This window comes from Blennius ocellaris (assembly GCF_963422515.1).
Source record: "Blennius ocellaris genome assembly, chromosome: 4".
NCBI lineage: Eukaryota > Metazoa > Chordata > Actinopteri > Blenniiformes > Blenniidae > Blennius > Blennius ocellaris.
In genome coordinates, this window is record NC_137653.1 from 19,280,685 (window position 1) to 19,398,870 (window position 118,186).

Below are 118,186 nucleotides of genomic sequence, written 5' to 3' on the forward strand. Positions count from 1 at the left end.
TTGTGTTATGTTCCCCACAATCATCTCTCATAATGTATGTGCAGCCATAAAACTACTCGTTTCCTTCACAATCTTATTATGTCCTCGTTAACCAATTCACAGTCTCACATGACTCATTATGCTACAGAAGTTCATTAGTGGATGATAAATTGGGGTCATTTTTCAAACACGGGGACTTTAAATAAGATCGTAAGAAACAAATATCAATTACTTCACATTTTGCATAATTGTGGTTCTATATGAATACCAAAGCACAATAAAACATTAAATGAGAACTACTGGTAATCTATTTGCTTATTTTATAATAAAATGATACAAGAAATATGACTTTTCAATTAATTAGTGGAGCATCAATTTTGTGTTTACTATGCTTCAGTTTGCCTGCTAACACTGAACTGAATACTGATTTTTTTTCCCATCAAGGTGAAAAACCCTGCAAACCTATCGCTGCAGTGTCTCCAGAGACCATCTTCACAGATTATATCAGTACAGTGTCCTCAGATAAAATGGACCATCATGGGGGCACAATAACTGCATATTAGGAGGACTTGACTGACATGCAGAATAATCATAGGACACAATGATTTGTGAGATGGCTCCCTATATTATTACAGATGCATCCCCATGTTCTAACAGTTGTCAACCGGCACTGTGGGCAGGTGGATCACCCCAAGCGTACGCTTTATGGGTGTAAGAACACACAACAGATGTAGACAGCGTATTGACATTCAAGTTAATGATTGCTCTGCAATATATCATTCCAGTCCACACAGAACCAAAACAATTAGACACGGTCTCTCTGTGCTGTATTGCATATAAAGTGGCACAATGATTAACTTAATAATCAGTGTTTAAAAATAATGTATCATAAAGTAACACTTTGCAATATCAAAAGAATTGTTGGTTGTAACATGGAACTATATACTATCATAAAAACACAGTTAGTATTATTGAGGCTTTGGTGATCTTGTTTCTTCAATTTCTTCGTACGGGAAAACAGTTGTTGGGTTTCTGCCCCTCTAAGCTGTGCACTGTGCTGACTGTCAACCAAAGGTTTCATCTATACAGTACATTAGCAGTCCTAAAAAAAAAAAAAAAAATTATACTATCACGAGGAGCCATCTGCTTCTTGTAGTAATTACCTCCAAAATCCCATACTTTCAGTTGAACAGGTGTTACGTAGTGTTCTGCACACCTCTGAAAAAGTGCATCCTTCGAACAGGTCTGGCTTTTCTGGATTTTGGATTGTTTACTGGTGTCTTGTCTCTATTTCCCTCATTGTTCTGTGTCCTTTTGTTTCATTTGTTTCTGGTTTGTGTTCATATTAGGTTTAGTCATATGTCTAAACCTATATCTTTGTCACAGTTCATATTTATTATGGGAGTAATGTAACTGTTCAGTCAGTTTAGTCTCAGTTGTGGTTGTTTATGCCCCACCTGTTAGACCTTCTGCTTTGTATCCCTCTGCTTGGTTCTTATTTTCTTTTCAGGACTGTATAGCATCTAATGAAGATTGCCTTCAATTTACCTTTTGTTTGTCCCCTATGGAAATACGTGCTATTAAAAAAATATATATATTCTACCACAGTGAAAATATAGTGTAAACATGTACATATATATACATTATGTGCCATTTGTATGTCATACAGCAAGAGGTTAAACATAACAGTAGCTCCTATCTCAGAACAGCATAACTACATGATCATATATTCAGTGATTCTCACCACTGTACTATCAAAACTTTGAAAGAAACAGGAAGTTATCATATATGGTGACTGATGATGTGTTATTGATGCCTGACTAGCTCAAACAATTAACAAATTATAAAGTCACTTCAGCCAGACTTAATAAATGAATCAGTCATTAGGCTGACACAAACAGTAATCCAAGTTACTACACATTTATATCAGTAACTGGCACAGCATTAATAACTTGCTTTCTTGACACCCAAAAGATTTTTCCAATGTTTGAAAAATCTTCCTATATAAATATTAGTGGCTTTGACCTGACTTGGCAAAAGTGAAGAAACTACTGACCCAGCAAATGCGTGAGGGCAGCAATAATCCATATTAACAATGAATAACATGAGTACACGCATGTGACAGTGGTCCCTCATTCTGTTGAGTCTGCAGAGGATTGATCTTGACTCTGCAGCTTATCCACAGCTCTGTTGACTTTTCATATAACAGACATCTAGCTGGAAACACCCAGGAGAGTGTGATTTAGGTATTCAACATCCTCCCTGCTCTCTTTGCTGTTTAAAAAGTACCGGACTATGGACAAGTAAAAACCTGACTTCAGCTTTAACAATTTGGCAGCAATCAGAAGAGGAAATACCAACAGGAACAGCAATCCCACCGCAATCTCTGCAGAAAGTGCACTGTGCTGCAAATGGATTGTACAGTTTGTGATCAGCATCGACCAGAAGACAAACTCAGCAACACAGTGATCAGCATTGTGGAGCAGTTAGTTGCTAACGTGCAGATATTTTGCTGAGACATTGTTTGCAACTGTTGCTCCCATACATTTGTTTGCAAGGCAACAGTTTGCTAACAAGCTCATATCGTTGTAAACTGGTAAGTCATATTGTGTTTTCACATCATTTTTCCACTGCTCTCTGTGGCCAAAGTTATGTGTCGCAGTTGTAGAAAAAATATGCATCGAGAGACAAAGAGGGTTAGGGTCACCATCATCAAACAGATGGAGAAAGAGTCTGAAAAAATATATGCAAAATACACAACTGGAGGAATAACTAGATACTAAATAACAGAACGATGCATTTCAAGACCAATATTCAAATTATTTGAAGGACTTGTTAGTACAATGTGGGAAAGAGAGGGCCTGTTGTGAATGCCTTACATAATAATCACCCAGCTCTGCCACTCCACAGATGGTCCAGGAGAGGTAGGCAGTTGTACCAGCACATCTATTTCCACATAGCAGCAGTAAGAGCTCTTATCCCTCTCTGCAAGCCCACACTCTGACAGGAGGCTGATGCACTTGACGAGCAGCAGCGAGGCCAGATACCTGATTAAAAATGGATGCTGATGCGAGAGAAAATGTCAGCATGATGCTGCCATAACACATTCATGTAAAAAAAAAAAAAAAAAAAAAAAAAAAAAGTGAAATTGCTGTCTCTGGATGTGGCGCTCATTGGTGGGTTATTGATTATGGTGAGTGAGCAGAGTGTGCAAAGAGACCGGGTGGTGTCCTGAGATTTGCATGACTGATGCAATCTTTACGAGACTCGTGTCTTGTGCTTGTCAACTAGTCAGCTCAGCAGAAAAAAGCCCATCCCATGCCTGATGATAAATGGGAACTTGCAATGTAATCTCTAAAATATTGAAGATCTATGGACCTGCATGTGGCGTATGGCAGCTCGAATGGGAATGAGCTGCTCATTATGAAATTTCTCCGAGTTTGGGAACAGCTTGGCTTCCATGCAGGAGAAATACAGCTGGCACTGCATGTTTGTGTATGCAGATCTCACAGCAAGTTGTTCTAATTCAAAGGAAACATCAGGAAATGTGGTGCAATGCTGAATCAGATCCACATTGCTCATATTTAACATTTGCAGCAGTGCCCTTGGTTGGAAACAAATCCCTACTAAAACAGGTATTTAGACTTTCAAGTAAAACAACGCAGTAGAAAACAGTCAACCAGAGGGATTGTGTCAGTAGAGCTGAACCTACTGGAGCAGGAACACAATAAGATGCACATTGACCAGTTGATTTCAGCTGATCACTCCCTGGATTGCTTCAGTAGAACATTTATTCTGCATGCTGGTTTTGATGATGGGATGGAAGCAGGCTCCTTTTTAGAGGCTCTTGTTGCTTATCGAGCCACATTGCTGTCCTGTCTGCAGCAGGATTTAAGCTCTTTTGTTTGTACGTCATGTTTCATGTCCTTAAACCTGACAGAAGCAATGGAGAAAAACATGGAGCATGATATGACAGAAAGTCGGCAAATATTTTGTTGTTGTTTGGTTCCTCATTTGCCTAAGAAATTGAAAGTACTTTCGAGTCTCAACCTATTTAGATAATAAGTGTGCTTCAGCATTGCATTGCTGGCGTCAAATGGATGAGTAAGTAACTTAATCAAGTGAATTAAAGATATTTTTGAAACTAAAGCACTCCAAAGTTGGTACTCCAAAATCACAATTATTTCGTTATCACGGATGTAAAGGTGCAATAAACGTATCACTTATTATTACAATGTGTTGCTCACAGTCTCTAGTTTTCATTCAACAATGTCCATAAAGCATATTCAAGTTCCCTGAGCCACGCTAAGAGATTATATATGGAGCAGCAAAATTCTGTCCAATGAGCTTAAATTACCCTAATAGGTTTACAGATGCTCCCTGCTGTCAGTGATTAACTGCAATGATGATTATTAAAGGATAGTGGTCACTCTATCACCTCATGTTTCCTACATGAAAATGTATGGAGACTGAAAAGAACATTCAATAAAAAGTGCCTAATAGCAGATAATGTGCCAAATATGGGCTTTTGTGTGTGCTGTTGTGTTGCCGTGTAATCGGACTTCAAACTACAGACACTGATGTCCAGAAAAGATGTGTTTGTCATTCATTTTGCACTGTCCTGAAGTGATAGAATATAGGGCTGAAGAAACTGTTTCGCACAAAAGCCTGAAATGATTGATCTCTGCCTCCTGCTGCTGCCATCAGACAATTGTATTCTCAGAGAGTCAGTGCCGCATTGATGTCTGAGCGAAACATATCTTTGCCCTGTCGGTGAGCAAAAAGTGTCGTTCAGGTGGTGAATGGCTGAATGTTTAACACAAGGGGTATTTCTGGGTGCTGTGCAGCTTGATCCTCAGCTTCTTTTCTAAAAGTTTCTGTGCAGAAAAAAAGGAGAATACCAGTTTCATGAAAAGAATACAGATGCCTCCATAATTTACACCATTTTATATGCAGACTGAAACAAAGAGGATAATAATCCAGTGACTCCTGATGAATAGAATAAGTTTCTGTGAAACGGCTGAACTTCCGTCGACCCTGCAGACAAATGTAATGAGATAAACATTGGCAGGCAAAGACTGCGGTTATTTTTAGGGTTCAATAGTCTGCAGATCGATCAGTTCATCACCATTGTGGTCTCAAGCATCCATTATTAATAGCCTCATTTTTGTGTGCTGTTTCTTGGCTATTTTTGGCATCTCATGTTTGTGTTCAATACAATACAACTAATTGAAATGAAAGGTGGTCCACGTGTCACTGACAACAAATGTGTGAGGCTTAGGTCAAAGTGTTATCAGCTCCACGTGAGGTATTATATGTGTATGGTGTATGGTGTGTGAATGTGTGTGAATGTGGTGAGCGATGTAAAGCGCTTTGGGGCCGCTCACACAGCTATAAAGCGCTATATAAGTGAAATTAATTTACCATTTTACCATAACCTTTTTTCAGTACATGTTGCTCACAGATTTCCTGTCGACTGTCAAGCAACACCCCTGAGCATCACTGATTCAGTTTCCAAAGATATGTAGGATGACATTTGTCAGATAAGATCTGATGGGGTTGGTTTGTGTCTGCACAAGAACAAGTGGTGTCAGCCTGTGGCAACATTATGGTTTGTTAATAATTACCCATCTGGATGTTTACCTAGGACATTGCTCAGTGTTCTATTTTATTACCTTTGCCTCGGTTGTTTTAAGCAGAAGCTGCTTTTGCCTTCAGAAAATCCTGAATTATTGAAAAACCAGATTTGGCGAGGTGATGGGAACCCACCGGAGGGACTCTCAGCCCATTCACAGATGACGGTCTCATAGCTGCTGCAGATTTTTTGATGAACCGTTGACTCACTTTCAGCTCGACTTCCCCCCAAACAGACCCTGCAAAGTTGAAATCAGGGGACCATCAATTCCTGTATCTTTATGACATGCGAATCGCTCGCTTTGCCTTTCCAATGTTCCTCAAGGTAATTCCCTCTTCAAAGGACAGCTGTGACACCTTTTTGAATATTGCATGAGGCACCTAATGGAGAGGAGGAGACACTAATGAAGATCACATTCAATAAATGTTTTGTTTGGTGCAATGAATTATTCAAATAATGTGCAATTTCACTTACCTCGTGGTGACATCGTAGGGCCAGCAGCACAATTTTATAGTCACAGGAAGATTAAACAAATATTTCACCCTCTGTTACTAGAGAACATTTTTACATGCAGTGTCAGAGCATTGCTACGAGCTAGTTTAAGCAACAAGAACGCAAGACACTCAGTCCTCAGACACAACCAGATCTCCAGGTCATGTGAGTCAGACTGAATTCACATCAGTGATGATATTTTTGTAAAGCACAGGATCTTTGTTGTTTTGTTGAAAGTCATCTTATGTGACCTTTTGATGGGGGCATGTGCGCAAAGAAGACCACGGCGTAAAACCGCCACCGAATGCTTGCAGAGATATTTTAACACAGAAACACAACTTTTAGCTTCATTCTGGTGTCCCATTATGAGGTGGAACAATTCAGCAGCTTATCACTCGTTAACATTCAAAATCCCGGAGTGACGGAACATTTCCACTTTTTAGGGCTGCAAGAAAACCACAAGACCATTTCTAAACTATTCTCTTCACATGGTGAGCCGTCCAAGAGTTGTTTGTTAAGTCTGGGTATTGTCATCGGGATATCAGGCAACTTTCCAGAAGGAAAGTAGCTGCGAAAGAGGCTCACTGTCTCTGGCTTGATATGCCATTAAAACCAAAATAGAGCTTTTTGTGAATAAACTGGTAAAAACACTTTTATTCTATGTCAGTTATTTCAATAACAATCAGAAGAGAACTGTTATTTTAACCTGCTACATTTATTTGACAAAAAAAAAGTGTTGTTGTATTTTTTTTTCCTTTTAAGGTAATAGCTTCTTTTCACTGGTGATGGTTTTCACTTGTCCCTGTACCTGATTCACCTCACTCCAAACTTCACTACATGTATTTGTTTATGCCCCCGAGAGTTTCACATTGCTTCTATCTGCACCCCTAAATTGTACACCTGTAAACTTTGAACTCTGAAATAGTTTCTGTAATCCTCTTATTAGTTTTTAATAGAATATTAGATGCTCATTTGTTATCTGCAAGCCTCCTATAGCTCGGCCCCAAGACACTATGTCACAGTCACACATAAATCTATCAAAATCAGCAATTTCACAGCAAAGTATTTTGAGTATTTGGATGGCTGGTTGCCTAAAACTATGATACAAACTAATAACACATCAACACTAAGAACTATCTAAACCATATATGGCTAAATATAAACAAATTCTTCTGCTATTCTGCTCTGTGATAAACACTGAGGAAGCCTGGCACCTTCATTTGCCAGAGTCATTCTGTGTATCACCTCATAAATGTAAGGCTATAGAAAGATAAACAATGTACTGAATGATTTCAAAATTGTGGATTGTGGTTTGCTTGTATTTTATTAATATATATATATATTTGCAATTTTTGTTTGTAATTAAGTGGAAAAGGAGAAAAGTAAACATTTTCACAAGCTAGTATTCTCGCCTCCTTCAAATTTATTTAAGGTCGCCAAAATTAAACACACACACACACACACACACACACACACACACACACACACACACACACACACACACACACACACACACACACACACACACACACACACACACACAAGCAGTGTGTTTCCCTCCTTCACTTACTAGATAAAATGACTCAGCCATGATGCTGTAAAATCAATAGCTTTTAACATCCCTGTAGTTCAAACTGGGGTACTGAACTGATCACAGGCTGACGAGCACAGCTCCTTTCTGCTGTCAACACAGGGCAGGGAAGAAAAAACTTGATTTTTTTTTTTTTTTTCCCCCCTCTGTCAAGAAAAAAGTTTAAAAGAAAGAACTGCATGTAAATTATTAATGGGCGACATTACAGATGCAGGCAAGAATTCTCAAGGGACTCAGGTTTTTCTTACCAATGCAGAACCGACTTTGGCCCATCAACCAGCCGAGCTGGAGCCGGATTGCAGAGAGACCGCGGCTGCTGATGGACGGCCACACACTGACAGGCTAGCTTGTTAGCACACTGCTGTTGTTCAGATATGCAACACTAAAGGTCAGGCGGAGTTTCCGCCAAGACACAAAACACAAAGCAAATCTTAGAGGCAGCAATAGAAATAAACAGACTTAATCAGCTCAGGCTACCCGGTGCATTCAATAACACCCAGTGACAAAAGGAATAAAACAGGTATACGTGGTTACTTGTAGCTTTGTCTTGTTTAATTCAAACTCACCATTATAAATTGATAACAATTAGAGAACACAACATTTTTGGGGTAAAAATAGATATTTAGTAATGTCATGTGGTGACTAGGATGAAATAAAGCTTTTTTTTTGGAGCTATTCAGTGAGAATTTTAGTCTATTTAAGTGGGCAAATATGGTGTCATTCTGGTGAGTGTTAAGAATGCCTCTATAAAGAACCAAATGTAAAATAGCAGTTCTTGAAATATTCACCCGAGTGTTGACATTTTTCATATTCAAATACTTCAGTGAGTGTCCTATTAAATGCATGCAAACCTTGACTGTCCTCTTTATCACGATAAAAGTAGTACATTTTTGTTTGTACTGCTGCGTGGCTCGCAGTATCAGGAGTTGTGCTGTGGATGAAGGGTTTTAAAGTGTGGGACCTTCACAAATATCATGCCATACTTTATATTTATAAAAATGTTGGTTGATTTCCAGATTTCCTCATGTATACTATTGGTAGGTGCTGCTGTGGATAACTAGTATAACACTTATGTTATATATTTCTTTAAATACGACTTGCATCTAATTATTCCACTTACAGTTTTGGGCTGGGGCTTATTTATCTTTTTATGTTGTCTCAAGTATCCTTACAATGAATTCAGTTCTAAAAATGTGTGTTTTTAACAATAACTGCTAGTTTTACCCTGAGCTTATTCCCTTTTAGTCCAAATTTGCTCTCAAACATTAAAAAGAAGAAAAGACTACTCAGCTGCACCACACAATAAATCTCTTTGACACCCTCATGCAAGGACCACCACTCACTTTTAAAGCCAGTGGTCCAAAACCCGAGAAAAATCCAGGTCTGCCAACATAAGCCCCACGTCTCTCTTTAATATGGGTTCATGAAGTTTGTTGATGTGCTTATTGAATCTCATAAATGTTTCTTCTTTTGTAAAGTTTTTCTCTGCGTCTCTGATCAGCTTTGAATTTCATATGAGACACATCGATTTGCACTATGATAACCTCAAATCCATTTTCTATACTGCACACACACACACACGCACGCACGCACGCACGCACACACGCACACACGCACACACGCACACACACACACACACACACACACACACACACACACACACACACACACACACACACACACACACACACACACACACACACACACACACAGACTGTGGGTGAAATGCTGCAACACTGTGCGGCTCCAAATATTATCAATATTCAATAATTACAGTGGCGATGCATGTTTGTATAAAGTGAAAGAACCATAAGCAAGCAGAGCACGACTCTGAAATATCTCATTTGATGTCTACTGTCAGTTAAAAACACTGATCTTAGAATTTTAATGATGATAAGTGATGAGTTTCTGTGTAGCAACCAAATTCTAATGAGGAACAATCACAGATGTATATTCAGTTTACATGGTTGTTTTGGGATATAAATGCTAAATATAGGTAAATTAACAGACTTTTTTTTTTTAGTTATCTCAGTTTGAAGGAGAGCGATGATGAGTTTCACCCACAACTCCCTTCAAAACACACTCTCTCACTGACTGTAATGTCAAGGTTACATAAAGGATTCAGGAACAATTTCAAAATAATGCTAATCTGAGTTCCACTGGGTATTTTTATTTCTGGTGGTTTTAGTAGTTTCCGGCTGTGTATATGATGATTGGATTGGACGCTGGTTCTATAGACTTCTTTTAAGAGCCAGATCCTTTTGAAGCTGAATCCAAGAGCACTCAATTCGCCCTTAGCATTTATTTGTGAGTGTGCCATCATCATGTGGCAATGGAAATAATTAGCTGAGCAATTTCAAAACATCTTCTTCTGATGGCCAGCCCCACATACTGTGCTTCTGCACCACCATCACCCCAAAAACTTGAAATAGCATTCAAGCACCAGTTATTCATGTTTCCATTGATGAGACTGCCATGTAGCAAGTAGACATTAATCATACACACTCTCCTGCAGCATGATCGACCAGCGTCAAAGGGCTTATTTTATAGTCAGTTCATTCATTCCGAAGCTCATGTCGATAAGAATCTGATGAGGAAATGAATGTTAATGTGTGAGACCCACAACAGAAGGCTGACAGTATGGGACCGCATGCTGAACCCACCTCAGGGGAAAACATCGAAGCCTTGAGATGGTCACACCGCTGACAGCAGCAGGTCCCTTCACAGGTTCTGCACTTTTTATAGCCCCATTAATGCAACCAGGAACAAGACGGCGAGTGAAACAGGAGAGAGGGAAAGAGGGGACGGTGGCCATCCTGCTTTTTTTCTTTGTGAGCCACACACACACACACACACACACACACACACACACACACACACACACACACACACACACACACACACACACACACACACACACACACACACACACACACACACACACACCTTCTACAGCTGGACTCAGAGTCTGTGTTTGATATGAAAGGCCCCTCCATGCAGGGATTGACTTTTGTTCTTGGCAGCTTGAGAAAAAGAGAAAACTTTATGATGTCTCTCTCCCTCCGGTTTTATTTGACTCCTGCTTTGTTGTGGGGAAAGGGAGCTCAGTGCGTGTTGTCTGTTTACAGCTTTGGGAGTTGCTACTGTATGCTGCGGAGGAATTTGCTTGGTTTATTTGCAAGATTGACAGATGGCGTGTGTGCGTTGGCCCTTTCTTCGGCTCATTTAATTGAAAATGCAGTCTTTTGGTCTTGCCAAATGTCTGAAGGCAGAACAAGTGAAGGAGGAAAAAAGCATGAAAACAAGCCTTGCTGGTTCCGCTTTAGTGTTCTTGTCTTCTTTTTAATATCTTATGTGGCATCTAGAGGGCTTATTGGTTGATTTTCAGAGATGGGGGGATAAGACCTGGGTCAGTCGTGTTGCTATGCTACTGCAAAAATAATAAAAACACCACACACAGAGATGCTGCTGGCTCCTCGTGGCACAGAGCATCGAGCAGGTTAGACGACTTATAACTAAATACTGACCTCTAGTGGGGAGCACCAATAAAGTAAGCCGTGACTTAAATAAATCCATAAGATAAGATCTGACTGTGTGACGCAAATCAAACCACTGAATTTTCATATATATGCAAATTCCACAGCATAAAACCAAACTTATAAACAAATAAATATTTAATTAGACTCTACCCCGAAGGCATTTTGCCAGAAATACAAGCAACACAGTGATGTCAGATTTCTTATGAGATACAACACTGTCAAGCAGAGGAACAACATACAGATGAATTACAAATTAAAGGAAAATAATCAGAATGCTTGATTGTGGTCAAGAGGACATATGCCACTAGTAACATGGATGTTAGATGTGCATTAATGCAACAATAGCTTTGTTGGACATGATTCGCTCATTCACCGCCTCCCACTGCTTACATAGAAGGTTTTCTATAATTGACAATATGGTAAGCTCTTCCTCATAGAACTTATCCATACTCTTTACAACCTTTACTTTTTTGTCTCAGTAGCATTTTTGACATTATTGCCCTCAGCTGCCATTTTGTCTGTAGTTTTATTATTTTTTACAGATGCAGTGCATGATGATATATCGTGTCATACTGAGGCTATGTAACAACCAATAATGTCACAATGGCCATGAACAAAATGATTTTGGCCTTTTTCAATGTAATAAAGCCAGTAAGGTAATAATAACATGTCCATGGTGTGATAGAATCGTTGAGCCAGTATCATAATAACAGCAATCAAATAAGTTATTAATGAATTAAAATGCATTAAAAATAAATTCCTTAGAAAAAGTGAAAAGCGCAGCCAATATTGTTATGATACATAAAAAGGACTGCATTTCTTCAAAATAAACGTCTTTGGTGTTTTTGCAGTTATTTTTTTCAAACAAAAGTGTAAGTGGATGGTATAGTGGTCATATTTGTTGATTCAGTACACATACTATGGTGCATTCTTTCTTGATTGTGGTTGTATTTTTTTTTTTACTATTTTATTACATTACTGGCAAGTTACTATGTTATTGGCTTGATTACATTCAGAAGGACCAACAATATTACATTACTGGCAGGCATTACCTTAGCAGCCGTTATTATATTAGTGTTGTTACAGGTTATGACACTCCTTTGTACCTTTTCATCATAGAGTCGTAACCCACTGAGAACTTGAGAACTCCCTTAAAAGAGCTTCATGTCGGGATATGCAGTTGATTTGATGATTTTGCTAAATTAATTTCAGTATCTGCCTTTGCAACACAAAATGACGGAATAGTTTTCCATCCGGTTTCACTTGTAGAATTGTAGAAATAATGTAGATTATGGGGTTAATTTTAAGGTCTCCCATCATCTTAATCAGATGATCTGGGTATTTTTTTTAATCTGTTACAAGTAAAGTTATTTTTAAAAAAAGGAAGACGTTTTTAAGCTAAAGTCCTTCTTGCCTACACTACATGGAACAGTTGATTTCTTTCCAGCATTATCTACATTAGAAACTGTTTCGCATGAAAAAAAAAAACATTTCTTAAAAGCTGTCAGAAGAAATCAGTTGAATAATAACAGATATTTGGTTCTTTTTACAGTCCTAGTCAGTGCTTTACTTGAAATACTTCAGTGTTTTAAAGACATAGCGAGTTTGAGCCAACTGTAACAACTGCCTGCTACTTTATCAGCAACCTTTTAATATCAAAATGGCATCATGTTAATTAGTGTCTAAAAATTGTGCTTGAGAAGATGTTTTTGGAAGGATAGTTAAAAGGGTACTGTCAAGTGGCTTTATCTTAAAGACTGCCATAGTGAAAACATGCACAACTAATGTCCAGGTTGAAAATAACTTCAGTTATTTAATATGGTGGCTACAAAATGTGTTTTCGTGAAGGATTTATTTCTAAATCTCCAATCCGAGGCTCCACAAAGTTAAATAGATAATCTGAATGCAGTTCAAAGCCTTTCTGTCTCAGTTTTCCGCAACTACTTTTTTGTTTTTAACTTATTTCTTCTCAGCCCCACAATCAGTGGGTAACAAAATGTGTGAAAATATGTGTGAAAATACAATGGTTTTGAATATTTTAAAATGTAATTAATGGATTCTACACAACCAGGAAATTTCTATATAAAATTATGCAGATACTCCATTGTTCTCCGTTTTAAATAGAGGTGCTCAAAACGCCCATCAGCATTGATAAGAGAAAACAGTGGAAATTATTCAACATACTTGTTTTGCTAAAATAAATCATGTTTTGAATTTCAATTGGTCTGAAAACAACTTTCTAAAGGAATATGTCTTTGACATTCAACTACTTTTTGTGTCCTTTAGAATATTTGTTTCACATTGATTAATTTAAACAAATACATAAAATTCAGGTTGTTATTTTAAACGTCTGTTTTCTTTGTTTCAAAGAACCTGCATTTTCGCCCATCCATAGTTTAACCCTCTTGGCTTTGCCAGCTTAAAAGGTGTCATGATACATTTCATGCACTGAAACAAGCAGCAGCATCTCAGTTTTAGATCCTTTGAGGTAAAGAGGTTCTGGTTGTAACCTGACAGAGGCTTTTGAACCAGTTTGGAACGGAGATGGGACAAGCAGTGGATCAGGAAGACACAGAGCCTGAGTCTTCGACATCTGTTGAGTCATACTCATCGGCGGACTCTGTGAGGGCAGGGTACGGCTGTGGCTGGTCCAGGTTGACATAGGTGATGTTCAGGCTGATGTAGTGCTCTCCCTCCAGGCCCGAAAGGATGGTGGAGACAGCCGACATCAGCGTCGCAAAGCTGGGCCGAAGCTCTGGGTCGGGGTCCCAGCACTGCAGCATAATGCTATATCTGGAATAGACGTGATCATAGTGAGACAGCCAGTACCGGCAGTACCCTGCCTTCATTTCTAGGATTAGCTCCAATGCCCCGCAACCATAAGTGCTTTTTTTTAAACCTATCGTTCCTGACCCTTGTGACCGCATGTGCAAATTTAGAGAATTTTTGTTCAATCCACCTGTTCTGATGCACAATAATTCAATAGGTGTGGAACAACCAATAATGTAAGAATGGCCAATAACATAATACTTGACAATAAAATAATATTCCAGCATTTTTCAATGTAATAAAACCATTAATGTAATGACAATAGTACCAGTGTGTGTGTGTGTGTGTGTGTGTGTGTGTGTGTGTGTGTGTGTGTGTGTGTGTGTGTGTGTGTGTGTGTGTGTGTGCTTGATTTATCATTGAAACAGCACAGTGTGCGATTACTCAACTGATTGTATAACCTTGTGTCAACATGAATAACTCTTCCCTTAAGTGTTGTGCAAGGATACACATTTACTTGAAAACGCTATTGCCTAACTTTGAATACCGAGAAGTTGACAATTTACAGACTTGATACTCCTCAGTGACAATGAACATCCTGTTATTTGTACACTTTGCCGACTGCTGCCTGGTCGATGTAAATCTGTACAGGTATGAATTATTGATGTGCAGTCACACTTGTGCAACTAACAATAGCATCCCTTTTCATGATACTTACAGAGGGTCAGGGCAATACTGTGGCTGGGGAAGCCTCCTGCCTTTCAGTAGGTAATGTGTTATGTCATATGGGTCCACCTCTGGGTACGGGCTCGCGCCTCTGGTCAGCATCTCCCACATCAGAACGCCAAAAGACCACTGCAAGAGAGGCAGCCATCATGCAGGCACAAGTAGCAGCACACATGTTGGGAACCTCACTGTCACTCAATCGGTAATTTGACATCAAAAGGCACTAACAGATATCAGCAATGTGAGGAACAGGCCTAAAACTTCAATTACTCATAGTATCACAAAACATCATAATCACCACGTCTGACTTGGAGGTAAATTTCTGTGTTTGCAAGCTCTCAATAGCCATCCACTTCACTGGCAGTTTTGCCTTCTTGTGGTCCTGAACACTGTAATACTCCTTATCAAAAACATCTCTGGCCATCCCAAAGTCTGCCACCTTCACCGTATATGACTCGTCCAGCCTAAAGACAGGAAAATGAAGAGAGTGTCAAAAATGCACAGTAAACATCTTTCCAAACTGAAAACAAAACAGAATCAACTCTAATGACATTGAACTTATTGAGCTACTGATGTGTCAAGTTAAGAAGATGTTTTTTGTGACTCACATGCAGTTACGTGCAGCGAGATCTCTGTGTACAAATTTCTTCTGAGCTAAATACTCCATCCCCTTGGCAACCTGCAGGCCAAAGCCAATCAGATCCTTTACAGTGGGGTTCTGAAAACAAATGACAAGAAGACTCCATTGAAACAAATTGAAATATTCAGCAGTTTGACAGACGGTTGGACACAGATCAGACAGATCATTTTCATTGTTTCAGCGCACATGACGCACCCGCTTCTCGCAGCGTATAAAGTGCCGCAGGTCCCCGTGTTTCATGTATGGCAGCACCACTAGAGGGAGCCCTTCCTGGGGCAGGAGGATGCCCAGCAGAGACAGAACATTGCTGTGGTGGAAACCCTTCATTATGATGCCTTCCTTCAGAAACTGTTCAACCTCGTCGACATCTGTTATTCCTGATGACACACACACAGAAATGCTTAAAATATGTCAAGCCAACAACTTCAAAGTGCCGGCATATCTATAGGCCCCAAGAGAACATAAATACTGCTATAATTTGTCCCACAGCAGACGAAGCAAAGTGACTTTGTGGTGCTTTCCTAAGCCTTATGCATAGAAAACTAAAGAAAAAGACATTACTCAACTATTCAAAGACTTGACAGCGCAGTGGATTTCTCTGTGACTGGGGTCTGTGAAGTAACCGTGATAGACAGTTCCAAAGTGGCCTGCAGGAAAAACAAAAATGACAGATATGCCTAATGACAAAGGACTCATGCTGTTGCTCCAAAAATACAATAAAGCTGAGACTCTAAAGAAAAAGTTTTTTGATTTGGATTCTGACAGACAAGTTTCCTACCCTTCCCTATGATCCGATGGTGCTGCACGATCAGCATCTCTGCAGGAATAAGAACATCCTTCACTTCTTCCAGCAGCTCCGGCCTGAAACTGGAGATTGAGATCTTCTCTGCGGGCATGAGAGGGGTGAGGGTCGGATCTATGCTGCTGGCAGCATAGGCCAGACTGGGGAAGACCACGGGACCCACCAGGGGGGTGGGAGGACTCAGAGAGACTACTGGTGAAAATCAAACAAGAGACTGCTATTGAGACGAGTTCTCAGAAAGTAGAAAGCTTTTGTAGTGTAAATGCCTTCTTTTCTGGATAATCACCTCTTCTGTAGTCGCCAACAGGTGAAACCTCCACATTGTTCGTTCCAGAACGACTAGCACTGTGGGCCAAACGCATCTCTACCATGGAGGCTGAAAAAAAAAACACGAGCTTTAATCATGAACTCCAACGGAAGAACACATGTACATCCTGTGCAAAACTTGCACAGTGTATCTGCTCGTTGTGCGAACAGGTCAGAGCAAGGTCCATGGAAGAGAGAGGCGCTCACCTTTCTTCTTCTTCCTCAGGTGCTTCATGACAACAAAGGCCAGCACCGCTCCGGCTACAAGAGCTGCAAGAATCCCCAGAACTATCCCCACCATGTAGTGGCTGCTGACCCTCACCACCGTGCCAACATTGTGAACCTGCCCATTGATGGAGATCTGAAGGGAAAGGGCAGAGTGAACGCATTAATTTTGCAGAACTGTCTATAAACACAAACGTCCTTCTCATGAACAAGCTCAACCTTTTTTAATTCAATTTTTTAACCTACTTACTCCCAAATCAGCACGACTCTGTATAGATGTTTTTAATCTACTAGATTCTGTGTTCAGGATACAGAGTCTATAATCCAAAGTGTACCTTTTAAATTGAAGGACTAATTTATTGTTATCCAGGTGAGCCTTAGACAAACAGCACGTGTGTTCAGCAGTGTGATTTTAATTTAATTTCACTTCTGGTTGATTTGTTTAGCCGTCATCATAGAGTGCAGGTAATAAATAGAAGGAAAAAAAACCATGTTAATGTAGTTTGGTCAATGTATTAACTCAACCAGGGGCATTCTTTTTATTCTGAGTTGTTCTAATAATGGACAGAGCTTCATGACCAACCTTCACTGGTAACCCCTCACTGGGGATGGTCATATTTTTGGGGATTCTGCAGGTTATCTCATTATCCAGGACCTTAGCATCACAATCGACACCGGCCACCGTCATAACAATGGTCATGCAGGAGCTCACCAGGTTCAGCTTCTGATGCTGCAGAAACAGGCATCAGAGAAAGAGACAGGACTTTTCAGCACAATTAATACATGTCAAACTTCATCATTCAAATAAAAATGACTTCCCGACTTACATGCAGTGACACTTCATCAAATCCTGGGTACAAACTTAGCACATGTCCTTCTGTTTCAAAGGGTATCGGTTTGCCATACGGGTGGTAGGAAAACTCTTTTTTCCACAGACCCAGCGCTCCATCCATGTCGAAGGACAACTCTCCTTCCTCAGTCTCATCTTTGTGGAACACAGGAGTGATGCACTCCATCTTTGTTGCTGACTTACCTATGCACTCCTGTGGCAGAATAGTTTATTTAAAGCTTAAGTGCACACTACAAACAGTAAAATAGCATCATCCTGCCGGAAATCACAAAACTTGTATTGTGCAATGTTCATTTCTATGTATTTACTGTGGTATTTTTATAAATACTTTACCCCTGTTACAGGTTTCAGATGGCTTTCATTTGGCTTGAAATGGATGATGGTACGATAAACAGAATCCAGGTTCTCTCCTTCGATCACAATCTTTGAACCCCTACATGTCAGACATAAAATTAAAAAATAAAAATCTTTTTAAACTGAGTCAGTAATGTGTGTTTGTCAAAACACACATTGCATTGCATTGCAATGCATTGCATTGGTCATTTAAACCACATTTTTAAGTGGAAAATATTACAATCAAATCTTGAAAACCATACTATTTTTCTACGTTTGAAAAATATTTGCAATGATCATGACTGATGGAAATGTTTAATTTAGCAGTTGAGATTGGTTAAAAACTAAAAACAGTTTGTCTGCAAAAACATTATTGGACTTGAGGTTGTAGCAACAGGTTGTTTCTGTCACCGACCTGTCAAAGCTGCAGTCGGGCAGGACGGCTGTAATCGTAGGGTTTTCCTTGTAGTAAAACACCTTTGTAGTGAGGACGGGGGACTTGTCAATGAAAACACTCAGAGGAACGTCCCTCACCTCTGAGATGGGCTTGGACAGACAGATGATGGATGAAACATTGTTTTTTGGCTTTGTGACTCTGCAGAGTGAGACACAAATGTAAGGACAAAAGGAGAAAATTGAAATGCTTTGTGGTTTAAAATGTATATCTGTTGAATAAGATATAATCTACAGCACATCATCGCTCAGAGCTGACTCAGTCTTTAACCTCAAAGCTTGTAGCTCTAAAACTGCAATTATTCCACAAACAAGACTGAACAAGCGTGCTTAATAGGTTTAATAAAAATGCCATGAGCAACTTCTTATCTTCTCAGAAAAGAGTGCAGCTGCAAAAATCTGCAAGGGAATGCTTAACTGCGAAGAGTGTGATGCAAATACATTTTTAAAAGTGATTCAGGACCTTTGTATGGGACATTCTACGCCATTGAGATTGACCCTCCTGGTTTTCCCAGCATCCAGGTGAGGCCCTGTCACTGTGATGAGCGTTCCTCCAACCCGAGGCCCGTAGTTTGGATGGATTTTTGTGATATTGGGAGTCTGAACACACAGTGAATGTCAGTGTTTTGGTGAAACAAGCAAACATGGAAAGTTAGATGTTTTTTTTCTTCTTTGATAAAATAAAGACGTGGTGTTGTAGTGAGCATGAAGATTACCACAAATGTGAACCCTGGCATTTCTGCCTTCCCTTCAATAGAATAGCGTCCCTCCACCTTGCCCTCATGCACCTCCACTGTAATGTTGACTGGTTTGGACAGCTCAGTGGCACCAGAGCGAATCTTACACACTAAGCTGAAGACAGCAGGAGAAGACACTTGTCAACATGTCTGCAGCAGATTCCTGTGACAGCAATTCAGTCTGATAAAATGTTTCCATTGATTTTATACTTCTTTCTGACTGGAAACTCACTGCGTGTTGTTGCTTTTAACTGGAAGCACAGTGCAGGCAGCGTGTCCCAGTCGGACCTGGTGAGTCCTGGAGGTGATGGCAGGTCTTAGAGGGGACTGGAACTCCCAACCACACACTGTCAGCTCAGTCTGACCATCAGGAGGAGCGGTCCGGGGAAAGAACTGCGTCAAAAGAGGCAGAATACAGAGTACACCTTCGATGTAGTCTGGGTTTTTTTTTAGCCGCCCAGGGAAATATCTGTGTCTTGGATTACAGACCAAACCTCACCCCGGTGATCCCAGGTGGGCAGGACTCGTTTCTCCAGTGACTATGGCACTCGCTCTCCCACGAACACACTCCGGAGCACCAGCCACAGCCCATGAACTTCGGGGCTGTCAGGCACATGGCACAAGTCATGAAGTGTTGGCAGCCCGGGCCTCTCTGGGGTACCTGAATCATCTGAAAGGTTCGTAATAGAAAGAACATTAAACATTTTGCATTAGGTAACCAGTATCCCACAGTGTATTCTGCAGTTTCTCATTTCAAACCTGAAAAGAATTTATTGCAGCTTTGACATGTCTAAAACAACTGTATCCCCTCTATCAGGATGCATGCATTCAGAAAGAGGGGAAAATAACAAATTTTACAGTGTATAAAAGTTATTTTCCAAAATGAATTTTCTATAAACAAAAGAATGGAAATGTGACACCTTTTTAAATCATGTAGACATGACCTTAATTAAGTGTTTAATAATTGATATAGAGGGGCTGTAATCTGATACTGAGCCTCATTCAGCAGCCGACTTTTTAACACATCACCTGAAGAGCTCTCGGTACTGCGGTGGAGATTATATAAAGATATCATTTTAAACTGTTTAGATCATTATGATTCTCCTGGTAACGACCACTCAAGACAGCACAGGAAGAGTTTCAGAACTGTCACGAACAACCTTGAATTTTATGGATTAGAAAATCTCAGAGAACTTCAAAGATTAAGCGTCTTTATCATGTGCTTGTATAAAACAATACGAGGGTACCACGATAATACAAAACTAGAGGAGAAAACTATATGTACTGTATAAGTTTACCCACATACTCAAGGTCATTTGATATTAAATAACAGCTTTACAACAAGCTATTAAATACTGAAATTTAGCTGGCTGATCATTTTAGTATTGTGATAGAGGGTTTATGACCACTTTATTTCTAAATACTGAGATTCTGTAAGGATTATTATTATTATTATTACTACGTAAAAGCTTAATTAAAACTGCCATAGTATAATGAACAATCTACCGCTAACAGAGCAATCAAAGTTAAATGCATCTAGACAATATGATATAGTTTCAGATCTCATGTCTTAATATTTTAATCCACAACAATGTCATATTAGCCAGACATCCTTAAAAGATTATGTTAAGCTGAATTTTAGGGGGAAAGAAGTATAACCATAAACATGGGAAGGGTATAAATGTATCCCTTTCTAATGTGTCAGACCAGCTGTCCCAAATGAGCTCAAAATCAATGCTTTGTTTCTGGTTTGTTGTCAGACTTCGATACCAATCCCAGTCTAAACTACGGTATCAAGTGGAAAGACGGTTTGAAAGGGGTTAGGGTTAACCTAGCCCCTTTAAATTCTCCTGTACAGAAATTGCCACCATACCTTGTCTCCAACCACAAAGAGGAGATACTCTGAGGAGTACACAGCAGCAATGGAGGAGACCCTCTGGTTCTCTACCAAAGAGTAGTTGGCAAAGATGATGGGGCTGGATCTCGTCAATACAAGCTGCCAACACAGACACCCGATTAGTATCGTGTCATTTACAGAAGTCAAACGCTGAAGAACAGGTCAAGTATGCATCTTTTACCTGAAGCAGGCGTCCTGTCGAGGTGCCGATGTGGGCAACAGTTTTATTCTCTATGGTCGTGACCAGCAGAGAGGTGAGCAGGACATTTGTCATCTGCCTGTTGAAGAGGTCGACTCTGTAGTAAGGCTTGGACACCATGGTGGGATGGTCCCTGCATGTTGCATTGTTCTCCATGCTCTAGTGAGAAGGGCACAGAAACAAAGCGCAAACAGAGGAGGAAGAAAGTGAGACAGAAGATCCAGGCTGATGCTGCTATTCAGATATGACTACAACTTCCTGGTATAGTTATGTCACTATTAACCCCCTTATGAATGGACTTATATTCAGGATGCCTGGATTTAGTTTTCTGCCCCCTTTGTCCAAGATCAATTCAACTTTTAGTACCTGGCGGATATTGATGTTGTGAAAAACGTTTTATATCAAGCATGACTCTTCTTGAAAACATTGTCTCGACTTTAATATGTTGTGTCCTCTGCAGTCATGAAGGTATAAATTATTTAATTAATCGATTAATTAAGTAATAGTGGCAGTTAAGTCACAGTTTTGGTTAAATACCTGTTTCCAGGGTCAAGAACAATCCCACATCATGACAGCAGGAACCACTCCATCTTCATAAAATCTGAGCAAACAACATCCATCTGTCACTAAATGTGATGAAGCCTAAAAGCTTTGAAATTGAAGTTCAGCTTCTCAAATAGGCAGTGAAAAACTGAATAAACCACATTCATTATAAATTGTAACTTTATTTTCCCGTTTACTGCTACAAGATCAAACACCCTTTATGTTGTTCTACTCTTTGCAGTAAGGAGGCTGAATAAAAGCGTTGAAGGTTATGACTTGACAGCAGCTCAGGGCTTTCATACAAGCCCGGAGGGTAAAGAAAATAAAAGAAAAACAATATTTGATCTCTTGAAAATTCACAGACAGTGAGACAAGCCCAACCTATCTCTTCTGAGGGAAGGCTGTGCTGTTCACCAATGAGAAACAGTGTACCTGGCCCAACAGAACCACAGAAAGTGTCTCTATAGTGATAATGTGGTTATTTTGATATTAAAGACGCTGTGATAGATGAGCAAGGGCTGAGTTACTGACAGCAGGACAGCTGCACTGTTCAGAGAGATGCAGATCAGGGAGACTCACAGCTTCACAGCTTTAAAGTAAACAAAGTGTACCCCAAGACAAATATGTGAACTTGTTGAAAAAAAATGGTTTCAGAAACAGTACATCTTAATTAGAAAGATTACAAACACAAAGCAAATAAATGCATATAATATAATGAATAAAAAGGCAATATAAAGGTTATGAATTAAAAATTAGCATGAGCGTAAATGTGTATGTGAAACATTAGTTTGATGCTATACCAAGCCAGGGAAATATTTCAAGACTTGTTTCATCCGTTAACATCTAAAATATATTTTTTGATGTACTCAGGGAGGTTTTATTGTCAGAGACAGTGTCTTGAGCTGCAGAGAAATGGAAGAAGCAGGATTTCAGAATGTTGGAGCATCTCTCTGGCAGCTTACACAGCATTCAGACCGCCGGCCAAAAGCCATTCAGCAGAAGACGTCCGGAGAGAAAAGTTCGCCAATCCAATTGAAGAAGGCTCCTTTCAGAGACAGAAGCCTCCAAACCAGTTTGTGCTGCACCAACCAGTGCTAATTGTAGTACTTGAAAGCACTGCGAGAAGTTTGTTAGTTGCTGTTTCCTTTCAGGTGCAGTTACGGCTTCATAGTTTACTCAGGAACAGAGTCCTGGGAAAGTAAAACCTTCTCAAACTCACTGCATTTCCTTCAAGTAAATATGGCATCAAATCTTTACCACAACTCCCCTTTCCCCAACCTCTCACTCAAAAAGTCAACAGGAAGTAAGTCCAAACTAAAAGGAGGACCTAATGGGAACTATGCAGAAAATCTGGAAATACTTAGCTAATTCCCCAGGAGGATTAACAAAAAAACAACAAAGGCTATTATGAGATATTTTAAGATATACATCAAAATGCCAGACATGATATCTGTAAATTCTAAAAACAAACTTATATCAAGATGATATGACGCAAAGTGGGGTTTTTTTTTTAAGTTAATTTCTTTATTATAATGTATTGTGCTTAACTATTTGGCCTGGAAATATAACAAAAAATTAAGTGCTGACTCCTCTCCCTTCACACTGGTTCTTTGTGAATAATAATGCATGTTGAGACTGTGTCGAGAGTACATTTCCCGTCTAAAAAGCCATTTAGATCTGTTATCACTTTTCTCTCGATATAACAGTTAGAAAGATCTTCCCGAAAACAGGTTATGACACACAGCGGTGATCCACTTTATGGCCAAGGAGACGTTTATATCTGCTGGCTGACTATGAGCTTGGAGCCTGGGGCCTGGAGGCAGTTAAGTTAATTTAGCATAAAAGCAAGAAGTTAAAAAATAAACATACAGGGAAGGAAAAAAAATCCTTAAGCGTAATTATTAACATGTTACATAAACCCTTTTTTTTTCTTCTTTTTTTTGTACTTTTTGTTTCGAGCTGCAATCTCAAAGTCACAAGCAAAGTGTTGGCTGTTGGTACAAACCCCAAACGTTTCTGATTTTATAAGTAAAAATCTGTATACATCATGTGCTTCAGTGAGTGACAGAAGCTCACTTATTTTTACTCACACAGAGACAGAGACACAACAGCTGTTTTACGCACACATTTTTCCAAGATGTAATACTTTTTCAATGAACAGTATAATATATATTTAATCATTATGATAATTTTAAATTGCTACTAACCTTGAGATGTTTGTTTGAGTGGAGTGTAACGGAAGGGATACTCTTTACAGATTTTGGTACGTGTGTCCTCGCTTCTGAAGAAACAATGGATGACTCAGAGGATATAGTCGATAGTGTAGCAGTAAAGTTGGGGTTACTCCTTGTTTCTGTTGGCTGGATTATTTCCCCTGAGTTTAATAAGACCTGCAGCAGGGTCTCTACTGGGGTCAGTGTACAGTGACTCCTTTGACAATGATGACTCCATTAGTTCCTGATCACTAAGACGAGGACAGGATAGGTCATGATCCAACAGCAAATGATGGAATGTACCTTTCTACACTAACGGCCGCCGTGCTGACATAAAGTCAAGGCTGTCACAGCTTTTTGGCTGCACAGACAAATGTCTTTTGTGCTGAGCTGAAGCTGCTGCCTTTAAATATACTGCAATATTTGAAAGCAAACGTCTTATGCTTACTTTTTTTTTAACCAGGCTTTTAACTGATTTGTAATTATTCATTTATTTTAGTTTTCATGTATTTAACTATTTATCTGACTCTCTCCTTTTTACTGATATTTCATTATTAGCATTGTTTTTTCATCACAATGCCTCATTTTAATATTTTAAATTACTGTTTAATTATCTTTATTTGTTCTAATATTCCTCCTTTTCATTTCTATTGATATGTGCCCGGTAAAGGGAAGGTTAGTACTGTGATGGTACTTCAGAACTGTGGTTTATTTAATATATTACAGCTGAGACACACACCTATGATTAGGTAAGAAAATATGTACAATTCCTTTGACTATCTACTAATAAAATTGCACAGACATTCCCAGCCGTGGACCAGCAGCCTCTCCAAGCTGTACCCTGCCTTTGTCCATGCTTAGCTGCAATCAGGTCCAACACCATGATGGATGGACTTTCAGACCCCAACGTGAAAGCGAACTCTGGTTTAGAGACTCTTATATTGGAGGTTTAAATGATTTCAGCAAGGTTTGTGGCAACTATGTTGCATTGGAATCAAACTCTGACGTCCACACAACACAACGTCCTTTGAAAGTTCATACTTTCACATATGTTTTGCTGATGGTGGTAAAAAGGACTGTCGTCCATCTGCGTTCGCTTGATTCAAGAAAGACTGCAAGGCCATTTGCTCCAGCTGCTTTCAGAGCTATTGCATACAATCAATGACAATTTTCAGTAGCTTTCTGTGCTCTATGAATCAAAGAAGTTATTATGGACGAATCCACTGTCGTGAGCATAGAAGAAGTCCATTTAATTAATGTTCATTCTGATAGTCCCTTCACTTTGGTCTGAGAAAATAATCAACAGAGAAATGGATGAAGGAAAATAGTGAGTCGTGTAATGACTCTGTACACCTCTTATGATGAAATCCAATTTCATTATGTTACTGCGTTATTACATTAGTTGGGTTTGGTTCTATCTTCCCCGTTGAAATAATGTTGCTAACAGCAGTTTAAAGTACTGTGCTGAAGGATTAATATGAAAACATTCCAAAGCTTCCAAAACAACCAAAAACATAATCCCTAACGCCAGCACATTTTCCATAGGAACTCCTAAGAATTCTTAGAACTATCTGTTTATTGTACTGATCCAAGTATAACACTCCTGCTCACATCCAAAGACAACCTGCAATAATGATTTCCTTCAACCACACACAAGGGTTCAGTAACCTGAGTTGATTTATCATTTTCTCAGTGTTCATAGACATGTGAGAAAGAATAACACGCCACACATAAATTAAAGCTCCACACACTGGGTAAGATTTTTACCAAACATCCTGCACACTGAGTCAGCAAATAGTTATCCACATGACTGGATACAGGAAAGGGAATGTGCTGTTTTTCTATTTTCAGTGAGTTCTAAATCTTAAAGCCCGTGGTGCATTGAAGAGTGTCCTTATATCATCTAAACTTCATATACCGGTACTTCTTGTTTTTCCCCAGCACTCTATCGCTTCACTGAAGATACCTTTTGTTCTTTGTGTGCTTAAATCTGACTTTAGGAGAAAAAAACGGACACATTTTCAGCTAAATGAAAAACGCTGAGTTGAACTGTTCTGCAGTAGTGAACTGATATGCTCACCTCATGTGGACAGCTCTCACACTGCTGGAAGTGGCAGAGGCCTCTGGAGAGCTGTTCTGGTCCGGCCGTGCAGCAATCATCCACCCCATCAACGATGGCTTTGTTGACATTGTCCATGGGGAAGGCGCACAGGGCGGAGTCGTGTTCCGTGACTCCATTGTCATCAGTAACGGCAAACACTCCGTAGAGGATGTCATCCTCCTCCTCTGCCCCTAACTCCTCTGCCAGCTCCCTGCCTGCTTTGCCAAAGTGAGCTGCTTGGACCACATTGTACACGACGTCCTTATAAGGCTCACTGGCCGCGTTCCTCCGCCTGCGTTTTGGTTCAAAGCGACACTCCAGAATCAATTCGCGATATCTCTTCATCTCCCATTCATTACGAGGGAGGCGTCCCAGGCGAGTCTGAAACGGTGACGAGTCCTGATCAGGGCTCTCTCTCTGGACTGAAAGGAAGTAGACGTACTCCTGAGTGAAAAAGCTGTAGACATAATCAATATGGTAGGTCCGCCGCAGGCTGGGAAGGACAGTCAGGCCGCGCACGTCATTGTAGAAGCCATCCTCTGTCGCCAGCGGTCGACGAACTGATATAGACTTCCTACCGTAACGCTGAGTCACACTGTCGTTGACAGAGGTAGCAACAAAAAAGTAGACGGTCTGACCTTCCTCCACCATGGTGACTTTGGTACCAAGGGGGCTCGCCACACAGTCGGGACAGTAAGCAGCAGAGTTCGATTCCTTTCTGAACAAACACTTGGAAAGAGAAGGAGGCTCTCCATTTGACTTCAGTTGGTGGAAATAGCACACGCCATACTGAGAACTTCCACAAGAATATAAATACATAAAGAGAGTATCCAACAACAGAACTTGATTGTTAGTGTCCTCTAAAAAGTTGGGATCCTTGTCAATGTCGCACAAATCACATATCTGGCACTCTGGGCTTCCCACTGGCCCCGTGTGGAGCTCCCACACCTTCTCCAGGCTTCTGTTGACAGCCTCGATCACATTTTGAGACGCCACATACACTTCCTGGTAATACGAGTTGTTGATTATGTTCTGAATGGGGCCTCGAGCTTGGAAGAAGGGCATGGTGTACGTCACAGAGAAGTTCACTGGACTGGGGGTCTTTGAGGGACAGGTGGCCAGGGCAACTGCCAGAAGAGTCTGGAGCCAGACACATGTCCCCCACCGTGTGGTCCAATGGACCATCTCCACTCTGGGTCTCAGGAGGTAGGGCCACAGCACAGATGATGTGGGGTTACCTCCAGGTCTGGTGTGGTGACAAAAACATTGTCCGATCCAGCCACAGACGCCTGCATGATGAACACAGAGCTGAGTGAGTTATTTTAAAATTATTGCCTGAAATCGACGTTATGACACAAAACGACATTTTGGCAAAGACATGTATTTGCTCCTCAGCGTTAGTTTAATCGTCACATTTCACCTTACTTTACTTTACTTTACACCTTAGTAAAGTCTGCAAACAAAATAATACAAATACCTGGCTTTGCATTGTGTTAGCAAAAAAAAAAAACCTCATGGACAAATAAGAGAAAAACTTAAATAAAAAAATGTAATAAAATCTCTAGAGCAAAAGTGAATATGTCCCTTTGTAGCTGAGACAATGCTACACGTAGAGTTCTCTGTATAGTCATCCACATTATCGATCACACAGTAGACAAACCTACTGAATTTGAGCTGTTTCTCACTGCGTTGGGTATAATGCTTGGATAGAATCGTGCTCGTTAATGTTTTCTCATCTCATTCTGGCCATTCCAAACCGATGAAATCCAAAAATACCAAGACATCCATTTTATAAGTTTGAGTCATACCCATCAAATACATGTTACATTCCTTTCTAGAGTGGAATCAGTTTGGCTTGATGAACTTCTCATCCGCATTGTGTTTGCTCCATTGCTACAAAGACTACTTCACTATCAAAAGCATTATTCACAATGTGTCTCAAGTGTAAATTCTATTTAATTCTATCTTGATTACATCCTGGTCTTGATCTGAATCACCAACAACAGTGTTTCAATACAGTTTGAGGAGGAAAGAAAAACATGTCATCCTTATGTTTAAAATTTAAAAAAATATTCATGTGAGTCAGTGTAGTAGACATGCATAAAGCCATTTTTATGTACTTTCCACACGAGTCATCCAAATCTGCCTGGTCATGTTTATTCTGGTGAAATCAAAGCAGCAATCTGCAAATGAGTCATGCATTTTTATGCAAGAGAGTTGATCGCTACAAGCAGAGTTAATGGCGATTCCCTATCTTGAAGCTACCAAATTTAGCCAATTGAACAATTCCACGAATCATCTTCAGTAATCTCTGCGCAGCGAGCAAAACAACACAACGGAGTTTCAAACACCGAGCCTCGTCTCTTGCTGGGTTGATCATTGACCAGACACATCACAGCACGGCTGTGTTGAAGACGCCTGGTCCTCTTACTTTGCATTCATGTCACAACCACTACGTGCCTTTCAGGGGGAAAGACGTGCATGGGTCATAAGACAAGGTGTACTATTCAAATTCCCAGGTGGAGAAGAAACTGCTTACTTGAGGGAATGTCTTGATCATTTCACTCAGAAGGTAGAGAAGCTTGATTAAGGCAAATTTTGTTCACAGAAACTGTTCATGAAATGTGTTTGTTTCATCTGGTCACGTTTAACGGTTTGAAATTTCAAGTCTGATGCTTTTGCAACAACAACTCTAAGAATCCCACTGATGTTTTGTTACATTTTAACATTCGCAACCACATGTGGAGCTGAGGTTAATGTTCGGGGACATGGGTGTACATAGTAATGGCACTGATTTACTTTCTTCATGTTCATGGTTAATAAAGCAAATGGTTGAAGTTGAGTTTCCACTCATTGCTACAAGGCAGTATCCAGGCTTCTGCTAAAAGATGCATCAGTACAGTTCTGTTGGCCTGATTTATACCAAAATAAAGTACAATTTCCCTCGATCAATGGTACTTTGGCTGTAGTAATTGAGAGAAGGTGGAAGAAGATGTAAATCCTGTCTGACATTAATTAGTGTACATATGTCCAGGACTTGCACACACAATTTGATTTGCAATCAATGATCAACATATATTGTACCCTGGGGACACATTGTTTCAGCAGTGCCAGGAAACACATTCCAGCTATGATGGAGTCACCTGAACGCATCTGTGTTGGACATTATATCAGCACTGAGCTTCCTCTTGCTGTCTGAATTCATGATTCTATGTGGTTTAAGATTGGCCCAAAAAAGCCAGAGCAGTTTTGTTTTGGTTTTTTTAGGTCTTCTAATTGATTTTGCACAGAAGCAGCACTGTGGCCAACATGTGTGGTTTTTCGCTCTTCCTAATTTTTTATCTTTTGCCTACAACTTTCTTATCTCCATATTTATGCATCTGTGTCATATTCAGGCTATCTGCTTCAACTTTGGTGGAGGGATGCCAGTGCACATTGGCTCTTATCCACAAGAAATATGTCTTTTGATTTCAGCAGCAGCAAGAAACCTGAAAGGTGAAACGGGAAAACACCTCACTCCTAGAGTTCATACAAACTATTATAGGAAGTCAGTTTTGTGCTGCAGCACACTACATTAATCACACATATGTAAACCTCATAGAGGATGATATGTAAAATACACTAAGATACACTGAGATCATCCCACACAGCAATGATCACACCTTGTAGTCTTTCATTTGGCATTAAAAGAAAGAAACAACAAAAAACAAAACTGAAAGCAAGTTTCTTTACCTACTCGTAACTGTGGTCCGTTGGTAAACTGATATGCTGACTACTTCTTTTTTGTTTTGTTTGTTCTGTGTTTTAATAAGTGTGCGTGAAAGCTTACCTGTACAGGTTTAGGCTTCCCAGGGGAAATTACAAACGCCGCCTTTCTTCCTTGTCCAGTTAAGAATGGATTAGCGAAGAAAGGGGGTGGTGGTGGGGGGGGTTCCCTCCTGTAAACTTGGGATAATGTTACTTGTATATATATTTTAAAAAAGAAGCTTGTATTCGTTGTTGGATTGGGATTGAATTTAAAGTTGCTCTCTCTATCTCTCTCCCTCAGTGAGTCGCTCCTGTGTAGGAGGGAGCGTCGGCCTCCCTCCTCCTCCTCCCTCCTTCCTCCTCCTGCTGCTCGCTCCTCCCTCAGTGCGCCACAGACGCATAAACCAGCCGCCGCTCCAACAACCGTCACTGTGTTTCCCGCTACTCTGTGTAAACCAATGTTTTTTTTGGGGGGGTAACCATTGCTTTTGTTAGTATTTGTTTCAAGCATGTAATTTTACTCATTGGTAAGTAAACTGTATACCCTGTAAGCCATAAGTAAATACTGCATCCAAAATATGAAGTATTTAAAACTTGTTAGAATACTTTTGAAACGGTGAAAATTCCTAATTTATTCCTCCATGCGTCACTTTGGTGAAACGATTTTTACAGAGATTCTCCATGGCTCCCTGCAATCTTTCAGTGTGGAGCTTACATGTTCTCCCTATGCATGCATGAGTTTCTTCCCACTGTTTAACTGGTCACACTAATTTCTCTGTAGGTGTGGTGATGAGTCAATGTACAGTCTGTGTTTGCCCTGTGGTGGACTGGTGATGTGTCCAGGGGGCAACTTGTCTTTGCTCACAGTAGATTGTACAAGTCCACTGAAAATAATGACTGCCATACATTTAATTTGATTAAAAGTAATTAAAACCTCCGAAGCTTTCACTAGCAACTGAACTGGGTAATGTAAATGCAATAGTAATTCAGGACAAAATGTTCCAATAACCTTTCTTGAATGTTATTTCTGTCATGCTCCATTATACAAGTTGTCTTTGTTTAGGCAACAGATCGGCAAGTGTATCAGCAAGGCTTCAAACAAGATGGCTGACAAACTGACAAGAAGTATTTTCAGCAGAAAATTTGTGTTAAACTCAAAGAAGGCACAGAAACTAAAGACTTTGTTTGCTTAGTCTTTTATTTGTTCAGATATAATTTTGCAACTGACAAATATGCAGCTGCTGCAAATCTGTTTGGGCTTTGCACAATTGTTGGTTAAGGCATGATTAGTGGCGAGAGATGTGGCAACCCTTAAGCAAAACAGAGTCCCATGAAATACAAAGAACAGCACATGATTAGATACATTTCGGTTGATAGCAATGGTCAAATGGCACATTCAACGTCAAAGCTAACGGCCGCTGGAATGTTAAAGGGTTTTCATTTAGAGTCCTCGATACAGACATTAACTGTACATGTCAACACACCGCTGACAGCAGTACACAGGTCGTCCTCCTGGAGTGTCCTTTAGCATAAACAAAGTGCATAGAGGTAAAATGTCGATGGGTCACAGTCGTGAAAACACAACTGGAAAGTCGTTGCTTTGTCAGGATGTTTTATAAAAGAGAATATAATCTACCGCAGCTCTTGAACAATTTCTAGTTTCTGTTTAATCTAATTGAATTCTTTATTATCATGAACCAAGTTCATAGCATTAAAAAAGGCAGCGTTATTGCTGAAGGCATAATAGCTCTGTGGCAGTAAAACTATCCCCTATGACAGAACTTCATTCACACTGCTGCTTCTAATCCGATGTGCTGTTACTCAAATTAAAAGTCATAAAAATCTACCGTGCTAAAATACTTTCATCACTTTCTCTTCACTGCACAGTCTATCCCATCTGGGTATTAAATCTGATGTCCAAGAAGCGTGGAATGCGTAGCTTTGACAAGCAGCTGCTGTTACACTCGCACCAGGACAGTTGGTGTTCAACCTTGAGTTTGAGGAGGACAGAGAACTCGAGGGCTCAGTAGGTCAGAGGGCTCAAGATGAAGAGGCGATCCTCCTCCTTCCTGATCCACTTCAGCAGTTTGTTAACAGCAGAGACCGCCGAGGCCTTGGTCGCCAGCGGGCTGAAGCACAGGTAGAGCTCGAAGCCGCTCGTCACCTGCAGGGCAAGAATGCAAGACAAGGCAGGAGGCATGGAAAGGTTGTGTGAGGATCAGTTTCAGTACAAACACTTGGACATTTCAGAGTCACTTTGTCGATCACTGATGCCACGCTCACTAACCTGGTATGACGACACAACGACTGATTGCGTTGCAGTATACACCCACTTCTTTGGTTTATTTATAGAAGGTACACTTATTTATAGTCTGTAGCTTATTATTAGCCTCTTTTATTAGTTACACCCTGCAAGTACTGAAGTTCTGCCCACAGACCTGCCTTAATTCCTCAACAAGGTGCTGGAAACATTCCTGAGAGGTTTTGATCCATAGTAACGCGGCTGAATCTCGCCGTTGGGGCAGATTTATGGGCAGCGGCTTCACGATGCAAATCTGTTCCACCAACTCTCCAGGGTACTATTTGGATGCAGACCTGGTGGCTGCAGAGGTCATTTAAGTCCACTCAGTGAACTTATTGAGACGTTCAGGAAAGTAGTTACTTGTGGCTGTGGGGACTATTCATCAGGAGGTGCACTGTGATTCCCAGGGGATGAAGATATCAACAAAAAATACTCGATACATCATGTGTCAATCGCAATCGAACTGCATATCAAACAGGCAGTGCGGGAAGAGGACAGGCCATTTAAAAAGAAGTGCCTGATTGACACTGCGTGACCAGTATGTGATCCTCAAGTTAAAACAGGCATAGTAAAACATTTTGAAAGTGTTGGCAGCAACTTTATCAACTTTATCTATGACAAGATGTTTCTTACAAAAAGTTACAGAGTCTGTTATAAAGAAGAAGCCAGCAAATATCCAAACACCCAGAAAATCAGCTTTCTGTCTATTTACAAGGAGGTAATAAAATGTTGTTTGTCATGTTCGTCATGTTGAAATGAGTCCAAAAATGTTCATCCTCATTTGAAATGGGACGATTTGTTAATTTGGGATTTTCAAAAGTAACTTGCAAGTCAAAAGAGTGTGGGCACCTCTGCTCGGTGGTTTTTATCTCAAGTCCTGCTGCGACTAATGGGCCCAGAGTGCCAAAAATCCCCTCACATCATTATACCACCAGCTGAGGTTTTGTTTTCAGCCAGGATGGATCAATGCTTTTGTTTAATTTGCACCACGTTCTGATGACAAGTACCGGTACATGTCTTGGCAGATATCAGTGGGACTCAATGTTGAAGTCTTTTTATTACCAATTTTAATATGTGGTTTCACCCCAGGCAAACATCAAAATGTCTAATTGAACAAAATCTAGTTGACTAGTTGAATAGATGCATCTCATGAATTGTATACAATTAGAAAATATATATTTTTGTAATCATTACATTAAATTGTAAAGTGTATTCCTCTCATAATCCAAAGGCATGTGTTTGGTTAGGTGGAGACTCTAATGGGCAAGTGGTGGCCTGCAGGCCACATGCAGCCTGTCGACATACGTTTAAAAAAAAAAAAAACATCCCTGGTTTCGAAAAGTATTGCAGTAATTGCTGGTTGATGATCATCTTAACCTTATTTGATCCAAGTATCAGAGTGTTACTTGTTTCAAGGTGAAAAAAAATGCATGGTCATTAAAATAAGTAACATAAATGTAGTGTACTCTTTTTCATATTATTAAATACTCTTAATTTCCATGAGAGCCTGTGATGGATGTAACTCTGTAACAATTGGGAATCATATTATGGGAAAGGCTGTATTTGGAGTTGGAAAATTACAAATATCAACACATACAGAACATTTATATTTTTAATAACATCCATTCATTGTAAGTTTATATGATATTGATGTAATGTGAATATGGAGGATTGCAGAATCTACCTGAACTAAAGGATGTTTATTTCAAAGTATGTCAATCATGAAAAGTTTGTGATTAACACACTTAATGTTGTGATGGTCTGCATTTGCAATATGTTATTAATCTGGGATATTTTCAAACTGTGTGAAATCTGTCAAGCAGACACCATGGTCTAAAAAAGTTAAATTCTTTAAACTACAGAAAATGACGGATTCCATCTTCTTATCCCAGACTTACCCATGCCAGCAGGTTCTCGGTCTCACCACAGCGGTAGAAGGAGCGGAGAGGTCTGGTTGGATGGTGCAAGCGGCTGTGAAGGTCCTGGTACAATCCCATCAGTCTTTCCTGCTCTTCATTAGACTCGTACACGACTGGAAACTCTGGACTGGAAGAGCATGAAAAAAGTCAAAAATATCAGAAGACAATTGAAATATAACCTGACATGGACTGTTTGAATAATTTAAGATCCAAGATTTTGTAAATCAACTGTAATGTTCCAAGACAGAGCTTGAAGAAGTCATGCAATCAGCAGATAGAAATACCCACCTCGTGTACAGTCCTGAGCTCTTTGATTTGTACAGGAAGTGCCTGAGCTCTGGGATGTCGACCTGAGCCACAGAATAGCTGGGACATTTCAGGGCATCTTTGAGCGCCTGGTAGGCACTGCGCTTACTCAACCTCTCCAGGAAGCGCTTCTTGCAGTCGGACATGTTAAAAAAGTCCTCCCGGTCAGTTGAGACCAGGATGAGGCAGAGCTCGGACGCAGGCTCCAGGTAAGAGATGTGAGCGTGGAAAAACCCTGCGGTGTTGAACTTGGGTAGACAGATGGGTGTCCAGCCTTCCCCTTCCCTGAAGGACGAGGAGGAGCCTACAAGGTTGAAGACCAGGTGCAGGTCCATGTGGTGCAGAAACTGGTCTTTTTTTCTGACCAGAGTGATGAGGCGATCGCCAGCCAGCAGGATGGAGAACACGAGGCTTTTGGCTTTGGCGGCCTGCAGGCTGGAGGACACCACGTCCCTGGACGAGCTGGCCAGCGGCAGGCAGGTGACGGCACTGAGAAGCAGGCCCGGATCTCGGTCGAGCCGCTGCAGCAGGTTGTCGGTGAGATACTCCGAGCCGGCCAGCAGGCGGCGCAGGTCATAGTTCTGCTTGTGCTGGAAGATGTGGTTGAGCTGCGTGAGCGTGAGCAGGCTGACAATCTGGTAGTAGATGTATTGCAGCTCCCGCAGCAGCTCTCTGTCTGACTGACAAGTCCGGGACACGCCCACCAGAACCAGAGGACTCTTCGTGAGGAAGACCACCTTACAGCCATCTAACATGTGAAGACAAGTCGCATAGACATTATCGTTTTTAAATCATCTGTACTTAAGAACTACGCAGTGCTTCCGATGTATATTCTGACCTGCACGAATGGAGCGGATAATATTCTTCTCAGCCTCCACAAAGGACACGAGGGCCATCATCACCCCCATGGTGCTGGACAGGGCCTCCTCGGTGCCATAGCGGGTGTAGATTGGTTTCCCAGCCTCGCTCAGCACAAACACGTGCTTCCTGTGGCTCCGCCAGGCCTCGCTGGACACGTCCTCCTCCTTCGTCCGACCATCGGACGAAAAATCGTTGTTGCGTTGCTCCTCCAACGCCTTCAGCTCCTCCGTGCAGTCTTCTCCCGACTTGTCCAGTTCTGCCTCCCTCAGGGCCTCTTTCTCAGCTTCTGCAGTCAGATCCTCGAAGGACTGTGCATGAATGAACATAGCACTCTCCACACCGGCACCTGCAATAAGGTGAGGACACACAGACAAATGTCAGCAGGAGCTATGATTGTATACTATGAAAAGCCTCGTCTGAGATGAGCTGGTTTGACGAGGAGCTTCCATGTGAAGTTTGCATGTCGCCACTATACGTCTGTGGGTTTTCTCTGGGTACTCTGGCTTACTCCGACAGTCATCAAACACATGTGTGATTGATGAACTGGCGACTCCAAATATATCCCAGGGGTAAATGTCTGTTTCATTCCGTTTGATCTGTGATGGATTGGTGACCTGTTCAGGAGGTAATCTGCCTGATTTACTCCAGTTGTTTACAAAACTAAATAGAATAAAGCTGGGATAGAAGATGGGCATTTGACCATATTTTCACTTTGCAGGTTTTTTTTTTTTTTTTTTACAGTGTTTATTAGGTTCTGGTCTGTCTGGCAAATAATTATCTTATCGCCACACCTGTACTAAAGCACAACTACTTCCCTAAATGCTTCAATAAGAACTGTGAATTATTGTCTCCTATGTTATGGTTCAGACACAAGAAATGATTTAATGAACATACAGTTCAAATAAGGAACATTATGTGAACCATAATTGCTGTGACCTCTGGTCAAGAAAAGGTGCAGGCTGCATGAGTCAGTCTGATGGTCATTTTTATCTAGAGGAGTCACACTGAGAGAAATGTCTTTCTGAGATATATTTCTAACGCTTCTCTTCACATTTTAATCTAGTTTAGAGAAGAGAACTGATCATGAGTGAGGAAGATACGTCTAAAAACTAAATAACATTCCTGACAATTTTAAGTTCAGAGAAAATCAAGACTAAGCTCCATCTTTTCTCCTGTCACTTTTGGATTTGTGGAAGCAAAATGTGGGATGACAGGCTGGATCTGCTGGAGCCCTGTTTTCACTGAGACACACACCAATACATATGTAGATATATTCCAAACTCTACTCAAAAAAAGTTTAGAATATAGGAGAGAACGTGGCATTTTCTTATTATAACACTGAAAATACAAATCCTTCCTTGTGCTTTGCAAATTTTAAGCATGAAACTTCATCGTGTCGAGGGTCACATGAAACATTGTATTTATTCTTATCCTATAAAAGGTTAATTTTGCATGAGTAAGAACATTTCATCCAATGCAGCTCGAAAGTGGGAAAACATTCTGCACATCTTTACACAAGCTGGATGTCTCTTCATGAAAGCACACAGAGACTGTGAATACACCTCCTACTGCTGCATCCCTGCAACAATGTCAAATGGACAAATTCATTCATTCACACCATCAAAAGAAGTCACCTTCGTTACTGTGCTGCAGTGTTGCCTGGATACCGCAGCTCAATAGAAAGTGTTAGTCATGGCCCGACTCAATCATGAGGGAAGTTACTGAAACATATCCCCTCCTTATTTGTTACAAATCCAGAAATGTTGGGACAACATGTAAAACGGGAAATAGTGTTTTTCAATTGTCAGCAATTCCAATTGAATTTCTATGAAATAGATGAAATATCGCATGTTAAATGCAAGATGACTTAATATTTCACAAAAATGTGCAGCTCCGTGGTCCGAACAGACCAAGAAGTGTGATTTCACATATACACTGTATCTGACATCGGACATCCCTGGCTGGTGGGAGCTGGGTGGGATTAATTAAAGGAGGGGGGGGGGGGGAGTTTCCCCACAGATCATTTATTTTATCTGAGCTGGTTGAGCTCACCTGGTTCAGTTCCCTCCACCAGACCTGGTGTGGGGCTGTCTGCCCTCTCTGTGCGAAGGCGATCCACTGGTGCCAGAGTGCCAGTGTCCCAGGACACAGCTGCCTTTTGTCCCCCCGCATCCATCACTGCTGTTTATGGCAGGGGCACTCACCTGACAGGACACAGACACACAAACAGACGGAGAGGTGTGACCAAAGGTCAACTGCTGTTATGGCTACCCAATGTTAGAGCCTTGAGCTTCAACTATGAAGTTGGATTTCATTCAAAGTAATACCTAATGTCACTGAATATGCTTCGCGAAACCAGAAACAAAGTATTTAACCTTCCCTTCCAGGTCTATAAACAGCTAAGCCCTTTTTTGTGGGTGAATCAAAGTGAAGCTTAAGATTTACAGACAGAAAACTTAAAAAGCAACTTTGATCGCTAACTTCAGCAGAAAATCAACTAAGTCTCCAACTAAAGACGTGTTATTCATCGTCTTTATTGTCACAACGAGAACACGTGGCTCAAGAAATGTTCTCTAAATCGTTACCTTTCATTTCCGCGGTTGTCTTCATGTGACAGTTTCTGCAGCTAGCTAACGAGCGTAAACCAACCTAACGCTGCAGACTGCGGAAGTAGAATTCTGGGATGTGAAGTTCTCTTCCTCAGAAGTTCATCAGTTTTGTGAAATATACATCTTGACAGAGTTAAAACGGCAAAAATGGTCTGTCAAAAGAGATTAACAATCAGTCCGATCGCTCAAGGCTTCCCATCACATGTTATAATACACATTTTGATTCAGCTTTCGTTTGTTGATCTCGACGGTGCTTTCAAGAGACATTGGTCCTTCCTTTCGTGCTTGTAATGAAGAGCGACAGCACTTTTTCATGCAGCATTTAATGCTGCTGGAGTAACGGCCCTGTTTCGTGTGACTATTTTGACTGTTAAAAAAAATCCTCTGATTAAGTATAAACTCGATAAAATATTGTCACGTCGATTTTCAATACTCGGCAACTACACTGACGGTCTATTCAGTTTCCGAGTGCACGAGGAGTCCTGAACGCACCACGTAGAGGCGGGACTTGCGTTTGAACGTACAGCGCGTAAAGAGCGTTGTGCATCGTGCTAGCCGCGTTTGTTCTGTTTGTTCCGTCAGTTCCGTCCGTGCTGGATCAAACAACACGTTGTTCTTGATATCGAGGATGCATATTTTATTTCGAATAGTACTGCTGTAACCTCGTGCTATTTTCTGGTAAGTATAAAAGGCGCTAATAAGTGCAGCTGAGTCAGTGACGTTAGCGCCGTACCAGCCCAACGAGCGTCAGACGTAGGGAGTGTGGCCTGGTTTCTCAGCCATCGTTTTCTGGTTTCAACACATCAATGCATCGAAACGATGCCTATCCGAGCATATTGTACGATCTGCTCTGATTTCTTCGATCACTCCAGAGACGTTGCTGCAATCCACTGCGGACACACGTTCCACTATGAATGGTAAAGTGCATTGAGACACGCAAACGCTGATTATCACCGATCGCTGGTAGTTGGTTACTAATAGATCCCCTCTCTCCTTCAGTCTCCTCCAGTGGTTTCAAACTGCCCCGACTAAAACCTGTCCGCAATGCAGGAAACAGGTAAGAGACCATCAGCCGTCCAGACAGCATCAACCCTGGACGGAGACAAACCTGCCAAACAGAGGAAGTCTTCAGCTGTGATGTTGTGATGTTTGTGTGTCTGCAGGTCAGCACTCGACACATCATCAACAAGTTGTTCTTTGACATTGGTGAAGAGTGTGAGGGGGCAGCAGTGGACCCCGAGAGTTTACAGGTACCACACCTTTCCGGCCTTCGTCAATATGGGTTTGAGAATTTTGCTCTAAAAATCCACAGACTGGCTGATTGCCAACACAATTGTTTGGATGTGTCATCTTCTCCCAATTGTTCTTCCTCAGAATGAGCTTGATCGAATGCGGGCACTTCTAAACTCTAAAGGTACAAAATAGATTAAAACACATGCTTGCTTGTGATACATAGGCAGGACTGATTGAATTGATTTTCTTTTTTCATGGTTCATTTGCAGAGCGCGACTGGCGGGAGAAGCAAAAGGTGGCAGACGGTTTAAAAGACACAGTGGAGAAGCAAAGAAGAGATCTGGACCGTATGCGGAAAGAGACTTCGGAAAAAGAGATGCTATGTTCTTCCCTCAGAGTATGCTGTCTGTTAAATATTCTCCAACCCCCACTTTACACAATATTATTTTTTTTTATCTTGCATAATGGTTTGTTCCTCTTACAGAAACAGATGGCATATTTAGAGACACAACAGAATGAGGTTCAGGTTGCCAAGGAGGAAGTCCGGAGACTTAAGACCAAAATGAAAACATTTGAAGGGTATGTGCAGTTAACTTGTATAATCTCTAATCAATTATTTATTTACCGTTATGTCTGTTAGTTCACTTATATGACATAATATCTGTAAGGTATCAAAATTCCTAATCGACAGATCCCATATTTGAATAGTAATTCCATTCGTCTTTTCGATCTGTGTAAAAGTTGCTCCTGTGTTGTCGTCCAGCTTGGATGTGTTGTTACAGGGCCACAGAGATGAGGTGGAGTCCATGATCAGAGATATGGGTGTCAGCCAGGCAGCAGTGGAGCAGCTCTCCATCTACTGCATCTCACTCAAAAAGTAAGACACCCGGCAGAGCTTCAGATTATTGTCTGCTTTTGTGTACTGAGTTTGTGTTTTCTCCCTCCATGTTACACCGTTGGATTTTACTAATGAAGTGTCAAAGAATAATTAGAATTACTGTGAATGTTTCCTTTGGACAGAGCTGACAACTGATTTCTTTATGCTTTAGACACTGTAAGTAATGACACTGGTGTCAAATAACTCACTAATATCATTTAGTTTTCCAGTGTTACAGTCCAGTCTGCTTTAAAGTTAAAATTATGAGCCTCATGCAAGAAGCATTGTTGTTGAAGTCGTCACCATTTTCAATCTTCTCTCAGATGACAATAAAATTCACCAGGACTCCAGGACTGATGAAAGAATCTTACACAACTAGTCTTCTATTATCCCATTTGTTTTCCAAACTTTGGAAACTGAAGCATTTAATTCTTTATTTTTAGTTTAAAAATTCAAAAGTGAGTCACACAGCTTTATTATGTATTTGGTTTAACTCTGAAATTTAAGTTTTAAACGTCTATTGTAATTCAGTTAAACTTAATGTTGTTACTTTGGAATTATATTTAGCCGTTTCAGACATGGGCTGTTGTCCATGTAGGTCTGTGCTTCCCACACATAAATAAACATGCATGGATTTATTATTACTGTTCTCTTCAATATGCATATGTTTTGTTTTTGTGAACAAATCCATAGGCATAATTCATATATCAATGCAGACACAATAAGAAGAGATTGAGATGGTTTATATCTGTTTTCATGTCCTTTTCATTGGAAATTTAAAACATATCTGTCAATTCAAACTATATATGGTCACCCAGCACACTATTCTGGGAATAGTTTATTTAATAGCCTGCTTAAAATCAATGCCAACACTTCAAACTGTAGACTTTGTTTTTTTTTTTGCCATTTCAGTAACAGCAACACAACCTTTACAACTTTTGTTTGTTTTCCACAGATTTGATTTGCAGGTCCTTTCGATTTTGCTGAAGCTAGAAAAAAAAAAAGAGCTTTTTTCCCCCTTTTTAAATTTCCAATGGCATGACTTGTGTGTTTGAACTGGTGTGGGGGCTGTTGTAGTCTAATATGAAATATTTGGGACATGATTATGCAAATTGAACACAGAGGAAATGCATCATGTTTGCAAGACTTGAACAGAAGTTGTATGAAGCGAAGGACATCTTTTGAATCTCATGTGGAAAACTGTCGTCAACAAAGAGAAAGTTACTACAGTAATGACCAAACGTTGGTGCGCGAGGCCCACTTTCCCTGTATTGGAATATTCAGTTCATTGGAGATGCTGAAGGAGAACCGATAGCTGATTCCCATCCCTCCATCATTCACTACGCATTCATCTCCCATCTTTCCCAGAGAGTATGATAATCTCAAAGGAAGCCTGAGGTCTTCAAATGAAATGTGTGAGAAGCTGAAGAGAGAAGTGCTCTCCTCAAACAACAAGGTAGAAAGAACATCAGTGAATCAACACACTGGGAGGAACTGGCCCTCCGAGGGATGTCTTTAAAAAGAAACTTGTCATTTCAGTTGCAGAAGGCTGCAGTGGAGGTGAATCGCGGCAAAGAAAACATGAAGTCGCTCCAGAACGATCTGGCCAGCGCTGACAGGGAGATCTCAGTAAGGCACACTGGAACAAGACAGACTTGACTCGCTGTGAGCGGCAATAAAACGGCAGCTGTGATTTCCTGGATGTCTTTATTCCAGAGTCTGAAGAAGAAAGTGGAGTTCCTCCAGAAGACTCTGAGCACGCCGACCCGGACAAACGAAGCCCTCAGCCGGCTCGTCTTTGAAAGGTGCGCTCTGCATCACCACCGCGCAGCCGTTGAAAGCACATCTCACCTCACCTTGCTGAAGTTTTCCAGCTCATTGTGTGCGGTTCCCCACCAGCCCGGCCCCGGTGGAGCTCAGGCAGCCTCACCTGCACCAGCCTACAAACCGTGACGACATTGACCTCAATATGACCTTCGACGTCACGACACCCGACAATGTCGGCAAGAAACCCCTGCAGCTCGTGGCGGACAAGATGCGTTTAAACATTCCTCGGTATGTTTCATGTTGCCTATTGTTTTTAAATGTGGCTCATATTGACATTAAAGAGGTTAGTTATGCAATATTTTGTTTGTTGTTGTTTTTTTTTTCAGATCCATGACCAATCCCAGTGATAAAACTTTGTCAAGAAACAAGGTAATCTTGTCTTGGTCTCACATCAGGCAATAAGTGAAAAGCTGGTGAACATTTGTGAAACATTTTGCTCATTTGTGAGTTGTTTTTTTACTTCTTCTTTCTGGTTCCTTCAGACTCAAGATGAAGATTCAGCTTTGGACCCATTCTTGAGGAACTCTCTGCTCTTCAGGAAAAAGACTTTTGGTAGCATGTTGGACCCTCAGAGGAAGACCGGAGCGGTACGTACAACACAGTCGCCTCAAGTCTTTTGTTTTTTGTTTTCAGTGCTTTTTTTTGAGAGAACTGTCTTTTGTTTCAGATCCAAAGTGGCTATGATGGATTAGGAGGACGGACGAAATTCTTCCAACCTGTATCCTTTCTTTATTCTCATTTGGTATGTGCAACTACTCAGATCAGAGGTGTCAAACATGAGGCCCAGATTCCAAAAACCGGGTGTAAAAATAGATAAATAATAATTACAAAGGTACCGACTGAAATTTTCCATAAAAGGTGCTGCTATTTAAAATGTATTTACCAGGAATTGCAGAGGAGCAGACAAACCACAACACAGATATCAGCAGTCAACGCCAGCCATCTCATTCATGCTTTAGCACCAAAGCCTTGTCGCAAAGAGTAGATGACAAATGGATTGATAACTCATTGGTTACTGGACATTTTGTTGTATTTTGCACCAGGAAACATAATCACAAATAGTTAACTGCCCTTTTATATTCATTAGAATTTTCAGCTTGTTCAGATATTGTAAGAAATATATTGATTTATGTCTACCTTTCTCTTTACACTAAAACAAAGGGAATAATGTGGATTAAAATGATAATGCTACCATTTTACTGGTCTGGATCACCCCAGATTAAATTTGTTTGGATGTGATCTCTAAAGTTGCTTTGATTGTCGTGACCGAGAGGATATTTCAAGGTCAAGTGTTCACAAACATCGATTATCTTTCAGCCCGTCCAAGTATTTTATGTGTATTACTATAAAATTGCAGTGGACGGCTTCTGTCTTGCTCCCTCAGGCCTTCAGCTGATGAGCGAATGTTACACCAGTAAACATCACAGAGCATTAATTAAAATTAAGAGGCTGGATTGAGTGAACTCATCTGTCAGAAGTTATTGGACATTAGTTGACGTGTAAATATCCCCAACTACAACTTTAGGCAGTAAAATGAAATGGCTGGAATATAAATGCATTTTTAATTAAGGAAAGCAATTAGTGCTGTTTTTAAACATTTCTAACTATATGATTTAACTTTTTCTTGATAATGTGCCTCCTTATTTTTTTGTGCAATTAGATTGGAGGTGAACCTCATTAGATTAGACATTCAAGTGGAGCCAAGCATTGAAAAAGCCAATTAAATTTTCTATTAATGGTCTCTCACTTTTGTTCTGCGAGTCCAAGTTCGTGCTCAATTTTAGAGTCAGTCACTGATGATGTATGTATCCAAGGTCAAAACTGATAAATATTTAAATTATTTAGCACGTCAGCATTACCGTGGAAGAATTCCGTGTGCGAATAGGCTTTCAGTAGAAATTGGGACTCGGATTGTTCCTTAACCGGACGCTGCTTTCCAGTCTCCTCTGTCTGAGATTCGCCCGCTCATGAAAGCCAAGAGGAAAAAGGTGACGCGGCCTCCATCCAAGACGACGACACCCTTGACTCTGGATGGCTTCCTCGAGTAAACACTGGGAGTCTCAGGTGTGGGGAAGCATGTTGGTGCTGCTTTTGCACAGAGGTCATGCACCTCAGGACTGAGCGGGACATTGGAGTTGAACTTTAAGTTTTTCAATGACATCCGTGGATTTTTTTTGTTTTTTTTTTGTCTTGAGTGAGTGTGTGCATGTAAAATGTCTGAGGCGTTTTCTGTAAACCAGTCATGTAACTTTGCATGTAAAATGTCACCTATTTTCACACCAGTCCTTTAAAAAAAATATCCTATAAGCCAACATGAACAGGCATTATTTTTTAGTTTAAATGGTAAGTCCAGATGCGAAGGAACTTGAATAATAAACTTTTTTTTTTTTTTTTTTAAATTAAGCGAGTGTGAGGTCTGAAAACAATATTTTCAATTACAAGCATCGCACTGATTCAGCTCTCCTGCAGAGGGCAGCACAAACATGAGCAAGGCATGTGTCCAGGATTGTGAGTAAACATGTACTGCACATGGCCATGGCTGAATTCATTTATATTGAAAAGGCTGCACCAGTACAGAAGGAAATCCTCAAGAAGAAAAAAAAAAACATCAGTCAAAACGGTAAAACCTGAGTCATACATCATGATCAAGTGGCAAAAAGTTCACTGCAAATGATACGCTGGCAGAATGGAGGCTGCTGCTTTTGGTACTAACCAGGTTTTCGGAGTCGTCTAAATGAATTTTTATGGTCACAGATGTGAGAAAAGCCGTCACGGCGGAGGTTCTGTCACGCCACCAAATCCAATTCAGCCATTGGGGTGAAGCTTTCTTCCAGGGTTCCCATGCATGAACATGAAAGTAGCATGTGTGCGATTTTGGCCCGTCGCCGTACAAACTGACCTTTGGCGCAGATCGCTTGATAATTTTAACGCGCACAATGTGGGGAAATGCCAAACATTGTTTTCCACTGCCGAGAAGTAAAAGTACCAGGTGGGAAATAAACATCCTGTTCACAATCACTTGTATCCTGTTTCCACAGTGAAAACCAGCTCACTCCATATGTAGCACCTGCTCTTACAACACTTTTTTCCACCCATATGCTGGGTTGCGTCAGTGATCCGATATTAATATCGATTGTTTTTTCCTTTTTTTTTTTTCCCTGTGAGTGATCTTAGCTGTGTGGGTTCATCATATCTTCCCCAGGGACTTGGGACTAGTAAGAGGATACTGTGGTGCATTTTTAAAAGCTACTTCCTTCCAGTGCAATCAGAAGAAACTGTCACGACACCCCACACAATTAATACCTCAAAAACATTCATGTACACATAGAACACACGACCCATGCAGTGCTTATGGAGCCTGTGAACGGTAATGTTTCATCGACCCCGAGGGACTCCACATACGTGCCCTTCCTGTAGGGCAAAGGTTGCCATTCTTTTTTCTTTTTTTTCTTTTTTTTTTTTTTTTATCTCTAAACAGCATTTCCCAGGGACAGTTACCACAAACTAACAAGACCTCTGCATCACTCTGAGGTTCACATGAATGTTACAAAAAAACTAAACAAGTTCAGGTGTGGAGACGGCTCGACATCTTCCCAGTCTGTGTGTGCGAGTGCTGAACACTTGTGTGGGTGAACATTCCCGTCTCGTCTTTTTACGAGTGAAAAGAAACATCCATGAGTCTTTCTGCCGGCATGACGGAAATAAAAGTGCTGATTTTATCGTCCTTTCACTGCGACCGGTCCGGCTCGATCTTGGACTCTCCGTTCTGTTTGTCGTTGGACTTCTGGGACAGGTGCGTGGACACGGTGGCCGCCTGCACCACGGCCTTGAAGCTGCGCTTCCTCTTCTGGACGTTCTGCTCGGGGTGGAAGATGATGACGTAGACCTTGGGGATGTAAAGCATGCCCAGGGAGACGGTGGCACTCAGGCTCATGGACACCGTCAGGGTGGTGGTCTGGATGAACATCTACAAACAGAAGCACAGGGAGGTCAGAGAAAAACTGGCCACAGTGGCTCAGCACATCACTGATTCAGTCCGAGTCGCTGTGCTGTTAATAATTGATTGTATTATTATGAAAAAGATCTGAACAATATGGGCAAGTATACGTATGTAATCTGGTGTGCTGTCTTTACAATTTTCATCTCAAAGAATAGGCGGCAGCGTGTTCCCCCCTGATGAATGATTTATGACCTGGTATATGTAGTCAGGAGAGAAGGCTCTATTTATGGGCTTTGACCACAGCGCTTCCTCACTGCTCCTCTTCCTCTTGCAAAATCCAACAATAATAATGAGGAGTGGCTTCTCCTGAGATCTGCCTCTGATGAATTATGAACTCATTATTCAAGAAAAATGTACAGGTCATGAATAAATAAAGACCAGGGTGCCATAAATAAGATATTTGTGGCATGAATAAGTGATCAATTGTACCCTATCCTCAGCCGCAGCACATCCTGATGTCACACATGCTGATGTCCATGCGACAGAGCTTATTTTTCTATCGCGTTTAGCCTGCTTATCTTCTCTCTGTGACCTCTTCATTTTCAACAACAAACTCGGCTGTATTGAGGACAAAGGTGGTTTGTGTCTATATACTACGTGGCCAGAGGCGAACAAAGAAACAATGAACTGTGCTTCCATATGTATTTATCCAACAGGTAGATGAGCTCGTCCTATATGTGACCCTGAGCATGATGGGAGAATAACGGCCACTACTTTCATGGACCGGACAAAAGTCCCGGTCTATATTTAGCTGTTTTTTTTCTTCAGTGGCTATTAACTGAATGGGATGTCTGATTCCGTCACTGAGGTCCCTGCCGTCCCTCAGCTCATCTGCCCTCTTTTTTTTTTTCTTTAACTCCCGCTCTTTTCTTAATTCACTTCATTTCCATTAAGAGGAGGTGAAAAGACTTTGAAAGCACCTCGGGCTTTAATTGTTTCAGCCTGACCGGCTCATAATGCTGCTCTCTATTAGTCAAAGCCTGTCAGTATTTTTCAAACACTCCCGAACAGTCTGGTGCTTTGTGACAGACCAAAAATTGCCCACAAGCTAAATTAAACTCTCCATTAAACAGTGGAAGCAGGAAGTCCCATAAGTATGTTGGGAGGCAAATATTACATGGCAATATGACGACAAACTCCCATTTCATTCTGAACATCTGAGGGACTTGTTCATGAACTTAGTGTGTTTTATTGCATAATTCATCTTTTTGTTTAATATATGGAGCAATTAAGATAACAAATACATCCGCTGTGAAGCGCTTGGAAATTCCTATAGATTATTGCAATGACATTTAACTGTGAAACAAAACATGATATGTAGAATCATTTATTAAACAATTGTGGGGTCAAATTATTACTTTACTCATTTTTTTATCATTTCTTTGAGAAACACCACATGATTTTTTTATTATTATAAGATAGAGACACTTTTATTCTTGATTTAAAATTCCACTTTTACTTTGGAACTGAAATAATTGATTGGAACATCAGCTCCTTTTTCGTGTTATTCAGAGAGAAGATAAATCTTTCCCTGCATTATAAAGATCTGGCCTTATAAAATAGGCCAACTGAAGTCATTTTCTGGGGACCTCAGACATTATATTGAGCGCTTCTCTGTCAGCCTTTCAAAGTCGGGTTTGAAAGTTTTCTTTTGTAGTTGTGGTCTTTCACAACTTGTTTTAATTCAACTATTTATATCAAAAAGCTTTAAGTTAAATATCTATTAGAAATGAAAGTTCTGCATTTTTACACTAAAGTATATATAGAAAATGTGAGCAGCATGACATCATTTAGAAAATCACAAAAATAGTATGATATGCGACTATGTATACTATTTATAATAGTTATACTCATAAGAGCATATTGTATCAATGGTGCAGTAAATGGGGTATTAGGCAATTTCAACAATGTAAAAAAGTCACCATTCATAGAAATACCTCAAAAAAGTTTTGATGATTGTGAAATATAATAATTCAATGACATTTCTAAGCAGTCATCAGTAACATGGAAATTATGTTCCAACACCATGTCACTGAAAATGTTTTTTGTTTTTTTTAATTAAGAAATGTACATATTGTTATGTAATGCAGCAGCCTCAAAGACAAGATAGGACAAGACTAAACTACAATCCTCTCCAAATATATGCAACATAATGCTTCTTATCTATCATGTAATACCAGCAGCAAAGTACCCGATTGGCTCTGGATTTCTGCTACAGCAGGAGAAAACCACCCTAAACATGCAGCCAGTGTTTATTAACAACCACCATCAGTGAAGAAGAACAAGGGATCCTGCAGGTGATGGTGTGGCCTCCATGGGGCCTGATCTTGGTGTGGCTTAAGCTTATTCCAGCTGACACTGACTAGAAGCAGGGGCATGCTGGCCATTGGGAGCACCAGGACATTCTCCACTGGCCTTGCTAGTCAGAATACATTTGGCCATTATATGGCCACAGAGCAAATGCTTTGTGGAAATTAAAGGGTACAGTATTCTAAAGAATATAGATAGATAGAAGATAATATCAATAAATATGAGATTTTTGTCCCTTTGTGCCTCTGGGTTGAAGGCCTTATTGTTATTGTGCCTACAGACCCACAATAAGCTGCACACATTCACACAAACAGCCAATTTAAAGTCGTACATGTCGTTAGATTGCAGCAACATGCAATCTTTACAGAAAGTGCTCCGTTCGGCAGCAGGTGGGAACCATGTGTGTGTGTGTGTGTGTGTGTGTGTGTGTGTGTGTGTGTGTGTGTGTGTGTGTGTGTGTGTGTGTGTGTGTGTGTGTGTGTGTGTGTGTGTGTGTGTGTGTGTGTGTGTGTGTGTGAAGCACTTTGTGCTACAACCTTTGTATGAAAGGTGTTATATGAATTAAATTAGATTTTATTTAATTTAACGTCAATATCATTACATAAATACACCCATTTATCAACAGTGATCTTTTTTTTTTTACTTTATTAAGTTTGGTTGTTATTTCATTGCAATACTTTTTTTTTATTCCATAACTTAACACCCCTGCAGTTGATATAGAAGCTTTTCAAGGTGATGCGCATTTTGTGGGTTTTAAAATGTCATTTTCTCCTATAGTTTTTTTCATGAAACAATTTCTGAATGCTATCTGGTAGCAAGTTATTGTGTGCCCCATATAGTATTTGAAAGGTTATAACTTAACAAGGTCAATGAATTTCAACATTTTCAACAGTAAGAACAGCGGATTGGTGTGATCACAAAAGCCAACATTGTGTACAATTCTTATTGATCACAAAATCTCTCTGATAATATTCGCTCAAATCGGAAATTGGTTTATCTTGAGACAATTTCAGCTCTAACACAAGGTTTAGGTTTGGACACTTTGTACTGCCCTCTGATGTACAACAGTGGCCAGTCAAGTAATGAAAAATCTTAAATTACGCACCTTCTCAGTAGACTGAGCTGTACCAAAGAAGATTGGGACAAAGGCCAGCCAGATGATGCAAGTGGTGTACATGGTGAAACCGATGGGCTTTGCTTCATTGAAGGTCTCCGGAACTCCTCTGCTCTTGATGGCGTACACTGTGCAGGTGATCATCAGTACAATACTGTAGCTCAGACACAAGATGAGGGACAGGTCGGACATGTCACACTTGAGGACTCCACGGGCGAACTCTGGGTTTGGAGGCTTCTGCTCCTCGTAGTCAATGATGGTGTGAGGTGGCATCACACCAAACCAGATGAATACCCCAAGTAACTGGAGAGAAAAAAAAGAAGAAAAAAAAGAAGAAAGGTGTGAATCTGCTACAAAATGTCTGGTGGCTCTCCGTGGAGGCAGCACTGACAGCCTTACCTGCACTGAGATGAGGATGAAGGTAATGATGAGCTGAGAAGTGGGACTAATGAACTTGGGAGGAGTGACCGACTTCTTCCCCTGTTCAAAGATGCGATAGATCCGGTTGGTCTTGGTGAGCATGGCGGCATAGCTGATGCACATGCCGAGTCCCAGCAGCAGCCTGCGGAAGGCACACACGGCCACGCTGGGCTCTGCAATCATGAGGAAGGTGATGAGGTAGATGATGAAGATTCCCGTCAGCAGCACGTAGCTCAGCTCTCTGCCGGAGGCCCGGACAATGGGAGTGTCGTTGAATCGGACGAAGGTGGCGATGACCCCGGTGGTGGCCAGGATGCCCAGGATGGCGAGGAAGACGGGGATGATGGCCCAGGGCGAGCTCCACTCCAGCTTGATGATGGGCGTGGGTCGGCATCCCGTGCGGTTCTTTAAGGGCCTCATATCAAACGGGCACATGTCGCAGGAGAACTCGTCCAGCAGGTACTGGTATCCATCGCAGAGCTCACAGTGCCAGCAGCAGGGAACACCCTTCACCATCTTCTTCCTCTCGCCGGATTCACAAGGAAAGCTGCACACGGACTCTGGGATCCTACGGTCACCACCTGACCACTGCATCTCCTCTGACTGGGCAGAACCAAACAAAACTGTGTTAGAGAGCAAGGAGGAAATGTCGGAAAGAAGGCGAAAACAGGCTAAAAACATATATGACTATGAGCTATGTTCACTATTAATGTCTATAAATATCTATCTATCTATCTATCTATCTATCTATCTATCTATCTATCTATCTATCTATCGATCTGTAATATTTAGAATTTCATACACTTTTGTTAATTCTATATTCATTCACCTGAAACTTAACAGTCACGTACATTTAGCACTTCAAGACTTGCCAACTTGTAGTGGAAATAGATGCCATTCATTTTTCTGTGATATATGTTGAAGTTAGGTTCAATTACAACAAACGCTGTGCATCGAAGCTCCCTCAAATGTATGAACAATTTACTGAGGGACTTCTCATGTTCATTTATCGGGGAAAGTGTTTACTGTTTAATTTTCATTCCAAATGGAACAAAGTAACTTCAAAAGTTGTGGTATGACATTGTGACACATTGTTTGCTCCACAATGCGATGAGCAGCAACAAAGTTGAATATTTAACGTAGAGCTTTGTGCTGGTTTAGTCTCCGGAACATCTGTGGCACATAAATAACCATGGGAAGTTTACCGGCATTGCGCAGAATTCTAACTGCATAATTTATCGAACCCCTGCCGTGATATCCTTGATACCTTGATGCGCAAACTCCAAGAAATGACATGAGTTTTGGGCTTTGGCCACAGTCGCAACGTTTCATGCAATCACCTATCTCTGGTTAATGACCTCAACACTGGAGCGGCTAATCATTCATTAACTGTAAAAACATCGAACAACTTTGCAGAAAGATGCCATGGACATATTCTGGGTCTATTATTCAACTACTGTGTTAAAGCAGGTTCAGCAGAGCAACAGCACGGCAGTCTCAGAAACAAGAGGAACATGCTGGGTGTGATCAGCCTGACCCAGCCAGTGTTAGTGACAGTGATGTGGACTTTCAAAAGCTGCTTCTCAGATGTTTCAGACGTTAGCGAGGATGACACGCTATTGAAGGAGCACCAGCTGGAGCGAAAACCAGCAAGGCAGGAGTTCTGTAGGCTGTTCTTCAAACTGTATGAAACACTCTGCGGCAAAGTTGCACCATGACTATGTGTCAGTATGTGCATCCATGGCCCAATTCTGGTGTCTGGAAATATTAACAACTGTTTAATTGGGAATTATGATTATCTTTAATTTAAAACAGGGGGTGTCAAACATCAGACTCGAGGGCGCCACTTCAGATGCACTAAAAATGGATATTTACATTCAGACGAAGGTGGTTTGTCCACTGCCCAATAACTTTGTAACCAGGGCTGCTGACATTGGACAGCTGGTACTGGAAGATGTCGTAGCGACCAGGAGCATCTCCGTTCTCGTTGAACATCACTCCGGTTCCTGCGCTGCCTGTTGGATGGAGACAGAGAGTTTTATTCAATCTGTGCATAGAAGTGCAAAGTGACTGGACTGAGAGCATATGGGAAAAATCCAACCGCCTTTGCTTGAGACATTGCAGAGAGAACACCCACACACAGTTGAATGTATTGCTTTCTTCAGTTTTGTGCAATCATGTGCAAACTGAGTGCAAGATGCTCTTTAGTGAACGCTCTCCTCCACATGTAAAGTCTTTCAATGCACTCTGCTCTGCTGCCCTAACGTGATTGAATGTTCCTCTCAGGTCCCTTCAGGCACTCAATCAGAAAATCTTCCATACAAGCCAAGGTCATTCAGCAAGAGCAGAGCAGTAAATAGGAAGCTTTCATAGAACACTTCTTCTTAAAAAAAAAAAAAAAAAACTGTGACTTTTTTATGAAAGATGAGGATAAGAAAGTGGGAGCGTTGTATATAAAGAAGAGCGCGGGAGTCAGCCCTGGGGAGGAGATGTGCTTTGAAGAAATGTGCTCTGTTCTGCAGCGAGGTACATTAGCAGAAACATCTCAAAGCTGCCGTCTTCGTGCTGACCTCCTCTCTGCTGCTTTCTTTCTTAAACGTGCTTCTTTTGAAAAAAGCTTTGCTGCAACAGGAAACAGTAGCCGGAAAGCAACAGAAATATAGCATTCGCATTCTGTGGTAAAACATTTCCAGTATCAAAACTATCACACATTACGGGACAAAGGTGTGGAGAAACCCCCCCAAAAAAAGGACATCTCACCGTTAAAAGTCACCGAGCGAATGTACTGGAGGAGCATCCGTCCCTCTACAGGATCCATCTTCTCACAGACACCCATAGAGCCGGGACAGAGGTCAATGTGCATGCTGTGCAGCGCGTGGGCCATTGCATATACAGCATCAATCACAAACTGCACCTTCCCCTCCTGTTCGTACTGAGAGTCTTGACTGATTCTTTCTTCACCTGGCAGACACAACATAATATCACACAAGGAGATTTGATTGTTGTTGGGTTGTTTTTTTTTTTGTTTTTTTTTAAGCACAATCCTGAGATAGTCTTCATTTCCATGTTGAATAACACCTCTGCAAGGTTAACCTGCAGTCTGCCCACCTGTACATTTCCGTCTCCCAGCCTCATATTTGATGCCAGGACGAGTTAGTTTACACTTGAAGTCGTCTTCCCAGAATTCTGCGAACCAGATGTTTCTTCTGTTGTTTTCAAGAGACCTTGAAGTGAAGTACTGGTCGAACCCTGAGTTCATAAAAATGTCATAAACCCAAAACAACAGAGTATTAATTGACATGCTGGACTATCAGTAATCACAAGAATATATAGTCTGCACAAAACTGTTCTATCAGCACAGTGAATTATGGCTTACAGAACAGATTTATTAGATCACAGAAATATCAGATATATCAGTCATTCATTTCCTTTATTTAATGCATTGGTATTAGACTCATCTGTCATATGTGGCAGGCTTGTGTCTGTCTTTAAACTGCTTTCTGTCAGCTTGAGTGACATATAATAATCTGACATTTAATAAGTTATCCTACCATCAATGGAAGCTCTTTTGGGCAGGATAGTGACAGCACCCTCGGCCACCTCCTCTTGGTCCTGAATTGGGGAGTTTTTAGCCCCCCAGCTGTCTGAACCAACAAACAGGAAGTGTCCTGTCAGGTTGGCCTTCTTGGCTGCTTGTAGCACCCGTCTGAAAAGGGGAATTTAAATGGCATCACACACCCTGCTGCTCTGCAGATTAAGTGACAACACATTTCAAACAAGAGACCAGAGGATTAAATGTGAAACAGAGAGCCTGTCTGGTCGCTGCTAGTTCTCTCGTCAAGCACAAAGTGGAGCTCAACTCACTTGATGTCGTCCTCGTTGGCAAAGATGATGACCCCACGAGCGTTAGAGGTCTCCATCAGTCTCTTGATGACTTTTTCAAACTCCCCTGGTCTGGGCTCTCTGGGAATCTTTATGGACTGTGCAATACACAGCCCTCCTACAAAACATGGGATACATTTATTTAATTTATGTGTGCAAATGGTATTATGGGCAAATGTATATGTATTTACATTCCATACAAAATAATTTGGCATATTACTTCCACTTGAAAAGGTTCGATTGCGAAATATCACAGAATTTAATAATAATACACAAATGACATGCTGTACATTTGCACAATAATAATCAATCCCAGTGTGTCATGTCTATTCAAAGCCTCAACAACACTATTAGTCACACCATTAAAACCAGAAATACTAAATTATGACACTGTAATAATTATAGGTAATGCAAATTACAAGTGTGGTGGTGTTGAGACTCATATTAATCTGACCAGAATGTCTTTGCTTACAACCTGCTATACGTAGTACAATGTTTCTCATTTTACTTTGACTAGTTCACATGTCAACATTTGTGTTGAAGGTGAAACAAGGCTGAGGCTGACTGTTACTGCTTCTCTTTGAGTCATACATAAGAAACAACATCCAAGTACAGCTTTCAAAGAGGAAACATTTAAAATACAGCTAAATAATTGAATTTAAAGCAGTGGTGTGGGTTGTCTCTATCTTATCCTTTACTGCCCTTATTAGTTGTTATTAACTTAAGCAAGTATACTATATTATATATATTCATATATATATATATATATATATATATATATATATATATATATATATATATATATATATATATTTATTTATTTATTAAAAAAAAAAAGTTTTACTGATGTTTCAACTACTTTATACACAGCTTCATAAGAATAAAGAAATTAACTTGATCAGTCATCATGTATTTTGATGAAAAGAAAACATTATAGTTAAAAAAAGTCAATTTTAAGTTTTGAAAATGTTTTTCTCTTTTTTGCTGAGCAACTTCTGACCATCTTAACATTTAAACATTTAAAATTCTTGTTTACTGAAACAAGTCACAGACATAGAAATGTGACCTCAGATAAATATTGCTTTTTGTAAGACATCTCAACCTCGACATCTTTGAAAACCACTGCTTTAATGCACTGCATTTTTAAGCTTGCTATAATTTCAATTATGTCAAATCTTCATTGAAAAAGTGAGCAAGGATGTTTTTAAAATGTCATTGAATGGAAGAATCAAGTGACACTAATGTAAATACAGAAATTAAGCACTCCACCTTAGTGCATGGGCGTCTACCTTCAATGCATTTCTATCGTTTTCAAAACAAAACATTTTCAAATGAGACCAATTTTGTGAACTCAAACGGCACTTACTTTTTTAAAGCCCTATCATGGATTGCTCTGTTAGTCCTCGCGTATTAAAGGACTGCTTGTTCCTATTTTAGTCTTTTAATAAGAGAGAACAACCCAGCTTGACAAATGAGTAATCCTTCATTATCGCCGCAGCGAGTTCACATTTGCACAGCCAGACACACGACCTGCTTCTCTGGATATCTGGAGGAAGGCATCGACTCCACTCTCTCCATAGTTCCCCTCAGAGGCCAGCGTGGAGACGTAGTTCCAGCCCATGGCTTTGACTATGTCCACCATGGCCTGGGCCTGGTAGGAGTCGGGAGGAACCACACGGGAGAAGAACTCGTAGCGGCTGTTGTCGCTCAGCTCCGGGGCAGTGGAGGCGTAGCTGATCTGGGGGATCTGAGACATACGAGGGGGGGGTCAAGTGGAAAACATGAGCGCCGCTGATTATTTGGCCAATAATGAATCCAAAGGTAAAAAGGAATGATAAGAAGAGGCAGTGAACCACGTCAGAGCACGATGCACTACTTACTCGCAGGCAAAAACCTCTGACAGTGTGTAAATAAAGGCTTTCCACCTTAATGCTGGCCCAAATGCAGTGCATTCAAATCCTGAAAAACTGAATTACCCCAGTATGAAGTCACCTCTTGAACAGCCTGTGCTCTCAGCGGTTCTCAGAACTGAGGCAAACTAGCACAGCGTCACAGTGAAATACAGATGGTAGGAACCAAAGCAGTAAAAGCATTTGTTCGGCATGGGGGGGAAAAATGGATGAGAAGATTAATTTACTAGTGTACTACTTCTTTAATGACACTGCTGATGTCGGCAGTCTCAACCCTGAACCTGCTAATGCCGGTCACCCAGCGTGGCTTAACGTTGGGCCCTCTGGACGGGACCAAGAGAGAAAGGCAGACACAAGGGGCAGTAAACTGAGGAGGAGCGAGAGGAACGAGAAAACCATTTCACAGATTATCTGGAAGGATTATAGGGGTTTTAGTCAAATTACGTTAAGCACAGAGGGAGAGACAGAGATCAAGAGACTAGGAAAAGGTTAGCATTTCTCAGCGGTAAGCCATACAATATATTTAATTCTAATGGCCACATAGAGCTTAAATTTAGCGCTCTGTCGTGACCTTGAGCCCCACCAATTCAAATTCACCGGTGAGCCCCAACACGTATAGGTTACGAATCACCTGTGGTAAATTTCCTCTCTGGCTCTCTCTCTCCATGCTGATACTCTCTCCTGGTCCTCTGAGGGTGACGTGTTACCTCAGTGTCCGGCGGGGTGTGCATGAGCTTCTGAGAGGTGACTCAGATGTTTGCATACAAATTTTTGTAATGAGCAAGACGACACGTAATCCTCTCCAAATTAATCCCACAGGAGCATCTGCACCAATTCACTTGATCAAATCAATGAGCCATATCAGTGACGCAGATATCCTCTTCGAGAGCAGCCCTGCTGCAATCACTGAAAAACCACAAAAATAAAAAAGAGAGAAAGTATTGGGGTTTCACTGAGTTTTGCTGACTTGTTTTTGGAAACTGGGGTTTTGACGCATTTCATTTAATGGTCCTGCTGAAAGCTGAATCTATAGGTTTGAGAGTTGTTGTTTTTTTGAAGTATTGCACTTTACTTGCATCACGGCAATCTTTCATTTTGAGGGTGTAACAAACTCAAGTTCAACCCAAAAATTCAAACGCAATTTCCAAGCAGAGAAACAAATACTAAATACCGAGTGCATTTATAATCACTACACTTATAGCTTTTTTTGTGGAGTCTATCATTTGCCGAAAATAATTAAGTATTCATCATATTTCTCCAACATCCAAAAGAACATTTGGAATTTCACTCCCATTTTAGTTGTTTTTTGTTTGTTTTTTTGTCTTTTACACTGATATAAATAATAGAAAAACACCTCAAGTGAATAACTGCAAGCCTCCTGATTATGAACTGAATGTTTTCAGGAACATTTCAGAAAAATCTTGTGCAGAAAATCCTTGATTGACAGTTGGTATGTTAATATCAAATACTTGTCATAATTTCCTTTCCTGTTTGTGTGATGCACTTGTCCCTGATGTACCCTGTCGTCGTATATATTGTTAGCTAGGATTGATTCCAGCAGCCCTGAACTAAAGCTGTTTAAAAGAAGGATTAACCATACCTTCTACGCGAAACCACAATTATCTAAGATTTATAAAAATGTGTCTCCATGATGTGATCGATGTCAGCAGTCAGCCGCAAACATGATTCACTCTTTCTGGCTCTGTCCCTCTCTCTGTAAATACTGGACAGATATTATTGATACTCTGTAGACACATTCTATATTTCATTAAACTGGAAAAGATCCAACTCTCAACTATTCTCTTATCCAACAAATTTGGTCATATCTGGGGTTCTTTCCTCAGTTCCCTCAGAGTGACCTCAACATCTGAAAATGTCACACGTGTGACCAGGGTGGAGGTTTGCTGCAGGTCTCGATTTTTCAGTTTTCTTTTTGTGTAATGACTGACTGATGTGTTTTTGTTTGTGATGTTATGAGGTTGGGTTTTTTTAGTTGTTTTTTTTTGTTTTTTGCTCTGTTTTTTGTGGGGTTGTATGTGTGAGTGTTTCGGGTGTTTATCAGTTCTGCTGTGTGGTTATAATTGACTGATTCTGTAAATTTTTGCAAAATACCAAAATGTAAAAAAAAAGAAGAGATGGGATTAAATTTGGCTTGCCTTGTTCAATAACAGTGCCTTGCCTTGTGAGATAAGTTGAATTATAGAATAACACATGAATAATCCATGATTCTTTAGAAACACCATCTACCTTGATCTGTGTGAACCTACTGAAAAAAAAGAAAATTACAATATGCGTCATGCAGAGACCTCTCCTGCCCCGGTTAGGAGCAGATGTTTAATGTATAGTGAACATCATACGACGGGAGCATCCACAGTCCGGAGTGCAGCACATATGGACAGTTAGAAGAGAAACACACCATTTAGCTAAATCTACTCCACACTGGTCACAAGTTGCTGTTATCCCAGAACCAATGTCATCCTGCTGCCCCGATGCTCTATTTTCAGCCCAGGGTCCTGAGCTGCTGAGAGGGGCTTAGCAGAGGTTGGGATCTATAATGCTGTAGTTAACATCTGCCCTGTATGCAAGCATCTCCTCCTTGCTTCTCAACTCTGTACCACCTAACCAGAAAAGAAAAAAAACAAAAAACTGCGACAAGTGGGTGAAGACGAATATCAAATGTTCATCTTTGTTTTCAATACAATTGACCACGTTGACTCAGGTTGATGATTGAATTTTAGCATTGCTTCAATTCTGTCAGACCAAACAATGTGGGATTTACACCGGCTCAGTGTCCCATCATTGTTATAGCAATGTGTAATCAGTGTAATCAATTATCACAGGTCAGTCATCTGTCAAAAAAAAAAAAAAATGCACAAGGCACACATGGATTAGTCTGTATAGACCACACATCCTGTAATATTGTTCTCACATCCAGAAATACAGACATGTTCTCAAACTATATAACTATCAAAATAGTAATTGTATGAAATTCTGTTGTCACGTGTTATCGAACTAAGTTTAAGCAGTCTGGTCTTGTAGACAAAATAGCCCTGGTTTGAGTCTGGGTTGGACTTTGGGGGCGTTTCTGTGTGCGGTTTACATGTTTTCTCTGTGCATGGGTGTCTCTCTGTGTTTGCCCTATTATGGATTTGGGATCTTTCTTGGGTGGATCCTGTCCGGGCTGAGGTCGACTCCAGACCTCTGACAGCCGAGGTTGCAGGAAGCGGGGTAGAAGACCAACTGACTGACTGACTGACTGACTGACTGATGCACAGACGGAGGGACGGACGGGCATTATCAAGCATGTCTACATAGCTCGATTGAATCATCGGGATTGTCATTGTTACGGATGTGTTGTTTTCTTTATTATGAATAAATTGCCTTGAATTTGCAGCACGCGTGTTTTAACCTGCGCTGCAGTGAGCAATACAAGCAGGAAAATCCTGGATCAGATTGTTGAACTTTACTTACCTTGAGCCTGGGGCCACTTTAAGCTCCAACACATGAAATCAACCTTACAATCTCGTCAAGTCATTATTTCAGGATGTATTACATTTTTTTATTTTCTGGCAAAGTCTTGTTGTTGTAAATTCATTTTTAACTCACAAAATTTAAACTTTTCAATGAATCAGTCATTGATCATAACTTTTAAAGGCTTGACCAGTAGTGTTCAACCTTTTGTTGTTGTTGTTTTTTTAAGTGCCATTACATGAAAATTGAAAACAAAAGGACGCATGTAATTACCAGGGACTCCAAATATCCACTATTATAGCAGAAAAATTTGGTTTACAAATGTCAACATTGACAAATAAACTTTTCAGACCTTCCCACTACAAATGGACCCTCAAATTATATTTTGGGTCACTTGAGGATCCAAACTTACAAGTGCAGAACACACTGGTGGTAGTCCTGGCTCTGGAGGGGTTGTTGCTTTACTGTGCCTGACAATAATTCCCATGAGGAACCATCACCATATAAAACAGTTCTTAGTTCTTTATTTCCCTCTTTAGGGTCAAATGTAAACTCTGTGAGCTGTTTTGTCCTTTTACTAGCAAACAGAATTAGTGTGGTAGAGTTCTCACCGCAAACAGTCTCAGCACGTTGGCAACCATGATGGACACCGAGCTGCCAGATGCCCCGATGACTCCGACCACCCTCTCTGGCTTGGGAATGATGGGTGGCTCTCCGTTGGAGCAGCGCACATCTGAGGTGTCCTTCTGGATGAGGGCCTGGACAAAGGTGAGTGACTGCTCCAGGGCGTAGGTGTCTCTGGAGCAGGTGTCCAGGATGCGGGCCCCCAGCGTGATGTTAGGCAGCAGGTCCGGGTCACTGTTGATCTGGTCCAAGGCGTACAGCATTGCTTCTAGTCGATGGATTCCCTTTTCTCGCTTGACATCGCCACAGGGTATCCCAGCGGGCCCGCGAGAGTGCACCGGGAAGAGCCCTCCCACAGTGATGTCGCCCTCGATTTTGATGGACTGAGGCTGGATGCCCTCCTGGGACCATGAGGCGGGACTGAACCCCACCAGCAGAAGCAGCTGCAGCCATGTCTGGTATCCAAATGATGTACTTATCCAGCAGCACTGTATAGATGAGCGGACCTCAGGTGTCATGATGATGACAACCAGAGGTACTGACAGCACCAGGCCACTCCCTCTACCTTTGACACCTGAGTGCATCAGAGAGAAGACACGGAGATGTGAACACTGTCACATTATAGAGGGACGATATTGAAGGAGTCCTATTAAATAGAAGAGTAAGGCTTCAAGCTGCCTGACTCATTTGTTTGAATTGTATTGTTTTCATTAAAAGGTTCAACATAACCTCTTGTCTGACACATCCATGAATTGATGTTCCTATAAATTGTCTAAAAACAACCTTTCAGGTCACTTTCATTGAGAAATTCCAAGTGATCAATAGACAATTTCAATAGATTTTTGTATTTATTTTTTTTTGTCTGTTTTTGCGGTATTGAATGTTTTAAGTGCAATTACAGGATTGTGGAGCCAGTAAAAGTAATAACTTGATGAAGTAAATGTTAAAACTAATTCCTTAATTTGTCAATGAAGTGTATTGAATGAATCCCTGCACTTACAATACAACTTCCACTGTGGACATAATAATTTCAACTAGAATTTATTTTTCTTACGGGCCAAATATTCCATGTCTTTGAAAAGAAAAGTTGTGGTCGAAGAGATTATTTCGACAGCATTCGGGATGACATAGAGTGAATGCTGAAGGCTTTTACCACGACGAGCTGAGAGCCGATGATGGAAAACACTATAAATTTTGCAAAACAGAAAACATCAAGTAAACCTTCCCAGCATTTCATGCTCCAAAAGCTGGGAAGGTTAATTATATCTTCATGCCTGAGGAGCAAAGCCCACAGTCATCAATAGAGCTCCTGCATTTTTTAAATGTCAGTTTTTTGAGTGAAAATTATTTTTTTATATTTACAAGCATAATTTAAAAGAATAATAATAAAAAAAAAATAAAAGAAAAATAATATAGTGACGCCTTGATTTTTGTTGAAATGGAAAAGAAACACTTGGATGCTTCATTTTACTTTCTTGAAATATGCATTATGTATATTCGTGCTTTCTGTTTTCTACACTATGAATTAGCTTCATTTAAATTCAGGTTTGTTGATGTCACAGAGAACAGCATGTGAATCTGCAGAGATCTAAGCTGCAGCACAAGTGGAGCCAACAATGCCTTCTTTCCATGGAGCGAAATTCCTTCACATAAAGACACTTTCTTACCTGCCCATTCTTCATCGACCAGTCGGGATTTTAACCATCACATGAGCTCTTCCGTGCACACCTCCATCCATGGTCCAAAATGTGATTATATCTCTCGAGGCAAGGCTCTCCTCACCAAAAGTAAATCCTCTGTCATCTCAGACAGTCTGTGCGCACTCTCCCACCCCCTGAAAAAAATAATAATAAAAAAAAAAAAAAACACTCAAAAACAATGGTCTGAAAGAGAAGTGTTTGTGTTTGATAAGGACTGAAATAAAAAAAAAACAATAAAAAAAACACTTGACTTTTGAGGCTTTAGGCTATGGTGTCATGGCAGAATCGGAGAAAAGTGCAGGAAAAAAAGCGCAACATTACAGCGGCGAGATTCTACAAATCACTGCCAAATCCCTTAAAAGCTCTCTCTCTCTCTCTCTCGCTCGCTCGCTCTCTCTCTCTCGCTCTCGCTCTCTCGTTCTTTCTCCACTGTGTGCATCTCTACCCATGCACCCCCTCCCTCCACCCTTCCTCTGTTGAACCCTCTCCTCACTCTCTCGGCGCACTAATGGCCACAGATTGGGATTATCATGCAGGCGTCTGTGAAGAAAGCATTGGGTGGACGAGCCCACATTTGCCCCTCCGTTCAACTGGAATGCAGGACCCTCCCCCCCCCCCCCCTCTGCATGATGGAACTCGTCACTTTGAGAGATTAGATGAGCAGCGATTTGATTCATACACACTCCCTCTCTCTCTCTCTCTCTCTCACACACACACACCTGCATGCTGGTGAAGAATATCAGGGCTCAGAATGGGCTCCTGCACCACAGAATGCAACTGGATTAGATTTATTATTGATTTGAGTTGATGCCAGGGGTGAAAGCAGCTGCAGATCAGTTTGCAGTTCATCTGTCAATTAGAAGCTCTAATGTAGTTCCTCTGCTGAAGTCTACTGGACCAGTGTAGACACTTCCAACGAGTGCATCAAGCAATTCTCCACAAAGAAATTAAAAACGTAACAGCAAACATAGTTTTCTTTCACTTGTTACCTTTAATGTCAATGTAACACGCTCTGGAGTTTAAAAAAAAACAAAAACACACACACACATTTCATTTCTTTTTCTTTGAATTCTACCAGTACCTGTGGAAAACATGACACATCTTCTCGAAATAGGGAAGTCAAACATACAGCCCCGGGGCCAAAACCAGACGGCAAAGAAATCACATTTATAACAAGACAGAAATTGTTATTATAACACTGACTGGAATTTTTCCTTTAATGCTTGAAAAGGTGTTTCTAATCCATTTATTGGTCATTTCGGTATAACAGACACAGCAGAATATTGCGACCTGAGTCATAAGTCCAACAGCTCGGGGCTATCTTATTGAAGATGTAGCTTTCACATCAAAGCTGGTGAAGGAGTTTGTGAAAATGCTACAGATAGAGGACATCAGGAGCCAGAGACATATTGAAACTGGCATAATGAAGAAATAACTCCTATTTTCTCTCAAAAATGTTCAAGGTTGAATAAAACATAAATAATTGAATGCCATTTGTTTAATACTTTAATAGCCAGCATGAGCTGTCAAAAGATCTGTATTTAAAGGTTATTATGCAATCATTTAACCGGTCTGGCCCACTCCAGGTCTATTTGGCATGTCGGTGGCAACTGAAGTGAAATGAGTTTGACAACCGTAACCTGAAAACTACCCTAAGAAGACAGATTTCTCCAAGCCGTCCTCCACTTTGGTGTATTCCAGGTGGGATTTGAAATACTGGCTTTCATATCGGGGGCTGCTACGGACATACTCAAGGTAGTCGGGCGTCCCAGGGCAGATGACGTTGTCAGCCAACAAGATGCTTCCTTTCTTTAAGAGGCCACACTCCTGAGGAAGTAAGTAAATAAATAAAGGCAAGTGTCATGGTAACAAGTCCAGAGACGTCTTCATATGAAATGGTAAACTAACCTCCAGCAGCTTTGCGTCAGGGAGGTAGCGGTCTTTCCAATGATCCAAGAAAACCAGATCAAACGTTTTCACCCCAAACTGCTCTCTCATTTTTGGGATCCAGTCACCCGATGCCCCTTCAACGAGCTGGACCTAGAATAAATAACATCGTCCAATCAAGTGTCCTTACACAGCCCTCAAAAGGGGATTTCTCCCAGACAATTCAGATTTACCTTATTTTCAAGTCCTGCCCAAGCGATCACCTGCCGAGCGACTGCAGCATAGTCTGGGTTTAACTCCAGGGTGATGAGCTTGGCGTCAGGGGGCAGCAGGCTGGCGATCCGGACTGTGGAGTAGCCGCAGTAGGTACCCAGCTCCAACACCCTGGAAGGGTTCAGCTCCGACACCACGGAGTCCAGGATGCAGCCTGTTGCATGAATAACATAAACACTAAATCAAAGATCTTTTCTTTAGCAATTGACTTGATGCATAAATGCAAGAGATCATTGATTTAGTCAATTCTGCACCTTTCTCATCCCCTACATTCATGGCCCACTCCTTCTGTCTGCAGAACTGATCTATGGCTTTGACCACGCTGCGAGGGTCCCCTCTGGTGGCGCTTTTCTTCACTGCACCAAGGAGCCGCTTGAGGAAAAAAAAAAAAAAAACACACTCGTTTAGGACAATATGGACGTTGTATGATTATCACACTGATTAAATAGTTTAAAAAGTTACATGTCAATACATTCCATTGATTGATATGTCTGCTGATTTGGGATATAATGATGCCATATTGTGAGTCCTTGAACGGAGAATCCACTTTTTGCAATGATTTTTGTGTTCGGCACCAGAATCGTAATGTTTTTCTGGATATATTCTGAAAAGAAATTTAAGAAAAAGTATCATTTATACTTTTGATCAAGGGTGTCATATATGCACCATGTGTGGGGGGGGGGGGGGGGGGGGGGGGTGATCTGATGACCTTTCAAAGACAAACTTTCCAAGGAGAGGAGAACTGGAAAAGAAAAAAGGAAATAAGTAAATACTGTTCCTAGTTTGTCCACTGAGAATCATTCTGTAGTGAAATAGCAATGCTATTGAAGCAGCATTAGAGTCAAAGCCATGGTGCACCTATATTTGTAAGAACATGCATGCTAAAAGCTGCATAAATTATGCATGTTTAAGGAAAGTAAGATGCGATTTTTGGCCACACGAGTTTCAAGAGAAACACTGTGGGAGGTAGGATTACCTAATCCATCTTTTTAAAAGCAAATTTCAGGGTGGTTATTATAAATTATGTTGAAAGAGCATAAGAAAATGTATTGTTGTGCAAAAGTCAAATTGGGTTGTATTCAGTCCCTGAACTACAATAGGTTTAAAACACCTGTCCAATTCTATATCTATGTCCTGAAAATATTTAAAATATGTCAAACATTGATTTGGCCATGATACAATAACGTGGAGCTTCTCATATTTCACTCACATCAATCAAGTTCTGAACTTCAATCAATCCAATGAGCTGTGCAGTATCAAGCCGCAGATTATTTAACTCTTAAAATTAGGGAAACGGTACTTCTATTGATTTGGACAGGCTTGTGGAGCACATTTTACAGATAATCAATTGCATTGAGGTTTGGCGAATTCATCGTTCACGTGAAGCCTCGTTGTGGTGTTTTCACCTGGAAAACAGTTTGGACTGTGACAGTGCTCATGACTGCAGTGAAAAAGACCCCAGGTAATAATGTGGCTTTAAATTTTGTATTTCGTCTGCAACTACAATATATAGGAAGAGTCATCACATGGAAGTAGCCTCCATATGGACAGCGGGACCCAAGATTTCCCAGCAGACCTTTGAACAAATCATCTCACTGCCTCTGCCAGCTTGCCTTGTTCCAATATTCCATCCTGATGTGATTTCCCCAGATGATCACACCCTAACCAGTCACATGATCTCAACAACAAACAAAAAAAAACAAAAAAATGAATCACCAGACCAGTTCACCTTATGGGGTAGATTTGATACCTCCATGCTTATTGTGGCTTCCATCGTCAGTGGACAGGGTTCAGGACGAACCGGGTCGGAACAGTCCATTCATAGTGCAGTTACTTCATAACGTGCAATGGTTTGTGCATTCCAAACAAATGAGAGTCATTCGTCTTCTTTAAAGCTTTATGCGATTCATGGTTGAGGTGTGCTTCAAGGGATCCCATCTGATTATGTGTGAAGGCCGACGGACAGATCAGCGGTCCATCACAGGGAGAGACAGACAGTCGGGCTCACATGCACACATTCGAGCTATTTGGGTCTCGAATTGGCTTCAACTGTATGATTAGAGACTCTGGGAGGAGACTGGAGCACCTGGAGAAAGCTGGTCTCTTCTCCCAATGACCCGACTGCAGTTTGCTGGCTTTCCTTTCTTGGAAAAATACCAGCGGTTTTAGCAAATCGGATCACTTCGTCACACTCTAATTATCCAATGTTCCTGTTTCCAAAATGTGCTTAATGGCTGTTTCACCTTTTCCCACCAAGAGACAGATGCCAGTTTGACGACACAGTCAATGTTATTCACTCCATCCTGTCACCGCTTTTGTTTTGCTTTTCAAGTTCAGGTAAATCTAGTTCCAATGTCCTTTTTCCTTTCGCCTGGTGTCGGCGTGTTTCCAGCTCCTGCACACCTGCTTCCTGTCAGCTGACCGGCGCTCTGACCTGACACATCCCTGCACCGCTGTTTCACCTCAACTCATTAAGGGTCTTGTTTGTACCGAGCTTCCCAGAGCGACGCCTCCAACTACCCCGTTTGAAGAGACAAGACCTGTTGGCAATCCGATTGTGTTATTGTGATTTAATAAATACATTTCAATCATCAATTGGTAGAGAAAGTTCAATCATCAATGTATTTTTACCAAAAAAAAATGTAAAAAATCTCCCAAACACTAATTTTGTGCATGAATTCGTATTTACTGCTGATTTAGAACTATGATTGGGGAATTCTCACAGAAAACAGCTTCAACCAGTCAATTTGTCTCCACAAAAAGATTTTCAGGCAAACTGAGAAACATAGGCAACAAAGACACAGTTTGTTTTTGTGCCTCATCTACATATTTTTTTGCATATATTTTTAGTCCTGTGAGAAGCCCTGGAAACAAAACAAATCCTCTGTTAAATACACCCAGCTTTGTGAATTGAGTCCACTTTTAATTTCACATCTTCATTTCCAGACAAGTCACATTGTGCCCACGTTGTGATCAAAGGCGAAAAAGGCCCGGAGCCTTTATCAGACAAGAATAGATACATCTGCCCTAATTTACACAAAAAGAAGGAGCCGGTCTCTGGAAACAAGTCTTACACATACACTGGCAAATTCTAAGCTTCCTTTAACTACTTTATTCTTCATATCATATTGGATTAGTGCCGCCAGTTGTGAATGTTTCAACCTGAATCCATGTCACTTTTGTATTGCATGACTTTATGTATTTTTACTCATATAGCTGTATTATTATTTCACTGAGGTAGTACAAATAATCTATGAAACCAATACTATTTGTATAGTTTTGTGTCCTTACATTAGAAATAATTCTCACCAACAGCACACATGGAAACAGCTCCTTCCTCAGTCAGTCATAATGAAGCTGAGACGGGTTTAACTGCATGTTTAAAGATGTTCGACAGGCACAGAATACTGATAAAGCCTCTGTTTCACAGATGTTCTAGTAAACTAACAGGATAGAACTGTTAAACGCTACAAAGGTCTATTGTTACAGAGATACTCTTATCTGGACCTCCTCTTTTTCTTGTTGACTTAAAAGCTAAAAAAGCATTGTTTGTAATAACGGTTGTTACTTGGTTAATATCATTTCAATCAAGCCCCGAAAACAATGTACAGTCACTCTGGAGATGTCGCTCAGTAGATGTTCAGACTGAAGCGTCTCGACTATTTGAAGAATGGGCCAGGATCACTTCATGAAAACATCTGTTGCCTTCAGAGGTTGAATCTTTTAGATACGTGTCTTTATAATGTGACAAATTACAATAAAAACCTTGATACTAACTCCCATGAGCGATGAAGGATTGCACAATTTCTATTACTTGTTTCACATCTAGTGTAAGCAAATAGAATCAGTTTATTTTCATTTCTTCTGTCCTTTGTTTTACGATCAATAAACCTCCAAATTATGACATTTGTCAGCCTGCCTTGTGTTCACAAATGATCAAATGCTAACTTAGTAATTTAAATAGCAACTATATTAACTGAGAAATATCAGCATGTTAACCTTGTTCAAAGCATTTCGGATTGTCCGTGTGTGATTACCTGGCAGTGATAGTAAGTACAAAGATTCACTGACATCCCTTGACCCATGTTTTTATGCACCATGCACCTATCTGGGTCAAACGTACAATTCAGGGGTGGAGCCCCCTCTGGGTCTGGTGTCAGATTCACATTCATGACTCAGGTCTGGTTAGAAACTACTAAAATAAACTGAACTCGCTGTTGGATGGTGGAATATCACAGAGGAAGCTATTCTATGATAAGACTAAACCGTGCTCATCAGAAATTGCACGTCGTTAGCACAAACATCAATTCAGACTGGATTTATTCCTCCTTGTTTGGCTAAACCCGTTTACCCCACAGCCAAAGATTCCCATTGTGGGCTGAAGCAGAGGGACCCGACCTGATCCTCTGCCTTTGTACTCCATCTGCCTCTAGACTGGACGTGTGCTGTTTTCTGAACATCTTTTTTTCCCCCCGCAGCACCATTGTAGAAAGCAGTGCATCTATTAGTTTTTCTGTCATCTCCAAACACAGTCCTGCCATTCTCATTTGAACCCTGTCATCAACTACTCATTTTCTGCCATTCAAGAGAGCTTTTATTTCTCTGTGGAGTGGCAGGATGTGTCAACTAAAGATTACAGCCTCTTATGCCTGGTTAAGTATACAAGGGGGGGGGGTGTTTCCCAATGTTGATGTTTGATGTGAATACTGATATTACCGTGTACCTAATAGAGAGACCTGCACCTCATTGCTCCTTGGCCATTATTTTAGATTTTGCTGCACAGCAGCTGGTGTTGAAGGGACTCAGATCTCAAAGTGACAAATGTGACACTTTAATTAAAGAATTGTTCAATAGTTTGCCATCTTGTTGTGTTATCTTTCCAGTACTTTTCACTGCAGGTGACAGGCTACCTGTTGCTTGCTTTGACTTACTTATAATCAAGGTTGTGTAGTAACGGATTACAGGATACACATTTTTTTTTACAGTACATAAAAAAATGTGTACTCTCGTTACAGTTATATAAAAAAAAATGGTATTACTGAGCGGGATTACAATAGAAAAATAGGTGGAATAAACTAGAAATGCAGCGGTCACATGCGCCATCCGATGCTTTCAGGTAACAACACACTGTTGTTACTGGTGCGTTGCCATGGATACTGCAGCCAGCCGCTCTCGTCATGTCTGCTCCGGGGAAAGAAACGCATGTTCTGGCTGGAAACTCCGACTTCACTGTTTAAAAGTCAACTAGTTTCATTAGCTCACTAATCTGTCAGTAACCTGCCCATACCAGTACTTGTGCTGATGGTAGGAAGACATTCTCAATACGTTTAGAGGATCTCGTGTTTTAGGTATTAATTGGGGCGACACGTGACATAACCTTTTTTTTTTTTTTTTTTTTTTAAGTCTGCTTGTTGAGGAGCTGGTTGTTCAGTTATAATCAATCAGTGACTCATGCTGCCAGATACAACCTCTCAAACCTATCAAACATTTATATTTAGTCCGGGAAAAAAAACTCCAGCAACATTAAAACCAACAAGGAAACAGACTAGAGAGAGAAAAAGAGTTTTGAAAATGTTTTGAAACAGATGAGCACATTCTCTTGAACAGAAATAGTTTTGAGGACTAACACTGGAATAATTGAAATCTTTATTTGTATTGTGGTTTTGATTCTTTAAAAAGCTTTTGAAAGCTCAAAACTTGTTCTGTTCAGAGCAATTTATATGTGTATGTGTATAAGATGTGTCAATACACTGAGCAGACTTGTCTTTATTTTTTTGACATTGTAATGGATTACATTTTTAAGTAACCGTCCCAACCCTGCTTATAATGCTTGTTTACCTTTATGTTCTTGATGTCCCAATTAATAAAAATGCTAAAACAGCAAAAAATAAACGTAAGGCCACAGGAGTAAGTGTAAGTGTTAAGTAACCATGGCTTCTCTTTGCTTGAATCTCCACAATAAGTTGAAATGGTTTGCTCAGGTTGATTTTGCAAGAGCTGAGTGTTGAAGTACACACCTGAGGGCGAGTGGACTGGGTCAGTGTGTCCAACAGTCGCTCCACAAAAACATCGTGCCACATTAATGCCAGTCCTGGATGATACTGCACAGCAGCGGGGATGACCCATCTGTACAGAACGTAGAGAACAGCAGCTCCACCGGCACAGCTGTAAATGAGATTGTGCAACATCCTGCAACCAAGGAAACATCACTTTAAGCGCGGTTATATTGCAGTCTTGCATTGTGTGAAAATGCTCTTATACAATAAGTACAGACACAGTATAATAACACATCTGCATGAGATAAATGAAAGCTCTCATGTGTCTCCTCAGCCTCCTCTTTGTGTCGGGATAATGAGATGGGTGATTACTATGCACTGTTACAGCTCTTGTTTTGACTATCGGCAGCGACTGCCATGTCCAATCTTTACACCCACACACAAGCCAATAAGATGAAATCACTACTGGGTATCTTCTGATATGAAATGTAATAAGCAGCAGCTGCACGGTGCTGTTTTGTGTGCCGCTTTTCCACACCAAGGGGAGAGCATTCTGTGGAAAGAACAGAGGGGAGAGGAACGGAGGCACAGCCAGAAACCTCAAGAACAGAGCTCCTTCTGTGAGAGTGCAGTGGAATGAAAGGCTAGAAACCACTAACCCTACCTTGCACAAACAATGAAACTGTGAAAGACAAACGGTGGTTGAGGTAATTCCTTTTGATTTAGAGTTTGAGTTGCATGGCAACTGGCTGGGGTTGAAGAGCTGTGTCACAAATGGCAGAGCACAGGGGGCTTTAACCTTTACTTTGGCTTCTCCTCAACATACAACAGCGGATCCACAGCTGAAATGAAGAATGGTCGTGACAAACCTTCATATGCACATGCTCACATTTCACAATGTAGGGGCTGCCGTGCCACTTTCACCCTCACGCTCGAGACACTGCCGACATGCATATTTCTAAACACATTATGGAATAAAAGTAACAGAAAAGACAAGACTATTAAAAGATTTTTTTCTAAAATCTTGTTCACAAAAGACAGTTTGTTGCTTAATAAGTGACTAAACTGGAGATTTGATGCAGCCACTTAGTAAATGTAACCTTTGTTTTCCCCCAAATTTCACAATACTACAACAGTAAACACTCTCCAGTCCACAGCAGGAATTAAAACCAGATTGCGCTGTGGTCTCCGTTCAGCAGAACACAAGCAGAGACTTCTCAGGGAATAAAAACAGCCGATTCATGCCTTCCTCCAAGGGTTTCTCATAAAAACGGAGCAGAAAACAATACTTACATGTGTAAGCAGGCAGCGCCTCTCCGTCCTCTTCTCACCTCCTCTCGCCGCGAGAGGAAAGGCTGTGAGTTTCAGCACAGCCGGACATATGCCAGGGTTTACATGAGACTAACTCCTCCCTCCTCTTCCTTCCATCTCCAGTCTCAGTGGTGTGCTTGAATGCGAGCATTCAAGGAATGTACAACAGACCTAATCTCCGCACACACACACACACGCAAGCACGAGCACACATTCTCTCACTCTCGGCACTGCAGAAAGGGAGTAGAATAAGTCCTGTTTGGCGTTTGAAGGTTTATTGGGGTTAAATCTGAGAGCTTAGTTCATTATTTCTGGATCAGTGACTCTCAGCGTTCATCTAAGACACCTACTGCCCTGATGTTTCAGAGGTCTCTCTGTTCCGCCGCTCGTTATCAGGCTTACGTAGGGTTGGACAACCACACATTTGAGGTGCGGCGGAGCAGAGAGACACTTCTATCAGTCAAAGGTACCACACATGAAGCTGTTGTCACATCCTGCTGCTTGGTTTTTAAGATACCAGCATAGGAACAGCTTCAATCCTGAATTGAGCGATCCTTAAGCTGACTTCTGGGCAATCACAATAAATCAATCTCTTACATTACATCGGCCCTTTCGGTGCATCAACCAATTGTAATCGCAGATACGTATAAAACTATAATTATGTGAGCTTAATGAAACTCAAAAGCTCAATGCTTTTCAGTCTTGTTTGAATACACATCTTCAGTAAGACAAAGGCTTTCTTTGGTCAGTACTATGTCTATAATGAAGGAACAAACAAATCAAAGGAGAAAAGCCGAGGCTGATAAATATTAATGAAAGCTGTGCTCATGATGCCAGCACCAGGCTACTTCAACCAAGTCCCATATAACAGATTCAGACCATTGAGCTCTGAAAGACACGCAGCCAAGTCGTGTGCCTAAGAAGCAATCCAGGGGTGTTTCAGACACTGGGCAGCTGTGGCTCTTTTCTCTGGCAGCAGCTCCAGCATGGTCAAGAGAAACGAACTGAACTGGAGCGCCTCCTCTCGCTGCCACTCGTACTTATCCAGCAGGATCTCCAATAGGCTCCATGGTTTTAGCTTTGAGATGTGTCGCAGGTGTCCTGGAGAAAGAAAAATGGAGGCAAATTACTAATTACTTCAATTATTTGGTCATTGAAAAGTTACATCTGTATCTACTTAGGGGTTTTATAATGCCACAAATGGCAAACTATACAAAAAAGTCAGAACTGTAAGCAGATCTATTAGATGTTTTATCATTTTTATCACAGAACTTTACCTTTACAGTTGAAGTGTTGTTTGGAATTTCTCCCCGAAAGGGCAAATTTGGAAGGAAGGGGTCCCAACAGCTCGATGATGTGAGCAATGTGATCTGAGAGGACACGGGCACACACTGTATAATAAGCACATTTATTTCAGTCAAGGACAAAAGTGATGTTCTCATCTCCCCCGACCTTCTTCACGGGAAAATGTTGCTCCTGCCTGGGGGTCGAACAAGTAGTCTCCTGTGGCCAGCTCAAAAGCCTGCAGTGGAAAGAAAGGGACAAAAAAAAAAAACTATGCAATGTAATGAATCTCAAACAAACGACTGATAGAAATGACTGATATTTGTTTCACAATGCTTTTCTATGCCGCTCACCATGCAAGCCGTGCTCCAGATGTCAGCCGGCGTGTCGTAGTCGGCGCCGATCAGGACCTCCACGGAGCGATACTGACACGTCTGGATGTCTTCCGTGAAGTGTTTGTGCTGACAACGTGTGACAGCTTACATTATTACATGACCTACCTGGAGTGGCACATTGAGTATGTACTGTGAAATCAAAATTTCTACTTGAAAGTAGACACTCAAAACACTCGCGGTACTTCCACCGTATGCAAGAGATTGGCACAAATGTTCATCAGAGTCGCAGATTGAGGGGCTAACTGGTGCTGCGAGGGTTCAAAACCAAATTAAATCTATAAAAACACCTGGTTTCAACCAAGGTGTGATCAAATAAAACTGTGTAAAAGCCTTAAGAGTTTACAGCAGACTGATAATAATGAACTCATTCATTCATTACTTGGTGGTTTTTAGAAGTCACTGTGGGCGGATCAGTGGGGAGGTGGTTCACACTCTCACAAGAAAAACAGCAAAAGTATCCTCAGCACAAGTCTGGGCTTGAGAGCCTCTCCGTGCAAATTCTTCTGCTGCATTGGAATTTTCCGGCTTTCCTCCCACAGTCCGACAACTTTGACGCATTAAAAATAACTAATGAAACAGTTTGAAATCATGAAAATATCTGGTTTTCCTTTTTTAATAGCATGTATTAAAATTAAAGATTTTTTTTAATTATTATTTTTGCACTATTGACTTTTGAAAACCAATTATTATGATCTAGGCATAATTAAGCTGTCAAATAAAATAAAGCAGGTAAAATGACCTCTGGGAAGCCCATCTGAAAGAATAAACATCTAGTTATTAAGAGATAAAACTGAATTTTCTATCAAAGAGTAAAATTATACACTGAGTATATTCAAATGATAAGGCTTCACCGAGTAAACATTACACAACCATCAGCGGGTACAAAATGCAAGATGAAACGGAAAAAAGAGATTAACTGTAGTTTTCCAGCTCCGCCTCAAATCAACCTGCATCTCAGTGGCGACATGCAGCAGGTGTGTTATTCACAGGATGGCAGGCTCAATAAGGTTATCACACAGCGCTCCTGTTGGAATAGGTTACGGAAAAAAACGAGTGGAAGCAGTTTCTAAAAAAATGTAAATATCAAGCCGCCTATAAATATTTCACAGCGAGGACAAGGTCAATTATTTTTTATTCAAGAGTACAGTGTGAAAATGTAACTTTGTTTGTATTAGCTTTTCTTTTTTTCGAAACAGACCTTTTTTTTTTTTTTTTTTTCAAAGTTGTACAAATGTCAGGACATACTGCACCGAGCAGCTGAACCCATGACAACAGATATACATGTGTGTGTGTGTGTGTGTGTGTGTGTGTGTGTGTGTGTGTGTGTGTGTGTGTGTGTGTGTGTGTGTGTATATATATATATATATATATATATATATATATATATATATATATATATGACATCAATATAATCGAAAATGATGTGAAGGATTTAATTTTCTTGTTCAATAATTACTCACCACCCAGCAGGCGTTTCCCAGGTCAGCAATCTTGATGAGGACTTGTTCGGCACTTTGAGGCTTCAGTAGGTCCAGAGGGACATCTGGGTCTCGGCAGCCTTAAAACACAGAAAATCTAAAGTCAATCTGCTTTTAACGTGCTCAGGTTGTGTGAATTTGAACACAGTGTGGTAGGTATAGAGTGTCTAAATATAAAATGATTTCTGTAATGAGACTGACCGTGAGTGGATGGTGAAGGTGGAGGAGGTTCCTTGTTTGCTGTGTGATGGAAAAAGGCCGACCTGGATCCAGACACAGGTCCGTCTGTGCTGAAGTCGGACCACGAGCAGACAGAGCTTCTGTGGCTGAGCAGAGTCGAGTCGCGTCTGTCTTCCAGCAGCAAAGTCTGTCTCCTCAGTTGGAGGTCAGGACCTGTGATCTTGGGCTGGCGTGTGAAGCTGCGGGCGCTCGCAGGAGCGGCGACATCAGAAAACGACACCTGTTTTGGCTCGACCGCGCTCTCCTGCCGACGCCGGCTTCTGTCTTTGCCCGTCAACCGCTTAATCGGCCTCTTGGAGACTTTGCTGGACTGAAGGACATCAAGTCATCAGAGATTCAAATGAACAAAAAAAAAAAAAAACTATTGTGAAACTATGCCAACCACAGGCCTGCATCAGAAGTGTGGCAAATCATGCAAATTAGGTCTGTTATTAGTCTATTAATGATGAACCATTACACCTTTACTCTACAGTGAGTCACAAAACAATATAGGTGTATCGTATTACTTCCATTTCTAATTCATGAGTGACTTTTCAAGCTTTATGTGTACAGGGATCAGCCATAACATTATAAAAACAATGTGCCGGTCCACCTTTTACTGTCAAATCAACTCTAAGCTATGATGCATGAACTCCACCAGACCTCTTAAACATGTGCTTTGGTATCTGGTACCAAGATCTTATCCACAGATAAAGTCCTTTACGTTTTAAATGTGGGCCACGATGGGATCATGTGCAACAATACAACCCGGCTGCTCGTGACTCTGTCAACCTTTTCCTTCCTCAGAGCTGCAAGGTTGGGAAACACTCTGACTTACTCTGGCTCTGGCTTTCACAATTTGGCAGTTTTTAAACTCACTCAAACTCTTACTCATGTCTATTTCCCTGCTCCTAAGACAACGTTCACTTGCTGTCTAATATATAATCCCTACAACGATGCTGTGATTAGTCAGTTCAATCGTCAGTAGTTATGATGTTGTGGCAGCTCAGTGCAGTATTCATACTCTACAACAGTGTGAACATTTCACAAGCTCATTCATTTCATTCATATGTATCAAGAAACAAAAGATCCTCCAGGACCGAGCAAGAGATGCATCATTGTACAATAAGTTGTAGTTAAATAAATGCAGCAGCTATGGGAAAGGCAGCAAACTCTGCAGCTGTGTCTTCTTTTACACAAACCTGTGGGCAAGCAGAGACACAACGGAGCAGTGCAGCGAGGAAAAAGTTTGGTCACCATAAAAAATATAACCGGGCCTGTTTCTGTGTCTCGTTTAAGCCTCTGGCTGTGACAAGTAGAAAGAGTCGTCCGCTTTGAGATCCCAGCGCCGCCCAGAGCAAGTCCAGAGCAGAAAGGAGTCATAACTGTTCCAATGCAAGCTGAAGAAAGATGTTGAGGGTTTCATTGGTTTCTTTAGGCTGCTAGGATCCTTCAACAACACAATGGGGATAGTAGACACCTGTTGTGTGTGCAAAAAATATATTCACTGGGTTTCTTACTTTAATTCTTTTTTTTTTTAATTACATTTTGTGATAATTAGTCTCTCACTGTGGATACTACTGTTCAAAATACTCCTATATATGCGCAGCATACTAATACATCTCGCAACTGATTTAAAATGTGTGAGAGAAAAATGTATATGTTTAATAAGTCTTTATCATTCCGACATTAAAAAAAAAAAAGTTCACTAATTGAAAACTACTGCATTGCATCTCCTTACCTGCAAGCAATTGTTGAATTAAAAAATACTAATGAGGTTCAAATACATTTGTCTTCATTGTCACGTGCATCAAAGTTAGACACAATACAAAATGTAAATCTCGGAGCAGCGTGCTTATATTGACGACAAATCTCTCACATGCATGTTTCAAGCTGGTCGTGCCGTGAAGATGCATCTTACCCAGTCCCCAATAGTGTGGAAAACCCCCGTCAGTTTTCCCAATAAGTTGGACAAACTCTTTGACAAATTACAGCAAAAATGCAATTACCACAGTGCACATGGGGCAAAATGTACAGAGGACATAACTATATATTTGCGGCTGCACACCTGCTTCTCTCTTGAGCCTCGGTTCACTGGCGGCAAAGGGAAAACGTCAGAAAGGAGAAAAGATGAGCATGATGAAAACAGCAGCTGCAAATTGCTCGCATTTAATCGAGATCACCTCCAGCATGTGCTCGCAATCGCTCATCACACGTACGAAGCAACAACCTGCTCTTAACAGCCTTTATGCGCTACTCGGCGGCACTGACCTGGGGAGCTGGGAAAAGCAGGAGCCACAGGAAGCTCCCACAGCTTGGTGTTTGCCGCAAGCTTCTGAATAGAAGCCTCGTTCGCCCGGAGCAGGATGTTTTCTGGCTTGATGTCCGTGTGGATAATCTTGCATTTCGTGTGCAAGTAATCTAAACCCTCCAGAACCTGCGATAAGGAACGACAACCGAGCCATAGTCAATGCACATCATGTAAAATAAGGAGGGGGAAAAAAAAAAAAAAAGACGATTCAAGACGAAACAGCTGCACAACACCTGTCTAATGACGCTCTTCACGCAGGGCAGCGGGAGGCCTGTGTAGTTGGATTTGATGATCCATCTTAGAAGCTGGTGTCCCAGAACCTCCAGAACCATGCACACATCCAGTGAGCTGTTAAGGAGTTTGTTTCATACTGAGGAGTGGTTTACTGTCATTGGAATGCCAAAACGTAGTGCACGCTAATGTACTGTGCAAAGAGAAGAACATTTATAATAATAACACCTATTGGGACATTTGTGTTTGACGCACAAGCTACATATTAGATGCCTGTGGGTACTGAATGATGCTAGAAAGGATACGCTGTCCATTCACTCCAGAAACCCTGAAGTCATCGATGAGGTGCACAATTCTCTCGCGTTTCAGATCTTTGGAGTCGCTGTCTCTTACCTGATGACAAATGTTATTATGAGAACACATGATTTTATACCACAGTCACTTATGTGATTTTTTTTTTTTTTTTTAAATAACATAAATGACTCTGATTGGGTAGTTTTTAGCACAAAAGAAATACATTTATTAAAGATAAACTTAAAATTTGTCAATTCAAACACATGTTTTTACTTCCCTTGGCATGTTAACGTTCAATTAAAGTGAACTGAAATAAACAATTACGAGTGAGTATATGATTTTAAATAAAGAAGAATGTCACACTGACACATTTCAGGAGCTTGATCTCATCCAGTGCCGTCTCTGTGAATGTCTGAGCGCTCTTTACCACCTTCAAAGCCACAAAATGCATCTTCCTGTGTGCAAATAACAGTGTTGTCGAGTTACTACAGTGTATATTACTATATATATATATATATATATATATATATATATATATATATATATATATATATATATATATATATATATATATTTATACACACAGTGCAATCATCAGGTAGAATTGCTATATTTGACCAGTTATTGAACATGTGACCATATTTGGTAACTTCAGCATCTTTATTCATACTTTTAAAAGTAACAGCAACAAGTATTTAAAGTAGTACTGCATATTAGGTTGGGAGAACTTGCACAAGATGTCCAGAATTAATGGATAAATGATAAATGGTTGCAGCTTCTGCATTACATTTGTCATTAAAAAAAAAACACTTGTGTTTTTGTCCACATTGCCAACATAATTAATGTGCCATTAAAATAGTGTAAGATACAGTATGGCCATATTTTTACTAATTCTATGCAAATAGCCAATCATAATGTCAAATAAAAACACTCAATAGTGTATAATAGTATATCATTTGTCAATGATTGTATAACATTTTTTTCAGGGAGAAATTATTACATCATTTACCGTAGGATATAAAACATAAAACATATGTCATTTTGGTCAATTCATCATCAAATTAAAATGGCATGTAATCATAGTTGAATTGTGTTAATTTTGTTGTTCTTAAACATATATTTCATATTTGGGTTTTTTTTTACGACAGGTGAAGCAGGATGTTTTTACCAGGACCAGGCCTACAGCCCCTCGCACGCCTGGGATTCCATCCTGGAGAGATCACCCGAGGGCAGGAGGCGTGGCCTCACCTGATAAAGACCCACACATCAGAGGATGCTCTGAGGAAGGCTGCAGACGCAGGCGAAACATGTCAGCAAGGTAAAACCATTCCTGCTTCACTTGTCTTGTAAAAAGAATCTATAATAGGTGTGTAATCATGTTTTTGTTTTTTGTTTTTCAACTGAAAAAAGTCCTCAAAAATACTCCAATAGCAAGGTTAGGTATTTTAGTGAGTGGCCTGTAAAGGGTTAAATGAAGGGCCAGGAGCTCCTGTACTTACTCCATATCCCAGCAGAGCCATACTGTAGAGAAATGACCCCATCCCAACTTTTTCACCACTTGGTAACGGTCAACAAAAATGTCTCCAATCTCTACAGGGTAGTAGCCACCTGCAAGGCACCACAGGGGAGATACATTAAACATCTTGACCAGTGTGCTTGAGTCCAGTGCTGGACTCTTTCTTACCGATCTCATAGTCTGCAGGATTCTCCTGTTGCTCCTCATCGCACCCGAAAGACTCGGGTGGATGAGATTGGTTCTGCACAGCTGGGCGGTCTTTTCTGGGATTGGGACTCTGACGTCCAGGTTCTGGGGTGGACTGAGGGCTGGTTTTGATGGGGGGATTAGAAGAACTGCTTCGAAGCAGAGCTGATATTGCGGCAGCATACGATGATGACATGTTTAACTGGAGCACGGCTGAAGAGGAGCCAGGATGAGAGCACTAAGAAAGAAAGCTACAACAACAACAACAAAACACATTAAGATACTTTAAAATAATGAACAGAGCCCTTGGATTACATCTCATAAGAGTTTCACCACTTGACATGCGGCTCGTTTGTGTCTTAACACTGGTTGCAGCAGGTTGTCTGCAATGACATTTTAAAGGGTCTGGTGAATGTGATTTTTTATTTTTAGCTGGACGACTGGCATGTCAACGTAAATAGCTCCTGACACTGGTCCAGCTGCAACTGAACTCTTACTGATATTGCATGGACCGCTGCAAAGTGGGAGCTGCTGTGGTCAACAGGACCACCAGGCAAACCTTCACAAACAACAATCCTGAACATCTGGATACAGCAATTATTCAGTTGAACATCAGCAGTCGTTGGTGCTGGTTTGCACTTTTTCTATTAATCCAAACAGGAAGGCAATTTTGTGTGTCCGTGCAGTTTATAGGACAGAACAGTTTGCTTGATATCCAGAGATCAAATCATCTGACAAATGATAACAATTTAAGGTAGAGGTTTGGAATATTAATAGCTCGAATTCATATTTAAAATGGTTTGGGGGGTTTTTAAGAAAAGAAATAGGAGAATCTGTGTGTGCTATGTTATATCCTGACAGATATATTGAGCTATTTAAAATACAAATGTAGGTTTATTTTATATTTGATCAAATGTGTTGCCTGTGTTGTTTGGTTATAGTAACAAGTTATGACAGACCTGCTGCTCTCACAAAGCCACCATTATATACTTGTTTAAATGTGTGTTTGTTGGTTTTTTTTAATCATCTGTTTATAGCCTGATATTTATGTAGCAGTCTCTCTTCTTCACTTTTCACTCAAGTTTGCTTCATTCTGGTAGGGGGAACGTTCCCTCACAACATAAAGTGCGCGTGGTGCTGCCGGCGGCCCCGAGGATATGCGGCACAAAAACTCTGCGCTTGTAATATAAATACTCGACAACATCAGAGGAGCGGACTTACCCGGTGTGTGTGTGCACGTGTACAAAGTATCCAGCTTTAACGTTTGTAGCGCCGGAATTGAAACGCACCTGGCACGGGGACAGGGGAGCTCCCGAGAGCGCGTGCTCCTCCTCTGCTCTGAGCGAGTGTTGCGCTCGTGGGTCTCCGCCGCTCCTTCGTCCTCCTCGTGCGGCACTGAAAACACTCTCGCTCCAGAAATAGACTTGTTTCTTCTCACCATGCTGCGACCGCCGCCTTGTTCCAGGGGCAACACGGTGGTCAATTTCTCTTTTATTTATGAACCCTAAACATTGTTTTATTTTTAGACATCCACTCATTGTGCAGCCAGTTTTTGTGTGTATTGAACGGATTGGGCAGGGTTGTAACTCGTGCAACTCCTTCATTGAGAAACACTTTAAATTCTCAGTTTTTATTTAGGAAACACTGTTTAATATTACCTTACATGGCTTGTTAAACTTCTCAAAGTGATTGCTTGTTTTATGTTCTGTAGATATATTTCCTACTTTTAGCTGTAAACTGAGCTGGCTCATGGCAACAACGGTGTGGGTTTAGTCTTTGTTTTTAATCTTTTTTTTTTATGAGCGTTTTCACTTTTTGATTTTTACAATAGAAGAAAAAATGTGTATAAGCGGACGGGTTGAAAAGTAAGAGGGTCATTCGTTGGGAACAAGAAAAATAAAAACATAAAGACAGTATCAATTGAGCCATATTTGCTTCTACGTCCAAAGTAGTCCATGGTAGTTCGTTGTCCCTTCCCACCCTTTAGTGAAAGCTGAATTCAAGACACAACTAAATAAGGAACGCAAGTAAAAAAAATTTTTTTTTTAAATACTGAATTGGACAGGAAAATTAAGAGGTAAAAAGTTAATTAAAAGAAAAAAAGAAAAAGAAAATAACAGACGGAGACAGAAAATAGATGGGGGGCATCTATTTAGTTTCTGGGTGAATAGTAATGTTTGACAGGCGTTTTATAAAGGGTTGCCACGTTTCATTGAAAACAGCTTGAGTTTGTGAGTGATAAATCAAATCTTTTCCAGTTTAATGTGGGTCAGGACCTCCTTTAGCCAGTTGTTGTGTGTAAACAACTGGTAAAAGGAAGTCCTATAGGAGGGAGACCATGTTTACATTTGAACAAGAGAAGGCGTTGGCGCCAGTAGTGTTGAGAAGGGGATTATGGCATTTTGTCACGGGCAGATGAGCTATTGTAATTGGAGGGGATCTGAACAGTACAGTGCAGGAATATTTTAAATATATATGTGTACTGAGTGAGAAGCAGGGCGCATTGGTCAAGCAAAGAACTCACAGCAACACAAACAAGCAAAACAAACACGTTCACTCTCCTGACATACAAAACAAAACAAAGTCACACCTTCAATTAAAAATAATATTTTCAACAAAACTTTGCTGTATTTCTATAGCCAACAAACTCATCTGACATCTTTCGTGTTGATTTTAACATGACACTTTATTTAGTAGAATGAATGCACAACCTCATACATACAGCGTAGAGCAGGTCTATTCAGTCTTACAGTCCTGCCTAAAAAGAGAAAACAGCTGTACTTAAATATCTTAAAAAAGAGGAATCAAATATTAACACATCACACAGGTGAATGTAATGGTTTTAACACACATTACCAGTTCTCGCACTGATGAGAAAGAGCTACAGTAGATAGCTACAAAATGTTATAGGTTCATAAATATAATATAGTTTGAATACATTTGCTTTAGAGCTAAATTTATATCATTTACTTTGAACTTACAGAGTACAGTATATGAAAAATACCTTTGTGACCCCCAGTGCACAGCAGTTTGGTCTTTGATTTCAGGTTTCAACGAGCTGAAAGAAGCTCGGAGAAGCAGAAAACTGACGACATGAACACATTGAACAGCAGAAGAAACAAGGTAACATCGCACAGTGTGCTACAGTTTGTAACCCAATAACCAAACAGTATCACTTATGACGCACGTAATTACATTCAAATGAGTCCCGAGATGGCCAAGAATCAAGTATCTAAGAAGACAAAACATTTTTTTTTTTTATTGTATATGACACACAATAAGATGTGTTGCGCTGTCACACCAACACAAATATTTTCACTTTCATTAAAGGTTTCAATTCTTTTTATTTTCTGAAGTTTACATTGTAGAATGCTGATGAGGATGAAACGATGTAAAAGACCAGCAAAACTTACAAATTTAGATTTTTTTTTAAAAAAGTAGAAAAGAAAGACCGTGAAGAAATGACATGAAATCACTGCAAATATATCAGTCAGCATGAATTTTCGTCAACAAATTTCCTGGTGTGAGACCTGCTCACACCTTCACTCCGCACAGCAGCAGCCCAGTTCTTTCCGCACCTTCCGACCGCACGCTTAAAGCCAATTGAGTGGCGCTCACTCGGGTGTAGGACGGGGTTAATTTGATTACATATTTATTGTGTAGTTAGTCAAAAGATTACATCGTTAGTACAGGAATATAACATTAGCTTGAAACCCATCAGTACAATTCACGCTATATACATCCTAACATTCAGGTTAGACCTTCAGTCGATGCTGACAAAAGTCACTCTTTCTTAATGTTACCCCTTTATGAACCCTGTCTGAACCTGTCAACTCTATGGTGACTGTTTTAGAGGGAATTAAGGCTTAAGATGTTCATAAAGTGCTCTGTATGACTCAAACCTGTCACAGCAAAGAGGAGGAATGACAGATTTGATACAATAGCTTGTGGTCATACAGTCATGCGTCAAACAGCAGGTCTCTGTTTTTCTATTCTTCCTGAAACTGATCTTATAATTCTGTCAAGGTCAAAACAAAGAAGGCTACATTTATCAGTCAGCACCGAGCGAGAGCTAAAAAAAAAAATCTAATTTAAATTAAAAAAAAAACAACCCACATCTGACATCATTTCAAATGCTCTAAATTTGTGACATCCTGAACTTTATTCAGCTTTTGATTCGAGTTAAGCTCACAGAGGTTCAATGCTAGCACTTTCAAGTTTTCTACCCAAGGTTTAGTGCTGATATTTCATCGTTTAGGCACTCCCGTCTGCTACACCGGTATGCTACAGTTCATGGCCCATTTCATTTTATCGAACATGAAAATACAAATGGCTATGAAATCAATGGCAGATGAGGACTGAATCTGTGTTGTTGTTTTTTTTCTGTTTCATATTGTCTACAAACACTTTCACTGGCAGGTAATAATACTTTTAAAATGGAGTGAGCTCATATAACATCTTTGTATAATCACACAATTAATGAACGATAAATTACCTCTTTAATATAACGATTCTTTATATCTCAGAAGATACAAAATAGTAATTTAGAGTTGTATATATTCAGTAAAAAAGTATATCTGGGGAAATTTTCAGGGTTAGGAGGGAGAATCTTACTGCTCGTGTTAGACCAGAAGTATGTGAAGTACAGCATGAACATATTGGTATTAGATGCTCCGTCAATTGGCCCCAGTGCACATCCACTAGAAAGCTCTGGGTGTGAAGTTCATACGGGTACGATAGAGTATAACAAGGGGAACTTGCCAAGGCTTTTATAAACTGTACAGCTACAGTTTGTCACTTTTCTCCAGTCTCTTTTTGCTGAGGTTGCCACGTTTTGCTTTGCTGTTAAGGTCACATTGTATCAGCTTGTGTGGGTACTCGTGTGTCCCGCCGCGAGTCTATGTGAGGCTTCAGTGTTTTGTTTTTTTGTTTTTTGCTCATATGATGCAACAGTCCGTGTGTGTGTGTGTGTGTGTGTGTGTGTGTGTGTGTGTGTGTGTGTGTGTGTGTGTGTGTGTGTGTGTGTGTGTGTGTGTGTGTGTGTGTGTGTGCTGCCTCAGACCAGGGTTCCTGGGTCTGCACTGGGCTCCTTTGGGGTCGCCTCCTGTGTCTGTGGATCTGGAGTCTCTTGATAGAGAGAGAACTCCATCGACCTGTGGAAGAGGCAAAACTAATCAGCCCAATACTGTTAATACAGGAAGTCTACAGCTTAAAGCTTTTGAGGGGGGGGGGACCAAAACAAAACAAACAACAGGCCCCTTATTGCGTCGTTCGATTTTATTTGGTGGGCTGTCGAAAATGTCATGTGTAAATTAGAGCGGGCCCCCACGGACAATTAGTAGAAACCAAGTGAGCTGTGCCTGGGAGAGTGTGTGCTTTTGATCAAGATGTAATCGAGCCTGGAAGTTGGCATGCGGCAACCAGCAGAAGGAGACAATGCTGACCCAGCACAAAGTGGAAAAAAAAAAAAAAAAGAAGAAGAAGAAAAATAACCAAGGCCGTAAAAGGGTGTGACAGATGGATTGGTGGGCAAGCTAAAGAGAGGAACGGCACTTCCTCTGCTGTGGGACTTTTGCCAGCTCCCACTAATACAGTAGACAATAATGCACAGCCATGGAGAGTGTCAATGAAACAAGAGGATTCAAACAAAGGGAAAAACGTATGTTACCAGTTTCACAACAGCTCTTGTTTTTGCTCTTCTTGCTCTCACATTACTAAAGGATCACCAGAAGAAAAAAAACACCCTTTCCAATACACAAGTCTTCTGGGTCAACATTCACATTGAAAGAGTATGAAAAGTGCATATAAGTATGCATTTTTACATGTTTTAGAGCAGAGTAATAATAATGAATATATTATATATTTTGCCATTACTGTGCTTTAAACTCTCCTTTAATTTCTCCTTCAATATCAATATTGCAACTGGAACTTGCTGGAAATGTGTTTTGGATGTTACCTTTGTTTATATCTGTTTATATATATATTTGTTTATAAGTGTAGATGACAGTGTGTTTATCACAAATAGTTAACGATGCGCTTCCATGTGAACGTAACACTGGAGTTGAGGACATCCAAAGCTGACTTCACTAAAGTTTCCTCTTAAAGGCAAAAATGTGACTTGATTTGTGAGATTGTACAAGGTTAATTATACAACAGTGACAGCGACCTCCAAACACTCACACACGTAGTGATAATAATACTGACCTTCCGTGGAGTGGGTGACCGTGGAAGCTGGCTGATTGGGGCATCTGCGGACGTTGGAGGTTGGATGGTTCACCCTGCACGGACTGAGCCTGGTGCACCAGGGGATGAGGGTGTGAGAGGCGAGAGACCCCTGCCTCGTGACCCTTCGCAGCAGCGGGAGGATAGCCGAGGGCGTTCCGCAAGTACCAGTCCCTCAGCCCCTCCAGTGCCAGGGCTTTATGGAGGCTTCGAGTTGAGTCTTCTGGAGTTGGAAGAGAGAACTGTGGGGGTCTACGGTTGAAGGAAGGACCGGACAGCTCAGTTTGGTATGGATGCAGGTTCGGGATGGAGGATGTGGTGCTACCAGAAGCGGGAAGGGGAGACTCATATGCAGAGAGCAGAATTGCATCTTGTGGATGCTGCTGCAAAGGAATAAAGGGTCCGCAAGACTTGGTTCTGGTTACTTTGACCCTGCGTAGCTCCGCTTCAGACCCTCTGAGTACCATCGGACTATAAGGAGGTACAGCAGTGGGGAGGTGTACCTGGGAATGCGAGAAGCCGTTGGAGTGAGGAGGCACCGCTGCAGTGGAGGAGCGCGGGGAGGACATGTCCTGCCAGATCCTGCCTGTGGACTGGTACAAGTGGTGCTGCACTTGCATCCTCTGTTGTTTCCCCCAAATATAATCCATCAGTAGCTCGTTGTAGCCACCGCTGGCTGCCCTGCCACCCATCGACAGACGCATTTTGACTGGGTCCACAGAGGCGTCCACGTGCCTCTCAGGGCTGCCCAGGTGAATGTGCCTCAGCTTTCCATCAGTCAGTGTTTCTGAGCTCTTGTACGGCCCTCCTCTCTGAGGCATCCCGTTTCTGGGCGTAGGTTCGTCTGGAAGGCTCGATCTGTCCAGCAGGGCCTCGGAACTGTTGCTGCGTCTGGCCCGGGAGCTGTACGGACAGCTTCGGCGGTCAGAGGAAGAACCCTCTGGAGCAAGTGGAATCATGTATGGCACATCCAGACTGCCGGACCACTGCTTCAAGCCGTTGCCATTTGAAGCATCTGACCTGAGGCAGAAATGAACACAATATGAGTTTATAGTAGGAAAGAACTCTGAGAAGCTTTCATTAATAAAAGACAATTATCTCCAGTTTTTTTTTATGCTTAAAGTCCATAGCATGTACTAGAATCCTTAGTGATAACTACATTTAACAATGATTGTTGCCACAACCTGAACTTTTGCTGAAACAACAACCTGGCCTCAGAGATTACCTGACGTGTACGCTGATTGGAGCAGTGCGGGCCAAAAGAGGGGTCGCCGGGACACTTCTGCCTTCAACATTAGAAGCACTTCGAGGTAACGAATGAGTCGGGCTGTTGACACGAGAAAACAATAGCAGAGTGCACATTTAAATACCACTTTTACGCTTACGTGTGGGCAGGTACGACACAGTCTGTGCGCCGTCAGACGGCTCAGACAGGCTCCACCGCCTGCAGCACAGGTCACCGCAAGATAAGCACCTCACGGAGCTGGTGACGGAGTTGCGGCGTGTTCTCATCTCGTAGTAAATCTCTACTGGAGACAGCTTCCTGCTGATTCTGTGATCTGGACTGCCCACGGTGAGCCGGGGCTGAGACAGAGAGCGCTGGTCAGCAGCCACACTCGGTGAAGACTCTTTTGGGAAAAAATAAAAAACACACAAAAAAAAAATCTGTATTTAAATGTAGCTCACTCACACATGATTTAAAATGTTCAGTGTAAGCAAAACAAAACTTGTTTTGGCAGCTTTACTGCTTGTATAGTCCTAAAGTTTGTGCTTACATTAAAAAGACCTCAAACTAAAGAAGTTAAAAATGTTTTGATCGTAGGAATAATAAATTACGGCAAATGGAGTCAATTACTGCTACAGACTAAAATTTACATTTGGTAACATGGTAGAAGGGAAGTGGTTCATATCGTACTGTTGCCAGGACACACTTGTAAAACAGATTATTAACCTCTTCAGGCTCTCCTGAATAAATAAAGGCTAAATGAAAACACATTCTTAAAAAAAATACTAAGTATGACTCAGAGAATCACAGTTGAGGCTCAAAGATCAGATCAATCACAAATACAACAACATCAGACTTTAAAAGTTGGATAACTTTAAGAAGGGGAAATTTTGAGTGTTTTTTTTCCCTATTCTTTCAAAAATAACTTGATCACAGACTAAGCCATGATATTGACAACCAGCCTTAAGCTTGTTTAAATCACACAATTATTTATTTTATGCAGCTCAGCAACATCTTGCCACCTTAATCATTTTAAAATGTAACAACTCCTGTAACAACTCAGATTCACACTGGTATCATGAAACAAATAATCTACAGTTAAAGTGTGAGCCGGGAACGTGGCGTAAATCGGTATGGATCACCGATTAACTCCGCTCTGTTACACCACTAACACACAGTGATCGCTGTAGACAATTTGGAGCTGACTCACCATTGTCATGTGATGTCGAATCTGACATTGAGCTGGTGCTCTCTGACATGACTGTGTCTTCTGAAAGAGCAATATCATTGACTTTAATACACAACAGCACTTTTCATTCCCTTATAAACCGAGCACGTTGGCACGATAACTCTCAGGATGTGGTTTGTAAGCGCACCTGTATGACATCCCCGATGGACCGTCCTCTTGCTGTTTGGAACATTTCGGTCGCACTCTGAATGTCGGTGCAGGGCACCGGTGAAGATGGCTTTCATCTGCTTTCTCTGGGCAGCCTCATCCTGCAGCCAGGGACAGACAGCCACGTCACAACACAAGTACACACGGCGTTACAGCCGCTGCGTAAACACAATTGATATGCAAGGTGTTGACTTACCTCTGCCTTGGCGTTGGGCGCCAGGCCAGCTCTGCGCTGCACCAGTGGGGGTTTCTCTCCCGTCTCCAGGGGGAAAGCACGGGGCAACTTCCCCGTCAGCTCCTGTAGAGGACATCCATTAGCTTCCAGTAACTGAAGTCCGACTCACTGGAATGTGCGAGGTCCAAGGCGTTACATAAAACAATTCCTCCTAATGGATGGCTTTCTCAGAACAATCGACTCCTCAAATGGTTCATTACCCTTCAACAGATGCACCAAAAGGAAATGCTGCCATCCTTATTTACTCTGAAGCAGAAGCAATGAGTCTGATAAGCAGCGGCGCTTCAGACTTTGAAGTGAGCCACACTTAACAAAAGAACAGACAACGTCTGGCTCCAAAAATAGACTCAGGGAGACAGAGTGAGTCACGGTACATACAGCTAAAAATATAAGGATGTGTTACACAGCTGGTAATGAAAAGCTCAGCCACAGCTGCCTGTGGCTTCATTAACATGCAGCGGCAGCCTCTCAGGAGAGATGAATATCCAACCTATTATATGTGAGAAGAGCACTATTTTCAACAAGTTGCCAGGTGCATCTGGTCTTAAATGATCAAATTTGTTCTGTAAGCAACCAGTAAGCACGTGGTTTGACCGAACCAAAAAATACAACCCCAAAACATATACATATATACAATCATGCATCTAATCTCAAACACTCAGGATGGATGTAGAGAGGATGGTGGTACATTTAACGTGCGATTGTTTCGGAGGTGCAGTAAGAGCTTCTCACCGCTTCCTGCAGACACACTTGTTTGAGCTCTCCCACTCTGGCGTTGAGGAGCGCCTCCAGGGCCTGCTTCCTCTCTTGCAGAGATGCAACCCTTTCCGCCTGCAGCTTGCTGTCCTGGCAGCCTTGAACATCTATGCAGCAACAACAAGCAGTGGAACTAAAAACATGAGCTCAAGCCCTTGAACAAGATCACACGTGAGGCACTCAGACAAAGACACTCAAGAAAACTTTGGTTGATTACATGCTTCCACAGTGATTCTACAGCGTCTTGTTTTTGATAGCGCGTCAGTTCTCAGGGTGTTTTTGATGAGATTATCTGGCAGCTGCGGTGACAGTATGTGAACAAAAGGCCTTCACATGTGCTCATGTTTTTTCAGCTGGATGCTCCCTTGAGAAACACAAGCTGATAGATTGGTTGTCAAGGCCTGTCCTGACACAGACGTCTGCATCTCCACAACGTGAGGGGTCATAATTGACTCACCAGGAGCCCCCAAACCCATGGATGTGATCAGATGTCCTTTGACCTCCATGTGATGTAACTGCCGGGACTTTACGACTCACTCTCCCTCCCACAACCTCACCTGATGAACACAAACCAGAGGGTCAACTGTGGCCGAGAGGCATTAGCAAAGTATACGCAGGCTCCGGCATTTCCTCTCGTCTTACCTTGCAGCCATGTGTTGTCTTGAGGTGAACATTGAGTTGCTTTTCTCGCAAGTTTAGCAGGAGATTTGCATGGGCGAGTCTGAGATCAGACAGCACGGGGGATCATCGGGGGAGTCGCTGCATCTCCGTTCAGGTGTCTAAAACTGAATCCTTGAAAAGAATAAAGATAAACATAGTCAACAACTGCGACGAGAAATGAACTCAATTTCACTGAAAGAATTATAAATCAAGATGTGGTGCAGTATTAAGCCAGTTGTTATTTTAAAGACCGGTTCACCAGTTTTAAAGAACATTAACAGAATAATTCTGATCACTCATTAACTTACCACACTCTCAGAGTCAGAGGACGACACTAAAATTAGCTCTTTGATCCAATTAGTAACCAATTAATTTGCAAAGAGAAGAAAAAAAAACGAGACAGCATAAGTGACATTAATAATTTAGTCAGATACAGAGCGAGACACTCAATCCCTGTGTGTTTTATGTCTCTGATCACAATAACTAACAGCACAAAAAGGACAGTGTGCCAGGGGAACAGAGCCAGAACAAAGTCGAGGAATAAATAACAAGGAATAAATGCAATATTCCTCCGAGTTTCCTCTTCTGCCATAAACATCGAGGATAACGAGAGATTTACTTTGCATGCAGTTACCTTTACTTGTGAGATCCTCACAAGTAAAGGTAGGTGAAGGATCACCTGTTTGTCTATTGACAAGGAAACATATCAAAACCATTGCTCGAGACAAATTCAAGTAAATTAAAAAAACTAAACTAAATATAGATGAAATACTTTTTCCATTTATCTGTAGCCAGGTTGTGATATGTCATGTGCATTTTCCCCAAATAATGGCGCTTCATTACAAACAAAACATTTTTCCCGAATACCCAATAGACACTTGACATCTAAAAATAGCTGTATCACTCTCTGCCAGAAGCCTCTCACTCATCGCTTCTCACAAATCGCGGCCATAAACCAGCATCTTGCTGTCCTCTTGCCAGTCGTGTAAATCATGAAATGACTCCATTCAGCGCACAAATCTAGATGAAAAGCCTCCAGGGCTGGATCAGAAACACCCTTCCAAAGACGGCTCCTGCCAGCATCGCATCCTTCAAAAAGGAAACATTTATCTATCGGTTAGTCTGAGCAGCTGTCTCAAAGCTTTGCTCACAACCGACAAGCTTTTTAAAATTCCTTTTTTTGTGCGGCCAAGAAACATGTCGCGCTCTGTTATTCTGACTCAAACACCGTAAAGAGTGAGTCTCACTTTCTGTGAAGACATACTTGAAATACTTCCAGTGAGTTTGCATTGGCCCCTGTCCTGGAGCTGGACCAGTCACTGCTGTTTGCTCCTGTACGTGTGAACCCCCCTCCCCAGCATGCTTGACCTCCCGGTGACAGACGAATTGGAGCCTTTCACACGAACCAAGTGGCAGAGTTACGAGCGCCGCTCAGACAAAAGTTCATCACATGGCTTCCCCCACACAAAGCAACTGTGTCCATGGCTATCAAAAGTCAAGTTAATCTAATGTACTGAAGCAGGTTTTGGTGTCATCCAAAATAGACCATTCCCAGTTAGATGAGAGTGTTGGGTTTTTTTTCCCCCAGATAGACAATTCCCAAGAAAGACGATTCCCATTTAGACGACTTAGTTTAAAATCGCCAGGTTGTTGTTAAGTGAATTATTTATAACATTTCAGTGACCTGTGATGAATAGTAATGTATTTTTAAACATAAAGACACAGTTTAAAATTGCGGTAGTAAAAGTTAGAAAAAAAAAAAAAAAAAAGCCAAGTCCCGATGTCACACGAAAGACATTTCAACAACTTATTATTAACATCCTACGTCACTGAAATGTTACAAATAATTCACTTATTATATAATAAGTCATCTATCAGGGAATCGTCTACCGAGGATGAAACCCAGGTTTTCACCCCTGAAGTGTCTGTTTCTCTCTGTTCTCCGATGAAGAAGCAGAGCGGCAAACCCTCAGAAGAGAAGCGGTCAAGACAAGACAGACATTTGGTGTCCATCTGGGCCGTCGCTGGGCAGCTGCATGCTGGAGCCAAAAGGTTGTCGTGCTGCTTAAGAACGGTTTTGTCTGGCAACACAAACATTTGCTTGGAAATTTGGCACCCACTAAAACATGCAACTGCAATTCCCTTAGAAAACAATCCTCTTACCTCAGAGATCCAAATAAGCTAACTCTGTTTCAGTCCTTTCCAATATTATAATAAAAAATAATAATCATCTTTCTTCATTAAATTCTGTCAGGTATATAAAATACAATTTTATTTTTTTTAAAGCACATCTGACATCCGGCCTCCAGTAACTTGATTATTTTTTCTGAACATTCCTGGTTTTTGTGACCAGCATCACTTTGAGAAGATGAGATAACAATCATCTGCATAATATGATTAAAAAAACATGTAAATATACATAAAATGATAGAAAGTTGAGCAAAACCTTACATATTTTATGTCTCATATCTTAAAAATTTCTTTCAATGAAAAAGTTCTGTATTAGGATGGCAATTCCTTTAACATCTTAGAAGAGTCCTGGTGTTCTACAATATAATGAAAAAAAACAAAACTGGAGAGGCCATACTGGAACCTGGACTCATTTGCAGAGCACCATGCATATCATCAAATATGGAGTCAAAGGGTCAGAACGCGTGGGTGTTAATGTTATTCTGAAAAGTGTGAACCACAACTCCTCGGCATTTTGGCCCTGCTGCTCGAAAAGACTTTTTATCTGATGAGCCAGCCTCTCCTTCAACAGCTCCGAAGCAACTGAACTGCAGCACTGGAGTGTTTGTAATTTCACACCAGCATCGCCATCTTGTGAGCTGCTTCTGTGCAAGAAGTTGACCATGTAAGGACATTATCTCGTCTGAAGTGAGCCGTCGTGGCAGTTTAAATTGTAAGGTTTCCTCCTCCACTTTGTGTTTGTCCACCTATGGGCACCCATATATATTTTTCTTTCCAACTGAGCATCAAATAAGATAACCCGAAGCAATAGATCTGAGACAAGAACAGCAGAGGAGTAATCACTTTATGACAGCGGCGAAAGGAAAACTAAAGACCAGGTGCAACAGGTCACGCTTGAACTGAAATCTGACTTAACACATAACACACCTGGGAGGATCAGTGGACTCATTGGTTTGGGTTAAGTGCTGACTCCTCAAACATCTGGTCTGCAGATGTGAAGGTAGGACAGCTCGGGACTGTCTCACATTTCACAGGAAGCCCGCAGGAGGGATGGCGGGACAATGAAGAATCAAATAAAACGGAGTCAGGGCGAGCGGCTTCAAAGGCAGGATCAGACGAGATACGAGTGCGAGAGACTTGAGCGCCACGCCGTCATCAAACGCGCGTTGACGTTGCGTGCGTCGTGGGCTCTGGATGGCAGTATAGATACCACCGAGGGAGTCGTTGCTGATTAAAACATGAGCTGTGCCATGAGAATGAGCTGCCCCTGTGCAGCTCGCATCACACGAATGCAAATCAGGGAGGAGTTTAATATTCAAGTCCGAAGGGCTAAACAGAGAAGCCTGGAAGGTAGGGCCTATCCTCCCGCGTCTACGCAAGGAGTTGTGCTGCTCTCTATTCTCCTTAAAAGTAATGCATATTGCCTTGCAACATTCATCGCAAAACATTTCTACAGGCAACCTTTTTTTTTTTAATAAATCCAGCCTCTCCTCCCTTGACGAACACAATGCCCCCCGGCTCTTTGAGAGATTCACTCTCTCTGCTGTCAGCTTTTATCTGGCCCAAGAGTCCCAGATACAGGATACTGGTGTCAACAGCATTTATGTGACGCATATATACATGATTTACAACAGCCTTTCTCTTGAAAGTGTTGTGGCGGAGGCTCCAGCAACAACCTCTTATCTGTTGCTCGCCGTGTTTGCTGGCGTCTTTCAAACGGGAGCAGCCGGGAAGTAGGAACGAGCAGCTGAAGTCTCACCTCCAGCCCAGTATGGACAGGTGAGACAGGCTGCCCTCATGTTGACTGTTGGTGTTGACGCAGCTGTCGCTGTTGTCAGCCGACACATGGTAACCGGAGCACGTTTACAATCGGGCACCTCCTGTTGGACGAGCGGGAGGGCTGGCCGGCCGTTCCCGTGGAGAAAGTGGGAACTCGGACGGACTTGGGCAGGCGTCGCCGTCGCAAGGCCGGCTCTCGCCACGCCTCCACAGGGACGCGCCATCACGAAGGGACACTTCAGCTGTTGTCTCTCGACATGTCTGACCTCTGAACTCCACTGTGTTCACGTCTGAGATACGCGCAGTTGTAAGTCTTTATCTGCACGCTCGGTCCCAAACTCCCGAGGACGCCACTATAAAGCCGACCGGTGAGATGAGACCGTGGGGCAGAAATGCTGCAAGAAACCAAAAAAAGACATTATTCAAAAGGCTATAAATGAGAAGATCAGTGTGGATCTGATTTGGTCTGTGTCCACCTGAACCAGAGAGCATTGGAAGGCTTATTGAAGGTGACCCCCCCCCCCCCCCCCCCCAACCCCCCTGATCTTTTCTATTTCTCTCCATATCCAGACCCAGACGCACTTATCAGCGCACAGCAGGGCAGCTTAGCTCACCATGCCGCTCACCATTTCACCTCCCCGGCCTTCATGCTCACCTTTGCACATTGAACACGGCCACCACAAACGAAACAAAGCCAAACTGATTTCTATCCACCTGGATTCTGCTAAACTGGGTTAAAGACCTGGAGGGGGGGTTGAAAGGAGTAATAAAGATAGGAATGTGGCTACTAATGTCCGAGGAGATTATTCCTCTCCATCCATATATTTTCCCTTTGCTCCGTGACACCTGGAGGGATTTCTGTATGTATTTCCATAGTAGTTTTCATGCTCTGCGGCGACTGTAATCCGCTTTGTTGACGTTGGAAACAGTACAAGGCTTTTGTTTCATTCAAGCTTATGAAGGGCACCCACAGCCATGCGGGTACATCTATTACTACACAGTAACAGCTTGATCGTATTCCTTTGTGTTTTTGAAGAAATGTAGGTGAAATCTCTCCGCTCCTGCTGCCAGTTGATACGGCGTGGGATTTGATTCTCTGCGCTCACACACTGAGGGAAAGGCGGCTTGGACAGAGCTAAGAGCACACGTCCATTGTAAATCCACCCTGACGTACACATGAAAGGGTTTTTACTGAAGAGGACCAAATTGAAATCAAAGGGGGGGCGAGTGAGTGACGTTTCACATTCGACACCAAAGCTGTAAGTCAGTCATCTACTGCTGTACTGTATGGTGAGGTTCCCAGTTCATGAGGGGGTGTCATAGAAGGAGTCGTGCCATCTTGACGGGGCAGAATGATACTTTTGCGTTTGCGCAAACCTCGGTCAAGGTCTCAGCCCATGGTCTGAAAAACCTTTGTTTTTCTAGAAAAAAGCAGAACGCCACACTACTTCAAGGTCCATGAAAACAAACATCAGCATGTGTCGGGATCCTCCTGATCGAGATGTAACCGGGCTCGCATGGTCATTTATTTTTTTCCCCTGAAATGAAACGCTGAGAACAAAACCCCACTGATGATACAGTCATCCATCCGTCTACCCTTCATACACACATTTTTACAAGTTGGGGGTCCCCACTGAGGCAGAGCAAAGGCTGAGTACACCCTGGACCACTTTCCATTGAAATACGAAACAGAGCAGAAGAGAACAGTTTGGGAGAGCCGTCAATCCCACAGATATGAATTTTTTAAGCACTTATGTCGACGTAGATATGGGCAAATTGTTAATTAAGTGGAAGTGTGTATGTTTTTATATGCTACTGTACACACAAAAACATTCCCTTCACATAGCCATTGTCGAATAATGCAAGTTAAACTGTCAGAGGAGGCAGGAAATCCACAGGGGCACAGGGAGAACATGCAAACTCTACACTGGAAGGCCCCAGGCCCAGAATGGAAACATGCATCTTCTTGCTGTGAGACAACAATGCCAACAAAAGCCATAGAGCTGTAAATGAAGAGTGATCCTATCAGTTCTTTTATACTCCTTGCTGGGAAGAAAATCCTTCACTGTTCCCAGATAAGAAGTGAAACACCCCGGAGGCACATGCAACACATCTTCCCTTCCCAAGAAGCATCTTCACATCCTGACAGACGTTCCTGCTTAGGAATCTTTTTAATAACAGGGCTTTAATGCTGCTGCTACATGGAATTCCCTAAATAAAAACAGCGAAAAAGGCCCATGACAGACACACAGACAGCAGTGGCGGGACGTTCTTCCCATTTTCTCTCTACAACAATGCAGCAACAGGGAGAAGTTGAGTATGTGAAGGCTTGACACCGATCTAGTATAAACGCTCCAGCCTAATGCTTTTGCAAGTCGTGACAATGGTGTTTTTGCAGCGGGTTTTTTTTTTTTTTTGCCACTCAGGCATTGCGATCCCTGTGCACGCAAAAAAAAACAAAAAAAAAACGGACGAGACGCGTCGGCATGTCACTGCGTTGGCTGTGCACGACGTGTTATTTGGCCCTGGCGTGGCAAACATAAAACATGTGTTTACCCCCCCCCCCCCTACGTCGAGCCCGGCTTGTGGGAACTGCGGCCATCCCGCATCTGCATTAGTGGGCGCAGACGGCTGCTGGTGGGGGAAAAAAACACTCAAATGACCGAAGATACTATATATCGCAGGTGTGCCACCGACTGTCGCGATAAGGAAGCCGTCGTATACGTCGTATCAACAGCTGGTGGACTCACGTGCGAGTGATTTGATTTGATTAAATAATGGAGCATCTAAAAAAATAAAAAAGCAGTGTGTATTTATTTATACGCCCACATAGGATAGAAAGGACATATTGGAGCAGACCCCCCCCCCTCCCTCTCTATTCTTACCAGAGAGCATGACCGATGCCTTCGGAGGTCTCCGCGGCGCTCTGGAGCAAAACCAAGCCGAGAAACAGCATTCCCGTGTCAGGCGAGTGGACGGGATCCCCTCTCCGCTGGAAAAATGGGAAGGCTGCGATCACAACCAAACGTGCGGTCACCGGGAAGCCACGCAAAGGAATAGCCCCGCGTTCATGGTGCCTCCGTATCCCGATTGTAATTCACGCGCAGCTCCGCGACCTGCGCTGCGTCGGAGCGCTGCGCATCTCAGCAGACCTGCTCCGACACAAGCAGCTCTCCAACGCCACCCCCCCCCCCCCCCCCCCCCCCCCCCACCCCACCCCTCATCACCCCCCACCACCACCACCCTCTGCACCGGATGAAAACCCCCCCAGATTCTCCACGGCCGCTGTCACGGGCACAGGCAGTCGTCCCTCCCAGATGTTTCACGCCGCTTTTTTTTTCCAGCGCCGACGCACAAAACACAGACTTCCAGTTGTTGCACGGTCCAGATGCATGTCGTGCGGCGTTCACGGACACTTTCCTCAACCGCTCTCTTGCAAGACCGACCCCTCGATGGTTACACGTCTCTGGCGTGTCAGTGGTGCGTTTTAATACTTAGATGAAAAGATAGCCTTAAATGTTTAGAAGTTAAAACTGACTGATGTGTTAATGGATTTCAAATCATCTAAAGGAGCAGGTTAAAATAGTCCAAAAACGTGTATCTGGGGTTAATCGATGACTCTCTGTCTCTTCGTGTTTGTCCTGTAATGGATATCTGGGATTGGCTCTAAACTGGATAAAGATAAATCATTACACAAAATGATTTCGACTGTTTAAAACCGAACGTTTCCATTATATTTGACATCTTTGTGTCTCTTTAAATGCGCTTGTCTCCCTGGAATAAGACGATATCTTGACACGTTTCATTTAGACGTTATTTTCCATTTAAATTTGAAGAGAACATTCTTTTTTTTTCCAAAAAACTCACATGTATAGAAAACTTTCAGGGCTGTGAGCAATTCATGACAAAGTGTACAAAATGATGGAAAATGGCAGATCGCGCTCTCACCATACAGCAAAGACAAAAATCATATCCCACAGTGTGTTCGAATAGCAGACCAATAGAAATGAAAACAAAATAAAAAGCTTCTAAGACATTTCTCTTAATACTTTCAACATTCCCACGTTCACACATGCTGTCATGGCAAATTTCAATTTGAAAAAAAGACCACATACAACAAAACAAGAGAAACATAAAGGCAAACAAATAAATAGGCTCACCTGTGTGGCAGTGTTTTGGCGTTAACGGAGGGTTTTATTTTGTTTGGGTAGAAACCATAGCTAATGTGTGTAAAACATGAACTAAATAAGTTTAACACATATTAAATTGAAACAAGCCTGTTAATCAACAGGCCTAACCTTCTTGAACAATGGATCACATTTTTATTATGAGCTACAACATAAATGTGCTGCTGAGAATGTAAATTACTCCATTTCAACAGTGTTGAATTAAACCAGTCAACTAAACTACTTTCCTTGGTATTGTTTGATCTGCAAGATTTTTAAGCAACTACCAATAAAAGGCTGTGTAATTTGAAATACTTTGTAATCATCTACTGGGATCTTGTTTTAAATGCATGTCGGCAAGTTGTTTTTTCCCCCCCTATCTTCACTTTAACCAAGACTGGATTGATGGAAAACCTTCTGTGCCAACTTTTCAAATGTTTTAATTCAAGGACTAATTATAACAAATATATATATATATATATATATATATATATATTGATCGTGACCCCCAAATATTTTTTGAAATCTGCACAATTACTTGAGGAAAGCGAGATAAGAAAAAAATAAATCATGTATTCATAGACCGCTGAGAATGCATAAAGTTTCACATTGTCAAAAATACAGAGTTAAAAAATACCAGAATGCTACATGTCAAACAAACACTAGCATGAAAAGTGCAACCCATGTCATATAATTTACTAACAAAAAAAACAAAACAAACAATGGCTGAGAAAGATACAAACATGACCAGATTTCTTTTCTTCTGTCGCGGCTGCTGGTTCACTGCACTCAGTATAGTACACATTTGCACAGCATGACAACCTTGTGATGCTGCTGGTGAAGAGACAAGTGCTTTCACTGCTGATAGTATCGTTTTATTTGGAGGCTGAGAGACAAGGTTTTGGGCCAAAGAGCCACTCAAATTAATAAAAATGGTAGCGAGGGGGAGAGGCGGAGTCCTCGAGTAAGAGTGTGACTCAAGTCGTAACACACCAAGCACACGGTGAGACTTTCAGCGCCGTTCACCACTTCGCCGGGACTCTTTTAACAGTCGTGTTGAAAAAGCCCTCCGACAACACTGGGACACATCGGAGGAGGAACAAGCCTGGGATTAGAACGTCACAGCTCCTGGAATGCCTTTGGTGATTCTTTGAATAATCAAATTGTACTATTACAGTCAGAGGTAAGTCTGTGAAATGTCATTTATAGTGTCACCAACAGTAGAATTAGGAGGGAATGGCACAACGTTGCATCGGAGACCTGGTGGCCTCCCCTACAGTAACAGAATGCTGGATCGGCGCTGTGGGTTAAAGTTTTTGCAGCTCCTGGCAGTTCGAACAGATGCTCACGTCCTTATTAACCAAGAAGTCGCACGTGGACGCTCGTTCGATAATGATGGGGTCTTTGTGCGGCGAGTCTCTGGGCGGCAGCCCCTGGCACATGACGTACTTCTCCAGGCCTAAAAGCAGCTTGACCACGTCGGTCACCGAGGTCAGGCGCCCCGGGTGGCCGTCGTAGAGCGGGTGGGTGGGCAGCAGCGGCTGCTTCTGCACCACGACCTGGTAGCAGAAGCCCGGGTCGATAAGCACCGTGGTGTCAGTCATGTTGGACTGCTTGGAGCACTGGATGAGCTGCAGCCGGGGGCCCTCCACCAGGATGGCGTGCCACATTATGGGCAGCACGGAGGAGCGCAACGAGTGGAGCAGTTTCATGAGCTGGTTCTCGACGTCGCCGCCGCCGCCGGTGAAAGTGAAGACGTTTTCAATCTGCAGGCCACAAGACGACGAGAATGCAAACATAGAGGTTTATCTGCAGGTATGTGAACAAAAAAAAAAGAGACGAAGAAGAAAAATCACTGAGCAACACATACCATGGGCAACTCGTCTTCGTCATCCTCTTCTTCTTCATCTTGTTTAGGCTTATTTCTGCCTATATGCAAATGATCAGTGTCCCATGTGCTTGGCTGGTCCTGTTTGGATGATTGGGAGCTTGTGAGTTAAAACCATCGACTGACCAGGTGAATGAATAACTTATGAACGTTAAAAATTTGAGAACATGTTGGGACGGTGCCACCATCTGTTGAGTACGGTCCAGCGCCAGACCCCTCGGGCAAATAATTCACATTACATGTGACGTACAAAGGCACAAAGAGGGGGGGGGGGTTGACGAAGAACACAGACGTACATGACAAAGCAGAAGCACCTGTCATCACAACCAGAGAGCATTACCTTCTTTTTTTTTTTCTGAAAGATGGTTTTTGACTGAACGGCAACATGTTTTTCAATTCAGTTGGAACTGACAGTATCCGGGGATTTCATTCAATTCAATCCAAATCAGAGATAAATGTTTTCTATTCCTGCTGCCAACAAAAGAAAACGAGGCGTTTTCATTTTAACGGCAGAATCAGAGAGAAGCGCCACATTTTAAGGGTCTCTGCAGTACCGGGGTAATCCACTGGGAGTTGTTGATGAATCCAGCAGTACAGAGCAGAGAGGAGCTGCTCAGAGGAACCTGGGAACATTTATTTTTCATTACAAAACAAGAGCAGACTCCAGCTGTAGCTCACAACATTAAAAAAAAAAAAAAAAAGAAATTCTACTGAAAAGTATAATTTTTCGTACAGACCGTTTGTGATGGGTGGGATTTTGTCATTTTCAGAGTCAGAGCTCTATCTTAATCTCTATCATAAGATCATAAGAACCGAAAGACAAATCAATCTGTAAGTGCACGATCAGACCAGCGTGGTACGATGCCACGTTGCTAAATGAGTGGCGGTGGGACATTGGGGTTACTGTGATGCAATCTTTTGTCTTACCAAAACTGCAGTTTCACACCATGTTTGGACTTCTTTCTTCTCTCAGCGTCCTCGTCCATATGATTCAAAGAAGCCTCATCATGTTCTAATAATCTCTAATATTCAGTTTTTGAATGTTAACAAATGGGTGCAGCACCAACATCAAAATGTCGACAGACGACTACATTTTAAACAAAAACAGCTGAAAGCTTTTCCAGTGCCTCCCGATGATGGATTAAAAAATAATATATATAAAATTCTTTTCCACATTCGGTGATGTTTCTTCTACTGGAGCTGTCCTATCAACAGGCGCCCCCACATCTGCAGTGTAACGTCGTTATCTGGTGCTAAGACACATTTTGTCAGAGTTTCTCCTCACGATAGCGATTCTGCTCGGACTGAGTTTTATGTCAGTTTTTTATGTGTCGCCTGGAGGAATGAACCCAAAATCTGTGTTTACGCGATCGACTGTCGTAAGGTTTCGGTGGAAAATATAAAGTATCTTTGTTCAGACACTTGTTTCCATCAGGAAGACTTAAACATTTTTTTTTTTTTTAATCAGAAAACTGCGATGTCAGATATTTTCTTGTGATCAAGTAACTGTCAAGTGACCACAAGTTCAGGATGAAGGACAGCCAAGAATAGAGGGGTGACAAGTAGAGAGAGCAAACAGCTTGGCAGCACAACGCTTCAGTGACAAGCAGATCAAATTAACTGATGCCAAATGCTTAAGACATGTACAATATACTGTAACTGCAACATGTTTGGTCTCTGTCCTCAGGTTGTCTGTGACGCTTCCACATTGCAAAGCAATAAGAGTTAAATATACAGACCGTTAACTGGTGCCATGTTGTTGCATAAATAAGAGGGAAACCCTAATAGAAGCAGAAATTGAGGAGTGCAGTCAGGATAACCAAAGCCTAATTTAAAAAGGAAAGATTACGTAAAAAAAAAAAGAAAAAAAAAAGGTTGGATCCAGGCCTGGACATGAAGCGCCGAGCCACCGGCCAAAGAACAGCATGCGAGACACATATGAGGAAGCAGGGAAGGTGCCAGAGTGGCACGGCGGCCCACCATCAGTCAGGCTTGGTGAGATGAATGAGCTTTTTGGGCATCGATCTTTTGTACACAAATCAGCCCATAACTGCAACAATCTGCACGGAGCAGTCAAGAAGTGAAAGCAGGCAGTGCCAAAACTACAAACTCCAACTAACCAGTGCCAATCGGAGCAGTGTCACATTATAATAACAAGAAGGAAGAACGAACGTGAACTTACTTTTTGTGATTTATGGTTGCTGATGTGAGGGACCCGTTCTGACACTCCGTTCTGACACAGATTTGTGTGATACGTGGGCTGAAAGACAAACGTTTAAGTTCCTATTTAGATCGGAGCTCCAAAATGTCAAAATTGTCGACGGGTTCTCACATTTAGGTCAATGGAGTGTTTGCTCGCTTCCACGGGATCGGCGTTCCAGTTCGCCTGCAAAAGAAGGACAGAAGTGGGAAGAGTGGAAAGACGCGGGCACAGCTGTCAAAAGTTATAAACCACTGAAAGTAGAAAAAACAAACAGACAGACCAGAGCCAGTCACTCACCGGTGGCAAATTGCTGTCGTCGTCCTCGTTGTCGCTGAGTGCAAATCCTGGCAGCAGCCCCTTGCTTTTCTTTAAGCCGGACTTCCGGCTGTAGGTGTAGTGAGGCCTCGGTCTGCCGGGCAGGACTGAACTGTCTGGACCAAAGTCGCCTTGTCCCATCTGGAAGGGCAGCAAATGTCTCTACCAAATGCAGAAAGATCATTTGAGACCGAAACTACTGGAGCTGAAGCACAAACAAGGATAGTGCCTTGGGGATCGTACCATGGCCTGCCTCTGGCACTGGCGTAGGCGACACTTCTGCCTCTTCTTGTTGCTGCCTCCGAACTTGGGTTTGTCCACGCAGAAGTCACACGTGCCGCAGTCCCTCCTGCACAGGCAGGCCTTGCATTCCCCGCAGGAGCGCCGCTTACGCTTCTTATGCCACTGAAAACGAGAGCGAGAATAGACAGGCGACAAATGAGCGGAAAGTAAGAAACAAAAGTCTCCACAGTCCCGTTAAAGCACTCGGCTGAGGTGTAAACCAAGAGTGAGGCTGCAGGGAACGACACAGTACAAGTGAAAGCGAGTTCATGGAAGAGGCTCGACAGACATGAGGAGTCAAACTAAGCGAAAGACTCGACCTTAAAACCAGAGAATGTGACTATTCTATGAATGAGTAAAGGAAAATATATATCTTTCAGGACACAATTGTAGTATAACCGAGGATGTCACTGCTGCTTTGTGGGTGTCACACGCGACTTCGTTTACGTCCCCTAAAACTATACCTAACATGTAGGGCTGGAACCTTGCTGCAGATGGTGCTTGGCAGTGCAGACAGAATAAAGTTCCCCATGAGAGTCAAAAGAGCTCGGAGCACCGTATCGCTAAACTGGAAAGTGTTTTACAGGAATGGCTGATTTATTTGAAAAAAAATAAAATAAAAATTGTAAATCAATCTATTTCTGCTTTTTATATGCATAGTCGAAAACCTTTTTGATCAACTTTTTAATGAATGAACTCAAAAAGTGGGGGTTATTAAGCCCCAGCTGTAGCCGTTCCGAACAAGGAGCCTCAGAACACAACGCAGTGTCACAAATTAAGCAGTTCAGTTGACGCTGTGGCGTTTCGACTCACATCGTCGTCGTCGTCTGTTGACATGTCGTCGTCGTCGTCGTTGTCGACGTTGAGCGAAAGGTTCTCCGTGTCGCTGTTTTTGAGGCTCGGCTGCGGAACGAAGAGCACATTTGCAATGAAGGCCGAGAAGCTTTAAGTCGTAAAAGACTGAGGCACATTTGATGACGTTACCTGCGAGTCTGCAATTTCACTCTGCAAAATAAAATGGACGCGTTAGAACGCAGAAATGAGCCGCAGCACTGAAGAATAGATTCAAAACTGACTCGTATTACCTGTAAACTCGCGTCGTCGTCATAGTTTTCAGGAGTCTCGTCGTAGGATTTCTGTTGCAGAAAACCACTGTTCTGATGGGGGACACAGACACAGATACAGACACACAGCCGTTGATGAAACAGTTCCACAAACTTTTAGCATTAAGAGAAAAAAAAATGAGTGGACGAACTCACTAACCCTCCTAATGGGACAGATACATCGACGTTTCCGACATACTCTTCTCCGGGTCTCTGGGCTCTGCAGGCCATGCTTGCAGTTGGCACACTGCCCACAGTTGATGGTGTTATGACATCCCACACACTGGCCACAAGGAATCCACTAGAAATGGCACAAGCAAAGACAGACACACACTTTGATTATGAGATATTCATGACAATTCTGTATTTTACCAGTTGATCCTGATTTCAGAGGAGTATGCAGTCAATGTCAATGTTCCAGTCATTTGCCAGCATTCTTTGCAGGAAGTAGCTGAAATGAAATCCTTCATTCTCAAAATTGATTGACTTTACCTTTCTAAAACGAATCATTGGATGTTCTTTTGTCTTTGACGCTACAGGATTGAAACAGGAAAATAGAGCTGTTATTACAAATCACATTATATTCTGTATATTTCTCATCTCGTTTTTGCATCGGACTGACGACGGCCCTCTCAGAAACGCGACATACCCCAACAGGTGGGACAGCAGGGCTTCTTCCTCTGTTTGTCGTACCATGTCCCCGTGAAGGAGATTCCACATTTGGCACAGATCCTGCAGAGAAACGGTCCACCTGCATTTAGCAGCCGCTCACAACCGCAGGACATACTTAACCAAGTGTTCTCCATCGACAAACGTAGTGACCGGACTCACAGTGTGCTGTCCCCAGATCCAAACTCTCCATTGATGGACGGGAGTGGAAGCGGCTTGGACGACGAGGGAAAGGGAAGCTTTATTCCGTCTGTGTCCGAGTTCCGAGACCGTTGCCCTGGGAAGCCCGCCGAACTGTTCCGGGTGTAGCTCATGGGACTGGAGTTTGCATTTTTGTGTGGGAGGTTTGGGGTGAGCCTGTGGTACGAGTCAGGAGTGTCTGCTTCATCTCTCTCCATGTAGCTGGACTCGGAGGACGATCGCTCACGGACTTTTTTCTGAAAAAAAGAGTGTGGAGAGCTGATTTAGAAGACCTGCAGATAAAATACCTTAAAGGTTATATGCTTTGAAGAATAAATGGGGGGGGGGTAATACCTTTGCTCTGTTTCGAATTTTGAAGGGTGGCGCATCACTATCGATGAACTTGCCCGTCTTGTACTCAAAATGGGACAAGTCAAGTCGTCCCTCCAGCACTGACAGCAGCTCTACTCTGCTTCTCACGCGATCACCCTGGGGGCTGCAAAAACAGGACCGCATTGAATACACTCATCACGAATCCCTACTGCTATCCTGCCAAACCAAGGACCTGGAGTTAATCTTCTTTTTTTAAATTGCTGTCTGGAAAACAAACAAACATTTCACGATTACTAGTTACTTAACCGATTTCCTTTCAGTTGCCAAAGGTCAAAAACACAGCAAACAAACCCTTCCATCCTTGCAGATTTTCTCCTCCTAACTTCATATGAGAGCAGGTTAAGCATGTTAATAAGATAAAAAGACTGAAAGACTTTATCTTAAACGACAATGAATAGTCATGACCACAAACGACATGCACACCGATTCATTTATACAGGGAAAAACAGCCTTGTTTGGAGGCAGCCTGAAGTAAAAGGACAAGATTGCACTCACTACTGTGATGATTACATGTTAGACTGATTCTGACATATGCAAAAATAGACACATTGCCGAGTGTTGACCGTCTTTACCTGATGTAATACACATCCTTCTGACCCATGCTTGAGCCAGACTGTCGAACAACCTCTTTGCGCTTCCAGCCCGTCCCGAGCACAGGCCAATCGACCCATCCTTCGTCAGGATGTGTCCGCCTCCGACGAGGAGTACGGACACTGAGTTTAAAGCAAGCACATAGGAATCATCATGTTAGAAGTCTGTATATCACTGACATTGTTGAGCTAAAGAAGCTATACGTGTTGTTTTTCATTCAATTAACACGGACGTGCACAGAAAACCTGGAGGGATATTCCCCTGATCTGATCAATTAAAAGTTATAAAATCTTTATTTATGTCAGGACAGGTACTGTTGCTCATCACAGGATAACAAGCATTCAGTGATGCACAGCAAAGCCCAAAGTTCAGACAAAAAGGACTACGTGAGACAATGGTGGGCTTAAATCTGCACAGAGAGAAATGAAAACATTGTTGAACCTACTTGTAGAGCCTCCTGAAGGTCTTCTCACTGCCCGCCACGCTCTCACTTCTCTCGCTTTCCCCAGCCAAACTTTCCACCTCGGGATCATGTCTGCCACTGAAGTCATCCTCATCATCCTCGAGAGGCTCCAACCAGTCAATGGGAGGCTCGCCAAGAGCCTCGCTGTCCACAGCCATGTCATCCACACGGGTTCCCTCCGCTGAGGTGTCCTCGACCAGCCCTGAGCTGCCGGCATCCTCCTTTGTGTTGTGGGTGTCTAAGGCAGCCACTGTCTCGGTGCTGTCCGTCTCACTGCTCTTCTTCTCGGCGCTTTGTCCCACATCTTCTGCCACAGGCTCTGTGCCAGGAAGGTTTCTCTCGACTGGTTGCTCGTTCATTGATCCACTAGTTCAGACAACAGAGTGTTTTCCTGGTGTCAATCAAGATTATCTCTGCAGTCAAGTCTTGCATCCCGTTTAAAGAACCAGATGGGGGGGCTAGACACTTGGACCTCGGCCTGCGAGGTTTGGGTGGGTGCTATTCATCCCTCTATGGTACCTCCTATAACACAACAGAATATGGTTTATCAGGAGCGATCACATGCGCCGAGTCCGGTGAAATGGGTGCAACTGAAGCCGCTCCATGGTTGTCATTACAAAGTTTCCATAAAGAAATACAGCAGCGGTTTGCTCACCTACAGGCTAGCAGAGATGCTAACAAGCAAGCACAATGCTAACGACACAAGCCGACCTCAAAAGCTAAAAAACCGCGTTACTAGTGGAGGCTCTCTCATAGTAACAAGTTATTTGAGACAGACGTACACACACACACAAAGCCTACAGTGCCACACAAAAACCATTAACGACTTATCGGCAGTGGAAACACTGACTGAAGGCGGGAGTGACGCTAGCAGCCGTTAGCACTAGCATCCTTCATGGTTGTTTCCCTGTCGGTGAGCTAAAAACCGTTCATGAGCTGTGTACCGCTGTTCGGTTGCAAATGCAAGTGGTTAATTGAGTCGGCAAAACACGCACCTCTGAGGTAATATTGCCCCGATGCTTGGCACTGTAGCCTCAACATGTAGCCTTCCTAAATACTTTGCGAGGTACGGCTAGCACAACTGGTAGCCACCATGCATCTGTAGCGCAGCCGGAAATGGTCACGGGACCGAAGAGTAATAAGAAGTCAAGATAAATCCGTCACGTTAGCGTTCAGTCGAGAACCTGAGTACTCTAATTACTTCAATGCTCCGAACCAGATATAACTACTGCATTGATTTTGAGTGTAAAATTCAATTTTAAATCTGAAAAGAGTAATGTGTTATAATGATCACCTTTGTTTCAGAATGAGCATCAATTATCGTCAAAAGTTAAGTCAATGAAGGCCGCCCTCATTATTAACATATTACACCACAGAACATATGTATTGAGTATATCTACTTGTTTAAAACAGTACTTGACAGTCTCTTTCTAACTGTAGCCATCACGACTGGAAAGAAAGCGAACCAGAATCCCCAAAAAACTAAAACGGAAAGTGAGTGACTTCTCTTGTTCCACCTTAAAACTCTTTGTTAATCTGCTTCGCCGCTTCCATCATTTGTGCTGCGTTCATGATCATCAGAAGAAAACAATTCACAATAAAAGATTTTTTTAGGACCGTCGTGTTTTCTCATGGCAATCCGGGAAATGTTTTAAAAACATTGTTCCCAAGCTGTACCTACGACCACAACCAATTACCACCATGCATATTGTTGGTTCGTATGTATACAAAGTATTTTGTATCTCTCATTTTCTTATTTATAATATGCAAATCCAACGTTATTATGAATAGGGCTTTAATTTAAGAGACACTTCAAAATAAAATGATGTTCCTGAAAAAAAAATGCATTCATTGTGTTGCATTTATTCAAGTGTTGGGGAAGTTGACAGTTATATTTATATCAGGTCAATGCAGAAATGTCGAGCATCAGTTTAAAAAAAAACAACAATCAGAAGTTTACATAGAAAAGGAACTTTTGATCCAAGATGTGAGTGAAACCTATGGCCCGTGAGTTTGAATTCACCCACCAGATGACTTCACAACTTCTAAAAAAGTTGACCAACACTTTCAAATTTTTCTGAAGTTATTTAAAGGGGACAGCATTGTTTTTGTACTCTTAATGAACCTATCACAACACAGACTCATTCCTATTAGAGTAGCATTTGCATTGACGCTACAAAGAAGACTACAGAAATCATGTGACCTGAAGAGAAACAGAGGTAGAATAAATTCTAGGTCGATCAGCACATTTGGAGATGTAAATTATGCTTTAAGTAATTTATAGATGCAACAAGCGGTTTTTGGACATTTCATAGTGTTTTGCCCCAGGAGGCATCATGAGAAGCGACATATTCAAATTTGTAAAAATATTTTATAAACATAGCATAACACAAAATATTAATAATGTTACGGGTCCAGTCCATTCTTGATCAAATTAATTCTCCTCTGAAGAAACCCAAGTATGAAATTCCTCCTTTCAATCTGTGATCTCTTGACAATAACGATACGCTACATTTTACAAAACCTCATTTTATATGCAATTATTACTTCTGATGCTTGTTGTTGGTGTTCTTTCTGACCCATCAAGGGTTAGATGGACAATTAAAAACCAACACACGTTTGTACAATTTGATAATGCAGCCTAACAATTAACTGCAATCCTAGAAAAAAAACCAAAAAAAAAAAACACCCATACACACAAAAAGATGATGTGAACTGTTTATTCTAAGTGATCATACCAAAAACAGCAGTTTCCAATCAGCAGCAGCCGATTACCACTTTCCAGAAAATATATATACATATACATTATCATCACACTTGTTAAAATATCTGTCTGCCTGGAAACAAGTTTTCATCAACTTTGACCGTTGTTCTATATTTGTAAAAGCCCAGCCCGTCGTCTTCAGCTTTAACGGACTACCTATCCTTGTTGCTACGGAGATCGGTGGTCAAAGGGTCGTGCTGAATAGTTTGGTGGAGCATCAGAGCGAGCAGACCGGCTCTGTTGGTCATCGCAGTCCGGACATTGCGCTCCTGCTCGAAGAGCTCGTCCAACTTGTACCACTGGGCGGAGAGGAAAAAGAAATATAGGATGCCTTGGTTAGCCGGAAGAGTTGATTCAATTCCTGTTTGCACTCAGATACTTTGAAGTATTAAACCCGTGTGCTGAGGTCTGACTTACCACCCGAACTCGCTCCAAGTCCACCTCGGCTCTCCTCAGCTTCTCCCAGTTGTAATGCTTGTTGCACTTCCTCTTGGAGACTCTGCAGTAGTCTCCAGTCAGCTCAAACACATTCTTCACCAGAGGACATCCACACACCTCATCCACTGGGATCTGGACACCAAAAGAACGTTTTTGTTTTGTTTTTTTTAGAACTTTGTGGAATTTCTGGCCGTTTCAAACAAGACTTGAGATGAAACTCACTGACCTTAGGATCTCGAGAATGTTCTGGACACAAAACCTGAAGCCTCTTGCAATACGTTTTGCTTTGAGGGTTGTAAACGTCACAGAAAAGTCGAGTTGCCCTTCAAGTTAAATAAAAAAAAAAAAAAAGGTTAGTGAAGCAGCTCATCCACAAAGACTCGCTTTAGAAATAATCTCCATTGTCTTCTCTCACCCTTCTATTCTTGTCGGGTACATGGACCCGAAGGAGGTCTGACTCTCGTACTGCGTGGAACACAAGGAACGTCAGTGTTTGTTGTCGACAACTGTTTATGCATTATGCAGGAGCGGAACTGAAATGAATCTGTCACCTTCGCGTAACATCTCTCCATATGTCTCAGAGCCACTTTGGGGTTGACGGGATGACTGCAGGACACGCAGAAAATCTGCAGGTCGGTGTCCTCGCTGTCGCCTTCGTTCACCTAGCGAGAGGAAAAAAAGACGTTTTCCTCTGAGTGGAGTAACCAAATGGCAGCGAAGGATCGTGGGGGTGGGGGGGGGGGGGGCACGTCCAGCTCACCTCCTCGTCCTGCTGCACCGCCTGCTGTTTGGCCTTGGCGATGATCCCTTCCAGCTCGTGGAAGCGCCGCTCCATGTCGGTGAGGCGCATGCGGGCGTTGTGCTGCTCGCGCCGGATGCGCTCCAGCTGCTTCTTGCCGTGCTCCTCGGCGATGCAGGGACTCTGCTGCCACTGCTGGATGCGCTGGGGGAGGATCTCATAGATGCGGCTGTGGGGGGGCGACACGCAGACGAGGTCAGTGCTTTCACCCAGATTCATAAAAAAATTGTGGCCGCCGCTTACATCATTTTAAACGATACAAGCCGACACGTCTGACGTGAGATCTCTAGTATTTCTTACACAAGTGGTACAAAGCTGGCCAAAAGTCAGCAAAAATAAGTTGAGTGCGGCTTTATTAAATGGACTGGACACCAAATTCGATATATATTTGCAGCTTAATCTAATCGCCTGCAATATCGCAAAGTCATTGATTGCACAATACTCTTTAAGGTAAAAACCTTACAGCACATTCACTGACGTCTTCCTGCGAGGATACCTTCAACTCTCGATGGGGGAGCGGTAAATCTAATCAAATCGGTTTTGCCGTTGAATAAAAGATGAAAAGTCCGAGTCTCACTTGGCGGCCAACTTCATGCCACAGTCCTCGGAGCAGTACTTGGAGCCCGGCTTCGACGCTTTGACGCAGTTCGGCCCGAGGCACTGGCGCTGTCCCGACGTGTCTCGAAATTCGCCCCGCTCGCTGTGTCTGCTTCGGTCCTTGTGCTTCTGCTTCTGCTTGTGGCGACGCGACTCCTTCTACGGGGATTTGAAGAGGACGGACGTGTTAAGAACATCTCCGACCTCGGATGCCTGGCAAGCAGCTCGGGGGCGACGCTCAAAACGTCTCTGGGAAAGGAAAACGTCTTACTTTCTTGTCGAACTTCTTTTCCCGCCGCTTGACGTGCTTCACCTTGATGGCTTTCTTGCGCGTGACGGGACTGAAGGGCATCTCGTCGTCGTCATCAGTGGCCCACGCCTGGGGGGGTGGATTTTAAAAACGGTTAATGACGATGTAAATCTGCGATCAAGTGTTTCTCTCCAGGTCTAAATGCGCCGATTGCGTCGTTCTCTACCATGTTGTCGTCGAGTCCCGCCGCCCTGTACTGCTGGTAGAGCTCGGCTTCACTGTCGTAGTCCTCCGAGTATCGCCTCCGTCTGTGGCGGGAGTTCTCCCTCCGTTCTCTCAGAGACATCTCCTCCTCTTTCACGCGCAGCATTTTCTGCATGAAAACAGAAGTCAGACATTCTGCATGACATTTCGGAAACATTTTGCATGTTTCCATAGAAACATGCAAAATGAAACCGCGGATTTCCATTAAGAAATCCACGGAGATTACAAGCATTCTGGGATTTAAATCCAACATTTTATCTCTTGGCATTTTTTTTTTTTTTTTACTGGATAAAGAACACATAGATGGATAAAATGACTCACCCTTGCCCGAACTTCGCATTGCCTGAACCTGCACTTCTGTCTGATTTTGTTCGGGCCTCCAAACTTCTTCATGTCCTTACAGAAGTCACACTGCGCACAGTCCTCCGTCCTCAAGCAGGGCTCGCATTCTCCGCACATACGGACCGAACGCTTCACCTGAACAGACAGAAAACGGTCGGTTCAGCTGTGAATCGCTAAGAATAAGTTAGTTGAATAGCTTTCCAGTCGTCTGTGATTTACGGCAAGTGGCCTTGCTCTGGAAAACACGGACTTTGTAAATCTGCATTACATTTCTCCGACTTACTTTCGATCCACGCCGCCTCTCACTCCTGTAGTCCGGGGTACTCGGCGTGCTGTACTGTCTCTCGTTTTTGTCCGAGTCAACGTCCCGGTCGCGGTTTTTCTTGGACCTGTACTTCACCTCCAGCATGGAGTTTTCACCTGATGACCCCAAACAGACCCGGTTCATCTTAATCCTTCGCCATCACCGAACACTGGGCCCACAGAGATAAACAAAGAATTCCTACCAACCTCTGCATCTCATGCAGTACCACTCCCGGATTGCCTTGGCCATCTTCTCAGTGATGCTGATGCAGTGGCCGTGGAACCACTCGTTGCAATTGTCACAGCCACTGTAGTCGAGAGACGAAGCAACAAGCGATTTAAGACAAACGCAAATTTACGGACGAAACGGCTGAAACCACAAACCCGGCAACGTGAGCTTACATCATGAAGCAGTTGATGTCCGGTTTCCGACAAATACAGTAAAGTGGCGCATTCTCCCCCTCCATACCGCTGGGCTCAGGACCTGGTGCGGGGTCCACGTCGGACATCTCACTGTCCTGAAGAGAACAACATACGTCAGAAACTGCACGTGGAACAGTGGAAACAGAAAACAGGACACTCTGATTGTTTGTTTTTGTTTTTCCACTTAAAAGCAATAAAACACACTGTCCATGTTTTGTAAGTAGCAACTTGAACTGACCCTTCGTAGAGTGAAGCCATTCTAGAAGTTCAGTGGTGTGAAATGAAAATGACAACAATCTACAACAGCCTGAGCCAGAGAGCATGATCATAACAAAACTGTACGTCCAATGTATGAAATTGGAACAAATACAAGCAGTCACACACTTCTTTCGCTGATTAATGTTGATGCTTGGTGATGAGGTTTAGTCCAGCCGAGGAGCAGTACAACGATGTAGTGCTCAGCATCCTGGCTTCACAGTAAGAATGCATCTGTGTGGAGTTTGCACGTTCTCCCCTATGTGAAGCTTTCTACCAAACCAAAAACGCATAAATGGTAACTTACCTTGTGTGTTTACACATTCAACCCCTCAGCACCACTGACACTACTGACACATAAACCCTCAGCACCACTGGCGGCTTCCAGTTCTAAGAAGAGTTGCACATTCCTCTCCGCAATAATATAAATCCCAAGTTCCTGTGTGAATTCGTGTTATTTCCTCAGACTCGCTCCTACTTTCGGTCCGGATCAGACGATAGCACAAGCTCCGAGGATCACAACACGATAACTGGGCCCAAAATACATTAGCCAACTTTTTCCACGTTTGACAGAAAAGACAGCTATGTTCCACGTACTTACCATTACTCCGGAGCCTGAAGTGTTTGGTTCTTCTGTAAATAAACCTGCAGCACTGCAGTAACGAAAACAAAGCCAAAAAACGATCTTTTAGTTGAGCGGCTAGCGGGAAGCTAAGATTTACGCGGATATAACTTCGTTTACGATCGGCGGAACTCGGCTTTTTTCGCCAGTGTTCTTCTTCGTTGGTATAAGAATAATAACAGTTACCGCCACCTGCTGGCATTTTTCAACATTGTCTGTTTTCTCTTTCAGGAGAGAAAAAAAACCCCATCTAATATAACACAATCCGAGACCATTACATGCAAATATAAGTACTTATAATTAGCAGTAATATAATCATCACACTAGGCAATTTGACTACGTTGCTATTATTTGCTCAGGTCTTCCATTAAACAATAGATTTTGCTTACTTTATTTGCTCTGTTTTCAAAATTAGTTTTTACTTTATTTATTATGCCTTTCATGACTACTTTGTCTTAATGCATTTCTTCATCTTGATCTATTTAGAGTAAGATTGCCTTGTTTTAAAGTTAGAGAGAAAGATGCACACACACACACTCACACACAGAAAGAGAGAGAGAGAGAGAGAGAGAGAGAGAGAGAGAGAGAGAGAGAGAGAGAGAGAGAGAGAGAGAGAGAGAGAGAGAGAGAGAGAGAGAGAGAGAGAGGGAGAAAGAGAGAGAGAGAGTCTGTAGTGTTATACCTCCACCACTGCTGTCAGCTGACAGTTCACTTAATGGTGTATCTGTGAATCTGTGAATCTGTGAAACTGGAACTGCATCATGGATGGCCATGAAATGTAAGTACATATGATTCCTAAAAACCATACGTTTATTTCAAATTACAATTTTACAGTACAGATAAACATACTTGATTTTTTGATTCTATAAAATGATCAAATCCTAAGAAATATATGATTGATTTTAGGATTTTGTTTATTAATATTAATGTTATTCTTGATCAGATATAAATTTGTCTCTTGTCACTGGGAGATTATCTATCAGATTCAAATATATTTCATGTCCTGTAAGCTAAACTGAATAATCAATGTGAAATGTTACCTCTGGTATATTACCAGAGAAACGTAAAAAAAAACAAACAAAAAAAACATGACATTACACTTGAGGTAAATATTACTTCAAAATATAATTTATCGTTAATGCTAGATTGAATATTTCACTTTCTTGTCGAGCTGTCATCCACAAGCCGTCTCTCCTCTACATTATAAATGTATCCAAAATGGAGATGAATAATAGATTAACTTTTGTGCAATTTCCAAGATGTCCACTCATCACTAACAGCCACAAAACCTCAGCTACAGATCCAAGTATCTCTGCAGTGTCCACCTGCAGAGGTGGGAGGAGGACTGACAATTAGTGCTGAAAAACTATTAAGGCATTGCAGGAAAAAACAACAACATTCAACTTTTAGATATATTATTGCATTACCTATAGTTCATTCTAAATGGAAGTATTTCTTATTGTATGTGGTTTAGACCATCTTATGCTGAGCTACACATTGCCAATAGATTGATTTGGAATTGGTATTTGTTGTATGTGTCTCTAAATATGTATTTGTAATGTTTTATTTAGTTTTAGCTGTTCATAGTTTGTATTATTACTTCAACTCAATTTAACTGTCTGAAATATCAATGCTCAAAGCAGACACAAAGAACAATAAATAACAATTACACCATGGAAACACATCTCCCATGACGCTTTCAATTAAATGATCTTTTTGGTGAAAAAAGTTTGAATATTATTTCCAATTGTCGGAATATTGACGAGTGATCTTTGATGTTTCATCATCATTTTCAAATAGAAAAGAGAATCCCTCTCAAGGCTTCCCTTGTCCACATTGGATGAGCTACAGACTCCTGGAATCCCACAGTAGAATGTATAATCCCCCCCCCCCAAAAAAGTATCATAAACATGACTTTTAGTATGTGGACATGTCTGAAATGGATATTGTAGAACTTGCAATTGTTTATGTGCACAGTGAATATTGTCAAACATGGGGCAAAAACATTGATGTGTATGTTGCTGTGAGAAGTTCTGCACATGCACTACTTTACCTCACATCACCAATTCTGAAGCTACAAGAAGAAATGTGGAAGGGTTAAAGGTGTGAAGTATATCTATATATATATATCATGTATACTGGACTTAAATATCAGTAAAATTACACATTTGATTGAAAATAAATACTCATAGAAATAGAGCTACCCAAGAAATATTTGTAATTCCTATCTTCCACATGACAAAGAGGTTTGATTGTTACATCTGAGCATTATGATCAAATAAGCTTTATTAGTTTGAACAGCGGAAAACATGTCATTGTTCCGGTACAAATTCAATGATCTCTCTATCTCTGGTTTCTTCTCTGTCTCTTGTATTCACTCCAAGAGACTGAAGCAGGCGGCACATTCCACTGGATGACATGATGGATGATAAACGGAACTCTGCAGACATGAGTGAAAAGGTGGACGAGAGAAGTGACAACAAACCAGAGCTCTGCACTTCTTTACCCGGCACTTCAAAGTCCACCCTCAACTCCAGCACAGGCCAAACAAGTACGCTCCTGAACAGCTCTGTCCAGTCTGACTGATCATGGATGTGTTCGTTATTTGATGTATTTCATTCTATTTTGTATTCCACAAGAAGACCAGGCCAGTTGTCCAGCCCAGATTCCCTCCAAACATGTATTTGAGGTTATTTGTCGACTCTAAATTACCTGCCGGTTTAAATGTTTGCCATCGTCTCTCTCTTTGTGTTTGCTCTGTGATGGACTGGGTATCCTATCCATGTATACCCTGCCTTCATTCATATTCAGCAGCGATCCGCACCAGCGGCCCGAGACCTTGAGCTTGACAAAGTGAGACGATGGACGGATGGACTGAGCCTGAGCAGTGGGACCGAGATGTCAAACAACGTCCATGCATCATAGCTTTTCTGTGGTCCAGTCCCATCGTGTACTTTTACATGTGTTTGTTCAGACAGACCTGTGTCTCTTGGACGGCCCTGCCAGGAGCACACTTTTCTCCATACAACAGCTCTGGAGTCACTCGACCACGCGAGCCTTTCCACCACGATCCAGCAAGAGGGTTTATAACATGACGACTGTCACTTTTAAAATCATGTAGCCCATCATGAAACTGTGGGCTGTTTCGGGATGTTTCAGGGAAATACGAAGAATCAATCAAAACCTTCCAAAGCAGTTTCAGACCCTTTTCGAAATCTAAAAAGGTGAATCTAAGATAATCATCCGGCAGGTCAACGAAAGAAACGACGTGTCTTGTCTTTCAGGTTCCGTTACTGAAGTCAGCAGTTTTTCTGAGCAGATCTTTACTGGGGACACCGAATTATCTTCCTCTGATATCTGCGTTCATGTTTTCCCACACACGGCAACAGGTACACCCAAATACGACTCGTCCATTTGTGGCGTTTGCACCTTTTTAAAGAATCCCTTTTCTGAGTTTCGTGTCTGTTCCAAGACATTGCTGCGTGCAACCTGCGAACCAAAGCGAAGCGTGAAGGACAGACCGCGGCCGCTGGTCTTGCCGTCGAGAAAGACCAGCCGGGACGTCTCCGCGCTCTGCCGCCGCCGGCGGAGACGCGCACCGTCCTTGACGCGAGTCGGCCGTTCACATCCATCAGCAAGAGCCCGGAAAGCCTCAAAGCCTCCACGGTTCGCAACGAGCCCGACGGAGACGGTGAGAGCACTCGAGCTACCCGAGCGTCCCTGACCGACCTCTCCTCTCACTGACCCCCCCTCTTCTTCTTCCCACGCCAGACCTTTGTGCCGCCATCCTCCTGGCCTGCCTCTTCTGCCAGCCTCTGGACTGCCTCCTGGCCGCGACCAGGGGCTGCAACGGATGCCTGTGGTGGCTGTGCTCGTCGCTGTGCGGCTGCGAGCCCGCCGCGCTGCAGCCCGTCCTGGACGCCGCCCACCACTGCGACGTCTGCGGGTGTCTGGGTCTGCGCTGCTTCGAGTGCGACTGCCGGGCCTGCGACATCTGCCTGCAGGCCAGCGAGTGCCTGGACCTGTCCATGGAAATCTCTCAAATGCTATACCACTAAAGCGTGACCGCGGACGACAAAAAAAAAAAAAAAACAACGTAGGATTCCAGACACACACGAATGACGGAGAATCGTTTTATTTGTTAAAACCTTCTGGAAGCCAACTTGTAGGAACGAGACGCGTACATTTTTAACAGTCAGTGTTAGCACTCAAATGAACGTCAGGGTAAGACATGGCGGAGAGCAGTTACTCGTGACTACAGGTACTTACCGTTATGGATACGCGGCATTGAGTAACGGAGTGGAGACGCTTTGAGCGTGAAAGTCTATCAAAGTCCAGAATGAATTGAGGAGGAGTCCTGAAGTCACTCGTCACTTTGCAATGCTCGAGGGCTTATTGAAATATTACAACAGAAAACCATATAAACCCAGAGTTTTTAAATTCATCTTTGATAATTAACTAAAAAACAAAAAAAAAACTAAACAGGGAAAAAAAACATCTGACATCATGAAATATAATACTTTAAGATCGTGGACTTTTGATTTGAATGACTTACTATTGAAAAAAAAAAAAGAAGCTTGAAATATTTCAAATATGTGAAATTATTGTGAAACTGCAAATTACAGGAATATTTAACTTTTCCATTGTATTCAATTTCTTTTGAGATGCACCTGTAAAACGGATGGTTTTGGCTGCTTTAAACATTTGTTGTTCAACAAAAGAGAAACAGAAAAACAGTACGTCAAGTGTTACAAAAACCAAGACTATGCAGGTACTTTGTCAAACACACATTCGTTAAATGTACATAGGATTGTGTTATAAGCCTCTGACAAACTAAATGCCTTCCTGACGTTTGTGATTATTCAAAAGAAGAGTAATTGCATTGCAGTTTCCACTCAGCAAACACAGTTATACATGATTAGAGAGGTGAGACTAGTGGTTGTTTCTGACGAAGGTCAAAACATTCAGACGAGTCCATATGAGAAAAATGGCGTTAATGCAAAAAAACAAAAAAAAACAAAACGTGATATATGTCGAAAGATAAAAACAAATCCTCGGAGATCATGCTTGCTGGAAGAGTCACTTTGTGAAAACTCAAATGAGGTTACTGGACGACATGTATTAGTCGGGGAGGAGCTACTAAACCACACGCTCAGGTATCAAAAAAGAAACGGGTCATGAACTACAGTACTAGAGTAAAGGATAAAATTGTTCTGCATTTCTCACACACTTGCATTTCCATCGACCAAGTGGATCTCTCAATAGAAAGAGCTGATTTGTAATTGGTAGCTACTCTAGAAGAAATCCTGCTTTGGCTAACTAGCTGCAGCAGCGAGGGACTTCCCACTGCTTTGATCTTTTTTTAATGTTTTGTTTTTTTTTTGTTGGTTTTTTTTTAAGAAACACATGCAACATGGGTGTTCGCCGTCCGCCGTGTGTGAGATAGGCATACAAACAGACACAAAGCTTTCATAAAATGCATAGACTGCCATAAAATAAGGTGCAATAAAATTGCTCAAAATAAAAATACTCTTATATACAATATGCAGTAAATATTTCACGATGTGCCAATTCACTGTACAAAGATCCCTTCTGTAGCTGCTGGTGAAACAACCCAACATGAATGAGCATGCTATTAAGAAACCCTGATTCCAGTCAGTAAAAGAGACGACGACAACAACAACAAAAACAAACAAACTGTATGTTGGCATCTCTCAATGTTTGTTATGACGGTATTGTTGTAAAATAGAAACCTCACAGCTTTGTTTCCCCTACAAATTATTGTAAGCATAATAACGATAATAAAGTCAAGCAGACATTATATCCCTCTTAAATCTCTGATTTAATCTTAAGATCTATAAAAGAATGTGTTATCCCTAAACACTAGGTC

At 41.8% G+C, this 118,186-nt stretch overlaps 9 protein-coding genes across 11 annotated transcripts; 1 reads left to right on the top strand and 8 right to left on the bottom strand.

Annotated features, from left to right (window-relative positions):
• Positions 1-11,388: 11,388 nt before the first annotated feature.
• On the bottom strand, positions 11,389-29,979 carry LOC308128867 (macrophage-stimulating protein receptor-like). Of its 2 annotated transcripts, none has more exons than XM_080494569.1 (21): positions 29,860-29,979; positions 26,010-27,319; positions 21,156-21,332; positions 20,951-21,073; positions 19,577-19,747; positions 19,310-19,470; positions 19,057-19,192; positions 18,804-18,940; positions 18,303-18,482; positions 17,888-17,987; positions 17,532-17,747; positions 17,288-17,434; positions 16,687-16,840; positions 16,460-16,549; positions 16,150-16,362; positions 15,938-16,018; positions 15,567-15,748; positions 15,340-15,449; positions 15,030-15,195; positions 14,724-14,860; positions 11,389-14,029 (listed from the first exon to the last, which is right to left on the bottom strand). In XM_080494569.1, exons 2-21 carry the CDS (start codon positions 27,213-27,215, stop codon positions 13,798-13,800), a joined length of 4,119 nt encoding a protein of 1,372 aa, XP_080350695.1. In that variant the 5' UTR covers positions 27,216-27,319; positions 29,860-29,979; the 3' UTR covers positions 11,389-13,797. The 2 variants fall into 2 exon arrangements, with proteins under 2 accessions (XP_080350695.1, XP_080350694.1); XM_080494568.1 differs by having other exon boundaries at positions 16,150-16,365.
• Positions 29,980-31,026: 1,047 nt separating this feature from the next.
• Positions 31,027-37,820, bottom strand: mon1a (MON1 secretory trafficking family member A). The gene is made up of 6 exons (XM_080495107.1): positions 37,751-37,820; positions 37,218-37,369; positions 35,143-35,511; positions 34,287-35,052; positions 33,978-34,125; positions 31,027-31,941 (listed from the first exon to the last, which is right to left on the bottom strand). The coding sequence occupies exons 2-6, from the start codon at positions 37,339-37,341 to the stop codon at positions 31,801-31,803; spliced, it is 1,548 nt and encodes a 515-aa protein (XP_080351233.1). The 5' UTR covers positions 37,342-37,369; positions 37,751-37,820; the 3' UTR covers positions 31,027-31,800.
• A 761-nt stretch (positions 37,821-38,581) lies between these two features.
• On the top strand, positions 38,582-43,973 carry traip (TRAF-interacting protein). Its single transcript, XM_080494399.1, has 15 exons — positions 38,582-38,691; positions 38,774-38,831; positions 38,938-39,024; positions 39,149-39,188; positions 39,277-39,404; positions 39,492-39,586; positions 39,771-39,884; positions 41,253-41,340; positions 41,424-41,513; positions 41,601-41,689; positions 41,784-41,939; positions 42,038-42,080; positions 42,194-42,298; positions 42,379-42,429; positions 43,652-43,973. The coding sequence occupies exons 1-15, from the start codon at positions 38,594-38,596 to the stop codon at positions 43,757-43,759; spliced, it is 1,350 nt and encodes a 449-aa protein (XP_080350525.1). The 5' UTR covers positions 38,582-38,593; the 3' UTR covers positions 43,760-43,973.
• A 1,465-nt stretch (positions 43,974-45,438) lies between these two features.
• Positions 45,439-61,124, bottom strand: grm6b (glutamate receptor, metabotropic 6b; the record flags this gene model as incomplete). Its single annotated transcript, XM_080495256.1, is given in 12 exon segments — positions 45,439-45,678; positions 49,127-49,438; positions 49,535-50,158; positions 51,431-51,570; positions 52,316-52,516; positions 52,664-52,804; positions 53,107-53,261; positions 53,420-53,555; positions 54,968-55,184; positions 59,430-59,983; positions 59,986-60,016; positions 61,110-61,124. Coding segments are annotated over 12 exon segments (2,766 nt in total).
• A 995-nt stretch (positions 61,125-62,119) lies between these two features.
• Positions 62,120-70,698, bottom strand: comtb (catechol-O-methyltransferase b; the record flags this gene model as incomplete). 2 transcript variants are annotated; one of them, XM_080495249.1, is made up of 6 exons in its annotated part: positions 62,120-62,969; positions 63,051-63,182; positions 63,263-63,456; positions 63,557-63,674; positions 69,320-69,491; positions 70,592-70,698. In XM_080495249.1, coding segments are annotated over 6 exons (798 nt in total). In that variant the 3' UTR covers positions 62,120-62,789. The 2 variants fall into 2 exon arrangements, with proteins under 2 accessions (XP_080351375.1, XP_080351376.1); XM_080495250.1 differs by lacking the exon at positions 70,592-70,698 and having other exon boundaries at positions 69,320-69,490.
• An 817-nt stretch (positions 70,699-71,515) lies between these two features.
• Positions 71,516-79,883, bottom strand: LOC308129328 (SRSF protein kinase 3-like). Its single transcript, XM_080495248.1, has 15 exons — positions 79,745-79,883; positions 78,506-78,774; positions 78,321-78,429; positions 77,189-77,276; positions 76,833-76,920; positions 76,530-76,636; positions 76,257-76,422; positions 76,054-76,079; positions 75,907-75,963; positions 73,968-74,316; positions 73,749-73,846; positions 72,247-72,354; positions 72,062-72,131; positions 71,887-71,979; positions 71,516-71,710 (listed from the first exon to the last, which is right to left on the bottom strand). The coding sequence occupies exons 2-15, from the start codon at positions 78,717-78,719 to the stop codon at positions 71,526-71,528; spliced, it is 1,758 nt and encodes a 585-aa protein (XP_080351374.1). The 5' UTR covers positions 78,720-78,774; positions 79,745-79,883; the 3' UTR covers positions 71,516-71,525.
• A 3,665-nt stretch (positions 79,884-83,548) lies between these two features.
• On the bottom strand, positions 83,549-88,863 carry ccdc120b (coiled-coil domain containing 120b; the record flags this gene model as incomplete). Its single annotated transcript, XM_080494605.1, has 9 exons — positions 83,549-83,676; positions 84,728-85,765; positions 85,971-86,072; positions 86,220-86,373; positions 87,181-87,240; positions 87,347-87,467; positions 87,563-87,664; positions 88,334-88,464; positions 88,815-88,863. The coding sequence occupies 9 exons, from the start codon at positions 88,861-88,863 to the stop codon at positions 83,580-83,582; spliced, it is 1,854 nt and encodes a 617-aa protein (XP_080350731.1). The 3' UTR covers positions 83,549-83,579.
• Positions 88,864-96,827: 7,964 nt separating this feature from the next.
• Positions 96,828-106,337, bottom strand: mbd1b (methyl-CpG binding domain protein 1b). Its single transcript, XM_080494613.1, has 17 exons — positions 106,235-106,337; positions 105,222-105,605; positions 104,758-104,898; positions 104,147-104,288; positions 103,775-104,049; positions 103,593-103,675; positions 103,436-103,476; positions 103,104-103,244; positions 102,926-102,997; positions 102,825-102,845; positions 102,654-102,743; positions 101,802-101,963; positions 101,541-101,699; positions 101,373-101,426; positions 101,223-101,300; positions 99,023-99,121; positions 96,828-98,918 (listed from the first exon to the last, which is right to left on the bottom strand). Exons 2-17 carry the CDS (start codon positions 105,596-105,598, stop codon positions 98,460-98,462), a joined length of 2,394 nt encoding a protein of 797 aa, XP_080350739.1. The 5' UTR covers positions 105,599-105,605; positions 106,235-106,337; the 3' UTR covers positions 96,828-98,459.
• A 1,625-nt stretch (positions 106,338-107,962) lies between these two features.
• On the bottom strand, positions 107,963-112,416 carry cxxc1b (CXXC finger protein 1b). Its single transcript, XM_080494764.1, has 14 exons — positions 112,276-112,416; positions 111,399-111,514; positions 111,204-111,304; positions 110,977-111,113; positions 110,673-110,828; positions 110,314-110,460; positions 110,109-110,216; positions 109,818-109,996; positions 109,202-109,409; positions 108,993-109,103; positions 108,857-108,906; positions 108,668-108,764; positions 108,421-108,573; positions 107,963-108,302 (listed from the first exon to the last, which is right to left on the bottom strand). Exons 1-14 carry the CDS (start codon positions 112,276-112,278, stop codon positions 108,156-108,158), a joined length of 1,713 nt encoding a protein of 570 aa, XP_080350890.1. The 5' UTR covers positions 112,279-112,416; the 3' UTR covers positions 107,963-108,155.
• Between the last annotated feature and the right edge of the window lie 5,770 nt (positions 112,417-118,186).

Bases quoted from the DNA above. Each gene is read 5' to 3' on its own strand.
- traip (XM_080494399.1), top strand. From the start codon at position 38,594: ATGCCTATCCGAGCATATTGTACGATCTGCTCTGATTTCTTCGATCAC. The intron at 39,405-39,491 runs GTATGCTGTCTG...TTCCTCTTACAG, and splicing joins TGCTATGTTCTTCCCTCAGA to AAACAGATGGCATATTTAGA. The intron at 41,341-41,423 runs GTAGAAAGAACA...TTGTCATTTCAG, and splicing joins TGCTCTCCTCAAACAACAAG to TTGCAGAAGGCTGCAGTGGA.
- LOC308128867 (XM_080494568.1), bottom strand. From the start codon at position 27,215: ATGGTCCATTGGACCACACGGTGGGGGACATGTGTCTGGCTCCAGACT. The intron at 17,748-17,887 runs GTAAAGTATTTA...ATTCTGCCACAG, and splicing joins ATCTGAAACCTGTAACAGGG to GAGTGCATAGGTAAGTCAGC. The intron at 16,841-17,287 runs GTTGGTCATGAA...CTTTCCCTTCAG, and splicing joins GTGAGGGGTTACCAGTGAAG to ATCTCCATCAATGGGCAGGT.
- mbd1b (XM_080494613.1), bottom strand. From the start codon at position 105,598: ATGAACGAGCAACCAGTCGAGAGAAACCTTCCTGGCACAGAGCCTGTG. The intron at 104,289-104,757 runs GTAAAGACGGTC...CTGTTTTTGCAG, and splicing joins AAGGATGTGTATTACATCAG to CCCCCAGGGTGATCGCGTGA. The intron at 101,700-101,801 runs GTACGATCCCCA...CTGCCCTTCCAG, and splicing joins AGTGCCAGAGGCAGGCCATG to ATGGGACAAGGCGACTTTGG.
- LOC308129328 (XM_080495248.1), bottom strand. From the start codon at position 78,719: ATGTCATCATCGTATGCTGCCGCAATATCAGCTCTGCTTCGAAGCAGT. The intron at 78,430-78,505 runs GTAAGAAAGAGT...GGTGCCTTGCAG, and splicing joins TCCTGCAGACTATGAGATCG to GTGGCTACTACCCTGTAGAG. The intron at 72,132-72,246 runs GTGAGCGGCATA...TTTCCACTGCAG, and splicing joins TCTGGAGCACGGCTTGCATG to GCTTTTGAGCTGGCCACAGG.
- cxxc1b (XM_080494764.1), bottom strand. The intron at 108,765-108,856 runs GTGAGAGAAGAC...TTTAACTTGAAG, and splicing joins TACCCGACAAGAATAGAAGG to GGCAACTCGACTTTTCTGTG. The intron at 108,574-108,667 runs GTCAGTGAGTTT...TTTGGTGTCCAG, and splicing joins AACATTCTCGAGATCCTAAG to ATCCCAGTGGATGAGGTGTG.
- mon1a (XM_080495107.1), bottom strand. From the start codon at position 37,341: ATGGATGCGGGGGGACAAAAGGCAGCTGTGTCCTGGGACACTGGCACT. The intron at 35,512-37,217 runs GTGAGCTCAACC...ACCTTATTGCAG, and splicing joins GGTGGAGGGAACTGAACCAG to GTGCCGGTGTGGAGAGTGCT. The intron at 34,126-34,286 runs GTGGGTATTTCT...ATGCTCTTCCAG, and splicing joins AGCTCAGGACTGTACACGAG to TCCAGAGTTTCCAGTCGTGT.